Below are 132,851 nucleotides of genomic sequence, written 5' to 3' on the forward strand. Positions count from 1 at the left end.
GTGGGCGTGGCCGAAAGTGGGCGTTACCAAAAGGTAGCTCTGGAGGAAACCATGCAAAGTAGGCTGGTTCAGAGGCTTGCTCAAGGACACTTTGACACTAACTCTGGGGGAGGGAACTGGAAACCTATACCTATACCTCAGCCATGAACTGCTGCCCCGGTGTAGAGGGAGAACAATATACATACGTACGTAACTACGTACACACACACACACACACACACACACACACACACACACACACACACACACACACACAACCAGTAAGACGCCCTGAGGGCAAGAAGAAACCTCGCCCTAAAGGGCGCGCATCCGCCTGGGTGACGGAAGACTGCTGGGCGAGCACTGGCACTTTGGCATGGGGGGGGGTCAGATCAACGTTATGGAATGTCAGAACAGGTCAGCTCCATATATGGAGATCTAAGGGTGGCAGCATGGGCAGTGTCTTGAGTGTACAGGGTTTGATGAGGTCTGGCCATCGAGCGTGTCTTGAGTGTACAGGGTTTGATGAGGTCAGATCAACATGTGGAATGTCAGAACAGGTCAGCTCCATAGATCTAAGGGTGGCAGCGGGGGCAGTCTTGAGTGTACAGGGTTTGATGAGGTCTGGCCATATGGAGCGTGTCTTGAGTGTACAGGGCCTTGATTTTCAGGCCTGTTGAGAACTCTAGTTTTTACCACATATCATACACATGCCAACACTGTTAATTATACCAGTTAATTAAACTTTTACAAAGATTGAAAAATAGTTATTTGAGCATTATTTCAGATTGATGGGCCAACACATTGCCTTAAGATACCGTCTCCATGTCCAATCAATCATGACGGATCATAATTAGCCTATACAGTATATACACTCATCTATACTATAGTGAATAAATCCAATATCCAACTAATCTAAATCATTTGGGGCATGTCATCATAGGTGAAGTTTATCTGCACATATTGGACGAGCCTCTGCACATAATTATCCATAATAATACTCTAAAAACCTCACAACACGTCATGATGCAATCTGTTGTAAGCTTACATATTGAAAGAAAGTATGATGACTTAAGAAGTGAACATCACAGAATGTTGCAGCATCTGAACTCTAAAACAATTATGTCATAGAAGTGCAATGACGGAAGAGCTCTCACTTTGACAACACCTAAGTTGAACTCATCTCAGACATCAAAGCGGTCTCTCCTTCACCGACAAAATGTCTCGCTTCCTAAAATAATAAATGTGAATAAATACATAGGGTTCATAGGGTTTCACAGTAGCTCTGTTTTAGCAGCGCGGCACTCTCTGTGGCTGACCTGGAGAAGTTGAGGTCAGGCAATTATGAATGGAAATGTCATTTTGCTGTGGCGACTTTGCTACCTGACAAAGATGGAGTGAAGACCGGCTCCGTCTTGGCGTTACATTAATAGTGTTCATCTACAGTGTGAGGGGCTCCTGTGCCGCCGGGTAACATTAAGCTTTGTGGTGAATAATTATACCTCACCGTTGCAGGCAACACTAATACTATAGCCATTATATCATAAAAGCCATGTCTTCTTGTGGGAAGAAAAATAAATAGAAACAAGTGATCATTTCTCTCATCACCAAGCAGTCACTCACTGTGGTGAGATTTTGAATTGATTGACATTGAACTATATAACAATTATAAAGCTTGTAAAATGACAACAAAATGCATTGACGAAATACAGTAAGCAAGTTGTTTCATGGCAGTGGTTCATTATTGATGAAAAGCCTACAGCACTTCCAAGAGCTGATTAGAACACCGTCCCATATTGGGACAGTGATATTTGTCGGTTTGTCAGCGGCCGTTCTTGCTGCTGTTCTTGCCCATATTACAGCATTGAATTTAGATTTCCCCCGATGGAGGATACTTTTGATTGTCTGGCTATAGAGACTAGGCCATGGTTAGCCCCAAGATATTCTTTATTTTTAATCACTAACCGAGTTGAAGTGCTGTTGTTCCAGGCTCTAAGCTGACAACAGTTAAACCTGACAAACAGAAACAGAATTTTAGATACAGTACAAACAGACCCACTGCTTAATTTAAAGCAATCTGCTCGTTCGCCTTTTTACAGAAGCCCCTTTGCAACAAAACACTGTGCAACGTCTTTGGTCATGTTATGGATGTTATGTAAATTGTCACCTGTACCACTCCTTATTGCATATAATAACATTAGATTAATGTAAGAAAACGGTTAATCTCGGGTTACAGCTAGAAGGAATAACGTGTTCCTTCCACGGAATCCACACGCTACGTCCGGCCGGGGAAATTCCCCCCTGGCAAGTGAAAAGAAGCAGCTTGGACTCCTCATGCATAGAAGGAAGCATGAGGTCAGTCCACTGCCCCCCCCCCTAAAACTATGAAACATTCCAAAGATTCCTTTTCAGGCAAACATGTCCACCGTAAGATGAACCTAAATAGGTTTGAATGGGGTTTCTAGGTGTAAGTATGTAGGACTAGTAGCAAGCCAAAGTTTGTGCTATTATAAATTTATCCAATTTGAAAGCACTATATTTCTCAAACTATTAAACATTTCAAAGATTCCTTTTCAGGCAAACATGTCCACCGTAAGATGAACCTAAACAAGGTGGCACTTTGAGAACCACTGCCTTAGATATCATGCGTTGTACTTGAAAAACGACTTCCAAGGTTGTTGTCCAATTAGTGCATTTTAATTGTTTTAAACAAGTTTTCCGGGATATATCTTTAACTAAGAAATCATAACAATAAAAAGAGTACAACTTATGAAACCAACATTACTAAGAATTTATACTACACAACAGCATTCACTCCCATTTTTGTATTCCGACCTCATCATTAAATAGTGTCCATGTCGTCAATCAAACATACAGAAAACATAAAAAAACACCACCCCCCAAAAGTAAAATCATTAACCAAAGAAAAAAAGTTTTATGTGCAGATAGGTTTTTCCCATGTCTGTTCATAAAACAGTAGTGTTTGTTATAGGCTACCGTTAACGAGAGCTGTCAGCACTGAAATCACAACGATAAAAGTATGAAGGGTGATTCATACCAGCGTCTCGCACTGAAAAATAGCAGATCTACAAGCTCCCGTGAGCTCGTAGATCTGCTATATTCAGTGCAAGAGACAGGGCAGGCAACAGAGTGTAAACTCAAATGAGGCTAAAAATGAAGTGAACATTTTTTTACGCCCGCATTGGTTCCTATAAGTCGGGAGGAACCCCCATGTTAATCGAAGCTGTGTAATCATGTCGAAACAAAACCAAGCGATAAACCGGCCTTTTAAGGAAGAAAACAACGGCAGCATATTACTGAATATAACAGTACAATGGTAGAGAATATGTCGATTTTGCAATAAATGTTACCCATGCATAGACTAGATTATAGTTATGGCATCTCAATCTTTCAAGCATTCAGGAACCGTTCGCCGGGCACCGCACATACTGTACTATTCCACCATCTCTGAATGGTAGAGTCCCCCCCCCCCCCCATATGCTGTGTGGTACAGTATATGAAGCTTTGACTAATTTGAATTGGCAGTACAGTTCCTTCTTCAGGTGGGAAGCATTTGAACATTGTGTGAGTCCAACAAGAGACTTGCGCAAACAGAGAACACGACTCCGTTCAGAGAAAAGAAGCACAAACAGAAAAGGAGAGCGGACCCTCATCGTGACCCGGCATATCACCACCATGTCCAGTCCTCACAACCATGCATAATGATGAAGTTATTTGGCTATGTTTGAGTTGTGATCAGCAAAAAAAAGAAACAGACTCTCTATGCCACGCCTATACAATAAAGAAAGGCTCCAGAAGGTTTTTGTTCTTTTTTTTTTAAACTATTGCTATATAAGACCTTCACATATCTCATTACATGTAATGACAGTATAGAACAGCATTTCCCAAACTTGTGTTGTGACACGTGTGTGGCTCACATCTTTTTATGGGTGTCAAGTTTAAAGTATTTCTACTCGTTTTAGGTGACAAGGTGGCAATCAAAAACGACATGACGTCAGGCCACGGTGATAAGAGACTCATCACTCAGCCAAACACATGCATCTCTCTGTTCTCATTAACACCCTGAGCGCACAGGACGGAGTTCTCCGCCCTCTCCGCGCTACTATCAATTAGTATCGCCCAGCGCTCAAGATGGAGATTGATCAAAAAGACGGAGATTATTGATAAATTATTGAAAACCGATCGCATCGCTCCACAGGCTGGGAGCGTGTATTGCGCAACACTCAATGTTATTTTCCGGTGGGACGTCATCGAAAATGTACGCCCCCATTTTAGCCGACGAGATCGAAAATCTTAAAACGTTAATAACTCTTGATCTAAATCATTCCGTCCAATTCTAAGAAAAGATTGTGGTGTTAGACGGCCCACCGCGGTCCCGTCGCTAGTCGCGTTAGAATTAATCATACTCCAATCAACTCTGTTGACAATTGGCAATAAAGTCTTGAATCTTGAATTGAATCTTGATTTAATGGATTAAAACCACTGTTTTGCTGGTCACCTTATCACCTAAAAACTGTACCGCCACCACCACCAGCACGAAAAGGCAAGATTGTGTTTTGGTAGTTTGTCTGTTGGGATCACAAACTTAAAGGGTGAGAGAGAGACAGACATACATACAGAGACAGAGAGGAGAGATCTAGAGCAGTGATTCTCAAACTTCTTAATTGTTTGATTTTTTTTGATTGGTGCAACCACTCCTATAGAGAGCTTTGTGTGTCATTGGCTGGCTGTGTCCGAGCAAGAAAATAGCGTTTGGTTGGTTTTCATCACCAAGTGTGTCACTGTTGTGGCGCACACACACACACACACACACACACACACACACACACACACACACACACACACACACACACACACACACACACACACACACACACACACACACACACACACACACACACACACACACACACACACACACACACACACACACACACACACACACACACACACACACACACACACACACACACAATGATTTTGGGTGTGACAGTACAGTACAACCGGCCTGGGCGCGTTCCTGGGGGTCTGGATGTTCCGGGGACCCCCCCCACACGGTAACTGTCCTTTCTTGACTGTTTCGGACGCGGGTCGGCTCGCCGGAACCGGGCCGGCACCCTGGGTTCGTTCCTGTAGGTCAGGAAGTTCCGGGGGAACCCCTGGGGACCCTCACATGGAGTTGCACCACTCAATTCACACGGGTGTGATTTGTAATATAGCCTACACAATATATCTTGGACTTTGATCTATGCACTGTAGAATGCTCAGTTATAATAATAAAAAACCATCTCCATTTGGTTCCATTGTGGCAACATGCTCTTAAGAACTTCAGTGTTTTGATGATTTACTTTTACTTTAGTTTTAGTCCTGCTTGTCTTGTTTTATTTGCTCACTATCTGTGGAGCTGAGCTGTATTCATGTCACTGTATACTAGAAAATAAAGGTTGGTACTTGGTTGATTGATTGATTGATTTGCACACTCACGAAGCTACAGATGCCATGACTGTCCAGTGTCCATTTGACGTCCAACTACCATGCATCTTTTAGCCGTGGGACCTCCCTGGAACCTCCTCCAGGACCCCTGGGGGGTCCACGGGCCACACATTGAGAACCACTGGCACTAGACAGAGGGATAGTAAAGGCAGAACACTCTGAGGTTTATAAAACCCGGAGTGTCTTCTAGAGGGAGTTGTCTGAAAGAGAAAGAACACAGAAAAATGAAACCCAAACTGCTTCTTCAGACTGATTTTTGGTTCAGGAAAGATCCTTTCAGACCAGTTTCGAATGGTTCTATAAAAGAACCCTTAAACACTTCTTAAACCCTTCATGGACCAGTGTCCGCCCCCCTGGGCCCTATATACTTGGTCCGCTTGGTCCACCAAATATCTTCATCGAGAATACCCGATCTACAAGCTCACAACGTGTTGTGTTGACTCGCGTTACGATGCATTGTTTCGTTTTGTTTTTTTCTTCGATGATTTTGGTGCAGACGGAAGAAAGCGTCTGTGAGCAAGGGGTTCTCAACCTTCTCTGGCCACAATGATCCAGCTTGGTTCAACGCACTAACAGTAGTACAACTTTAAGTTCCTATTCATCGGGATCACATTGAATTGAAAACTCATTTATAATATTAGTGTTATATTATATTATGATTACAATCGTAGTATTTTGCCAATTATTTGGGGGCCCACGTGCTAAATACCCTTGTGGCCCACAGCTCGAGAAACAGGTGGTCCCCAGCTAAATGATGGTAACCAAATGGACCCTTATAGATCTTTAACTAAGTTATTATTTTGTTAAACATCTGCATTACTTAACTTACAAGAACTCGACACAATTGGAGAATGTAAAGTAATTGCTATATTTTGATCAATGTTTGCCTGTTATCCCTCCTTTGGCAACACATACAATCACTGGAACTTTGGAGAAAAAAACTAAAATATTTGGGTCTGAGAGGCTAAATCTCATGAAACGGCGGCCCGTGGCTCAAATGCCGGATAAATAATGGGCGTTATGGGAAAAGGTTGAAACCAGTAGTTTAGAAGTATTATTTTTCTGTGTGGAGGAGGGTGGTGGGGTTGGGGTGGGTGGGGGCGGTATGGAGCTGTCGTTAGTGGTCCGAGGTGGCGGTGACATGGACGGGGGACGTCCCAGAGTCCTTGGCGGGGGCGGGGTCGGCGGGGGCAACGTCATCGGTGACGGCGGTGACAGAGGAGGTGACGTCTGCAGAGGCCTGCGGGCAGGAGGAAGAGGAGGAGAAGGAGGAGGAGGAGGTGACCCTCTGGTGGATGAAGGCGTACAGGCTGACGTCTGGACGCGGCGTGCGGCAGCTCGTACACACACTGCTGGAGTACTGGAGCAACAGGCTGTACAACACCCCTGTGGAACGGATGAGGGGGAGGGAGAGAGAGGGTGGAGAGAGAGACACACAGAGAGAGAGAGAGAGAGGGTGGGGAGAGAGAGAGAGAGAGAGAGAGAGAGAGAGAGAGAGAGAGAGAGAGAGAGAGAGAGAGAGAGGAGGGAGGGTGGGGAGAGAGAGGAAAATAAAGCGTGAGCGAGAGGGAGATATGGAAAGAGAAAGAGACAGACAGACAGACAGACAGACAGACAGAAAGCAAGAGAGAGCGAAAGAAAGCAAGAGAGAGGGAGAGAAAGGGATAGACAGAGAGAGAGAGAGAGAGAGGAGGAGAGACAGACAGATAGCGAGTGAGTGGGTAGAGGGAAAGAAAGCAGGACGGAGAGAGAGATAGATAGGGACAGAGAGCGAGGGAGACAGTGAGACAGAGACAGTGAGAAAAAGAGGGAGACGGAGACAAGGAAACGAGGAGATGAGGAGGAGAGAGAGAGAGAGAGAGAAAGGTGAACGTGAGAGAGTGTTGTGCAGCGTTCATAAATCACACACAGTGATACAAGCTGTATGGGAGCCTTTACTACTGACTCTGGAGCTCCACTTTAGGAAATGGATGCTGGAGGCACCGCTTCTCTGGAAGAAAGGCGTCTATAAATGTCACTGTACGACAAATGAAAGGGAGAGTGAGCGAGAGAGAGATATTGTGTGTGTGTGTGTGTGTGTGTGTGTGTGTGTGCACGTGCAAGTGTGTGTGTGTATGTGCGCGCACTTGTACCACTATACCTGTGAGGGTCAAATGTATAGTAACATTTGAGAAATAGACACTGTGGAGAATTGTGTGTTCGGGAGTTGACTTCCCCTTTTTCCGCCGGTTTTCCGAAAAACGCGTCCAGTCTGGACCTTTAGGCTTACTTTTAGAGGCCATGGTTGTAGTTACATTGTGATATATTCTTTCATTGTGTGCCGAATTTCTCTTGATCTACAAAGACTACAAAAAAAGGCAAACATAAAATCTCCATCCTAAAATGACGATGTCCTCACAAGTACAGTAATACAAGTGTGTGTGAGTGTGAGAGAGTGAGAGAGAGAGAGTCAGGGCCCAGGCAGTAATCCACTCAGTGCAGTGGCAGAGGCTGAATGAATGAATGAATGAGCTGAGGAAGCAGTACAGAGGCCATAATAACATGGAATAACTTAACAACACAATGTCCCCCTTATTGATGTGTAGCGTCCCGTTAACGCTGAGCTACACCAAGCCATTTACTGTACTGCCCCCGAGAGAGAGAGAGAGAGAGAGAGGCGGTCTTTAAGAGCACCAATGGCTCCAATCCACTCCTGTCCATTATGAGATGGACTGGAAGAAAACATTCTTACAAGGATGATTTATACTTAGTCACGTCACGGAAATAGCCGATCTACAAGCTAGGGCTTTCACTTCTAGTGATTTTTACTAGTCGACTACCGGTAGTTGTTTAACTACCTATTATGTAATTAAATTCAAATGAAACATTTGCGAGATGTGTGACACGTGCAACGTGTCTGTGTGTTTGTGTGCGTGCAACCCATGCATGCCTTTCTTACCCACGGTGACGTGTCTCTGTGCGAGGAAGGTGTGCATCTCGTGGATGTCTCTCATGAGCTGAGCGTCTCCGAAGGTGAAGTAGGCCACGTCTCTGCCTGCCTCTGCAGCCGCCATCAACTGGATCAGAGCTGAGACAAACACAACCACACCATCTACCATCAACTGGATCAGAGCTGAGACAAACACAACCACACCATCTACCATCAACTGGATCAGAGCTGAGACAAACACAACCATAGACTTTTTTCTTCTCAATTCTACTTGATGGTGAAATTATCAATGTTTATTTAAACTTAGTTTATCATAGCTTAGTTTTAGTCGACGGAATCAACACTGCAGGCCTTTGCGTCTCTGGCAGAAAAGAGCTGGAGTGACAACTTGAAGGGCCATTTGTAGTGGAAATGTAAATTGTCCACCGCTGGGTTAGCTTTACCTCATCAACGCCACTCAATCTTTTTAGCCCCGGCAAATTATTTCTGAAGACTTTTAAAATATTTAGCACAACGCATATTGGCTACAGATTGATGAACAGGCAAACTAAAGCCATCATTTGAAAAAGAGCTCTGTAATGATTATGTCAATTTAATGGCCGAGTGCCTGCAGTATGTAAAAACAAAACAAAAAAAAACAACGCCTGTGAACCCAGCTTCGCATTCCGACTTAAAATGTAAGATATACAGTACCATTATTGCGTTCTAAAAATACCCGCTATGCTAATTCCAATGCTAATACTAGGGGAGACCCCTGGAAGCGTATATACTGTGATCCTCGGGGACTCTGTCAATGAGTCTATTCATAGCCTGTGCAGGGGACATTAACAGCCTCGCCTGCAACACAAGCTAATTACGACCCGACTCCAATCTAAAAACATCTGTTTCTATTGACTATGCAGAGCGTTTTTTTTAAAACGTTATCCGATATATTGGTTACACCACTGAACACCGGCTCTAGTTAGTGACCGATAGCAACATTTTTGAACAACTGTTTGCCGTGATCTCGATCAAACAATGAAGCACTGTCAGGTTTATAGAGGGAATAAACGTCTTCAGCAGCGGGATCTTTGGATGAATGCTGGGCTGGGCTTCTGGACCAGAAATACAACTGATCGCTTTGGTTTTACGTAATTTGTAATACATCGTCGCAGGCGGGTGGAAACCTCGGCTTGTGTGTCCTTATTAATTACCTTTCATGAACTTGAAACCCATGTTCCAAAGGATCCAATGTTGTAACTATTTAGTCACAAGCTCTTGGTTATACTTTTCATTGGTTAAATATGTATTAGTCTCACATATACTGTGTATAAAGAGGCTCTACGCACACCAAAGTCCTTGTGGTGGTGCCGACGCACGGGAGAAAACTGTATAGGAGATCTTGAATGAACAAGAAGGTGGCCGCACACACCAATAGCCAGAGTACCAATATTTATTCGGACAGCAGGTAAGACAAATAGGAGTCTCACATATAGCCAGACAACTAACTATTCAACAATCTCCGAATGCTATATATAGAGTCTGGAAGGAACAACACCTCCCGAAATCAGAGTAAGGAAGCTGCCATTTCAGCTCACGAAAATATATTTTTTACATACATTTTTTGAAGGCAACAGTCTGGCCACGCAAGACAAAATATTTATAAAACTCCCAGACAAACGTACCCACTTTCACTCTTGCGTCCCTAATTTGGGCATGTCATTATGTGAGCTTATAGATTGACTACTTCCACTACTTCACGCGACAACAAAGTATTAATCCATTCTGAACGGGAACCCCTTTTGGTGTTAGCATTATGTTATACTTTAGCTATTGAAAAATAGAAGAACGACTGGCATAGAAACATAGCTTTTTCAGAAAACTGTCAGGATCTAGAAGACATTTTTTAAATCTGATCCCAGGTCAAAATGGGTTAAATAATAGGGCATCAATTTATGAGAGAACATAAAAAGGATTGAATATGGCGATACAAGGTCTGTGGCCCGGCAGTGACGACATCATGTGTGTGGAGGTATGTCGGAGGAGGATCCCTGCCTATGCACAGAGTAATGTAGTGTGGATCCAGGGGTCCTATGCATCCTGCCACGATTTATGGAGCCACGGAGCCACAATCAATTGGCCTTTTAATGGAAAACATAAATGTTTGCCATGTGATCAATACGAGGAGGGAGGGGGCTGTTAGCATGGTGTTAGCTAAACGGGTGAGAGCGAGGCACCCCGGAGGAGAGACTAATTGAGCAGCCTGGGGCACGAGGGAGACTTATCATGACTGTTGGTTTGATGTGCGTTGCATGTCATTTCATCCGATCTGAAATGGACGCTGATAAGCTATGTGGATTTTAATTGAGCTCCAAAAAAAAACCTTTGATACGGTAGATTACAGCTTTAATAAACATTTGGCTACAGGCTTGACCTCGTCCAGCCTAAATTGGTTTACCTCATATCTCTCGGATAGGGACCAAATGACGTGACCCCCTGTTGTTTTGAATTTTAATCAACAACCTAAAACCTGCCTGTAATTTGGTTTTATATGTGGATGATTCAGCCATCCTAGCCTCAGATGAGGATGTTAATGCATCTTAATACACACACACACACACACACACACACACACACACCAAAAGGTCTGTTGGCCAGACCTTGCCTGCTACCTTGGTTGCTTTCTAGATCGTAGCCTGGGTGGAGATACTACGGCACGAAGGACCCTGAGCAAGGTGAATTCCAGAATAAAATTCTTAGCCAGGAAGGCTCAGTTTCTGGATTCAGACAGTCTTAGACGTTTATTTATATTTGCAAACTCTGTTCATGCTCATGGTACAGAGGCCTAACCAAAGCCCCCAAAGAGGGGTTGCAGGTGTCTCAAAAAAGGATTGTCAGGGTCGTCTTGGGGCCGTCTGCGAAGGAACAGGTTGGAAAACATTTCCAGCAGTTGGGCTGGCTCCCTCTGGCAGCTAGATCAGTTCAATTACAGCTGAACTTGGTACATAACATCTGCCCTGTGTACCTTAGAAATGTTTTTGAGAAGAGTGGCAACGTTTATTCTCACTGAACCGGAGCCAACATCGCAGACCTGTACTTGCCCAAGTACAAAACTGATATGGGGAAATGCTTAATTAGATATGGAACAGCAGTAAACTGGAACTTGCCACCCTAATAAAAACAGAATAAATACAGAAGAATCTAAGTCATGGTGAAACCGCCGAGCTGAAGCACAAGGCACAGTACACACAAACACTCATTTGTATGAATCAAATGAGCATCAAGTCCTGTATCTTCAGAGTCCATATCATAGATATTTTAAAGTGTTTTAATTCTTCATAATTCGTCCAACGATACCTTTGAGTCTCGTGTCTCCTCCGAACGCGCCGCAGCCCCAGTTGCCGGTTGCTACGGCCGAGAGGTGCTGGCTGATGCCGTTCTGTCGGTAGAACCCGCAGTACGCCTAAAGGAGATAAATGCAACGCAGAGCATCACAGTTAAGACGTGAGACAATTTATAATGCTCCATAATTCTTCATGCTTCAGACATCCTTCTTCAGAGACAGACAACACTGGCTGGTAATGAACGGGAGATGGGTGCCCTGGCGTGAACTCATCAGTGTGTATGGTATAGCCTCGCCGCGCGCACGCAATTAGGGGTGTAATGATACATTTTAACAGCGATACGATACGTATCACGATACATGGTTGACGATACGATACGTGGACGATATTGGTTCATTATGGTGATACGATCTGATACGATTCAATGATTTGAAATCGATACAGTAACTAATATTTAATTTTTTCTTCAAAAAATTGGTTTGTAAAACGATACGATACGATACATAGTCAATGTTGCAGTTTTCATTTCGATATACGTCGATTCTTGAAATAATCGATTTTTCGATGCAGTTACTATATCATTACACCCCTAATTGCAATGCATCGTAGAATGGAATCAAATCCTGGTAAATCGTAATCAAATTGAATTGTGAGGGCAGTGCCAATGTACACCTCTAATACGCATTTTTATCCAATCAGGATAAATAACCCATACAGGATACAGGCTGAACAAAAGATAAACAATCTGCTACAGTATCTACTAGCGGAAAACAACAGGGTGCCAAATACAGATCCTGATAATTGAGTGTTTAAGTGATTAAATATGTGTGAAAATCTCTATTATTCAGCTGATTAAGCAGAATAGTGTTGTACAGTAGAAAGCGGCGAATAAGCCACTTACAGTACTGTAAGCAGCTCAGAGCTAAATTCAAAGATGTTATAAATCACAGAGACTTTTATTAGTTGAGACTGTCTGGAAGCAAGTGTAAAACTATTCTAATGAGGCTATTGTTTCCCTCTTTCAAATCTATCACAGGTCATTGCTGTCGGGCAGAAATCTTGCATCTGCATTATTTCAATTTATAAACTAAAGCTAACTAAGCTTACTTTGCCTTTCAAGAGGGCCATGCAAAAGTAGTGAGAATAGGCAATCTACAAGCTCACAACACGCTGCGTCACGTCTTGTCCTGAGATTGTAGATCGGCGATTATCACTATTTATATTAAGAACATTTAAAAGTTAAAGTGATTAATTCGGGTTTTATTAATGTTGAACCGATGTATTAAACAGAGCTTGTGACTAAAGAATAACTACACTGGACGCATCAGAACAAAGATTATCTTTTATATTTCCTGAAATGTTAAAGGACAACTTTATTTAGGTTCATGTTTTAGGTTGTTATTAGAGATGAAGATGAGCATGCTGCTTTCTTTAGTTTTAGCGATTTTAGCTATTTTTGACAGGGGGGCAGGGGCATTTGAACATTTTATAGCGATTTGTTTTTTTATTATTTACTATAGTCCTACTAGACCCCAGGAAATTACATCTGGCCACAAAAGATCACTGAATGTGAAGGGGGTGATAAACTGACCTGTTGAGCCATACAACACAGTATGGCAGCCCCCTATAGACCGATTCAGAAACTGGTCTCATGGTCGCAGGCAACGTATACTTTAATGCTTAGTATGAGGTATAAAGTACAGCAGCCTTGTGTTCCTAAAACAGAAAGATTGGGTATTGGGTAAGACTGACGTTATGTATCTTTCAGGACCTTTCACTTGCTTTGTCTCAACCATTACTATATGGCCCTGGTCTCAGCCACCGGGGTAGATATTTTTACATTCCGTTTTTTTTTCCTTTTCTTTATGTTGCCACTACTGTTGGAGCAGCCATAAACTACACAGGTTCATCCCGCTGTTCTGGGCATCTTTGTAATGTTAGTGTTAGTAAAAAGCAGGTAAAAGAGTAACGATTGAGGCAGACTAAGTCACTTTTCCATTCACTGTAGTAGAAGGAGGTGCGGGGAAACCGCAGATATGTTGTCGGAAATACGTTGCCTGCAAGCGACCATGAGACCCGTTTCTGAATCACCACCCTTCACATTCAGTAGATCCTGTGATCTTTTGTGGCCAGATGTAGTCTAGTAGGACTATAGTAGATAATACAAAAATAAATCTCTAAAAAGAATTGTAAAAAAAATACATATTTAGCCCTATGTTCGAATGCCCCCGCCCCCTGCCAAAAACAGCTAAAATCGCTAAAATGAAAGAAAGCAGCAAATGAAAAAAAAATGACACTCATCTTATACTATACTGGTGGACGGGTGTCCGAACTGCCCAAAGCCCTCCTATGAGACACATACTGAGTAGGAAAAAATGGTGGTGTTTTATCATGAACATTGGTGAAGTGGTCCTTTAAGGGGTTTGGGCATGAAAGGTTTCCACCCGACAGCGACAATCTTACTGTACACAAACGTGTTCTTTCCTGCATAATCCTATAGTACTAGATTAATGGCGAGCTGTGACACAGTGTGACAAGCCGTGACAGTCCTGTCAGCTGGAAGTGATTGCTGCTGTCATTTGTCACCATGCTGAATGGCGTCTTCCACCGTTACAACTCAATTCATGCAATGGCTGCAGCCCGCTCTTCAACGCGGAGGGAAACAAGACAAGGTGAGTGGTTTTAGATTGTAGTTAGTTAAGTTTTTTTTAAATATATTGACTTGGGTATGCATGTATTGTGTCTGTATGTTGCCTTTCAACCACTGCAAGTTCCGAAAGGAAAATAAAGTAGTTCGAAGCTCTGATACTTTTCCACAATTGTGGTTTGACAAAGCTAGTAGTACATTATGGCTTAATGAAATGGACCCATAGGCTTACATCTCTATTCTTGTAAAAAGGAGATGACCCAGTCCAGAGCCCTGGGGGACACCGGTCAAAGAAGTCTAGAGAGTAGTAAGTGGTAAGTAAGCTCTGTGCCCATGCAACACAAAGAAGCCCACAAAGGCAATTATGCCAGTAGCATTGTTGGTCAGAATGCCGCACACGCACGCACGCACACAGGAAATAAAGAAGAAGAAAAAATAGATTTAAAATAAAAACAAAAACATGGAAATATCTATTATCCTTACATTATGTTTGAAAAAGGAGTAGGGAGAAGTTTAATTCGTCTTTGTGTATCTCAATACATCAGTCTTCAGATATTTAGACTTCCGACACACACTCACATTAAAAGCGAGGACAAAGCAAGACAAAATTAACATTAACAAATAACAAAACAAACAGTCAAGCATATACAATCAAGCATACAAGACAGTCTAGATCTCCCCCCCCCCTCCACCCCCCTCTCTCTCTCTCATAGTACCTAGCTATTCTATCCTACGTATATCTATTTAGTATATCCGTTTTAAACATTTGTTCAAACTTATTCCTTGTCTCACATTGTTCTAATTTAGTTAATATCCGCATTTGTTCCACAGAATAAGCCCTTTCACACAGTCCCATCACCTTGTTGAGTTCTCTGGTGATCTTCTCGGGGTGGAATTGCTCCAGGAAGTTCCTGAACTTGAGGGCGTCCAGGGCCACTATCTCCGTACAGCGTCTCTGCCAGTCGTCCCTGAGAAGCAGACAGACCGGTCACCACAAGGAGACCCAACAGAACCATTCTCTCTTCCCTAACCAGTGACCGTAACTTTGTAGCAGCGTTTCTCAACCTTTTGTGTTTTGTTGACCGTTTAGTGCAACGCACCCAGGTCCCCAGTGACACAGAAACATTGTTGTCTAGATTAGAGTTGAAGAAGGCCACTCGGCCGAGACGTCCATTGGTCTGTTGTTATACCTGCTGGGAAAAAAAACAAAAAAAACAAGAATCCTAATGGATAACGTGAGTGCTGGTATTTATTCCTTCAGTGTATACCTTCCAGAACCGTGCACCCGTTACTTCATTACCTGGAATTATTCAACTGAGTGCTTGCTCTCGCTTTCTTCTTATTGTTGCTATACAATACATAATGATTCATTTAAAATTTTGAATAATAACGTGAAGGTTAGGTTTTGGAAGGCGTTCATAGAATCGGCCTCAGGTCTAAATGGGTAAGGATCCACAGTTTGATGTGCGTTAGGCCAGTGTTCCTCAAACTTGTTAATTTCAAGGTCTTCCCTCAACTCTGACAGTATACAAATGGAACCGTTAGGGTTCGATTGGACAGACTTGTATGGAACCCACAGACTCCCTGGAATCCACTCTGAGAACAACCGCATTAGGCCGTATACAATTTACATTTTTGGCATTTAGCAGACACTCTTATGCAGGGCGACTTCCAATAAACAAGGCAAAATAATCAAATGCATAGATTGGAGAGAGAGCAGTGTAGTGCCTCAATAAACTAGCATAGTAAACCATGAACCTAGAATCTGTCTAAACAATTTAGGGATTTTTTTAGGCATTTAGCAGAAGCTCTTAACCCAGAGCGATTTACAATAAGCAAGGACAACACAAGGTAATACATGTAATGCAAATCATCTGGAATCTATCATTAGGAACCTATCATCAGTCATCGCCCACAATAATCAATAATCTGTAGATTGAAACAATACACAGTACACACTATAGGATGCCTGACCTGGCATCTGTCTTGTACATAACATGCTATCGGAAACTACATTCTTAGCATTTATGGTGAAGAAATACAAACCTAAGAAACAAAAGAGATATGTTTGCATATGCCATGGACCCCCATTTTTACATACAGACATATACTACATACTGTGTGTGTGTGTGTGTGTGTGTGTGTGTGTGTGTGTGTGTGTGTGTGTGTGTGTGTGTGTGTGTGTGTGTGTGCGCATGCGTGTAAACAGGCTAATTACCTGGGCGTCTCATCCTTGTGGCTGTGCTTCCACTTGTAACTCTCAGCGTAGCCAGAATATTTACTATACTGCTCCGTACCTGCAACAAAAAGAAAACGACAACAACAGTAAAGACACAAAACCATGTATGACATTTAGTTTGCATTTGGCATTCGATGCACACAGCATGCAGGGCCTAAATCTATTTGAGAGCCTTCGGTCTTAAATCACATTATGTGCCTTTCTATCCTCCCCATGTGGGTATGCAGTATCAGCGTGTATTGGATTGTCATAAATAAAGGCCATTGATTAAATAAGTAATCCGCTTTGAGGCCTCGAAAAATGAAAAGCTTTCAGTCATAATTAGGAGGAACTGTGCGCCGCGGAAGGCTCACGGAATGTTTAGGGAAGGGAAAAACTACACAAGCTAAATGGACCGCCATTTATTTCACGCCTTTCTCCAAAGCACTTCGTATTTCACTTTCACCCGTTCACCCATAGATCCAAAGGAAACCATGCGAGGCGCCGACCTGCTTAGCGGGAGCAGTTAGGGGTTAACCCATTTAGACCTGGGAACCATTCTACAAATGTCTTCTAAATCCTAACAGTTCTGACATAAAAATGTTTCTATGTCAGTGGTTCTCAAACATTTTCATGTCAAGGACCCCTAAGATTATATGCAGGGGATTATATGTAGCGCGGCACCTGTAGATCTGCTATTTTTCAATAGTTAAAGTATAACATAATGCTTAAAACACCAAAAGGAGTCCCGGCCCAAAATGGATTAAGCGTCTTGCTCAAGGACACTGTGGCACTTGGACACACACACAGGCTGCGTTTACATGGACCATATTTATTCATTCATAATGAATTCATTCCGAACAGAGATTCATACCCAACTGTTTGCATGATGGATGCCGAATGAATAATGGGCATTGATATGAAAAGGGTTGAAAACAAACTGGTGAAAAAAAAAATATTCCAAACTCTCAGTAGCATTCATAAGTGTTTTATTACATGGTAAATATATCCCGATTCAAACGGTATATATATACCATGCACCTCCTCTAAACCCGAATGAGTGCGACATACTAGCGTCTCGTCCAGGGGGTGTACTTGTACATCATGCTGCTCAGAAAACAGGAGATAGGCTCCCGACAAACTAGTGTCAAACAGGAACCATTATATTATGTTCCCCGTGGCTACTTTACAAGCCTGTGCGCTTGCATGTTACAAACGAGAACCTGTATGATGGAATGTCAAGGGTGAGCCAGAAAATAGCAGCCAGGAGAATGAGCCTAGCAGGACGCTGCCAAAGACACCAAGAGCTGCCAGTCAGCAAAGTAGTGCTGCCTGTGGGAACAAACACACGGGCACCGGTCACGGGAACGTCCCACATTAACACCACAAACGCCCAGGGTTGTTTAGGACCATTGAAGTAGAGCGCCCAGCGATTTGCAGCAACGGAGCACATTTAGCGATGCACCAGGCGCCATCTGGGATGTATTTGAAGTAGCTAGATGTAGCCAAAACACCCAGAGGCGATTGATGGGAGGTAAGATTAATTCTAACGCGACAAGCGAGGGGGCCGCGATGGGCCGTCAAAAACATACTCTTTGATTAGAATTGGGCGGATTGATTTAGATCAAGAGTTATTCACGTTTTAAGATTTTCGGTCTCATCCACTAAAATGTGGGGGGCATTTTGGATGACGTCCCAACCGGAAATGACAGCCTGTGGAGCGATGCGCTCCGTTATATCAATAACATTCCGTCCTTTTATTAATCTCCGTCCTGAGTGTCGAGTGTTACCATTAAAGGACGGAGATGCCGCTGAGGGTGTTAACATATGTGGATGTGCTCAAGAAAGACCCAGGAGTGCAAAGCACCAACGAGCTGGCCAGATGGATGGAGAACCGGGATGACTGGAAGCAATGATGATGTGGGCTCGTCTGAGGACGACCTAGAGAGCTTGCAGATATGACTGTTTTCGGACTGTTAGTATATAGGGTTTTAAGTGGTTAATATACCTGTGTACCACAAACTTGGCTCTTTCAATACCTTCATATGTGAACACACAGGGTTACGGCTTGAGAGGTTTCCCTCTCATCAGCATCATCATTAGCACTCATTACAGGAAATGACGCCTGCTGAAGGCTGCATTATGTATTATGTATGGGCTGGCTTGTTATGCAAAACCTGAATGAACAGCGGGACTTAACCTGCTGATTAGCATTGCCTTTGGGAGCACACATACAGTAGGCAGGTAATCAAGGAGAGATAACTGCATTGTGTGCTACGGGGCACATTACACACAACCGCCGCGCTTCAAAGCATCCTTTGAGCAATTCTCATTTCATTCCATGAAGGAACTCATTATCCGTAAAGGAGGACAGGCAGGAGGAAAACATAGCGTCTGTAGATGAGACTTTGAGTAAAGTTGGAGTTCAACGCAGATGCCACTAAAAGGCGGTATAACGGTAAATGTTAAAGAGATGATTTGTGTTTAATCTGCTGTGTCAATATGAAAGCCATGAAAACATGACTCAGGGCAACGGACAACAGCTGTATGGATGGAGGCAGAATCCTGGCTACAGATCAAGACTTCCAACAGACTGCTGTACTATTATTATTATAAATAGAGTTGTCCCAATACCATATTTTTCAGACCGAGTAAGAGTACAAGTACTTAATTTTTAGTAATCGTCGATACGAGTACTTGTTTTAGTAACCGTTAGATGCAGATGGATCTCCGATCTACACTTGTCAGTTGCCATTTATGTTTGTAGATCGGCTGTTTTGGGCCGATTTGCTGCAGTGTTGGGTCAGACGTGCTCCCGTTGCATTTGCTCAGCCTAGTGTCAATTGGATGTTTTGGTAGTCGGGTCAAAGTATCGGGGCCCGGTTCCGAGTACTGAGTACTTGAGAGGGTGGTATCAGCCCGAGTAACCAGTATCGGAAAACAACTCTAATTATAAATGCTATTACTGTTGTCATCATAGTTGCTACAATTGTTGTTGCTTGCTTCTCTCTGTGTCTCTCCTCTCTCTCTCTCTTTCCCCTCACAGTCAAGACAGATGTCCGCCGGCCACCCTAGAGTCTGGTGGTTCTCTGCTGCCATCAGGTCTTTGCTGATGGATTGATTGATTTTATTTGATGACATATAAAGAGCACAGTGGCCTGGGCCGGGCTTAGCGGGTTCGAGTCCCGATCCCGACGAACTTTGCTGTGTGTCTCCCCCCCCCCCCCCCCATCTCTCTCCCCCCTTTTCCTGTCTACCTACTGTAAATCTATCAATAAAGGCAAAAAATATATATTTATATATAAAAATAAAATAAAAAGAGCACAGAGCTCTTTCGCAAGAAAATCTTTCTGCTTATTTCCGTCAAAAAGAAAGAAAGAAAAAAACACTAACAAAAAACCCCCACTATACAACATGAAGAGACCAATATCAATACACTACTTGACAGTCTATATGTAAAGTGTCTTGAGACAACTTGTTGTGATTCAGCACTATAATAAAAATTGAATTGAATCGACTGTAATTATGCCTCTATATATAAATCCTTGGCTGAGTCAGCAAAAGCTGCGCGTACACCATGCACAGCCAGCTGAATAGACCACAATACTGGTTACACTAGTGGTCCTCATATTTAACCATATTTTATATACAACTATGTATTTATTTGTTTGTATAACCGTTGTAACCGTTTGCGTTATAAGGCATTAATCACTTAAAACCTATAGGCTTCGCTAACCGGGGTCTCCCCCAGGAGGGGTCCCTCCCCTCCACTCCACAACCAAATCTAGCTTGAAGACGGCCAGACACGGCTCGCCTCTCATGGCACAAGTAGGGATGCTAAGGGTTCATACGGTTCAGGAAGAGAAATCAGAGATACACAGAAGGAGTGAGACCTAAATCTATGGGTGAGATGGAGAAAAAGAGAGAGAGAGAGAGATAGAGAGAGATAGAGAGAGAGAGAGAGAGAGAGAGAGAGAGAGAGAGAGAGAGAGAGAGAGAGAGAGAACAGACATTGGACTTGGAAGGCAGTGAGCGGCTGCTAGTGTTGCGTGCGAGGAATAACTGGGCTATGTTTTAATAAATCTATGGCGTAACCGGTCCATTCCATTAGGGGACCCATGGCCCCTTCTTAGTCGGGTTATAAATTCCTCTCTGTCCAAATGTAATAAAGTTAAGTGGAGAGGAGGAGGGGGGCGAGGGGGGGAGGGGCAGAAGGAGGACGGGAAGGGGGACGGTGACTAATGGCTGAAGGTGACTCTGAAAGGGACACGTGCGTCATAGGAGACGCAGCGGCACCATGCCGTCACCGCCGGCCTGAAACCACGTATCTCCTATCTACACTTTTTATGTTTGTTTGTTTGGGGGGTCGCATTGCGCTGTGAGCTTGTATTTGAAATGTAAAAAAAAATAAGAAAGCAGGGCTTTGGACATACAAGGTTTTTACTGCCCGACAGCGACGATATGACATAACCTTCTCTTGACTGGTAGTAAAAGCAGGGGACGACGACGACTTAACGCACATTGTCCTACAAGTGTGTTGCAGTAGCAAAAATGGCAGCTCTTCAGGCTCTAGTCTATACGAATGTTTTAAGTGAAAGTGTCTGTGGATTTTATGAATATTCAACCGATGAAAAGTCTAAACACAAGCTTGTGTTTAAATAACTACGCTACATTGGTTATTTTTTTAATCTTTTCTTTATTTCCTGAATAGTAACCGTATTGGACATACAAGGTTTCCACCCAACAGCAACGATTATGCGTGTTTTATGGAGACGTTTTATTGAGTCTGACGCCAAAGCTGATTTTGGAAGAGTCCTCCAGTATTACCCATGTTCTGAACGACATGATTGCCTGTACTATTTTGTGGTTATGTGATCAATGGTTGTACAATATTTATGAATAATACTTGTACACCAATACCAATCAGTTTTCTCCAGATAGGAGGCTGGCCAGACTGTGAAGCGAAGTGAGAAAAACACAACGCCAAATGTAGCAATCAGTCTGCATCCCAGGCAAGAATGTAGGAGTAAAGGCATTACTGTACATTTAGTTTGCCTCTGTTCCACAGATACATATTATGACAATAGCAGATCTACAAGCTTGCAACCTTTTCTTATTAGTTGAAAATTTGGCCAATGTTTGACCCGTTTCTATAGTGTACTTTGCTGATTAAGTCTTAAAAGTCCTTAAAGGTACCTTCAGTGATTTCACTTAATTCAAATATCACCCCTGGGGTCAAAAAAGCTTAGGTTTCGTTTTTGGCTAGAGGGCCCAATCAGGATAGAAAGGGGCCTTTCAATCATGATCGAGCGGATGCGGGCTTTCCAAATAACCCAAATCACTGAATGCTCCTTTAAATTGTCACTTGTGTCATCTGGAGACCAATCCCGAAATCACATGGGGACCACCCCCTGGGTGTCCAGACCCACAAGTTGAGACCTAGCGCTCTAGCCTGCTGAAGCACTGGGCCATGGTGAAGATAGAGGAAAGAGGAGGCTGTAGGAGTGGGCATTGGACCATGCCAAAAGCCTTACTACACACACACACACACACACACACACACACACACACACGCACACGAACACGCACACACACACACACACACACACACGCACACGCACACACACACAACGCTCTCGCTACAGCTTCAACTGATCCGACAGAATCAATCCAAAAAAGCACACAGTCTGCAGACAACATCCAGAGAGCTTACTTGTACTCAAGCTGGAGTCCACGGCACCGTTTAGACTGGCAAGCCAAATGCAGCCTAAATCATCCAGATTGGAATTGGAGCTCTTCACGATTCCGAACCGTTCGGAGATTTCTTTCAAATGACGGCACCGAGATGCGATTATTTTAGATTTTAAAGACCAGACAAGGAAGCCATGATTGTACGCCGTACGCCGGTAATTTAAATTCAAATCATCTGCCATTGGCTTGCATTGCAGTACGGTACGCTACGCATGCATTGCGTAGCTTCACTTTTTGGTTCTAAACCCGTCTAAACCATTGCTCACAACTGGTCGCAATGTGACGTGTCGTGAGCAGGACTTTTACTTATAACAAGAGTATTTCTACATTGTGGTATTGACACTTTTTTTCTTTCTTTTTTTTGTCGCCTTTATTTTATATTTTTTATGGAGGGACAGACAGTAGGCTGACAGGAAATGGGGAGAGAGATGGGGGCAAGACATGCAGTAAAGGCCGTCGGGATCAGGAGTCGAATCCGCGGCACACTGCCAGACTGGATTACCAGCCAAGGTGCCTGGACCACTGAGCCATGGCCCAGGCCTGGTATTGACACTTTAACTTGCACGCACGCATGCATGCACGCACGCACGCACACACGAAATTTAGGCTGGCCTAGTACTCCTGTAGCTAAAAGCTGAACAAGCTGATAGACACGTTGTGCATTGTCAGCTTGCATGAATTATTGACTTTGATAGGCGTGCAATAAATGGGTGATAGATCAGGAAGTCGCCACAGAGAGGCTGACTAATGAATCTATTCAGAGGGAGAGATGTCAGAGGAAATGAACTCGGAGACGAGGCCACCGAGAAGAGGGACTTCACGTCGGCCATGTTGTGAGCTTGTAGATCGGCTGTTTTTCGACACGCAACACCACAGGTTAAAAACAAATCACACGTGTGAACTTAAGTGAGGGGCGCAGCGAGGGCACTCAGGGCAGTGTTTATAATTAAGGCCCGACAAACATTAAAAGTCCATAGACTTGGAGTAGCTAGCGACAGCATCGTGTGACAGAGCATAAATTAGGCTTTTACACTGCGGAGTAAAGCTCATCATGACTATTTCGGAAGATGACTAGAAAAGTGCGATCCTCTGAGCACAGGTCTCTGCCAGGCCGGGTGGCCTACCCACCCAGAGCCTGCACATTTTGGAAGTCAGTCATAGCCAGTTGGAATGGAATCACAAATCTGATACATTATGACATGATCACATGGCTCCAGAGATATTGTGTTCCCGAATTGTGTTGAGGTTTGGACAAAATAGTTCGGGCGTGGCCTATGTGGGGAGTTAGTGTCCTGAGTCAAGGGATTCAGGGAAACATGTTATTTTTGATTGCATGACTTAGGGTTCAAAAACGTGAATCGGCCTTGTTATAGTGTAAATTTGAACAATCCCAGTACTGAGAGTCTGCTTTGCAAAATTTCAGTCCAACGTTGCCAGAGATTGGCAGCCCACGGATGGACATACTGATGGACTACGGACAGGAACAAAAACATATAGTGTCCAGTGAAGTCATCAGCCCTGGCAGAGACAAACATATTAACCACTCAAATCCAATACGTATACCAGGGTGTCTGTCTACACTCTCTGATCCCCAACCTTTTTTACCCCTCGACACAAAATGTCTTTGTCCAAGCTCACACAAGCTTGTAGATCTTGCTATTTTCACCGTAATGTTCACACATTACAACAAGCGCAGAAAGAGGGAACGCTAGGGTTCATGTGGGTTAACCAGGAATCAGTGCACACACTAGGGTTCATGTGGGTTAACCAGGAATCAGTGCACACACTAGGGTTCATGTGGGTTAACCAGGAATCAGTGCACACACTAGGGTTCATGTGGGTTAACCAGGAATCAGTGCACACACTAGGGTTCATGTCGGTTAACCAGGAATCAGTGCACACAACGCTAGGGTTCATGTGGGTTAACCAGGAATCAGTGCACACAACGTCGTCTTTCAAATGATTAGTTTGCATTTCCAGAGCGGAGGGTCACGACCAGCTGGAGGCGGAGATGTATTGGGGGGGGGATTCGGAGGGAGGGAAGGAGGGCAGGATCACTTAAACAGGTTGACTCAAGCACAGTGAGTATGTGAGGGTGAAGAATAGGCCAATTCTGCCCGAGAGAAATGAAGGATAACTGGGCCATCCCCGGTTAAATCAATGGCATGGATTTACCTTCAGAGTGGATGGAGGGGGGGGGGGGGGGGGGGTGGGTGGTGGGGCAGAGACACAGAGGAAGAAAGTAATTAATGGAGCCCAAAATACACATGGGGCTCAATCATTGACTGTATTTAAAAATAAATAATAAAGGAAACAAATGGATGTAGGTGCGTGACATCACCCGTTGGGCTTGAGGAGTCCCGTGTTTAGGTCTTCAGTTTACTGTGGCCATATAAGGCCTGGCTCAGAAATTTTTCATCAGATGGGGTCCGCGTCGCGACCAAATATATATATATACAGTATATACACATTTTGGGGGTCCTTAGCACTAAAAAGTGTGAGAACTACCGTGTTGGAGACAGGGGGGAGAGAGAGAGCGAGAGAGACAGATAGAGACAGAGAGAGAGAGTTAACAGGTGTCTGGCAAGCCTTCAATCCGCCGCCCAGATGAAGGGAGGACAGACAGACAGACAGACAGACAGACAGGCAGACAGGCGACAGCAGGGGGGGAGGGGACGCCCCAAGTCAAATGAAAGAGGAACAGCAGACGAGGAAGACAAGTGGAAGAAAAAGAGATGAAAAGACACGACAGACCGTCAGCGACGGGGGCGAGGTGTTGGGGGGGGGGGGAAGGGGGGGGGGAGGTACAGGTACACTGCACACAGGTATCGTTAGTTTAACGAGGGACATGTGTGTCCAAGAAGCACACGTGAGGAAAGGAAAGCGAGCACAGAGCAGCAGAGGAGGAGGACATCGATGCGGGCGGAAACCTAGCTTGCTTCTCCACATTTATATACTTCTCAAGTTTGCTTCACATACTGTAAAGTTACCACCCGACGGCGACGATATACTGTAGCAATATGGTGATATACTTTGTCATATCCACGTAGTCATCTATAATATCACTTTAAAAATACCAAAAATCCATAATGTGGTTGAACGCAGTGTTGTTTTTGGCAGCACATTTTGATTTTAGTTTTAGTCTAGTCTCTTCAATAGTTTTCATTTAGTCACATTTTAGTCACCTGGAATGCTTTAGTGTTAGTCTAGTTTTAGTCGACTAAATCTATGGTTGATTTAGTTAACTAAAATGTATTTTGGCGGGCCGTCGTAATGACTGTTTTTACACTTGCTGAAAATAGCCGATCTACGCGTTGTGAGCTTGTAGATCGGCTAATTTCATCATGCAACCAAGACCAAGTATAAAATGACTTATACTGGATCTCTTGTCCACTAGTCCCTTCCTAACATTTTAGTCTAGTTTTTATTTGTTGATGTTGAATTGTTGAATTGTCAGTATATTTAGTCATAATTGTCATCTCTTTTTATTTAGTTTTTATGTAGTTTTTGTCAGTGAAAAAAAGGTTGTCGATGAAAACAACACTGTTGGACGGAGGTCTTTGTGCTAAAAAAAACCCATCTGATCGGAATAATCTTCCTCTATCTCTTGGATCCATTTCGACTTCCCGACATTCACATCTTGACTCCCCTTGTTTATGCTTCTAAACTGACAAGTACCAGCAATGACATAATGTGCACTGATGTATTTGCAGTCTGCCCTTCATTCCCTCTGTCGTTTGACGTGGTGGCTGGTGGAGTGGGTCGACGAGGGTGAGCAAGCCATCCGTGTATAATATACAGTATGTATCTGTATATTTATTCTATATATCTATCTGTGTACTGCACAGTTTGTTTCTATAGTATCTTGTTCATGTTTTACATGGGTCCCCTTGAAAATGAGATGCTGCATCTCCAAAGACTATCCCTTCCAAAATAACAAAGTGACAACATGTCACAGCTGTAGATCTGCTATTTTCAGAGTGCAAACCAAACATAAAATGACTTGATGATTAAACTGTCAGTTCTGTTCTACTGGATCTCTTGTCCACTAGTGTCGTTATCCCCCACCTATCATTTTAGCCTTGTTTTTATTTGTTGTTTTAGTCGTCATAGCTTAGTTATTATTTAGAAATTTTAGTGTGTGCGAGTGTGTGTGCGCAGATGCGCACGTGCGTTACCTGTGATGATGAGGCACTCGTTGGACTCCAAGGCTTCGGTGAAGAGGCGAGAGATGATGAGCTCAGTGTTGATGAGGAAGCGGATCTCTTCCTGCACCAGACCCAGTCCCGTCACTCCTCCACCTACCAGACGGTTAGCAAAGTCCACCTGGAGGACACGCGCACACACACACACACACACACACACACACACACACACACACACACACACACACACACACACACACACACACACACACACACACACACACACACACACACACACACACACACACACACACACACACACACACACACACACACACACACACACACACACACACACACACACAGTGAGGCTGAGGACAACATCGAAATCTTATGACAGCATTGAAAAATCATAGAATAATTGCTGGGAAAAACTGCAGTGGAAATGCAAGAACTAAAAGGCCATTTCAGGGGGCGCCTGCTGGCCTAGTGGTCCAGGCGTATGCCACATACTGTAGGCTCTGGCCTGACAGCGCGTTGCGTGTTCGAGTCCCGTTCATGACGACCTTTGCTGCGTGTCTCCCTTCTCCCTCTTTCCTGTCCGTCTTCACTGTAACTATATCAATAAAGGCACAAAAGCCCAAAAAAAAAACTCTTTCAGATCGGTTATTTTACAGTGTGCAACACCAGCATGTAACTAAGTACTGTATGAATCAGGCCTGACTCCAATCCTAACCCCTAAACCTAACCTATAAATGCCTAATCTTAATCCCAACCGGAGGTTTATCCCAATTGTAACCATAATATAACCATTTTGCCTTGTGAAGACCAAGAAAATGTTTTTCTTGGTCTCTCATTCTTGCGCGCACACACACACACACACACACGCGCGCACACACACACAATATTAGGTGACATTTAATAAAAAATACTTTTCAGACTTTCACTGTTAAGTGCCAGCCTTGTCGCCTTGGCAGAAACCAGCCAACCAGACGAACAGGAAATAACGAGAGAGAAAAGAACACTTTCACTACAGTTCCGTGTCCATTGTTAATTTCTTCCCGTTGACAGCTCTCTCCTGAGGCAAAAAACTAAAGAAACATGCCGTGACAGTTCAGTGGGATGCAATGCCAATGCCCACCGTAGTCAGTGTATATACTGGAGATGTACCCATACCAACTTCTTCCTTCCCGATACCGATTCCCATAGATGCGTATTGGTCACACACACACACACACACACACACACACACACACACACACACACACACACACACACACACACACACACACACACACACACACACACACACACACACACACACACACACACACACACACACACACACACACACACACACACACACACACACACACACACACACACACACACACACACACACACACACACACACACACACACACACACACTGATGGCGGTGGAAACCAATGCAAGGCACCAACCAGCACATCAGGAGCAATTAGGGGTTCAGTGTCTTGCTCAAGGACACTTCGACACCAACTCTGGGGAGAGCCCGGGTTTGAACTGGGAACCTTACGGTTCCCATCCGGCCACTCTAACGGCTGTGCCATTTGTAAATCACCGTTAGCTAAGACCAGCCCGTGGAAATCTGTGGAACGAGCTATGCATAAAAACAAATTTCACCCACCTATTTACTTGTACACTGTGATGTGACGATAAAAGATGATTCTGATCAGTGTATTTGACAGTTATTTGGGGGCCCATTTATATATATCCTCCGCTTGTACAGTATAAAAATAAGGTCAAGTGGTTAACAACACACTTGTGCCCTTTTGCCCTGTTCAATTGAACCGAGGACAATGTTCAGCAGCAGGTTTGGACACTGCTGTAACCTCCCCTGATTTAAACGAACGACTCCATTAACGAGCCCTAATTAGCTGCCACCCACGGTGGCCGTTTAACACAGATGGATGTCCAAAAGGATCACAAAGCTTCCTGTCTCTGAGCACAATCAAATCAGAGTGCTGTTGCAGCAAAACAACACTGAAATATACCATAAAAGATACAGAGAAAATGTGTCCGCATCGGTCCCGCTATCTCAATAGACAACAACAGAGGGTGCAACAGTCAATTGGACTGTTCGTTTAAATCGATTGTAATAAAATAGTCATATTTAAAAAAAATATCACCGGATAGACATTTCCATTGATATTTTTCTATCTGAGATAAGGGTTCCCAAACATTTGAGGCCACGACCCCCCAAAATAACCATACCATTGAACATGGGACCCACCACCCTGACAAGCACTTGGAAATGTAATATGTTGGAGACAGGTGGAGATTTGCAAAACACATTTTTGGAACAAAATGCCTCAAATCAAGGGCATCCTACACCATCAAAGGCGTAGGAAGAAATGGCACCCTTTTCACATTGGCCTATTATAGCACCACCAGCAGGCCACAATAACCTGACCTGGCCTGGTGGAGACCTGTGCCCCGAGGGGCACTTTTCTGGTTTTGTAGTAATGTGCAGACAGATACCCTGGTTTGTTTACTGTTGATTGAGAAAACAATGTTATGATTAACGCTAATCTGGGGAATCTGGGGAAACCACTGCTATATGGGATAACACCAAGCTCATGTCTGACTTAAGCCCGGTTTCCACGGTTTCCACTTTTTACCGAATATAGCCGATCTACAAGGCACAATGAGTCGCATCTGCAATGCGCTGTTGGCTTGTAGATTTGCCACATTCATTCCGCCAACCCCAGCCATAAATCATGGCCATTACTCTTCCTTGTCCAAGTAGAGGAAGAAGAAGGCCATTTACTTATCTAGACGCGAGACACTGGACTCCAAGACAGTGGAAGATCTGGGAGATAAACGAAAGTGACACGCCGATTGTCTTTTATCTGGTCTGACGGATGATGATGATGATGATGATAATAATCATTTTTAAATCTAATCTGCTTTTTTTGTCAGTCTGTCAGTAATGTGTCTCGGTGCACAGGGGTGTAGTGGAAAATCCTAATATATTCTTTCAGAGCGAATGTTTTTAACTCAAATCTTTGCTTCTGGGGGGTCCCTGGAACAACATATTTTCAGATGGGGGACGGCGGTCAATTACATATACTTTTGGGGGTCCTTGACATGAAAATGTTTGAGAACAGACTGACATAGAAACATGGGGGGTTTTTTGTGAAGACTGTCAAGATTTAGAAGCCATTTGTAGAATCGTCCTCAGGTCCAAATGGGTTAAGCAGTGTCACTGAAGGCAACTGCCCTGTACTGTATACGGAGAAAGTGTGTGCGTTCCCCCACCAAACATTTACGTTTACCAACAAAAAACCATCACACTCCGTGGCCCGAATGTGAAGCCCGGTCAGTGCCACACAGAGAGCACATTGACATGTAATGGTGGCCCTGTTGCATATGAATGGAGTGGTGCTACTGCTGCTAACGAGACAGCAGACAATGGAATGACTTCAGGAAGACAAACGCCAACACACACACACACACACACACACACACACACACACGCACGCTCCTAAACGGTGCCGTCAAACTGTCAGCCACCCCAACGGATTGACCCCGCAGGACGGGCCCCCAATTCTCCTCGTCACATATTCCTCCATGAATAACTAAATATCTGTCTATTGGGCCCATTCTGTATCCATCCATCTGTCTTTCTTTGTAAAGACCGGTCACCGGTATGCATCTGTATATGTGGGTTAAAACCTTGACAAATTACTTTTTATTGTGATAAATAGTAACTTAAGAGCATTGATCCGAGGCAGAACACAATCCCTCCCTTTTACCGAAATGAGAAATAAACGCACACGGCCCACCCATTCTGTCCACTTAACATGGCAGCCCACCAACTGCCGTGTTAAGTGCTCAGATGGGAGGATTTTTCCGGAAGTGCATTATTTATTTGTCTATGGGACCCGGCGACTACCGGCGATAGCAGGCGAACAGGCGATGGTCGAAAAGTGGACGGATTAACGTCGCCCGAAAAGATACAAATAATTCATCTTTTGGGGCGATAACGGGCGATGTGTCGGCCGATGCTCGCCCGCTGTTAAAACGCACTGTAACTGCTCCCGATGAGCAGGTTGGTGACTTGCATGGTTTCCTGTGTGAATCTGAATGTATGCGTGTGTGAATGGGTCAAAAGTGAAGCATTTTGGATAAAAGGTGCTATATAAAAATACATCTTTTAAAAGGCAGATCACACCCTGTGTCTGTCAGGCTGTCAGTGTCATCTTCCAACCTCAGCTCTCATAGGTCAAACACACTTTTGCTCGTCTGACCTCTCCGACTAGTAAGCTTGTGTGAATATTGTTTTATTTTTTGTATACTTCTGGCCCCTATGTGCAATTCTGCATCACTCCATCCCCTCACTCAAGAGTGTTTGTTTTCCCTTCCAGCTGACAGCTGATGTGTCTCATACTGGGGGGGGGGGGGGGGGGGGGGGGCTCAGAGGGGGGTCTTGGGTGGAAGTCAGGACACCGGAGGTGGGGTGAAGAAGAGGAGAGAGCTGAGGGGCCGTCTCCCGGGGGCAATCCGTCGGGGTGGGAGAAGCACCAGGCTGGCAGTTTGACGGCACCGTTTAGGAGACGGGACTTTCTGTCATTCTGTCAGGGGGGGGGGGTTATGATTGGAGGGGGGGTGGGGGTCGGGGTTAGGGGGTGAAGGACTTTAAAGGAAGTGACGAGATGAGCGATTTGGCTAATAGACACGGCAGATGCTGCAGATGAGTGGTTTCTATCCCCCCCCCCCCATCCTCACGGGCCTCGGCTGCTGTGGGCCAGTAAGCACAGACCCCCACTTCAACCATCCTGACAGCCCGCTTGACACTCCTATCCACGCTCCAAAAACTAAAAAAAAAACAAAAACAAGGCGAGCGGCGATCACATCAAAACATTTTCTTGACATCAGCAACAAAAAGGAAAAAAGAGTGAGTCCACCTCCCCGTATTGTATTGATCTGTGCAGCGTTTCAGCCAGAGACTTTGTGGAGGCAGGTTAAAACACTGTGTACATGTGACGAAGGGAAAGGAACAACAACCGTTAAGTCACAAGCAAAGCACTACTATAGGCTTGTACTAGGCAGTCCAGTTTTGTGTCAATGGATCCAAACTTTTTACTTTGTCCGTATAATGTATATATTTGTATATATCCTCTCTTCATAATGTAAATAATATCCCAAGCGGCACACTTCACTACTTATTTCGATGGAAATAAGCAAATTAGCACAAAAACCCAACCCCCATTGAGGGCTTATAGTAGGGGAAATAGCCAATAATGCAGTTTTACACAAAATAACACCTGGACCTCTTTGGTGGGGACGTAACAACTACAGATAAAGGTAAGAAAGCCTTCTAGCATGGAATTCTCCTTTAAGAGATCTCAATATTCATGTTTACTTTTTATTTGAATTGTAATTGAATTGAGAGGGAGAGACAGAGAGAGAGAGAGAGAGAGAGAGAGAGAGAGAGAGAGAGAGAGAGAGAGAGAGAGAGAGAGAGGGAGGGAGGGAGAATGAGGGGCAGAGAGGGCCCATTTAACCCACACAGTAACCCATCCAGTTTGTTAATGGCGGGCCAAAGCTTTCTGCTTCTATATGGTATAAAAAGCGCTGGTGGACTGGCTGGCTGGCTGGCTCTTTACTTAGTTCACCCTCCAGACAGACAGACAGACAGGTGCAGTGTCAGAGCAAAATCAATCAATCCTTCCAGAGTGAAGAGGTCCTACCTGCAACATGCCATATCCATCATCCTCGATGGTCCCCTCACAGGTGATGTGAAGCCTCTTCAGCAACGTCTGGGAACTAGAAAAAATGGGAACAATGGGAATGTTTTAATCATTCCCTCACTAAGGTCTGACACAACAGTATGATGGCATGGAGGCATTGGTGTGTAAACTATTGCTGGGTTGGTTTACACTGTGACACACGGATCCCCATTAGCTGGTGCCATAACCAGCTAGTCTTCCTGGGGTCCACATAAGAATAAACATTCCAGTACACATACCATTTCAAATACACATTTGTTAAAAAGTCAGTATTCAACTCACATTAGTTCAGATAAAAACAAATAGAAATTGCTAAGATTACAAGTGAGAGCGGGAAAAAAAACAACAACACACAACACGTTTATAAAGCAACACTTTTTAAACGGTGACAGACGGCACTCGGTTTCAGGCTTTGTTCTCAGTATTGCATAACCCATTAAGACCTGAGGCCGATTCCACAGACGCCTTCTAAATCACTAGTTCTCTCACACTCGGGATATTAAAAAAATAAAAATAGAAGATCTACAAGCTCGCAGTGCATTTGTGCCGTGCTGTGCTGTGTGTATCTGCAATTGTTTTTCTCTGATGTTGCACAACAGAACATACATAAAATACTAGTTATTTGGGAAAGACGACCCCAAGGTGTTGTGCAGGTGAGGTAAAAGACATACGTACGTAGAGGTTCTTATGTCTCACGACACCGTTCACATTACTTACAATTAGAATTAGCGGTAAATATAAAAAAATCACACCCGTGTGAAGTGAGGGGCACTCTTATTATCATCATACATTATCTCATTGCGGCCAATCACAATTTGCGTCCTCACTTTTGGCTTCAATGTTTATGTTTATCACAATGTTTCGACTCAAAACTGGCCATTCATTGTCAATGGCATTTAATGTTTGTGTTAGTATAATGATTGTTTTTACACAAACCCTCAAAGCTGGAAATAGGAGGGGCTAGCGCCAACGTAAAAAAAATCTAAAATGACACAGATGCTTTCCCGGCCTTAATGCTATAACCATAATGTCCCTATATACTGTAGTTGGTAATCGTGGTGCCCTTGGGCAAAGTCTGGGAATATTAACCCCATACCCCGCCCCAGGAAAGAAAAAAGGAGGTAGAGAGTACATTGTTGTTTTGAAGATAAGGACTAGAGGGTCTTAAAAGACTCCTTTCAGTCCCTGCCGCTCCCTGAGGGAAATTGCACTAGCAAAGGAAGAGCAAAGACGCCGGCAGACTGGTGTTAGAAAATAATATTCTCTAGAGATGTATCTGTGCCACAATTACTATTTAATGCTCTATTTTATTATTATTCAGTTGTACCACCAAATACACTGTCTTCACTGTCTAAATCTGTGGTTTCCAAACTTTTTAACCTTGTGACCCAAAAGAGAAATTAAATGTTTGCCCGGGACCCAAACTAGTGAAAATAGCCAATCTACAAGCTCACAACATGTGGCTTCACACCACGTTGTGAGCTTGTAGATGGGCTATTTTCACCACCTCTAAAAGGCCATATTCATAGTCTGGATTTTCGGTGGTAAGGTGACCACCGCTCCGGTGGTGAGGTGACCACCGGAGCTGAAATAACGTTGAGCGGTGGCGAGTAAAAACAGAGAGAAGGGCTGGAGCGGTGGCGGTGGTTTGCTCTTCACCACGGCTCGTGACGTCATGTTGTAGTTCGGTGGTCACCTAACCACCGAAAATCCAGACTATGTATGAGCCTTTAGGCCTCTTATTCATACAGTTTTAGGTGAAAACTACAACATGATGACGTCCCGCCGTGGTGGTAAAGCGACTCACCGCTCACCCAAACACATCTAACCACCGTTTCTCTGGTCACCTTATCACCTAAAACTGGACTATGCATAGGCCTTTAAACATTTGTTTTCAAAAAAATTAAGATTTTTTAATTTATTTATTCATGAAATTACTTTTAATTCATGATTTAATTTTGCTTTTTTGGTAGTGATTTTTTTTTAAATATTAATAGAAAAATAAATGTAGGAAACAAAAAAATAAGGGGACCAATAAAAACGTGTCCGCGACCCACAAACGGGTCCCGACCCAATGTTTGGGAACAGGAGCCTGGCATGGCCAGACAAATATCACTGTGTAGATATTAGTCTGGAACTTCGTTGTGGAAGTGACGGTTACAAACAGATTCCAACAAGCACAGCAAAACAAAGTCTAAACTTGAACAGTGGGCTCTGATTGGTCACCCACAACTCTGGGGGTTAGCGAAATGTCATTCAAACTGAGGAGTGCCAGACAAATCTCCCCAGGGATTTGTCTGATTTCCAGGCTATGGGAACAGTGGTCTAAAATGATGAAATACCAAGTCCAAAGTCTCAAACCATTGCATTAACGCCGTGTAATACAGTCACAGAGGGTTGATAATGTACCTTTCCCAGTTGGGTGGATTACTCAGACACTGTCTGGTGAAGGTAACGAGACCCTTGGGCCCTGAGTGAGAAAGAAGGAGAACATGTCACCGTCAATGAGTGAAAACTGCTGCTTGCCAACCTTTTATCTTTCTTACATCTGACAAAAGCCGAGATCCGCACGCACACGCACACGCACGCACACCACTTAAGTCCTATAAACTTCTCACATGAGGAATAGCAAAAAAAGGAAAATGAAAAAAAAGCAGTACATCTTCCACTATTGAAACCTTTTGAAAAATGTAAAAATTCTATATCACAAGTTGGTCACATTGAGTGGATGAATGGTTGAGATTTTGTGCAACATGTTATACTTCCTCCAAACGGACAAGAATGTACAGCGTTTCACAACTTGAAGACTAAGAAGTTAAGGGATCACGTCACCCCTTTTGAACCTTATCTTCACATGATTGTTGCTCGTTAATGCACATCAGAAGGTGGCATTCCTGCCTAACTCACTCCGTCTCAGAGGAGGGCATGTGGACAGTTCAAAAACCTGCCTACCAGTGACATCATCGGTCATTTAAACAAGAGGACTTTCATTCATGAAAGAACAACGGCTTCTTTCCAGGAAGAGGAAAGCTGTCGTTCCTACCAGAGCCATAGAGTAAGACAGAGTTACGACAACTCTGTCAGTTGTCGTAACTCATACTGTATAAGTATACAGAAATACATTTACCACTTGTGGAGTTGCTCTACCACAACTACACGAGCCTACAGTGGTAACTGTATTGTTCCCAGGTGTAACAACTCATTCAGACACTCTCTGCCTTCTCAGGTCTCAGGTTTCATGTTTTTATAACATGATACATTGTTTTTTTCTATTGTACCTGTTAAACAAAAAGGAGAAAAATTAATACCGGCAAGGAGAAAAATAAATACCGGTACATAATGAACTCTGTTCACCTCATGGGGCCAGTCTCTTCTACATAGACGTCTATTGAAGGGACAAACTGGAAGTTTACGGAATGCATTGGAGTACATGAACCACGTAACCAGGCTGTTTTCTGCCCCCTCAATGTCGTAACTCTGTCTATCCTCTATGGCTCTGGTTCCTACTACCTTGGAATCCATATAGACAATGCCATTGGTCCATGGCGCACCAATGAAACGCAGAGTTGAGTAGACGAAAATTAGCGAGGAGGACCAATTACAGGTAGGGTTGAAAATGGCTGAAGTGCTATTTTAAAGGAATGCATTCATTGTGCTTACTGTTTTGTGCAACTCTCCTGAAGTAGCAGAACAGAGTTTTCAGTTTCTCGATCTTCTTTGGTGAAGAGCCTTCGAATAATCTGAAGAAGAAAGCAACACACAAAATACACGTATTGAGGACATTGGAACATCGGACATCACATGGTACTCCAATTGCGTCGAGGGTTAGACATTAAATGAGATGCACTCTAGAATAGTGGTACCCAACTGTTCAGACCCAGAAGAGAGATTAGACGTTTTCCCGGGGCCCAAAACTATAGTGACAATAGCAGATCAGCTGCTCTTATTTTGCTATGTATGAAAAGAAAAGGGATTTCTTTACTCGAGCCGTGACCCATAAAAATTGGTCCGTTCTCAGCTTAAATGTGTGTCGTGACTCGTCAAATTGCAGATGGACAGAGAGACTCTTCCGGACTCCTCTCAAATCTCGCTAGAGTTTGTTCTGGGATAAAGAAAGGTCGATAACAAAGTACATTTTCTCCTGATTTGTCTCGCTAAAAGAAGCCATTTTAATATGAATATCTTGGAAATATTGTGTGCCTTGTGATGATTGGGTCCAGTATTTAGTTCAGTGATCATGGAGTCGTACAAAGCCAACTCGGGTTGTGACAAATCACGACAACAAACACAATATTATGGACCAAACAAATAATTACAAAGAAAAAAAACAACAACAAAAGTGTTGTAACCTGCCGTTTTTTCCTTCTTTCTAATTATTTGTTCGGCCCCAAAAAAATTAGTTGGTTGTCATGATTTGTCACAACTCGAGTTGGCTTTGTACGACGCTTAAAAGGTCTTTAAATAAATACTTTTTGAAATGTCTATAAAATGAACGGGGAATTATTTCCTGGATCCTCGTAGGAAGCGGGACTGCGACCTCCTCTGGTGGTACACAGAGGAGTCACCCAAAAAAAAGATGAAAAAAAGACAAGTGGAATGAAATATTTATATTACTACAAGTAGTTCTTCTGACCAAGCTATTGGTTGAAATAGGCTATCCAGCCGTGCTGAAATGAGCACGACAGCATGCGTATACTCCAGTATAAAAAGGTTGGGAAACGATGGTCTAGAATATGGCGTGTGAGTGAAGGCGAGCATTGACACAGGCAGTTGGATGTCTCTTCCAACAATATTCTCTTTCAAGTCCATCCACTCTCCCCGCACAATGGCACCGCCCCGGGCTCTGTGCTTCAGCCGTGGTCGTGGAACATTAACAAAAGGTGAGGGAGTGAGGGAAAGAAAGTAGTGGAGAGTGAGTGACTGAGTGAGTGAGAGAAGGATTCATGAGTTCAAGTCCGTTGCTCTTCCCTTGTCCCCCATATAATGGGAACTAGGTTGGTGGAGGGTGTGTAGAGCCCAGGATCACATTAGATGATTGACACAGGGGTGAAAAATGGGTTACAAAATCGTCGGATAAAAAATATATATAGAAAAAATGATTATTTTTATCCTTTTTTTCCACCCTTCTTTTTGGGATGGCACAGACAGTACATACTACATATTAATGAACACGGCAACCAAACTACAGCGGTAGAGTTGGGATGCCGAATTCTCGGGGAATTCTCTGTTTAAATTCAACTCAGTGTGTACTGTGATGATACTAAAGGTTATGCAGAGGAAGTCGGGCAGTGTTTTCTCCTGTGTATGTGTAGTCTGTGCAGGCTCGCGTGAGTGTGTGTCGTGGTGTGAGTGGGTGTTTGCAACAGGGGGAGTACCAGGAACAGACACAGCATCGCCGGATTGGTGCACAGAGGACGACGCCAAGTTTAAAAGGCTGTCAAAGAGCCAGCGAGCCGGCGACAGGGGGCACGGTGGCACAGTTGGTAGTGCTGTCGCCTCACAGCTAGAAGGTCCTGGGTTCGATTCCCACTCGGACGCTGTGGGTGCTGGCGGCGTGTTTCCTCCTCCGCGTCATCAGTGCCCATACCCGAAGGCGGGGTTGGCGAAAGGGCCTTTCTGTGTGGAGTTTGTATGTTCTCCCCGTGTCCCCTAGGGTAGGTACCCTCACAAAAAACATGCAGTAATCCTGGTCACTAAACTGCCTCCCCCTGGCCAGCCGGGGCGCCTGATGGAGGGTAAAGGAACTGGTTGGAATAACGTGTTCCTTCCACGCGCTACGTCCAACCAGGGAAACTCCCCCCTGTTAGGTGTAAAGGAGCAACTTGGACACTCAGGCATGAAGGAAGCATGAGTTCAAGTCCGTTGCTCTCCCCTTGTCCCCCATATATGGGGGACTAGGTTGGTGGAGGGTGTGTAGAGCCCAGGATCACATTAGATGATTGCCACAGGGGTGAAAAATGGGTTACAAAATCATGGGATAAAAAATATATTAAAAAAAAGAGCCTGCGACAGCGAACCCGTGCCTTCCTCACGGCTCCGTTGTTAGCTCTGTAGCCATTTGTGCATGTGAAGCTGAACAGATATGTAGCCAAATATAACATTGCCTCGCTTGATCCAGTATGTAGCTGACAGATAACAGTCCGACTTGAACACGGCCTCCTGCCAAGTTATACTCGCTAGGCTAGGGTTCTCAGCTAACGAAAAGGGAGGGGGGCTGATCTTTTGTTTTCCCGTTTGTATATTGTTTTCTGACAGGGAGGTTAGCGATTGTATTTTGGTTTTGAATTCATTAGGCAAGCATTCCCTTTTTCGTTCTAGTTTTGTTCTGATGTTCAGTCCTTCGCTCTTGGAGATGTTGTACCCGTTGCCTGAAGTGAAGAGAACAAATAAAAAGAAAATATCGAAAAGTAAACTGTTTGGATGGCGGTTTTCTTGGTAGTTGGGAAGTTCGGCTTTCCACACTTTGTTGTCTCGGCTCCCCTAGGCCACAGTACAAATTGATTCAAACAGACCCATGGCGATAGTACACTATCAAGAGAGAGAGAAGAGAGAGAGAGAGAGAGAGAGAGAGAGAGAGAGAGAGAGAGAGAGATAGATAGAGAGACCTAGACCGGTGCTCTCCTTCCATTAAAAGCATTCTAAGTGCTGGTGTTTAATCAGTCTGCCATTCCCCTCCCACTAACCCTCCACCCAGCTAAGGGAAGGAAGGAAGGACAAAGATCTTATTTTAAAAGACAAAAAAGAAAATGGGGATAAAACAAAAGAAAATGACAAAGGGGGTGGGGGGTCACTAAAAGCACTTCAACAAGAAACAAACAAAAACGCTAATTTATTGAAGGCGATCTCCCCTGCCTATCGACTATACATTTTTCCCCCGGTCTTTACATTCCCCTCTCTCTCTCTCTCTCTCTCTCTCTCCACTATTCCGTTGAGGACAATTTGGTGGGATGTTTGTTCCCTGCCTGTGATACGACGAGCATGGTGTAACGTTGCCGTCCAACGAAAGCCTCGGGAGGTTAACCACTTAAACCCTAGTACTTTCGGTCGACCGGAGTCCCTCAGGGCTCCATAGTGGAGACTTTACAGTTTTCTTTCCTGCTCTAAAACAAATATCTTCCATAGATCTCCGATCTACAAGCTCACCAAACAACAACGCAGGACTTGTGGACGAAGGTGAGCCCCCCCAAAGGGACATAAAGAGTGCCTGGGGAAATAATTATAACAATCTACAATCCACATTAAGTAAGCACAGCTGTCAAAGGCCGTTAGTAAGAAGGGATCGTCATTATATCCACTTAAAGCCCTATTTCCAAAAGTAACAAAAACAGCAGATCTACAAGCTTGTACACCTGCTATGTTTGTATGTATTTTTTAGAAAAATGGCCAAAGTAGGGAGGCCATGTTTTAAAGTGGTTAATAAGAATCTGGTTCTTCCCCGCATCACCTGTCTCCCAACTAACGTGCAGTCGTGCACCAACCAAGAGGAAAACACCACTCTGTTTCCACCCTCACCAATTATTTCCTCTGGGAGATGAAGTAAGACACACACACACACACACACACACACACACAAACACACACACACACACACACACACACACACCTTCAACTCAGTAATGATCTTCGTTATTGAACATAACAGGAGAAGTTATTTTTTTCCCCTCTCTCTCTCTCTCGTGCCAGTGTCTTTTCAGACGTAGAAAAACACAAGCCAACGAGATCACTCTCTGCGGCCGTCCGGCCCGCCTGCACGTCCTCCCCCTCCCTCCCATCTATCCATCATTTAAACAGAGGACAGACCTTGACAGTTCTGCCAAAACAGCAATCAGCAGATTGCTTCTTGCTAGCTCTCTGCCTGCCCGGGCCAAGACGGAGCGCTACTGTAGCCCATAAGCAAAGTGACGGACACTCACTCAATTATGGGGGAGGAGGGGAGGGGAGGGGGAGGGCCGGTAACGATCCGGGGCCTAGCCGTTATTAGCCGACCACTGGTCGTCTTGCCTAGTATCATCTTCTCGGAGGAAACACACAACTATGTTCTTTTCTTTTACTCCGCCTTTTCTTGATTTTTCCTTTTCTTTTTTGCCTGCATGTGGTCAGCTGCAGACCGGGATACAGGAGGAGTGGGCACAAGAGAAGACCCCCCCCCCCCCCCCAAAAAAAAAGTGGAATTAAAGAAAGGTGCCCAGATTTCTCTGGGGCCTGGGCTCTTCCAGTTACAGCAGGCAAACAGACGATAAGGCCGATAGTGAGAGAGCCAAGGGGCCGGTCGGTCCCCTTTAAAAAAACGTGTGCGCTGGCATGAGTCTGAACGAAGTGGCCGGCCATGCAGCTTGCAGGCCCGGCATGTGAATCAATGCTAACGTTATTACACAGGAGACCTCTCCACTTAGCCTGCCACCGACATCAGATGGGGAGGGGAGATAGCTCGCGCTGATGTAGACAAATTGAGATGACCGATTGTTGGGACGGACGGATTGAGCCTCAGATAAAACGAGAGGCCGTAGGAGGAGGAGGGGAAATGAGAGGCAAAACAAATGTCCCAACAGATAGGGCTCATCTGTATGACAATATATGACTGGGGATTCACAAAATAATTCAGTTGAACCCCTAAGAGAGAGCAGGAGGATAATGATGCAGAAGACAAAAAAAGAAGCAGCTGTGGCCCGTCTGAATGCAGGAAATGCCAAAATTACAGTGCTAAATAACTGGTAATTAACCAAAGATATTTTGATAACGATACATAAACAATAACCGACTTAATCTGTCTCATGTTGGTTAACACGGACTGATCGAAAAGCACTTACAAGTGAATATAGTTTAACTCCTTAAAACACCTTATCCTCTGATCCCCCGCTCCAACCTTATGAAAGGTTGAATATACCTTATGATTCTATTCTACTTACGATATTGCATTGTAGTGTATTGTACTGATGGTAGTAGTACAAATGGAAAACCAGCCCCTGGGCTTTTTTTGTGTTATCCTTTTAGCATAAACTTTGACTGTGCACACTGTAATTATATTAATAAAGTATTCATTCAATAAAGTTTATTTTTTATATTATATACATTGTATTGTAGATTGTCAATTTCCACTATGCATCGTCTCTGTCGGGCCAAAGCTGATACTTTTCAGGATTTGAATTCATACATGGAAAAAGCACAAAACGCATCGCTTTGCACCCCGTCTCTAGTTTGTGTATCTGCTACTCGTGATACTTTGGTGCGACGCATAAACACAATAAGTTAAAATATGAAGATGAGAGGTTCCTGCCCGATAGCACTTAGGATACATTTTTCAAATCGTTCATGAATCGTAATCGAGGCAGAACTCTGGAATAATCATGATGTTTATTTGATATCGGCCCAGCCCCTAAATCTTTACTCCACACATTGGGCTCACTAATGAGCAGTATGGTGCCTTAAGGAAATTGGTACTAAATTAAATTGTGGTGAAAGCTGGACGGTGCGTGTGGAACCGGCCTACGGTCCGTGCTGTGCTGTGGCCACATGGCTGAACCAACACAAACTCCAGCCCATAACTCTGTTTACCACACAGCGCAACAAATCTACTTTCTGGGACCTAATCAAATCCGGTTTTTAAAGACGTTATCGTCCACAATACTACCGACCCGACACAATGTAATTGGATGTTTGTTAAACAGCGTCTTACCAAATGCGTCCTGAGCAGGGGAGTAATGACAAATAATCAGATCTGGTGCTCGGAACAACCACGACAACAACAATTAGGAAAGCATTACAGTGAGAGATTCATGTCATTCAACGCCATTTTGTGTTTGGTTGTGCTATGATCTTTTGATATTTAGTAGACTCAAAATAACTTTTCAGATGACTAAAATATGACAAACTAATGTATTTAAAAGACTATGACTTTTTTTTGATTTTTCTTTATTTACCCAGGGTAGTAGCTGAGCACACGTGCTCATTTTCAGCAACGCCCTGCACATACACAGACAGACACACGCATTAAAACCTTCGAGCTGACCAGTACAACCACAGTCTTATACTGTTGGCCACTAAGCAGCTCCACTGGAGCAGTTGGGGGTTCAGTGCCTTGCTCAAGGGCACTTCAGCGGTGTTGGGTGAGTGATGACCAATCACTTCCCGACCCTGATTTTTCCTGCCCGTCCGGGGAATCGAACCGGAAAGCGGAAACCTTTCGGCAACAAGAGCGCTCCTCTAACCCTCTTAGGCCACCACTGCCCCGAAATGACTGAAACAACATCAGAATTTGCCGTCAAAATTAAATAGTGGTGTACATCAGCGGTTCCCAAACTCTTTAGCCCGTGACCCAACAGAGATTTTAGGTCTCCCCGGGAAAATAGCAGATCTACAAGCTCACAACGCATCGCTTTTTACTAAAAATAATTTAAGTTTTTAAATGATAATAATTCAAAACTAAATGCAGGAAACTAAAAAATAAAGGGACCCATCAAAATATGTCTGTGACCATCTATCATGAGCAAAATATAAAGCGGAAGTGGAGCCTCCTCCCCACTTCCGTTTCATCGCGCAAATTTATCCTAATATAAATAGAAAACATCTAATCATATATAGCTTGTTGCTTAGCAGAAAAGGAAATAAAATAAAATAAAATGTAAAGATATTTAAAAATGTATTTTCGTGAACGGAAAATAGCAGCTTCCTTACTAATTCCTTACTGATTTCGGGAGGTGTAGTTCCAGACTGTATATAGCATTCGGAGATTGTGGAATAGTTGTCTGGCTATGCGAGACTATCTACACATGTACACAGCAATGGGCCGGCCCCCGCCCCCCCCCCCCAGTGACATCTAAAAGTTGAAGACGACCAGTAAGGAGATGGATGGCTGTGCACTGTGTGAACCCTGCAGGCCACCGTAGACACTCATTTGTTTCAATTAAGCTGCACAGGGCTTTCCTCTGCCAGTTAAAACACACACACACACACGCACACGCACACACACACACACACACACACACACACACAGGGTCTGAGTAGGCGCAAACAGAAAGCACCAATAACACACTCCTACGCTGACGCAGACTTGGAGCGGTCTACATCGGTGCCCTCCAAACAGTGCAGGGTACTTTATTTTGTTTTGTTTCCTAGATTTTGTCATTCATAAAATAAAATATAGTAATAAAAAAAGGAAAATTATATATATATATATATATATACACAGTAAAAATAAATAAATAAAACAATTCGGAAAGAATTTCATGAATAATAATTTTAAAAAAAGTCAAAGAAATTTGGGGGAAAAATATTAAGTAGTGAAAATCAGCTATTTTCACTAGTTTGTGTCCCGGGCAAACATCTGATTTCTCATTTGGGGACCACCAATCTGATAACCCATCGGCAAATAAAGCGTCCTCTATTCCTTGACGTGAGTCAACAGTCTGTCTTGAGAGGACCGCTGATCTTTACAGGGACTCTACTGTCATTTCAGTGACACAGAGAAAGGGAAGACACTGAAAACTGAGAGGCTGCACTAAATTTAGCACAACTTCTAGGGGTGCAGCAGTCAATCCAACAAATCAATCACATTATTTTTTTCATTTTTGTTAAAATAGTGGAATATCTACAAGCTCACAGCGCCATGCAACGCATAGTGAGCTTGTAGATCACTGTTTTTGCACTGGGCACTGCCGAGCCGTGCGACAAAGAATAGAAGAATGCTTAATGCCATTTTTTAAACAAAAGATAACAATGTATTTCATATTATTTGATTAATTGAAAAAAGTAATTGACAGAATAATCGCTAAGAAAACAATAGATTAACCCTAACCCTGTGAGAAGCTACACTTGTCACTACAACTCATTGAAAACATCTTTACGATCTTCTGGGAAGGGGGTGACAGACTGCATGCATGTCATTGGCTTGTCCATCTGGAATTTCCCCGCGGGGACCAATAAAAGTGTATCTTATCTTATGCGAGCGAGAATCAATTTTAAAATGGTGGCATTTATGTTAAGTGACGCGAAAACATTGGCGTTTATACAACCCTTCACTGAATGACTGCCAGGGTCTGAGTGGAATTGGGGAAAACATCTGTTTGGTATTTTCAAGGCACTAGTGCCCCCTTATGGACATAGTTATGTTTACCCTCATCTGGATGCTAGGATCACTTCTATCCTGTACCTAATGTTCCCAAGCACTGGGTTTTCAAGAAAACCCAAAATGCAAAACTGCAAATGCAAAACTTTTCATTAATTAAAAATAAAATGTAATAATATTCTTTCTTCTGTACTTTCATAAAGAAATAAAATAAATTCCATAAATAAGAAAACAAATGTTTTAGAAGTAGTGAAAATAGCCGATTTGTGCCACGTTGTGAGCTTGTAGATCTGCTATTTTCACTAGGTTGGGTCCCTGGCAAACGGTTTAATTTATTTTTTGGGTCTTGAGCTGAAAACAATTGGGAACCACTGCTGGAAGCACTTAAACCAGGACCCTCTATTCTTAGTAAAAACAGACCTGACTTGAAACTGTGTAACTTGTGTTCTTTTTATTGTATCTACACCAAAAACAGTGTGTGAGTCAAGACCGAGTGTGTGTGTGTGTGTGTGTGTGTGTGTGTGTGTGTGTGTGTGTGTGTGTGTGTGTGTGTGTGACCGACGGGTGGCGAGACTGAGTCGAGACCAGATCTGTTTTTTCACTCATTATAAGGTGCGAGAGCAGGCGGGCAGGTCAGCTACACTACATACATGTTACTTCATTTTTCATTTTTTTGACAGGGATAATGTACATTAATCAACACGTAGTTTTTTCTAATTTGATAATGTAAATGGCCAGCGTTAGCCAAAAGCAAATTTTCATCTGTATAGTCCCTGAGCAGGCTCTTAAAACAAGATAGCTGTCTTATAATGTTAATGTGAATGTGCTCCTCATAATATGGGTATGTAGTGACTTGTGTGAGTCGTGACTCGAGTAGACTCGGTAGGGGAAGAGTCCCGAGTCCCTTGGTCCGAGACAGAGTCTCAAATCTAAGTCAAATTAAGGGCGAGACCGAGACCAGACAGAGTAAAATGAAAATGTGGACTCGAGACCGGACTCGAGATGAGTCGAGGACTTGTGTAATACAACACTAGATCGGTTATTTTCACCTTTTTCTTTTGGGAAATTGTTATCTACAATGGTATGCCTAAAGTAGGGATGCCAGGTTTTGAGTAGTCAAGTCTAACTAATACTTTATATTTGCATTGCTTGACAAAAAAAAAGAATAGACTTTCAAGTCATGTGCAAGTTAACTTAAAATCGATTCTTCTCAGTTGTGCAATGAAGTACAAATTGGACCAATGATGCTCCAATGTCACATACCAGTGAGGAACTGTCATTGATCACCATGAAACGTATGCATCTCTCTGGCTGCGGCATTGTGCAGCAATGAAGCTGAGGATCAATGTCTGTTAAGGTTGAATCAGTCTCTAAGTAATGGCTTTACCACCAGGAATTTGCAAAGGTGTATCATCTCATTTCTTAGAATGAACACTGAACACACTCAGATAGACCAGTGGTTCCCAAAGTAGGGTCTGGGGACCCCCAGGGGACCTTGAGGGAGTTCCAGGGGGTCCCCAGCTAAATGATACTTTGGAATTAAATGGACCCTTATGGGTCTGTTCCCCCCCTCCTGCTCCCATCTGGGAACTCTCAGGCAGACTCGATGCTCCTGCCAATCAGCGGCAGCTAGAGGCGGGCATGTTTGTGGCATGGTTACCTGTAGAAGTTGATCTCGGGGTAGTTGGCGTACTCTGACTTGCGAGAGTTACGTCTGGGGAATGTGCAGAAGAAGGCGTTGGCGAGCAGACAGGCAATCTGCTCCTGAGACAGAGTCAGCGAATGGTTCCTCCTGGCCTTCAGCAGGGGGAGGGGCTGCGACCACAGGAAGAGAGAGAGAGAGAGAGAGAGAGAGAGAGAGAGAGAGACATACAGGGAGGCTGGTGACGAAGTGATTGGGCACAAATCCCAACCGTTGGAGAGGACCAGGGCAGGGCGGATTACAATTTGCAATGTAGGCATTTAGCAGACGCTGTTATCCAGAGTGACTTACATTAAACAAGGTACAGTACACGATCACATAAATAGAATGCAGTGAGTACAGTGTATCATCGCAAAGAAACTATACGATACCAGGTAAACAATGGACCTAGCATCCATTCTATGTGAAGGATAACAGGTCAATAATGCACCCAGCAAGTATCACCTGTCTAAGTAAGTTGGTATCTAATTCACATTCTTCACTTTTGTGGTGAAGAAAAAAAAATAAAAAATACAGGGAGAAAGTGAAGTCGTCTTCAGACTACGGTGGATTAGGGGGAGGGGTAAAGAGCATAGACATGAGGATAAGATAGTCAGGACAGATGTGAGACAGACAGACGTGGGTTGAAACGTGGTCTCTGTGGGGTGGACGACGTGGAAGAAGATAATTAGCTTAGCGATCTAGGGAGCAGATGATGCAGCCAGCCAGCCAGCCAGCAACGTTCTATTACATAAATGGGTGGCGGTAATTAACCCATTTAGACCTGGGAATGATTCTACAAATGCCTTCTAAATCCTGACAGTTTTCTGAAAAACCTCATGTTCTCAAACATTTTCATGTCAAAGACATCTGAAAATATGTTGTTCCAAGGACCCCCCAGAAGCAAATATTTTAGTTAAAAACGTTCGCTCTGAAAGAATAAATATTCAAAGATTTGCACCACATTTTTCATGATTTTTCAAAAATAGCAGACCTACAAGTTCATATGAGCTTGTAGATCTGCTATTTTTCAACAGCTAAAGCATAACATAATGCTTTAGAACACCAAAAGGGGTTCCCGCCCAGAATGGGTTAAGGCTGTGGCGCTTCTAGCCTCGTTCCCAGTCTGAACCCACGGGGGTCCCATTCATCTAACACTGATTAGAGCTAAAGACCCTCCAAGGCCGTCCTATAATGGGCAATCAATAAAAGCGCCTAATAACAGGCATGCGTGAACATTCGTCCAGCCACTAAATGCTGACGAGTGAGAGGGAGATCTCGCCATGATGCGTCGTCGTTATACGTCCACAATGAATAGTGGGTATTTATTACTTAGTTAACCATTTAAACTCTATACGTTGCGGACCGACTGGGGTTCCCCTGGGGGTCTATACTATAAAACTGTTTTTAATATTTAATATCATATTGTCTATATCCCTCAAATTATTTCTAATGGTTTGAGCCTCAATCACCACTCTGATATAACCAGCCCATGGCATTTCTTTCTGGACTTTGAAAGTAGTTTTAGCTTCAGTACCACAATGTCCTGAGGTGGTGGGGGTGCTGATATGCAGATTATTTAATATTTGAGTCATTATAATACTGATGCTAGATTAAACCAGGCTTGTTTCCATTCCATACCAGCTTGGAAAATCAACAATGGTGGACATTGTAAACAAAGCGAAAATGCTAATTTGGAACTGAAGACTGAAGAAGAGGAGGAAATATACAAAGTAGGGTGACATTGACGACATCACGATGAGGACAAAATCAGTTCCTGAGAGCAATTTCCATTAAAACACCTATATGATATGAAAGCCTGATTGTTCAAAATTGGTTATTTGTGGGAATAGAAAACACATATGGGAGCCCCAAAAACACAAAATAAATTGAAAAAGTTGTTATAGGTCATTTAACTTGGTCCCCACTTTTTCTCCCTAGTCTAGTCTCCCTACACTCTCTTTGCCAAAAATAGCCACGCTTGTAGATCTGCTATTTCTTTCACCAGACCAGTGTTGTTTTTGCCAGCAAATTTAAATTTTGGTTTTCGTCATAGGTCTCTTGAAACGTTTTAATTTAGTTTTGGTCACATTTTAGTCACCTGGAATGTTTTAGTGTTTAGTCTAGTTTTAGTCGACTAAATATCATAAGATTTTTGTCGACTAAATCTACAGGTGATTTAATCGACTAAAATGTATTTTGGCATTTGGTATTTTTGATGCCGTCACAATGGCTGATTTTAAAATTGCTGAAAATAGCCGATCTACAAGCTCACAACGCGTCGCAGCGCAACACGTTGTGAGCTTGTAGATCTGCTATTTTCAGCATGCAACCAAGTGTAAAATGACTTATACTGGATGTCTTGTCCACTAGTCCCTTCATAACATTTTAGTCTAGTTTTTATTTGTTGACGAAATTGTCAATATATTTAGTCTTAGTTTTAGTCATCATAGCTTAGTTTGAATTTTGTTTGTTTGTTTGTCAGTGAAAAAAAGGTAGTCGACGAACATGTTTCGTCTTCATTTTCGTCGACGAAAACAATACTGCACCAGACACACGGGAAACGCCACAAAAGCCCTACCATTGTGCAGAGACGAGGAGCGCTGAGCGCCAGCTTCACCATGGCGGGCAGGACGACCTCGAACAGGTGCTGTGCCTCACAGTGTTCCAGACACTGGAGAGAGAGAGAGCAGTGGAGAGAGAAGGCAGACATGTTGTTTAAAACGGGCCACACTACCCCTGACTGTGCCCAGAACCGTATCATGGAAGAAGAGAGCGATGACATGAATGGCTGGTCCAGAAGATGTTGTCTGGGAGACAGACAAGCAGACTGTATGGGAAGAGCAGTCAACAACATATAAGCTTGGTTTTTACACCCATGTCAAATGGAAGTGCAGCCAACATACCTCCATACGTATGTGACGAGATTTGACAGAGAGCATATGCCATCGTGCAAATTGCAGCTTTTCACCAGAGGAGAAAAACTAATTTTTTTCTCCAAAATGAGTTAATAGCACACTTACAGTATTTCAGACATACTAGTATGAAATAAGTGTCAGAGCTGAAATCGACATGTAAATATCAAATAAATGCTTAAACATGTAGCTAGGTGTAATGTTAGAGACCACAGAAGTGAACCTTTCAAGCCTGTTTTCTCAACTGTTTTCTGCAAGACATTACTCTATAAGCCATATCTTAAAAGAATAATTATATTGCACGCCACTTTGTACATCGATTTTTCTATATAGAAAGATATATCAACACACACACACCGGTATATATATATATATATATATATATATATATATATATATATATATATATATATATATATATATATAATCATGTCTTCCTCATCAAAGAATCACCAGCACAGCTGGTCAAATAAACCAGGACTAGCCTGCCGTTTGTTGGGAAAAAGCCCAATACTTATGATGGGTGTAATATCCAACAAACAAGCCTCAAGTCTCCTATATCGTCACTGTCGGGTGGAAAACGTGCATGTCCAAAGCAGCTCCTTTATTATTATTATTTCTTAAAACAATCGCAAATAGTAATATAAAAATAGCAAATCTACAAGCTCACAATGTGACACGTGCCGCTGTGAGCTTGTAGATCTGGCATTTTCACTACTTTTGTAGTGTATGATGAAGTAGTAGTAGGGAATTTGTTTAAGGAAAAAAAAGGAAATATGGAGATGCGAGGTTTCTGCCCGGGGGACACAACACTCTCCGCCAGCTGAAGAGCGCGTGGTATGGAGGCTGTAGAGGACTAGAGGTCAGAGAGAGACAATATTTTTGATCATAGAGAAGAGAATTCCCAGTGTGGGCAGATATTAAAAATCACACCCGTGTGACGTGAGGGGCGCTCTTATCGTCGTACATCATCCAATAAAAGTAATGAATACATTTCCTCATAAATTAATTTGTCAACTGTTAACTTTTAACCATCAGACAATGTTTTTTTTTTAAATGATCACACCCGTGTGAAGTAATGCTAATATATTAAAGTCTAACTCATGTTACTTTGATTAGGTGATGTAAATGATGATCTAAAACAAATTCTCTTTATTGTTAATGGCATTTCATGTTTGTGTTGGGGACAAGATTACGTACATTTTCCCCTCATTGTCAATGGCATTTTTAAAACAAACATTGAACTAAAAACAAACATTAAACCTGTATATAGGAGAGGCTAGTGCCCCGCAAAAATATACAAAATAATTATATACATAGCCATAAAATATACCATAAAATGGTATATTTGTATATATACATACATTATCAACATTAGTTGATTTGCTCAGACACATATGACGTACTGTAACTTCTCCTTTCATTGTCAACGTTTGTAGTAGCTAGCTGGCTGTTGTTGGTTACGTAATCAATCTATGTTTTACAATCGTTTATAAAGACATGAGTTCCATTGAAGGGGCAGAAGACCAAACTATTCAAGCAAAGTTTTCAAATTAGGGAGGGGCCTATGTAAGCGACTGAGGCAACCACAACTTTTCTAGTTATTATTATTATTATTATTATTAGTGTGGTTGCCCAAAGGGCAACTAGACTATAGTTATTGTCACACTTTTTATATCATTATTATTCTTGTAGTAGCTAATTGGCTGTATGTAACCAATCTATGTTTGGCAGAAGACCAAACTATTCAAGCGCATGATCACAGGGGTAACGTGACATTGTAATTGGCTGACAATATTAGTGGGAGGGGCCTATGTAAGCGACTGCGGCAACAACACTTTGCAATTTTCAAAATTGCGACCTTTCTAGTTATTATTATTAAAGCAAGGACTCCAATAGCCTATTGTAACTCAAGTAAAACATTGAGTGAGCTACTTCTTCTTTGACCAGGGAGTATATACCCTTTGGTGGTTGAGTACTCAATGTCCACCAGCAGCAGCAAGCAGAGGCAAAGCAAGCCCAGTCCCGTCCAGTCACGACACAGAAAGTTGTAACAGAACCCCCCAAAAAACTCTCATCAATCCTCTGAAGCTCGCTGTTGGCTCGCCGCTGCGAGCCCGGAGCATCCATACATACCGCCAGCCTACAAAGCTTAGCTCAGCATCCGTCCAGAGATTCCCTCTAAAATAAACACCCAGTTATTCCATCATAGGCCCAGGCGCAGATTTACTACGCAATCACTTATGAACGTATCGGCTTCCGAATGCCAGCGTCATCAATCACCATGCCTTATTCCATCAAGGTTAGCCTGGACAAGCATCGCCTTGATTAAATGGGCTTTCTGGAACCAAATGCAAATGGCCAATCGCGGTATAGAGGGCGAGGGAGAGGCAGGGCCGGCTTTAGATTTTCGAACAGGAAGGAAGTCTTTGGCGGGTAATTTGGCCAGGGGGCATTTATGTGACTGCAGAGCAGGCCTGACTAAACGCTGTCAGAAGTAATGAGCTGGCAGGCATCATAAAGCGCTCCTCTGGGGGTAATAGATGGTGGTGGGTGATGGGGAACGCTGAAATAAGACCCTCTTCACGTGGCTTAATGCGGCCAGCTACAAGAGTGACACAGGGGCGCGCATGAACGCACACACACGCACGCGCACATACACACACACAAAATAACAAGTCTTGTACATTAGCTATTTTTGAATAGCTCAAGCATAAAATAGGGCTTAAGTTGTTAAAATAGTATAGCCTAATGATACGCAACTGATCTTCCATCCATTCTGGTCAGTCATAACTATTTCATTTGGAGAGAACCTTTATTTTATACCATAATTTCACATTTTGTAAAAAAGTATTTTCTACTACAGTATGTGGCCATACTTACACTATGTTTATCATCTTTGTATGAGGGAACAAGAGACAGTGTGTGTGTGTGTGTGTGTGTGTGCGCGTCTACATTTAAGTGAGTGCTCCACACGTGAATATGAGCCAGCTGCATTGCGTTGCGTGGGCTGCAGCAGGCTCAGAGTTGTGACATTCATCAGAAGGCGACACTGTGACACTTTCATTTGGGAGTGGAGACACACTAAGACAATTTACGGACAAGCCCTAATTTGGATTCCATTCCATTCCCCCTCCCCCCCACCAGCCATTACACCTGCAGTGTCAATCACGGAACCGGGGCCATTGGCTCTAAGCCACATCTTGACAATTACCCTCGCTCTGCACAAACGCTCCTCTGGATTTAATAAGGCCTGTTGGGCTGAGAATGCCACTTACAGACTACAACAACAACTTTGTATTGATGGAATGTATCCTTTCTTTTCTTTCATCGTTTCTTATCTCAATATTCTCCATTCACTACAACATTTTAAGACTATATTCTAATCTAATTCTAGTCTATTAAAAATCTTTCCATAATCTTGTCGAATATCTTGTAGTGTATATGGGAAGTGCCACAATTTTTGTATTTTTCCAGTTTTTCATGTGTCTATGAGGTGACAGTACTTCATTAGACACCCTGGAGTTGTTTTTATGTGCAATGGTGTATTAACTTTGTATTTAGGGTTTCTTCCTGGAGGCTGAACCCTTGGCAGTCAAACGGGCCAATGAAGTAAACAGTAATATAGTGACACCACACTATTAGCCCCTCCCCTAACCCCTCCCCCTTTATCATACAACTACAGCTGTGGGTGCAGCTTCAGTTCAGGTGGATCACCACCAATCACCACCCACCAGGCAATCCAGGCATACTTAATGAACTGGTGGGCGTGTCCACATAAAAGCATGATTTTAACAAATACTGTACACTTTTTGGAAAAAGTTCTTCCCCCTTATATTGTAATAATACCTGATGATCATGTTTTAGGGTGGAAGAAAATGGTGGCACTCCATCTTTAACATTTAACCCTCCGTGATACTACAGCGTCACACACAAACGCATCAGATCCACAAGCTCGAAACACAGCCTGACCTATGGTGTGATGTCATGCTGTACTTTTTATTTGCGTTTTTTCTATTCATTTGGTCATTAAGTAGCATGTGTAGCATGTGACAACTGTGATTGTGGGGCGGCGGTGGCTCAGGGTTAGAGTTGCTGGTAGAGTTGCTGGATGGTAACCGCAAGGTTGCCAGTTCGAACCCGGGCTCCCCCTTGCATGGTTTCCGCCGCCATCGGTGTATGAATGCATGTGTGAATGGGTGAATGTAATGCACAATCTATGTAAAGCGCCTTGGATAAAGGCACTATATAAATGCACCATTTACCATTTTTACATGTCAAACATTTTCATGATTCTGAATCCATTCCAAGCATTAGTTTTGCACGAAAAACACTCCTTGGCCTAAATTTGGCCATAGCCACTTGGCAAAATGTGCCCAAATGTGCTGACCTAATCACATTTGTGCTGACCTCATCACATTTGTGCTGACCTCATCACATTTGTGATGACGGCTATGGTCGTTTTTAGGCCAAGGAGTGTTTTTCGTGCAAAACAAATGCTTGGAATGGATTCAGAATCATGAAAACCCCCTAGTTTGTCACATGCTACTTGCATGATGACATAGCCTTATATTGGTTGTCTATGGTGTGGTATACAAAAATGTCCATAACTTTTTTTCGCGATGTTTCCGGCAGAGCAGGCCTCTCATTCGGATTCTGTGGACCTTAATGACCAAATGAATAGAAAAAACACAAATAGTAAAGTACGGCATGACATCACAGGTAAATCCTTAACCGTTGAGCTTTTGGGCCTGTGGCTCATGAGGGTTCCACCCGACAGAGACTGTGGGCTCCATTATGTCCATGCTAAACCAATTTTGAATAGTTCAACTAGCTGATCTACTTTAACACGTTGTGAGCTTGTATATTGGCTATTTTAACTATTCAAAAATGTTTTTCAAAATAGTAAAAAATTAATAAAAATGGGCAAAGTAGTTTAGGGATAAGCCCAAAAAAATAACGTCAGACCTACATTAGAAGTGAATTAGAGCCTGGCCAAGACGTCTGTCTGGTCGATATATTGACATTTTCGTCTATTTTTGCCAACAATCATTCATATAATGTATCCATTGTGTGCACAAATCATATGGCGGCTCAATGTCTCCAGATTTGTCCTTTTAAATTCTTTCAACGTGTTCAAAATGTGTACCTCGTTAGCAAGTGAAGTAATGCATGTGTGGGTTCGCTGTTCAAACCTTGACCACACATGAGCGCCAACAGGCTGGCCTTGCTAAATGCCTGGGCAGTGAGGGGGAAACAGTGGATCCTCACATCAAGGCCATGAGTGGACAAACAGTAGCAGCCCGCTGATGCAAACACACCTCCTGGAAGCAGCCTGCACTTTCCTGATGGCCTTACTTAGCATCCTTATAGATTTAATGGGCCCTCTTAATTAAATTGGATTGAGCTGTAAAAATGGCTGGGGCAGCTATTGATCTGGCAAGCTCTCTGCCTTACTTGGAGGAATTATTTCAAAGAAAGGGAGGGAGGGAGGAGGGTGTACCGGCCATGGACACAAACTCCCATGCAATTAGCACAAGGACCACGGACAAAGATCTGGCTCGCCTATCCATCTGCGAGTGGGATCGTCATCAGCATAACGTACTCGGAGAGTATCCATTACAAGAATCGTTTCGTTCTCACAATGGCTCTAACCCGTCCGTGAACTTTCCCCCCGGACAGATTTATAACCGACCACACGCCGTGACTAAATGCAAGTCACCCAAATTAGGTTTCGTTCAGGAATGGATTTTGTGTCCATGTAAAGGGTGTGGCTGGTTGATTCTGTAGAGCAGTGCTTTCAACCCTTTTCATATCAAGGCCCATTATTTATTTAGCATTTGATGAGATTTAACCTTGCAAACCCGGAAACGAAAGAATATTTTGTTATCGTTGGACAAGATTTTGTCCAAAATCGCATGCTGTATTGATGTGGGACCAGAGCAGATATATCAGGGAAACGTTGATCAAAAATAAATTCTTCTACATTCTCTGTTTAACAATAATTTAACTCTGAATGAAACCGGACCCATAAGGGTTTCAATTTTACACTCGCACACGAAGATCTAATAAAGGGCCCACTTGGTTACCAACTCTCCATCATTAGCTGGGGACCACCTGGAACCCCCTGTGAGGCACATCTCAGTGGCCAAATCTGCCAAACCTCGCACTGCAACTTTGACCACCCAGTTCATGAATGAGCCAAAGACGCCTGGACCAATGGGCGGGACTCAGAGGCTTGCACATGACGTCGTAGAGAGAGACTAGACACGGGAGTGAAAAAATCCCATCCCATCCTGTAGAATGTCTCCCATCCCATCCTGTAGAATGCTCTCCCACTCCAATCTCCCTCCCGTTTTTTACTTTTCGTTTTTTGTTTAGTTTTATATTAATTAGTTAGTCATAAGGAAAGGCAATGGATTGTGTGTTCTCCTTAGATTACTGTGTTTTATGCAGTTTTAATTCAAAAGACATGGCAGCATGCAGGAACAGTTAATCTGTGGTAATATAATGAGGCAAATTGAGCAGTTGAGACGAATAACAGTCTAAAGCCCTAACCCCACCAAAGGGTCGAGACGTTTTAACATTGTCCCAGTGGTGTGATTATGTCCTGTTGCACGTTGACGCACGTTGACGCAACTCCCAAGTAATTCAAAGCATGGAATTCAATGGCCCAAACCACACCAAAAGGGTCACCATGCAACTCCTTGCAACCGTTTGGACCCAAAGAGTTGCGACCCTTTGGTGTGGTCCATAGTGTATTCTGACCCCTCCCCGAAAGGGCCCATCTGTCCCTGACCCCTTATCCATCATTTATAAATTATGGATAATTAGTGTGGACTAGACTGTTATTCGTCTCAACTGCTCAATTGATGTATATGCGCTGAGCAAGCAACTTCATTGAAATAAATGGGCGGGCATTTCCAGTTTGGTTCTCTGGGTATTATATAGCTCTGTGGGTGAGAAACGCTCACATTTGTAGTATTATTGCTAAAATGAAAACAAGCCGGGCCGTTTGTCTATGACACTGCGCGCCATAAAAGCCTTCATGAGGTCTCAGGCAGGCCGACCTTCATCATATCTGATGACGGTTCAGTCAGCCCAACCCAAACATTTCTGTGGTTATCAGAGTGCTGTGGCGTGCCCCCTCCCCCCTCCCTCCCCCCTGATTGAATTTCATGCCATTACACTGGATCTTCAAGAGCCGGCTGAGTACAGCGTGGGCGAGAGAGAGAGAAAGAGATAGATACGGAGACAGAGAGAGAGATTATGATAGGGAGGGAAGGAGAGAGGGAGAGTGAGAAGGTGGGAGGAGGAGGAGCAAGAAGAGAGGGAGAATGAGATGCAGAGAGAGAGAGAGAGAGAGAGACATTCCCTCCCCTGTAACAGCTGTTGCTGTCACGCTCTGTGTCCATGTGTCCTAAGTGGAAAGCCCTCAGTCAGCATCCAGACTGGTACCAGTAGCAGAAGGAGAGGATGCACACTGCTGGGCTAACAGCCATACACTGAACACTGTAGAGCATCACTATAGGGGTAGGGAGACCATTATCTGTCATAATAGTTTATTAAAAAAGAAAATGCTCGCAATAATTAATCACATTGCAGAGGTTTTAATTTAGCCTTTAGTGAAATTGTTCCTCAAACACACTGGACCCGAGTTGGCAAATGTTTGACAAACGTGGCATTTTAAGAGTTTCAAGCATATTCCGATAATCACGATAATAGCGTTAATCGCAATTATTTTGGCCTCAATAATCGTGACATTGAATCTTCATATGGTCCCATCCCTGAGCATGACTCAACTCAACAATGACTTACTTAGGACATAATTCTAAAAGAAAATCATGTCAAAGAACCCACCGAGTGGTGCGCTACGAGCTTGTACGTCTGCTATTTTTGAACAATCTTAGAAATGTGGCGCAAATCTTTGAATATATATTCTTTGAATGTTTTTAACTCAGGTCTAAATGGGTTAATAAACAGAAAACACATTTTCAGGTAGGGATACCAATTCCCTCCACTTAGGAGAGAGAACTTGTACGAGGATACAGGAAATGATGACGCAAAGAAATAACGAACGGACGAACTGGAACACACCATGAAACAGATAAATGGGTACACCTGATTGGATTAAATTGGCAACCCTCCTGAAAACGTATTTTCTGAAGAGCTTGGAGAGAGAGCTCTGTTACTGAACAAGCACTCTATAGCAATCATTACTATTAGAATGAAATAACACTTTTCCTACACTACCCTCAATAACATTTGTACAGCAGCCTGGTGGACAAAGTACTCAACCCCAATACTTAAGTCAAAGTATAGACCAAGGATATAAAAGGTTAATCAACAACCAAGTGAAAGTTGCTCTGTCCAAATGTGATTGTTTACATGAGTTAGTACTGGAGTACTTGCTTTATAAAATATGTTACAGGGGTCTGGATCTTGTGCCCATTCATGTCTATGGTCTTATGCATGTTTACTGTGTTTTAGAGTTCTTGTCATCTGCTAAATTGCCCAGTTTGGGAACATATTAATGAACTTAATGAACATTCAGTGATTTGGAGAAAAAAAAACCCGGTCAGCCCCGGTAACAAGATACACACATGCTCTACAGTGGGGGGACACGCAACAGGCCAACAGCACGTGCACCAAGGCCCGCCCCACTCGATCCTGATTGGAGGAAGGCCCCCTCTATCCTGATTGAATGAAGGCTTTCTCTCCCACCACCGAAACGGAAACTAAGATTTATTTTACCCCTGCGTTTCATAGGGAGGAACAAATTATCGTCAGCAGCACACTCTACAGTAGGGAGGATTGTCACCAAAAGAAATCACTGATTATACCTTTAAGTATTCAAAAGAACAAAGCTACATTAAGCATATGTGTGCAGCTCAAAGGAGGTGTTTCTATTATTTATAACTCTCTCTCATGTTTAGATAATAATGCCTCCTTGGAGTATTTAAAAACTGCTTGGGAAAACGACTTAGGAATATCTATCACTGACGAGCAATGGTCTACATCTCAAAAGTTTGTGCACTCTTCTTCAGTATGTGCCAGGCACGGTCTTATACAGTTTAAAATATTACACAGATTACATTTGTCAAAGGAAAAACTCAACAGAATGTATCCAAATGTGAATCCAGCCTGCGACAGATGTGGCCAGTCGCCGGCCACTCTAGCTCATATGTTCTGGCATTGCACAAAACTAAGATCATATTGGCAAAATATATTTAAATCACTGTCAGACATTGTTGAAAAACCTTTTGACCCGGATCCACTAACAGCAATTATGGGAGTCACAGGGCCCGGGGTCAAACTGTCTACTTTCCAATATAACATGGTAAAATATGTGACTCTACTGGCTCGCAGACTGATACTGTTGAATTGGAAACAAGCACAGGTTCCAACTCACACTTCACTTATGAAGGATGTTATGCATTACTTACAATTGGAAAAGATTAAATTTGAATTGAGAGGGAGTGAAGATAGGTTCTACCAGACATGGCAACCCTTCATTGAATATTTTAATAGGTGCACGCTAACCCCTCCTACACAATAGATAGCACAATAGAAAATTGGAAAGAAAGAAAAGGAACTGAAAGAAAAGGAACTGAGTGTTTTTTTCTTTATTTTATTTTTTATTATTTAAAAAAGAATGTCTAATTTACTTAATTCACAACATGTTGGTAGTTTGAGAGCAAGAGTGTCTGTCCTGTTGTCTGTTTTGTTTGTCTGTTCACACTTGTCATTGTTTAACTGTTTTTCTTTGTTTTACACTTATGTCTTTTTTTATTATACTGTATGTGGAACATTTACATTGCCTGTTATTTTTTTCATTTTTATTTAACTGAATTACTTATTATCATTGTCTAAATCTGAAATTGTCTTTCAAAAATGCCTAATAAAAACAGTATTAAAAAAAAAAAGCATATGTGTGCAGCTTACCTCTGTACAAAGCAAATTGAGCGCAGTGAAGTCCCATTTCTTTGCGTGGGCTGTGTTGTATCTCAGTATGGCATCCTGTAATGTGCAGAGTAACATAATCAATATTCGGTGACATTTTTAGGGGTTAATAAAACAATCATTATACTGGATATATATAGTATTATTTATTAATTAATTAATGAAAAATATATTTAAAACAAAACTGCAATTCTTGATTATTTGATTAATTGAAAAAAAAAATCAATATTATAATTCCTAAGAGGGGGTGGTTCCAGCCCTGATCATAATCTTGCAGATGAATGACAGCCCATTATAAAAGCAAACAGTCTCCAGCATCAATTAATTGTTCCCTCTGAGTCTACTCTACTCTAGGATGGCAAACACTGCCATCCTGTGGTTGTTTATGGAATTGTTTTTGTTTCCTTGAATCTGTCCTGTCCTGACTTATCGGTACAAGATACAGTAGCAATAAAAGCAGATGGACGTTTACTACAGAGACGTGCTTTGATGACCTAATGTTGGTCCAGTGAGAGCCAACTTCACCAGTCTATATTAAGCCAAGCTTACCCCCATATACGAAAGTGGTTTTCAACCATTTTCATAGCAAGGTCCATTATTTATTCGGCATTTGAGCCAAGGACCACGATTTGATGAGATTTGTTTTCCTTACATTTTTATCCCACGATTTTGTAACACATTTTTTCACCCGGTGCCAATTGCCTAAACTGTAATCCTGGGTGCTACTCTCCCTCTGCCAACCTGGGGAGAGCACCAAACTGAGCTTATGCTTCCTTCAATGCATGAGGGAGGGGGAGTTTCCCCTGTAGGACGTAGCGTGTGGAAGTTCCTTTGCCCTCCAACAGAGGCAGTATAGAGTGAGACCAGGATTACTGCATGTTTTTGTGAGGGTACCTACCCTAGGGGACACGCGGAGAACAGAATTCAACTCTTGAGAGTGTAAAATGAAACCCAATGGACCGGTAAGGGTCCATTTGGTTTGATTTTACGCTCTCAAGAGTCAAAGATCTAATAAAAGGGTCCATTTGTCTACCAACTTGCCATCATTTAGCTGGGGACCACCTGCAGGAACCCCTTCAAGGACCACTGAGAACCACTGCCACACCACACAACATCCCCCATACTGTCCACTGTCTCACCCTAACATCCAGAGAACTTTTGAACTCTCCCTCCAAGGCCGTGTGGATCAGCTCCCATCGACTCTGGACACCACTTCCATCCTGAAAATAGGGAAAAAAGAGTGTGTCACACATTAGGGGCATGCCTGTGCAAACAAGTTCATTGATCAATGATGAAAAACTATTAATTTTAATGCAACGAGTTGTGAGCTTATAGATCGGTATGACCGTTGTACGACAGGGTATAAAATAGGGCTTAAAGGTATGAATCTGACTCATTGGTTTTGTCGATTATATAATAATGAATCAAGACTTTTTTTTCTTCTTTTATTGTTAATAAAAAACAAACCGTGCTTCTTGATTATTTATTTGATTTATCGAAAAAGTTATCGATAGAATAATCCAGAAAACAATAGTTAAGTGAACCAGAGACATGAAGAGCGTCTCTCTGGTGTCTACGTTTCCTAGCATACCTCTGGGAAGAGCTTCTTGTGAAGCTTGGAAGATATTTTCTGCCACACACTAGCTTTCACTACACTTCATTTCTGGGGATTTTTCAAACCACATCACTTTCTCTTTCCCACGCTGTCAAAGCCTTTCATTTTACAATTCGAAAGCATGAGCTCTACTGAGCCAATGAGATGCTTTCAATTTGCAAGTCAGTTAATCAGGCGATGGGCTTCAGTCTGACAAATATTACTGCCTACGGTCTCAACCAGGCCATTCTCTTTTCAGACCAAGCGTTGAGTGTTCCACCTCCGTCCTACCCGACCTTGAAAACACCTAGGGTTAGGGTAGACGTTGTAGCATACCTCACTCTCCATAGGGAAGAGGTTCTTCTCTGAACATGGCATCTTCACAGACACGTCGTCCCAGGCGTCTTTGAACTTGGTGGGGTAGGGAACAGCCGGCTCCCCCTCTCTGAGGAGGTCTGTCTGCAAGGGGGCACATAGGACTGTTCAAAAAAACAATTACACAGAGTTGAGGTGGCGGCTCAACCGTGTTCACATTCACAATTCCATGCTGTATTGACGTTGGTAGTTGGTACCATAGGAGAGAACAAGCAAACGTAACATAATAATAACAATTCTTCTACATTCTCTAATTGTGCATACTTTTTGTAAATTAAGTAATGCAGATGTTCAACAATTTAACTCTCGAGAGCGTAAAATGAAACCAAAATGGACCTGCAAGGGTTTTTACGCTCTCAAGAGTTAAAGTTCTAATACAGGTTCCATTTGGTTACAAACTCTCCATCATTTAGCTGGGGACCACCTTGAACCCCCTCAACGACTTGCAAAATATCATATCTATCTATATGCCAATATGACAAATTTAGAAATGGATAGTGTTTGCCATTATAGTGTTAATACCTTTTGCAAGAGCTGTCCCGATTTATTATTTAACACTAACAAGAGCGCTGGGCAGTGACATACATACACCATCTATCTCAAATTTTCTCCCAGAGCCAATTAGCAAGGTAATAACTATGGATCTGTCAAAAAATAAATAAAAAAATAACATGACAACCTCGTTACGTGCGTAAAAAGGCATCAATATGATCCTTAATTAATAGGAAGGTAATTAAACGAAAATAAATTCTAGTGCTTTTCATTTGAACAATGAGAGGCTTGTTCGCCAGGTCTGCCAGCTGAAGAAGAAAAAATAATGTTATATATAAATATATATATATATATATATATATATATATATATATATATATATATATATATATATAAATATAAATATAAAAATTGATTTCCCTAGGGAACGTTAGTACCATCAACAGCAGGTAGTCATGGGAACGGGACTTAAATTTGCAATCACTGATCATCAATGGAAAAAATATGATAAATACTAAAAGGATATGTAACAATTACAAGCCCCAGGAAATTCAATTCAAGATTATACATGAATTACAAACCTCACCATATCAAAACCGCAAATATGATAAATATTGCTCCGGTAAATGTTTAAAGGACCACTTTTTTCTACTCAGTCTGTGTCTCATAGGAGGGCTGTGGGCAGTTCCGACACCCGTCCACCAGTGACATCGTTAGGCAAGATTTGTTAGCTTGAATTCCCCATCGATGACGGGTTTCTGAACTGCCCACAGCCCTCCTATGAGACACAGACTGAGTAGATTTTTTTTTTTTAATATTATATAATGAACACACTCACTGTGTGTGTGTGTGTGTGTGTGTGTGTGTGCGTGTGTGTGTGTGTGTGTGTGTGTGTGTGCGCGTGCATGCAGCATGCGTGATATATAAACCTTTTTTCTTCTTCAGCAGGCAGACCTGGCGAACAAGCCTCATTGTTCAAATGAAAAGCACTAGAATCTTGGCAAAATCAACATACAGTACAATGAGTACATACATGCAGGCATGTACTGTATGTATACATGTTAGTTTGTTTGTGTTATCTGGTGTATGTGTTTGTGAGAAAAAAACGAAAAATAAAATGATTGAAAGAATGAACAATGAATTGTCTTTAGTGTGTTTAATATCCAGACTGAGGACATGGTGAACGAACACTCACAGCAGAGGAGGACACAGTGTGACTAGAGATTTAGTGACGTGAAGCCCTCGGGGTCTATGGAGGATGACTTCACTGCTCCTTCTCTCTCTGCGTCTTCATCTCAACACATACACCCATTAACCACCACGCAGCCTAACTCACTCTTTACACTCCATTTCTTCCTTTAACCACTCACAGTACAAGAGCATGACGCATGAAACCCTAGGCCGGTTTTTGTAGTTCATCGTTTCACCGACCAATTTTTACAGGTCACGACTCGAGTAAAAATCCAATTTTTTGAGTGTTACACGCACAAGTGCTAATCTTCAACACCTGTCCACGCGAGGCTTTTCCAAGTGGAATAACGCATCTAAAAATACAATCAAATGCAATGAATCATAATCAAAATCAGACAATACATTAACTGAAACAAAAGCAACATAATGATTGCAATAACCAGTCAGAATCTATTCATTCGTGTGAGCAGTGTTGATGTATCCATCATTTGAGTCTTCATTGCCATCAGTCTCTGGTTTTAGATCTTACTAAACTGAGACTAAGGAAGTAAAAAGAAAAAGAAGAAAAAAAACTCAACTAACCAAACTAAAATAACCAAATACAAGGGTTTCTGCGCCAACACAGCCTTATGGGATATCATTCACAGTCTTGAATCTCTTTGCCAAATGATGGCCCCTAACTAGCATGTACAGTATCCTACTTATGATGGTTTTAACCCATAGCGTGCGGGAAACGGTTTTCTCCGTGGTTCGAATCCCAACGGTCCGGTGCGGGACACGTAGGAAATTTAGCGCATGTTTTTATTGATTACTTTCAATCGCCTCTGTACACACCCGGACAATAGCTCAAGCAGCCGTGATTAATCCCACAATCCTCCGGTCACGTGATAAAAAATAAAAATAAATGCCTCTCCCCCTCCCTTCCTGAAAACAGGACAGGAGGGGCGCAATCCAATCCAATCCACTTTATTTATATACGGTAGCACGTTTCAAAACTCAGGGTTTACAAAGTGCTGTACAGGAGAAAATAAAAACAAATACACTATAGCTACGTAACCACACAGAACAACTACAGCAAGAATACAAAGTACAAACAGTGAAAACAACTGAGACACATCACAGAAAAGCAACAGCGTCACAGTGAAACAAAACATATACAAGGAAAAGTCTTGATGGAAGGGGCCAATTTGACGAGGGAGGGGAGTGCGTTCCAGAATTTGGGGGCTACAACAGACAAGGCTTAGTCACCTCTGGACTTTAAGCGGGTCTTCTTTGTGACCCTGAGATTAAGCTGGCCCTCAGACCGCAGTGACCTTGGAGGAGTATAGACCTCAATAAGGTCAGACAGATATAGAGGAGCCAGACCATTAATAGATTTAAAGACAATATAATTTTAAAATCAACTCTAAAGTGGACAGGGAGCCAGTGAAGGCCAAAACAGGTGTGATATGCTCACGTCTGCGAGTACCTGTTGAGTAGACGTGCGGCAGAGTTCTGGACTAGCTGGAGTTGAGCAATGGAGGCTTGATTTAAACCAACATAAAGTGCATTACAGTAGTCCAACCGCGTAGAAATAAAGGCATGGATAACCCGCTCAAAATCGCTAAAGGATAGCACAGACTTGTGCGCATTGTGTAGACTATGCTAATGCTAACTAGGGCGTTTGATGGACTTCATCATAATTTTTTTCGACCACAGTCGAGATCATGGATTTCACAATGCCACGCCAGACTTCCCGGTCCATCATTGCCATCCCCAATTCCTGTTTATGATGGTGTTTCTTAGTCAGGAGGAGTAAGGATGGTCGCTGAGGTATTTGCATATAGAACTCTTATGGCATCGAAGATTTTGTCTGGGATACCATATAATTTGAAATGATGGACTTACCCTGATGGTGACGGTGTGATTTGGCGCCACCTTCAGGTGAGACAGAGGAGGAGCACACTGGGGCATTCTGTTCAGCTCATCGATGGACGTCCCTAACCACTTCCTGTCCATGTCGTCCAGTAGGAATGGAACACTGTGGACGACAACGGCAGAAGGCTGAAATCAGCCGCCAACGGCTTCTGGCAGAAATATGGGGAGCCCAGTAGGAGCTGAGCTTTTTTTTCTCTACATGAGTTGGGCGTTGTCATATTCTACGATAGCCTGAAAGGTTGTAAAAACCCATTCTGGCAGCCAGCTCGTAGCATGCCTCGTTAGTCAATAGATAGCTTCCCTGTGAGGTTTGGGTTAGAGTACATCGCTATTAATCACACTGTATTTCTATTCTAAATGCATTAATCAGAACATTGAATTAGTTATATTGAATTTTAAACTGAAAATTAGGACAAACAACCAATTGCTGGTGTAGCTAATCAAAGAATCGAGAAACATGTTTTGCCAGAATAATTTCAGTTCTTATTTATCAACCAATCAACACAAAAATGTTTTAACAGATTTGCTGTTTTTGCAGATTTGCAACTAACGTTATTAGTCTGATTAACCACTAAACACTGTATTACTAAATCGTAATCGAGGCAAAAGTTTGAACATAATCGTGATATTGATTTTAGTTCAGCCCTCATTTTAAGTGTACAGTGTAACTGACAGGTACCTCTCTACAGCCACCTGTGTCCGCTTCCCAGTGCCGCCATTCGCCCCGCTACACTCCGGCATCTCGCCGTCCTCGTCTGCTTCTTCCATAGTTACCGGCTGGTCTTTGGGCAAACTTTGGGCAAAACTGCCTTTATGAAAGTGCATAGGGTTGATTTCTGCAAACTCCGGGGGGCACGCTTGGTCCCACTCGGCGGCGGAGTCACTGTATTTGGAAGATCTATCGCAGACAGGGCTGTCGGGGCTCAGCATCTCCACGTCATCGCCGGGGGGGGTGCTATCCGCTGCCGCAGTCTCTTTAGGGCTGTCGCTGAGACAGAGGGTGAGCCTGGGACTGGAAGAGTGAGCGGCTACACTCGCCGGTTTGCCGAGCTGGGGGTCAGGTGAACTGGGGCTCGCAGACTTCTGACCGTTAGAACAACGCGCCGGCATGGTGGCAGACTCGTCCGGTGTGCCTGCACGGCCCACATAGTCCTGACGCGCGAGCAGGTCGTCTGGCGTGTTCTCCATCATGACGCTGCTGCCTTCGTTTACCACGTCAGTCTCTTTGGGGGGTCCCACATAGAGGTCGTCTCCTCCGTCTGCAGGGTCCGCTTTTGGAACGTCGTCCTCCTTAGAATCCTCGCCCTCGTCGTCGCTTCTGTAGAATCTGTAGAATCGGCTATCGAAGGAATCACAGTGGCAAAATTAGGCTCACAATACTTTGCTGATTGGTTGTGTCCCCCACAGGGGTCTATACTACTCTACGTCCTGCAGTAGACTCCCTACACTCTATATCAAATCTGTTTTCTAAAAAGCTGACAAGGAAAGCATTGTAAGCTTGTAGATCTGCTATTTTCATAGAAAGTTGTCCCCAGTATAGGGACGCTAGATACTTTCAACAGGTCGTCACACTACTTTTCAGGGCAAAGAAGAAAAAAATAGAACCCATCCCACTAGCCCTGCTTGGAACCTCAGCCACACAGAATAACTCTTAAGGCTCAAACATAGTCTGGATTTTCGGTGGTTAGGTGACCACCGAACTACAACGTCATGACGTCACGAGCCGCGGTGAAGAGCAAACCACCGCCACCACCCCAGCCCTTCTCTCTGTTTTTAATCACCACCTCTCAATGTTATTTCAGCTCCGGTGGTCACTTCACCACCAGAGCGGTGGTCACCCCACCACCGAAAATCCAGACTATGAATGAGCCTTTACAAGTTCCTACTTCCGGGCTCAGAGCTACACACCCTTACGGGGCCATTTGGAACCCACTCAAGGATACTTTGAGACCCACTGGTGTAGCAGAGTGTTTCCAATGAGCCAACATGCACAATAGCAGCACCCTGACTCTCTTTGACCAGAATGGAACAGAGCCTTCATTAGTATCATCAGTAACACCTGTGAAGGAAAGGAAGAAGGGGAGTTCTTTCCAAAATGGCATAGCCCATTAGCTCCGAGAAGAGGTTCTGTGTCAGGATATCCCTGCATAGGTCGAAATGGGTTGAGCCCTCCAAGAGCAGTGTAGAAAACCCCTTTTCGCAGTATCGTATCCAAAAATCACTCATGTTGCTATGATTAGGTGATGTAATGGTGATGTAGGGACCAGGGACCAGGTGAACAGCGGTATACAAACGTTGACAAAACAAACTAATTAAATTCTCTTTATTGTTAATGCCATGGCATTTAATGTTTGTTGGGACAAGGTGACGTAAATTTTCCCTTCATTGTCAATGGCGTTTTTAAAACAAACATTGAACTAAAAACAAACATTAAACCTGTATATAGGAGCGCCCCTCAAAAAGTAGTATTTTCTGAGAGCTACAGATGCAAATGTTTGGAGCAGGGTGAAACAACTGCTTAAATAGCTTATTTAGTCAGCCTGTGCCATGTTTTCCTTTTCCCAATGCAATCTTACGGAAGCAGTACTGCGCATGCAGACACAGGGCTTGACTGGCCACAGGCTCACTAAATTAGCACTCAAGAAATACCTTTACTTTTGGGTACAACACTCCGAAAAGGGTTTACACTGTTCTTGGAGCCGGGATCGACCGATTTCTACCTATGCAGGGATATCCCAACACGGAACCTCTTCTCAGAGCTAATAGCGGAAGGTGAGGTTCCAAACGGGGCTACCATCCCACTGTTCATTAAAGGGCTTAATACCTTTCATGATAGTCCAAATCTTGATCCATCTTCAACTCTTAACAGATGAAAATAGCCTGTTTAACAAGGGAAAATGTAATATACGCCTTGAAACAGTGACAGATATTAGTAAATGCACGCAGGCTACGGAATCGGTCAATTTTAAGTTACCTCCATTCAAGAGAAAGGGGCGCGATATCGACATGGCCAAAATCATGCGTACGTTTGTTTGGGTTTAGGAAGGCGATACAAACACAAGCCACAAACCTTGAATTCTGGAACCTTTGTTGGTCCACTTTTAAATGTCCACAAGCTGGACAGCAGCTACACGGGTTGAGTCGACACCACAAAACTGTCAAATACAAAAGTCATTTCAGGCTTTTTTTCTCCGCCACTATTTTTAAACTTCTACTCCAGTACACCAGTCTGAAGAAAATATTGTCCTTTTTTACAGCAATTATATTTGAAAAGTAATCGCACTTATACATGCTCAAAGAAACAGATCAATTTTTGACATTTTGCAAAACTTCGTGAAATGGTGAAGATACTTTATTTTCTTTGTGGGGACAACATGATTAAACATGTGGTGGACAGTTATGAAGTACATTGACTGTTATTACTGTTGTTGTTACTGTTTATTATTTGTTTGTAATCTGTACTTTACTGAGTATTATTTTTAAAAACGCTAGTTACTAAGTGTGTAGATTTGTATTAGTATTACAAAATATGTACAGTAACCACTTCGGCCATTGTCACATTGAATAGCGACACATAGATCTGCTATTTCCAGAAGATTTACATTTTGAAAACCTGAAACATACTGTATAATGAGTATACTTATCCCAACACTTTTGTACTTACTCGAGTACATTTTTACTGACTGAAGTAAAAAATGTGAGTACTGTTTAAGTGGTGCAAACCACTGCCTTAAGTGAGTATGTGTGTGGGTAGCTGGCTGGCTGGCTGGCTATACCTATGAGCATGAAAACAGCATGTTGTTTTTCACCACCTGTGCGCAACCTAACACACAGACACACACGCACATATTAACTGTATATATGGGGATTTCAGGTGTGACAGTACAGTACAATGACAGTACAGTACAGGGACCCCCACACGGTAACTGTCATTTCTTAACAGTTTCGGACGCGGGGCGGCTCGCCGGAATCGGGCCGGCACCCTGGGTGCGTTCCTGTGGGTCTGGACCCCCCCTCCCCGGGGACCCCCACACGGAGTTTCACCACTTACTTCACATGGGTGTGATTTTCCACCACTGGTAGCTAACAATAGAAGCTTTGCTAACGTCAAAACAGCTATGGTAACAGCATTTTGAACAGTTATAGTCGACTGCCAGCGACAGACTATTGGGCCATGGAATAGTTTGCGACAGAACTAAGCGGCTGCGAAAGCAACAGAAAAAGCAACATTTAATAACCTAAACACTGGGACAGCTTGTTACCTTTGCCCCAAAGCTAACGTTAGCCTGTTAGCTTCAAGTGTCCACATAAGAAACTGAGTATTAAGTCTGTGCTCTGCTCTCTCAGTTGGGAAACAAAACAACTGCATGTAACTTACAAGCATGTGGCTCTTTCGGCAAGGCGAACGACGATATTTATTCCATGTTTGTATTTATTTTCCACATAAATTACTTGTCTTCAGAACAACTGATGCTGCAACTAGCACTACTACACTTTCCTCTTGAAGTGTAACAATTTAACTGTCCTCCTGACAACGGCTACAACAACACACTATACAGAAGAACAGTTCCGGACCCGGTCCTGTAGGCCTACTGCCTGTAAAACAGCTTTATAAATTAATAAAAATTACACCTGTGAAGTGAGGGGCGCTCTTATTATATATCTTTGTATTCCATGACCAAATTATCCTTTGGCCAGTGGGGCCGTGGCCCAGGGGCAGAGCCGACGAGTTCTGATGATCCTCATGGGGGCTCCCCGCAGCCCCGCCTCCCCGCAGCCCCCCCCCCCCCCCCCCCCCGCAGCGGTGGGAAAAAATAAGTTGATGTTTTCACTGGTAGCCTACTTTGGGTAGCCAGAATTGCGTTGGGGGGGGACTGTCGCGGCCGAGCGGAGCAGAGACACAGATTTCAACAGCTCGCACGCAACGCACAAACAAGAAAGGAAAGAAAGAAAAAAAAGTACTTTATTATTTGTTTATTGAACCCTGCGCTCGTCTGTTTTTTGAGACCTTTATTTAGTTTATGTCTGGAGCCTGTTCTTGTTTTGTTTGCCCCGTTTATTTTGAAACCATTACACTCACACGACACAAACTCCTACCATAATATCAACCTGTTGCAGTCATTGTGCTGTCAAAACCCCTAATTGGCCTAATTGGCATCAGTCATTGGTGTCAATCACTGATCATGAGTAGTCAGCACCTGGTGACAATCACTGATTGGGGCGAGGCACTGAAAACAGGAAGTGTTTGTCCAGTATGAGAGCAGCAGCAGTGGAGAACACAGCATGGAGAGAAGCAGAACAAACTGACAGACTGAAAGACTTTTCATGAACTGAACTGCAAACATTGGAGCTGGGAAGACTGAAACCTCAAGCCATCAAGGGGAATGCCACTGGTGCGTTAATTGTTACTGCATTGAAGTTTATTTTGTTGCTTAAATTTATTATAAAAGTTATTTATGTTTTTGTGCTGCTAGGCCAAATTTAACTGCTATAATTAGCTATAAGTTTGATTTAAGTTGCATATAGGCTTGCTAAGGTGATGATCTTGAATTGAATTATGGAAGAAATATGAGTTAAAACAACCGTTTATTTAGATTACCCAAGTGACTAGTGATTCAGTCATGTATGTTACATTAGTAACTATGGTTATTCGAGTGAAATGAGTGAATTTCAGTTATTGTTTTTGTTTAAGTATGACCTTACATAGTTAATGACAGTGGTGGAAAAAGTACAAAAATATTTTACTTAAGTAGAAGTACTGATTCTCTACTTGAGTAAGTAAAAGTACAAAGTGCCCATTAAGAAAGTTACTTAAGTAAAAGTATAAAAGTACCTCAAATAAAATGTACTTAAGTACAAAAAATTACCCGGCGTAAAATGTACTTAAGTATAAAAGTAAAAATTACAAAGTACAAGTACAAAATTATTTTCAAAATGAATACAAAGAAATGCATTTCCAAAATTGTCATCCTGTCAAAAGTGGCTTTATTCCAAAAAATTAAATAGCATACAAATACTGAAAATACAGAACCCCCAACAGCATACATCGTGTTTTTTTAGGAACTATAGTTCAGTTCACAGTTCAATATTTTTAAAATGAACTAGTTCCGTTCATAGTTCATCATTCCAAATTTTGAACTGAGTTATATTATAGTTCTTTTTCGTTCTTTTTTTGCTTTAATTTTTATATATTTTTTACATTTTACAAAAATTGCTCTTTTGCAATGTGAAATGCCACCGAATTATTTTTCCTTCTCTATATGGGCTTTTTCATGCTTTTATTGTGAAGGCAAAAGTTTCTGAACGTTCTCAGAGCCTGCATCTCCGCATGCTGGGGTTGGCTGATCTACAAGCTCACAACGTGTCCGGACGCGACGAGTTGTGAGCTTGTATATCAGCTATTTTCAGCACGGAACACTTTGTACGGCGAAGAATAAATTAGGCATCACTGCGCTTCATTCACTGTGGAAGAGAGATGTCTTTTGTTGGCCGTTCGTGGCGATATTATGGACACGTACCTCCTCGAAGCGATAATAACCAACTAAGCTATTGGAAGCTATTTTTCGTGGCACATTATGTGTGTACAACAACAAGTTCCCTCAGTGTTTGTGTTAGGAGTTGGGACAGTGTCTGCTGTCTGTCAGCGTGCATGATCATCATGCAGTAGCTAGATGCGCGCTCCAGTGACGGCTGAGAAAGATTAGTTAATTTGTGTCGGATAGGGACTTATTGGTTGGTTTTCCGCTAAATATTAAGGCATGTTTAAAACACTGCTGTACTATAATCACATGGGGGGGGAAAATAAATAAGGACAAAAATAAAAAATCCTTCTGCTAAGACTGTGTCTCAGTCATCCATGTTGAATGCGTGTGACAAAACACAGTGTGTGCGTCTTGCCGTCTTCAAAGCAGGCCAGGCAGCAGAACACAACTCCGCCCCCCTATTATCTGAGAGTGGAGCAGCCCTGTTCAATTCTCAACTGCGCATTCCTCCAGTAAGACAAATATAAGATTTTATTATTTAATTTGTAGCGAGTAACGAGGTGTCCGATTTTAAATATAGCGCATTAAAAGTACGATTTTTTTCCTTGTAAAAGTAAAAATACAGCAAAAGAAAAGTAGTCAATAAAAGTACAAATTCTCCAAACTTGTACTTAAGTACAGTAACGAAGTAATTGTACTTCGTTATTTTCCACCACTGGTTAATGACAGCTTGTATTTGTTTTTTGTCTTTTTCTCTGTTTAAGGTTTTCAACCTAATGCCTAAATACCTAATACCTAACCAACAACTGTACTTACCTGTACCACAATTTCAAGTAAAAACAAACAAAAGAGGAAAGAAGTTGTCTTTTTGAGTTGACCACAGTTCCCCCTGTCGGCTAAGCCGTTTTTCAAGTTTGGGCAAAAAGGTTTCTGAAGAAAATCCCGAATAACTTGACAGTCATCATCAATCACCATCGACAAACGACTACAAGTGAGTAAACAACAAGACGCCCAAGTCCCAAAGTGTGAGCACGTTAAACCGTATATCTCTGGTGATAAAAGAAAGAAAGGCATATTGGCCCTACATTCAAGTTGAAATCTTTACTCTGATACGGACACAAGTATTGAAATTGGATCGATTGGAAGGATCTAACCATGGATGTGTCACGCTATTGAAGCTAATGAAATGAGCGATACCATACGGATGAATGAACGTGCAGAGCGCGACATTTAATGTGGATTGGAATGAATTGATGTCGCTATTAAGCAAGCTTTGTGCAACGCTAAGTTTGGATCTGGAAAATAAGCACTGCTGTTGTATTCTAAATACGGACGTCACGTCACGTTTTACTGATGTCTGTAAATGAAGCGGATTAATTAGGCTACTCCAGTATGAAAGAGGCCTGTCCGTGTGTTTGCTAATACAAAAACAGCTTAATTGATATAAGCATCAAAGCAATATTTTAAGTACTTTTTATTAGCAAGTGCATTCCATAGCGCTGGACCACACATGGACATCATAAACCTGCGACGGGAACAGTTCCTATGTAGTAAAAGATTATATGAAAGAAATAAAATATTTAACTGGTTTATATTTTACAATTTTAGTTATAGATGGCAAGTATAATGTTAAGGAATATTTGTCTTATTAGCCAGAGATCCTTTTAAAATGTTTCTATTACTGTGAGTGATATGGTCAGCTTCTGATGTCTTTCTTTCTTTCTAATATAGATGGAGATGACCGTAGATGCTGCTAGAACACTGAACCTGGTCTCCTGTGTGAACCACCCCATCCTGACAGCTAAGATGTCCATGTGGACATTATGAGTGTTTGTATAGAGAGAAGCATGGCTGAAGAGCTTTGCATATCAGTCGTTTCTTGCTGCTGCCAAAGTCAAATTGTGATATCTGTGGTGTTTAGTTCATGGCCGCTTATGAGATGTAGATGACTGGTGGAATAGCCTTGTGATACATACTGGGTGTGCTCTTTGGTCGTTCACAAAACAAACAAACAAAAGCTGCACAAAATGCCACAAACTCACTAAAAGCTCCACAAAAATCACACAAATCAAGGGATGTCCGACAGTCAGTGTTGGATATTGTCCAACTCCTAATTGCCGATATCAACAGATACCGATATGCAGGCTTTTTCCAGTGGTGGAAACATAACTCAAACTTTTTACTTAAATAAAAGTAGGCAATACTGCAATATAGAAATACTCGTTACAATTACAACTAGTTACAATTCAACATGTACTCGAGTAAAGGTACAAAGGTTTTGGTATAAAATGTACTTAAAATACCAAAAGTAATTATTAATAATGACTCATTATGCAAAATGTCTCATCTAAAATGATCTAATCTCTCACAAGCTCACATGTGTCTTATTGTATTGTGAGCTTGTATAGATGTTTTTAATGTAAAATAATAAAGAAAGTAAAATTAAGGGTTAGGGTTATTAATTTTTAATGCCTTATCGGCCGATAATATCGGACATCCCTAACAAAAACATATATCAAACGTGTCAATACATTTCAAAGAATGCCACAAGTGGCACTAAAACTTCACCAATAAATAAAGAAACATCCACATGTTCCATAAATTAAATGCCACAAAGGTTTGCCGAAAAAATGAAGAAATTACAAAAAATAAGTTTCTTAAACATCTTCTGCCGTATGTCCATAGAACTTCAGCTCTGTTGCAGCAAGCCAGTACAATGTGTCATTGTCTAGGTCACCTAAGCCACGATCACCATTCGGTGGCCGGTATTTGGGGCAAATGGTCATTACGTGTTCCACAGTCTGTAGTGGATCCTCGCATTCACAGTGGGCACTGTCCGAGATGTCCCACTTCTGCTTTGAGGGTTGTCCACTCCTTGCAGGGGAGGTGCTGGCAAAGAACATATTTGGGGTCCTCAATGTATTCCACTGGTCCCTCTGTCTTGCCTTCACCCAGGATGCCTTGGAGGTGTCAGCTGGTGTTGTGTGGAGCAGTTCCTGGGCCTGTGTGGCAAAGGGGCACAGTGACTTGAGGCACGTGTGCTGTGGCAAAGGTCGCCGTGACTTGGTGTGTGTGTGTGTGTGTGTGTGTGTGTGTGTGTGTGTGTTGTGGCAAAGGGCACCGTGACTTGAGGCACGTGTGCTGTGGTGTCTCTGACGACCTTGTGGAGGAGATGGCTGGGATTCACTCAGCTGTGCCTTCCCGGTGAGGGCCAGCGTGGCTGCTTCTCGTCTGACCTCTGTTGGAGTGATTCCAGCGAGAACAGGCAGGCAGTTTGTTTGGGGTGGCCCATCCGGTGTTGAGGGCAGCATCCAGCTTCTTGACATGAGAGCTACGGCTCCAGACTGGGACACAGTACTCGGGTCGTCTGCATAGCCATACTTCATTGATGTTGTTGCAGGGAGGTCATGGATGTAGCTGTTAGTGTTGAACAGCAGTTACTGGTGTGGAACCGAAAAGCTTCACAAACATGCCAAAAAATTCTAGTTTTGAACCTTTTTAATCTAGTTTATTTTCAAATAAATTTGTTTTTACTGTTTTGTGAAGCAACTTTGGGTACCTTGAAAAGTGCTATATAAATTGTATGTATTATAAAAAAACAGACACACAGCAATTGTCGCCACACAGACATCACAAATTCCTATTGGCAGCAGCAACAAGTGAGTGATGTGCAAAGCCATTCATAGACTATAACCATGTCTTCATTCCAGATGCTGCGAGGCTCAACCGGAGCCCCTACAGGTGGACATCTGCAGTTCTCGCTGTCCATGGATGAATCTGCATGGGGGGCTCTGAAGGCGGCTCAAAGTAAGAAACCACTTAGACTTTTCTATTACTGCGAGTGGTATGGTCTGCTTCTGTTTTAAATGTTCTCTATACATTTTGTGTATGATGTGAAAGGACACAATGTACATATATCTGGCTCTTGGTCACTTAAATTAATCTTTCGTTCTTTCTTTCTTAGGGTGGATGGGTCGTGGTAGACGTCGTGGAAGGACAGAGATCCGTTCCAAAGCTTCCCTCCCGGGGGTTTCCTCTGAGGACTTCTGATGAGCTGAGTAGGAATATTTCTTGTTGGGATGGATATCTGTTGTACTGTTATGGTACGAAGTATAGCATGGCAGTATGATTCCTCCTAGTGGCACTGGTTGAATGTCTGTCAGCTCTCCAAGCTAATCAAAGTCTTAATGACACTTTTTTTTAACCACTTCAACCCCAGCATCTCTATTCTGGTGGGAGCGTTGAGCCAAATTAGCAGATCTACAAGCTCACACCGCATTGCGACGTGTTGTGAGCTTGTAGATCTGCTATGTTTGGCAAATCAATTTGTGTAGAGTGAAATCGGAGCATATACCAAATGCTCTCTTTAAAGGTCTGTTTTATCAAATCTATAGAGGGTTTAAGTGGTTCTGAATATGCAGCTCAACAAAAGCTAATGTAGTCTTTATTTCTTTCTTTCTTAGGACGGAGATCTGTGTAGATGCCGGAGGACTTCGGACCTGGGCCTGCCCGGTGAGGAACCGCACAGTAAGAACCGGCCTTTCACGATTATGAGGTTTCTTTTTACTGGACGATTATTGTCGCTCTAATAAATTGCAATTAAATATTTAAGTGTGGCCCGGACAGTTGGCTCAACTGTCTGGGCACCTATGCTGCCAAGCCAGCCGGACGGCGTGCTGCGGGTTCGACTCCCGACGGCCTTTGCCGCGTGTCACTCCCCATCTCTTCCCCCTTTCCTGTCTATACTGTTCACTATCAGTAAAGGCATAAAAAGCCCCAAAACCAACATGAGGGCTACGGCTCCAGACTGGGGCACAGTACTCAGCAGTGGGGAACACCAGAGCCTCGGTACCAGCTGGACGCCGTATCGGTGCGGCACAGGCGGTGGTCTTTCTCTTGACGCTGTCAGGTGTTGTTTAAAGGACAGTGTTCTGTCCAGCTTCACCGCAAGATATGATGGGGAGGAGTGGGACTGTAAAAATATACAAATGACACCACTGCTATCACCGAAGAGCACACCCTATGACCCTAATTGATCACGTCTAGGAATTTCAACAATTTAGGCAGTTCTCACATCCAGAGTGACATCGCGTTGCAACATGTTTGTTGTAGATCTGCTATTTTTGGCAAATCAATCTGTGTAGAGTGAAATCGGAGCATATACCAAATGCTCTCTTTAAAGGTCTGTTTTATCATATATATATATATATATATATATATATAGAGGGTTTAAGTGGTTCAGAATTTTCAGCTCAACAAAAGCTGCAAAATATTGTCTTTACATGTCTTTCTTTCTTAGGCCGGAGATCTGGGTAGATGCCGGAGGACTTCGGACCTGGGCCTGCCAGGTGAGGAACCGCACAGTAAGAACTCTATAGTAAAAAAAGATCCTACTCAGTCTGCTTCTCATAGGAGGACTGTGCTGTTCAGAAACTCATCCACCAGTGACATCATCGTTAGGCAGATTATTTTTAAACAATATCTATTTACAAAAATGTTTAGATTTTTATTATCGTGAGAACGATGGCTTCCATTCTTGCATTGCAACTTTTCAGGACTAGAAAGCCTGCCGTTTCTAATAGCTTGGAATCCTTATCGATGATGTCACTGGTGGACGGGTTTCTGAACTGCCCACAGTCCTATGAGACACCAAAAAAATGGTAGCCATTATTAGTGAGGACTAGTATAATGAAGATAGGTTGAAAAGTGGTGAAGTGGTCCTTTAAACGTTGATTACTGCAAGTGATATGTTTAGCTTCTGTTTTAAAATTTCTCTATAAATAAAAGTTTGATGTAGGACTAGGCTATATATATATATATATATCTGGCTCTTGGTCACTCTAATCAATCTTTATTTCTTTGTTAGGATGGAGATCGTGGGAGACGTCGCTGGAACGCCACTGCTGGACAGGGTACACGCACACACACACACACACACACATGCACACACAGAGCAAAGCTAATTTGGTGTGTTTTTTTTCTTTTCTTTCTTTGTTAGAATGGAGATATCGACGAGCTGATGTTCCCGGACAGAGATCCGTTCCAAAGCTCCCCCCCCCGGGGGCTTCCTCAGAGGACTCTGATGATCTGTGAGTAGGAATAGTTCTTTCTTGTTTCTGAGGATGGATAACTGCTTTTGTACTGTTATGGCACGAAGAATGGCATCATTTACTACAGTCATCCAAATGTTTTAAATATTTTATGATAAATCTAAATGACTCTGCACAATAGTTTGAGAGTCAATATCTCATCTGCTTTTAGAAGCACTTGAATAAAAAATGACAAGATGTTGAGGACTGTACATGTGTTGATGCCTCCTAGTGGCACTGTGGTTGAATGTCTGTCAGCCTTCCAAGCTAATCAAAGTCTTAAAACCCCAGCATCCCTATTCTGGGGGGAGCGTTCAGCAAAAAATAGCAGATCTACAAGCTCACACCGCGTTGCAACGTGTTGTGAGCTTGTAGAGCTAATGCTTTCTTCTTTCTCTCTCAGGATGGAAATGGCAGACGCAGCTGAAGCCTCTAGAGATCTGCAGGTCTGTCCATGGATGGATGGGAGGACGGAGATCTGGGTAGACGTCGCTGGAACGCCACTGCTGGACAGGGTACACGCGCACACACACACACACATGCACACACAGAGCAAAGCTAATTTGGTGTGTTTTTTTTCTTTTCTTTCTTTGTTAGAATGGAGATATCGATAGACGAGCTGATGTTCCCGGACAGAGATCCGTTCCAAAGCCCCCCCCCCCGGGGGCTTCCTCAGAGGACTCTGATGAGCTGTGAGTAGGAATAGTTCTTTCTTGTTTCTGAGGATGGATAACTGCTTTTGTACTGTTATGGCACGAAGAATGGCATCATTTACTACAGTCATCCAAATGTTTTAAATATTTTATGATAAATCTAAATGACTCTGCACAATAGTTTGAGAGTCAATATCTCATCTGCTTTTAGAAGCACTTGAATAAAAAATTACAAAAGATGTTGAGGACTGTACATGTGTTGATGCCTCCTAGTGGCACTGTGGTTGAATGTCTGTCAGCCTTCCAAGCTAATCAAAGTCTTAAAACCCCAGCATCCCTATTCTGGGGGGAGCGTTCAGCAAAAAATAGCAGATCTACAAGCTCACACCGCGTTGCAACGTGTTGTGAGCTTGTAGAGCTAATGCTTTCTTCTTTCTCTCTCAGGATGGAAATGGCAGACGCAGCTGAAGCCTCTAGAGATCTGCAGGTCTGTCCATGGATGGATGGGAGGACGGAGATCTGGGTAGACGTCACTGGAACGCCACTGCTGGACAGGGTACACGCACACACACACACACACACATGCACACACAGAGCAACGCTAATTTGGTGTGTTTTTTTTCTTTTCTTTCTTTGTTAGAATGGAGATATCGATAGACGAGCTGATGTTCCCGGACAGAGATCCGTTCCAAATCTCCCCCCCCCCCCCCCCCCCCCCCCCCCCCCGGGGGGCTTCCTCAGAGGACTCTGATGAGCTGTGAGTAGGAATAGTTATGGCTTGTTTCTGAGGATGGATAACTGCTTTTGTACTGTTATGGCACGAAGAATGGCATCATTTACTACAGTCATCCAAATGTTTTAAATATTTTATGATAAATCTAAATGACAAATAATAAATGCACAATAGTTTGAGAGTCAATATCTCATCTGCTTTTAGAAGCACTTGAATAAAAAATGACAAAAGATGTTGAGGACTGTACATGTGTTGATGCCTCCTAGTGGCACTGTGGTTGAATGTCTGTCAGCCTTCCAAGCTAATCAAAGTCTTAATGACACTACCACTTCAACCCCAGCATCCCTATTCTGAGGGAGCGTTCAGCAAAAATAGCAGATCTACAAGCTCACACCGCGTTGCAACGTGTTGTGAGCTTGTAGAGCTAATGCTTTCTTCTTTCTCTCTCAGGATGGAAATGGCAGACGCAGCTGGAGCCTCTAGAGATCTGCAGGTCTGTCCATGGATGGATGGGAGGACGGAGATCTGGGTAGACGCTGGAGGACTTCGGACCTGGGCCTGGATGGATGGGAGGACAGAGGACGGAGATCTGTGTAGACGCTGGAGGACTTCCGACCTGGGCCTGGATGGATGGGAGGACAGAGGACGGAGATCTGTGTAGACGCTGGAGGACTTCGGACCTGGGCCTGGATGGATGGGAGGACAGAGGACGGAGATCTGGGTAGACGCTGGAAGACTTCGGAGAGGAACTCAACATATACGAACCGCTTCGGTGAGGAACTCGACAGTACGAACCGCTTTAGGGTTGGGGCTTTTTTATAGGCTTTATAGTAAAAAGCCAATAATCGTCCGTTGCCGATAATCGGTCAATCCCTATTCTTAAACGTTACTGTAAGTGCATGTGTATGTTGTGACTCCCTTTTTCCCTCACTGTATACGTTTATTTTCCCTTTTTACCTCCTTTATGATGAATTCCTGTTCTGTTCTTTGACTATATAGAAGTGTCTTTGTACGTCTCTAAATGTTTTGAAGAATTGAACATGGTGGACCCTCTTGTAAACAAGTGTAATGCTTAATTGGGTCGTCCACTTGCAGTTAACAGTCTTTGTATTGAGTTTGTGCTTGACATGTACTGTAATTCTGCAAACTGTTAATAAATATTTCAATCAATATTGTTTTATGAACAAAGTAGTAATGAGCATTTCTTTCTTTTCTTTAGGACGTTGCTGGTCTCCTGTGTGGCTCCATCTGGAGGTCACCAGGGTTCTGAGTCACTCAGATCCTGACTGGTAGTGGTGATATGTAGATGTGATCAATCAGGGCTCTAAACAATAAAATAATTAACCAATATAAATAACTAGATAATAATTATAAATAAATGGATAAAACGAACGATAAAAAAATAGATTATAGTAAAATAAAAGTAAATTAAAATAGTAAAATAAAAGTAAATTAAAATTAGTAATAGCATAGTAATGGATAAAATAAATATAATTAGTAATATAGACAATAATCCATAAAATAAATTAAATTATCAATATAGTAATGCATAAAATTAGTAATAACAGTAATACATAAAATAAATAAATGCATAAAAAATAAAATGAGTAATAACAGTAATACATAAAACAAATACTATTTGTAATGCATGAAGTAAAATTAGTAATAACATAGTAATACATCAAATAAATACAATTAGTAATATAGTTATACATAAAATTAGTAATAACATAGTAATATATAAAATAAATTCAATTACTTTGTGTTGTTATAGAATGACTTAAAAAAACAAACAAAAAATATCAATCACATCTACATATCACAACCAGGCTATATTGCCAGCAGGCAGGTGGACTGTAGACTCACTACAGCTGTTGCGTGGCTAGTCTGCTATCCGCGAACGTCTCCACGCTGGTTTCCTAAATGAGGGATATAAGTGCTGTTGGCACTCTGGACTCTGAATTCTGCGATCATGTGCTTCAGAAGAATGATGCTGCGTCACCTGTGCGGTGACAATTTCCGGTCTTTGGAAAGCTGTGACGTTTGCAGCTGTTCTGTCAAGATGGCCAATCTGCAAGCTGAGCTTGTGGATGAGATGTGCAATAGCCTAGTGCTTTGTGTTTGAGCCCTGTGCAGGAGCTACAAGACTGCCGGTTTGGATTGCTCTGTGCAGTTTTAACCACGTGACGCCTGCAGCACACTGTCAAGTGTGCAGGTGGACAGTTCTGAGCGGACGGCTTCGCCTTGTTTGTTGTTATAAAACTGTGGTGACGCTGTGTAACGTAGGCCTGAGGGCGGTTGCTCTGATAGACTTAAAGAGAGCCTTGTAGGAATTTTTTTACCTGATATGTGATTTCAGGGTCGTTTCGCCTACTTCTACGTCCGGAGAGTTGTGATATTGGTTTTGAGTTCTTAAATGAATAAATGGGGGAAATGTCAAGGAAATGTGGAATGCTTGTACATTTAAGGACGTCATAAACCAAGCCATGAGAAGCTGTTGTCTGTGACCTGTGACATGTGTGGTTCTGAAGGGGTCTTCTGATGTCATGTATACAAGACCCACCCACCCCTGGGGGGGGGGTAATAATGTATTTAAGCTAAAGCCTGACTGAGATGTGTTGAGTCAGTACGGTGTTCCATTGTAACGCGTCACTGCTGTCTCCGTATTCGAATACATTCTATTCCAATACTCTGAAACTCTGAATTGTGTCTGTCTCATTATTGTTGTTTCAACTATGTTATAAGTGCTCACCGACAGATTTCTTTAACATGTCATATATCTGTAAATATTCATTATTTTCTTGTTAATAAATTATTGCATTTATACCCGGGTGTCCGTTATGTGTCCATTACCCTTAGATCGCGCCGCGGCAGATTTATTTATTTCCCAAATGGTCTAAAAATGAGTTATTTAGCGTACTTTTACCAATTAATTAGCCTATACACAGACAACGACTGATTAGCCTATTTTGGACGATATGGGTCTTTTCTAGAGTCAGTGTGTTTAGTCTCACTATAGTCTGTGTAGATTACCCGGCGGTGTTGCTGCCCCTCCCGGGAGTCGCGGCTCATGGCTCTTCACAGAAGGCACAGAGACAGCAGTCACTCCGCTGAACGTGTCAGTGTTGCTGCAGTGGTGTGAACCGTGCGGGCACTGGTGGTGGTGCTGAGTTCTGACAGCCGAGTCACAGCTTCTTCTTCTGAATTACTTTATCTTTGCCTTGGAAAATACATTTTGCGTTTTGCTGTTTCCCAAAACAAACCAGCGTGCGCTACTGTTTGCTACAAAGCCACTGGAAGCGGACGAGGTTTACAGACATACCAATAGTAGCCAATCATATGCTGATTAGGCCAGTTGCTGTATAGCCTACCTACCCGATCACCAGGGAGCAGCAACAACACACACACACACACACACACACACACACAATAGCCTTCTATATAATGCTGCGCACATATATTATATATATTTAAAAAAATACCCAGCATAATTTTTGGGAAGGCTAAGCCTTCCCTAGCCTTACACACCCGCCGCCTATGGGCACTGTACTGTAGGCATATAATACCTGCGGCTAGGTGAAAACAAAAGAAACCTGATTAGCATTTGAGTACTTTTAACACCTCTGAACAGCCGGCGGAGAGGTTCACATTTTCGGAATTTTGCGACGGAGTCACAGAGGGTCAATAATTCCCAGAAAATCTGTAATGTTAATATAAAATGTCCACGAAAATCTTCATGGAGGCTAAAAGGGGCTATTTAATTCTTCATGGGGGCTACAGCCCCATAGCCCCCACAGACTCGACGTCGTTGCCCAGGGGCCCTTGGCTCTCAGGGGCCCTTTGGGGAAACTGTCAAACTGGACCGTGCAGTATTGGGTTTGACTCTGAGGCCCTTCATTGGGTGTTGATTCATTGATGTTGTGTTAGATTTAGGTAAAAAAAGATGATGGCAACCCTACGGTTACCTTACGGTTACCTTACGGTTACCATCCAGCCACTCCACCCCTGTAGTATGTCTAAATGTTATGAATTGAAAATGGTGGACCCTCTTGTAAACAAGTGTAATACTTTATGGTGTCGTCCACTCACAGTTCACAGTTATTCTGCAAACCGTTAATAAATACTTCAATCAATCAATCAATTAATGTCTTTATGAACTGAGTTTCTCTGCACTTGTTCTTATTGAGCCTAGATACGTTATACCTTCATAACAAACTATGAATTTGTCACAGGATGTTGAATCGTCATATGTTGTCATTTTATTCTTTGTGTAGAAATAACTGTTCATTAATTGACAAGGTCAATAAGATAAGATCAGACCTTTATTGCAGATGTTGTATTTGTGGGTGGGCCTGGGCCTAAATAAAGAAAGCTTCATAAATGTGTAAGCAATGAGTCCTTAATTTCCACACTAGATGCAGCAAAGGTCCAATAAAAGACAACAAACTTTAGTACCCAAACAGTGGGTCGGGAGACTCGGGACCCATTTGTGGTTCGCCATTTTATGGATCTCCGTATTATTATTATTTTAATTATTATAATTTCAAAACATTTTCAAAACAACACTCCCAAAAAAGCAACCAAACTAATAAAATGCAATTATTTCTCTCCATATAGCTATTCCTCTTTATTCAACATGAATGGAATAGGCATGCACGGCATATCCACGGCTTGGGATATCCGTGGATATGCACGGTGCATGGTGTAGGCTACTGCACGCAACACTTGTAGATCCACGGCTTGCCAAGCGGCTTCCGTGACAATTATCTAAACATGAGAGAGATGTGCCGCACCTCTCTCTCTCTCTCTCTCTTTGCACCCTCTCTCTCTCTCTCACTCTCTCTCTCCTCACATCACATGACCATGACCATAACATGGAAAGCAAAATACAGCACGATATAGTTTCACATGCGGCTATGCACACACGTACACGCATAGACTTGTTGGTGTAGAAGGCTTACTGCGCAATGGTATTTGGCCATTGCGCAGTAGTTGTGAGGACCTCTGCTTGGATTCATGGTTGAGTGGGGCACCGATGATCTGCAAGGTCACAACGTGCTGCATTAGCAGAGTCCAGACTCTTCTGCACAAATGAATGGAAATGCGATTTCAAGGGGGAGTGCAGGCTATACAGAAATCCCAGGAGTGGATCATATAATTCACACAATCATATAATTGGGAGATCTAAAGTTCAGAGGTCCTTTGACGAATGACTGTGAGCTTCAGTTCTTGACCGTTTCCAATGACCTCTACCATAGTGCTGAATTCCGTGGAAAGCGAGCGACAGCACAGCACAGAACTACCAGAACTGCAAAAAGTGGCGGAAGAAGAAAAAACAATACAAACAAACATTAGGGTCCTTTTTTCCCCTTCGGGCTTGGCCCCTAATGAACTAAAATTCTAAACTGAAATTGACCCTGACCGTGAGGGAGCTCAGAGATGCATTGTGTCGTGATCCACCAGCCCCATACGCCGTCTACCGAAGCACACAGACCTCAGGCGCTGGCAGAAGTCCAACTCCTCCTCACACTCCTCTCTCCCCTGCAGGTCATTGGCTCTCAGTTGGAGCAGCTCCTCCAGGCTCAGAGAAGGCCTCCTGCAGACCTGGACCCCCTGGGGGCATTCCTCCACCAAGCAGCACAGCGCGCCGAGGACGTGTTCGTGCACGGCAGAGTGCGGCGAGCGAAGAACGGACACCAGCTGTTGCACCATGCCCATGGACAGAACCGTGTCTTTGTGCTCCGGGTGTGCCGTGAGGATCTTGAGCAGCAGAAAGGCCCACTTGGTCCTCAGCTTCTCGTCGTCGGACTGCATCCCTCGCATCAGCGTCGAGAAACCGTCGTGGGAAAGGAAAGTCTCTAGTCCCGCCTGCTGCTCCCCGCCGACCAGACATGACACGGCATAGAGGGCTTTCACCCTGACCATGGGATGGGGGTCAGTGTCGGTCATCTGCAGCAGCATGGGAAGCGCACCGACATCATTGAGCAGATAGCGCTGCACCTCCGGCATGTTCTGGGCGCTGGAGGCGAGGAGCTGGGCGGCGCGCCACCTCACCCCACTTCGGGCGTGACGCAGGCACCGGGTGACGCACAACTCCAGTCCGCCCAGAGTCATCAGGTCTCGGGCATTGTCCAGGTTCTCGCACAAGTACGACAGAAGGTCCAGGGCCGCCTCGCGCTCGTCTTTATGGCGCTCCTCTCTCTCCCCCTCTCCTCCCTCTATCTCCTTAACGTTCACGTCGTCTTTGTGTAGGACGATCAGGCACTGCTTCATCTGGTCCACCTCGTCCGTCTGCCATCTACACACCTCTGCGAGAGCTCCTCTCAGCCACTCTGCTCTGTCCTCTGGCATGGGCTCAACCGGGGTGGATACTGCAGCAGACCCTGCTTCTAATGACAACTGTAGGACCCCCTTTAGATTGTTGCGATGTTGCCTGCATCCTTCCATTGCTCTTTACCCAGCGTGCTGTTTCAAGGTTTTGGCTACTGAGGTAAAGTGCAAGAGGCTGAGCACTGCTAATCAGCACATAATATATGAAAATGGTAGCGCTAGAATATTCTATATTGATGATCTCATGAGTGACATCACTGCAATTGCGTGGCGGCAGTTCGCGGAGTCAATCTGACGTGATACTGATGTCCAAATATGGAGTTCCCCTAGGCCAGGGCCATATTTGGTAAAGATGATTTGGCGGACAAACTACACTGCTACACACTGTAGCTCTGAGATGAGGTTCCACAGAAGGATATCCCTGCACAGGTCGAAACAGGGTCAAGCCTGTCCATAACAGTGGATTAAACCCTTTTCTCAGTATCGTTTCCAAAAAGTAAAGGTATCAGAACCTGCAAGATACTGTACAGTTGATAAACTTATGCCGGCTTACAAAGCGGTTGTTTGTCAGTCAGTACCATGTTTTCCCCAGTTTTCCCAATGCAATCTTACGGAAGCAGTAATGCACATGTGAACGGAGGTTAACTGGACAAAAGTTTTATTTAAGCCTGAAGCAGTTGTTAAGTACATTTTCGGTGGTGAGGTGACCACCGCTCCGGTGGTGAGCTGACCACCGGAGCTGAAATAACGTTGAGTGGTGGTGAGTAAAAACAGAGAGAAGGGCTGAAGCGGTGGCGGTGGTTTGCTCTTTACCGCGGCTCGTGACGTCATGTTGTAGTTGTCGTGCGCATGTGCCCTATGGACCCTGCAAGAATGAGGGGCCCTCGTAGGGGTTAATCCGTCCCTGATGATAAGAGCGCCCCTTACTTCATACAAGTGTGATTTATTAAATTATACCATTGAAGCTGAATGCAGAAGTCAGTTGCAAGCAATAGAATGTCATGTCTGGACACTAGTGAGACTCAGAGACATGGATGTAAAGTGCAACTGGTTGGAGGAGGAATGCTATAGTCCATTATATAAACATCAACCCTGGGGTCACATAGGTTATGTGTTTCAAAAATATTAAAAATCCCAAAACAGTTCAAGATTAATGTTCCCTCCCCCAAAACTAGCAATAAATCAATTGTGTGTGTGTGCTGCTATATATTCAGTCAGTGAGTCCAGTTGTTTTGTACACACACGCACGCACGCGCACACGCACGCGCGCGCGCGCACACACACACACACACACACACACACACACACACAGTCCCCCACCCCACCCCACACACACACACACACACACACACACACACACTAGAGTCCCCCCACTCCACACATACACACACACACTGACACACATCCAGACAGGACTTCAGTCATGTCTTCGGAGCAGGTGGCATCGATGTGCGAGCAGCTCATCAAGGCTGTGACCGTCACGATGGACGCAACGTCGAGCCAGATATACCGGCTGGAGGCTCTGAAGGTATAGAAGCATGTGTGACTTCACTGGGGCTGAACCATGGAGGTCTAGCAGCCCTGGAGGAGGTAGCTCAGAGCTGCATATCAGAGCTGCATGTCGACGGGGCTGCTGCTGAACACGCTAGCTAAGCTAACGGCTAGCTCTGGTCCTCCAGAGCTAACGGTTAGCTTAGCTGCTTCTATGGACGTATGGTGGCTCTGTTCTGAAAAGCCGACATGTTGCTCAAGCTAAAAAAAATACAAAAACAAACAAACACGCATACATAGTATAAAGATTTGGTCACGTTAGAAGAGGTCCACACACTTTTTGCACTGAATTAGTGAAGTGTTTTAGTGACAGCTCAGCTGGCACACTTAGCAATGTTAGCTTTGGACATCACCACATTGCACAGATGTTAGCACACATTGCCACTTCATTCATTCGTTGGGACAATGACCACTATAGCCATCATTGGAATGGACGAGGAAAAAAGTGTAGAGGTGTAAAGTTTAGGAGACAAACGTGGCGTACAGCAATTTAACAACTGATAATTAATGGCAGTGTGACTTTTGCTCTTATTTTCTTGGCAAATGTTCTGATTTAATATAGCCACCATGGATGGATCCTCTAGCTGATGTTTACATGCAATTCAACGTTACACACACTTTACAGACGCACTTTACTTTACAACGAAAAGACAACAGACTAAAGGATATGGAAAGAAATGCCACAGTCACAGTGGTTGAAATGCACTGCAGGACGTATTCTAAAGTTCCAAAAGCATTAGCGATACAATTGTTACATGGACTTGTTGGATCATGTAATCATCTTTAACATGACACCATGGTCATCTAAGGGAGCTTATAATAAACACTCCAACCCCAGCATCCCTATCATGGAAAGAATGAATAGCAGATCTACAAGCTCACAATATGTTTTGAAATGCATTACTCATGGATTTGAAGTGATCAGCCACCATGACTGATTGCAGTAATTACAATAATTAAAACTACCATACTATAAATAGAACACAACATGGTATATTAAAGCAGTGGTTCCCAAACTTTTTCATGTCAAGGACGTCCAAATTGACACTTTAGCCTGCAGACCCCCATTTGAAGAGATAGGGACCCCCATAAGAGAATATGTTTACGGCCCTAGCAGTGATTTTCAACCATTTTAATTTCAAGGATCCTCAGTTTGACATGCATATTAGTGTACAGGCCCACATTTAATGCCATTTATATCTCTGAGACCCCAATTCATATTGTAAAATCAATGTTAATTTTAACTCTGAGTGTGGACCATTTGACCCGCAAGGGTCCATTTGGTTCCAAACTATCATTTAGCTGGGGACCCCCTGGAACTCCCTCAAGGACCCCTGGGGGGAGAGCACTTTGGGAACCACTGGATTAAAGTTCTCAGTTGCCATGACTGATTTCAGTCATTTGGATTCTATAATAGAATGTCTTATGTGCATGATGTCATACACCGTTATTGGTTATTTTAAGATTAAAGCGTTATTTGAACTGGCCAGCAAGTAGCAATAGAATGTGCGATCTCCTAATGAACTAAAAGCAAAAGGTTAATAAGCATCTGTGATTTATTCTGCTGGTTGGTTGTGTCGCTACCAAAACATCAACATAAATTTTATTTGCACTAATTGTTCATGAAACACCACACTAGCGTTGTGTGGGTGCTCTTTTCACAAAGATTAGATCTATTGCCTAACAACAAAATAAAAATCAGTCCTGAGATTAAATTTCTTTCTTGAATCCATGTAATCTGAAGACTACAGCATGCCGAACCGCTGTGCCCCAGAGCTAGTTGTATGAATATCTTCCGCCTGCAGATAAATGTATGACATTTTCTTCTGTTATTATGTCGACAGTTCTGTGAAGAGTTCAAAGAGAAGTGTGTGTTCTGTGTGCCGTGTGGCTTGCAGCTGGCCGATAAAAGCCAAAACGCCGTCGTGAGACACTTTGGCCTGCAGATCCTCGAACACGTCATCAAGTGAGTGGCCCAATTGAAGAGCTTCTGATTGATTTCTTGAATACTTTATGACTCACACAGCACATGGTAGAGGTTCCCAAACTGGCAGTCGCCAAATTATTTTTGGGAGATGATTATCAATATTGTTTCTCACTCTACTCTACAGTAAACAAACCAACATACAATATAAGTACACAGGGTATAATCTGCACATTTCTAAAGTGACAATTTATTTGTAATACCAAATTGGCAAATATTAGGTAAGTAGGTAAGTAAGAGGGAACACATCATGCTCGCTCTCCATCTAGCGTTGGGTGTTGGTGGTACCCCATCATGGTCACTCTCCATCTAGTGTTGTGGCTGTCACTCACTTTGGAGAAGTAGGTATGAGGATATTGAGGCTCTTTTGACTATCATAGACTATTATATATTATAGAAAGTATAATGCGTGACATTTGTGTGACGAGAGCAACATGTACTTTACTGCATGTTTTTTGTGAGGGCACCCACCTACCCTAGGGCAGGGTCAACGTTTTTGGCCGGGGACCCCCGGAAATGCTTTGGCAATGTCTCGGGACCCCCGCCCTGCCCCCTCCCGACCCCCAATATAAATTGACTGCTACAATAACCTTAATAATAGAGACAATACACCATAAATAAATACTGAAACCAGATATAATCATTAGGGAATGTGTATGCATGTATTATGTGTACTATATGTAAACTCTTCATTTCCATTTTCAAGCCATTCAGTTTTGTTTTTTTTATAATTTGGGGACCCGCCATAATAATTTGGCGACCCCCCCTAGGGGATACCGTTCTGATGTGTTGTGTGACTTGTGTCATGCGTTTGAGCAGGTTCAGATGGAATGATATGCCCCAGCCAGAGAAGGTTCAGCTCAAGAACTGTGCCATGCAGCTGCTGTCGGAGGTAAGCCTGATTGTCTTAACCCATTAAGACCTGAGTTCGATTAGGTTATTCATTCTGATGCATGTTTGATGTTGATTGATTTGCCAGGGAACACATTCCATAATGGAGGAGGAGAGTCACATTAAAGATGCTCTGTCACGCATCATAGTTGAAATGATCAAGAGAGAGTGGCCTCAGCAGTGGCCAGACATGTTGAAAGAGATGGAATCTCTGACCAGCGTAGGGGTGAGTGACTCATGTATTCTCTTACCCTATTCCAGTCGTTTTTACCTCAGAAGTATTCTGCATGTCATTTTGCATAGCAAGCCGTGCCATTGGGAATGATGCTGTGTCATAAATGTTTATAACAGTTGTTCCTCCCAGCCTTTTCTCGATCACGGCTCACTCGAAAATCTCCAAAGCTCACAGCCTGTAGATCGGCTATTTCCTCTGTTAATGAGGAAATAGTATAAAGTTTAAAGTATAAAGTTTTGATTAATCAATTAATTAATTAGATTAATTAATTAGATTAATAAATTAAGATTAATTTGTATTATTGCTCTTGTATTTCTATTGGAGACACTTGGGAGGCACTGGGGGGACACTGGGGAGGCACTGGGGTTTGCATGCGCATTTGCACGCGCATGTATTTCGTGGACTGTGCACACATTACACGCACTCGGTGTAGCTCGGCAAACTACAAAAAGAAGAAAACTAGACAAAACTAGAACTGCACTCTGTCGAGTGCCTACTTGCTTGTTGCACACAAGTCTAGTGCGCAAGCAGAGCGTGCAAGTACTGTAGACCGCTACAAACGTTCAAATCTCTTCCTCTCTGTGAAAGAACGTTTGCAATATTGAATTATTAGGTTTAGCTATTTGCTATGTACCTTGCTTTTGGAGGAAAAAAATTAGTATTTTGAAGTACGGTAATGATTACTTATGCCTGTTATGGCAGTGGTGTCAGATTACATACTGTACATGTATACATAGGGGCATTACCTTTAGTCCACCCGACACTGAAACATGCTCATATGTCTATATATACAGTATGTATATGTCTATATGTATGTATATGTAATTTCTGAGTTCGTTAGTGGTAGCACCTGCCTGATAACATTACTTGCCCGCTCTAAATATCAGGGAGGGACTAGTGGAGAAGAGATCCAGTAGAACTAAAATACACATAATTTTATGTTTGGTTGCATGCTGAAAATAGCAGAAATGCAAGCTCACAACGGCTATTTTCAGCATGCAACCAAGTGTAAAATCAGGCATTACAATGGCAGCAAGAACCGCCAAAATGCATTTTAGTCGACTAAATACTGTGGATAAAACTAGAATAAAACCAAAACATTTCAGATGACTAAAAAAATAAATAATAAAACAATCTGTCAAAATCAACCCTCCCACAGGAGGCTCAGACGGAGCTGGTGATGCTGATCCTGCTGCGGCTGGCGGAGGACGTGATCACCTTCCAGACGCTGCCCACCCAGCGGCGCCGGGACATCCAGCAGACCCTCACCCAGAACATGGACAACATCTTCAGCTTCATGCTGGGCATCCTGCAGATCAATGTGGACGACTACCGCAAGCTGGTCAGTCACACATAGCCTCCAGCCCCCCCTCTTTAAGACCTTGAACCGCATCTGTGTCACCTTATAGCTTTTAACCCGGGGTGCGCACGCTTATCTGACACACCAAAGGTCCAACACCCGTCGCTCCCGACATGCATTGCATCGTGCTTGCGGTTAGGGTTAGGTTAGGGTTTGGGGTGGGTTGTTGGTCTAATGACTGTCAGACCTTGGGTTTGTCAGACCTACAAGTCTACAAGCTTGTAGGTCTTGTAGGGGGGAACTCAAATTCAAATCTTCTCAATGTCTCTTTTCTTTCCTTGTCCAGACAAATGTTCCTGGTCAAGAACTTCAGGTGAGAAAACGGCACTTGCACTCCTGATATCTTTCCCCATCTCTTTTGTGCGTACAGCGTTTTGTGTTTGTATGATAACGTGATTATAATTGTATTCATTTTGTTGATGAACAGACTACCTAGGACCACAATGGAAACCAGTCACCAGGACTTATTTGTGTTAGCTTGACTGTACTTTGTGCTGTTTACATTTCTGATCAATCAACCTTTTATACTGTTCTACTCAAGTAAATCTTTTGCACTGGACCTTTTCGGGAATTTCTTCGTTGTGGTTTTGATACATTTAATTAAGTAAAACAAAAAGGGTACTCTTCCTTCTGTCCCTCCCTCCCTCTCAGGCCAGGGCTCAGTCCCTCTCTCTCTCCCTGGAGACACAGGCCCGGGCTCACTGCCGGGTGGCCGTGGTGACCCTGAACACGCTGGCGGGCTACATCGACTGGGTGGCGCTGTCCTACGTCACCAACGACAACTGTCGTCTGCTGGAGATGCTGTGTCTGCTGCTGAGCGACCCCGAGCTGCAGCTGGAGGCCGCAGAGTGCCTTCTGATCGCCATCAGCAGAAAGGTCAGTCAGTCGGTCACACACACACACACACACACACACACACACACACACACACACACACACACACACACACACACACACACACACACACACTAGTACTGAAATTCTCCTTTGAGTAATGTTTAACAATAATGTGAGAGCGTAAAATGAAACAAAATGGACCCACATAAATAGAAGATTGTAGCAGAAGCTATATGCCCTGTGGAGTTTCTTTTAATTACAAAGCCTAAAGTAAGGAAATTACATTTTTACGTGCAATGTTCAATGCAAAAAATAGAAAGAAAAACACAATTCAAATCGTTTAATCACAGTTATTTTTATGACAATTAATCGTCAAGTAAAAAATCACACCCGTGTGAACTGAGTGGTGCAACTCTCCCCCTACCCCTCTCACTGTCTCTCTCATTAGCAGGTAACAGTGCAGCACTAATACTATCTCTCTGTTTCTGGCACAACAGTCCCAGACTTTTGCCCCTACTGGTACTCATAGTGCAACGCAAAGTGCTTTACAAGACAAAGTACAAAGTATATCAAACTAAAAATATCAAACAAGGCACAATCAAAGTACAAAAAATGCTAAAAACACCAAATGACATCACAAAAAAATGCTAAAGACACCAAACAACACCCCCCCCCCTACTGGTACCCCATAGTCTGGTGCTCATTAACCAACACATAGACGCATAGGTGAACACGGACATTGCTGTTCCTTGGAGTGGTTGCACCACTCAAAAATAAATGCATAAAAAGAAGCACATGTTGTGTTGTGGTTCTTGTCACACAGGGCAGGCTGGAGGACAGGAAGCCCTTCATGCTGCTTTTTGACGACGTGGCCATTCACTGCATCCTGTCTGCTGCACAGTGAGTATACCTGCACTGAAAACACACACACCCTGGCTATGGGCACATCGATTCCATGCGCGGACAGAAGAAGCTGTGTTGTGCGTCATTTCTGGTTTTTTAGACAGCTGGTGGATGGAAAATAAGCTCCACCCGTGCGGCAGATTGCCGCGTCGGCCAGATTCCCGGAAAAGCTTGGCCCAGCGGCATTCTGCTGTGTGGGTCCACACATGGAAGTTCTGTCCACACATGGAAGTTCTGTCCACGCATGGAAGTTCTGTCCACACATGGAAGTTCTGTCCACGCATGGAAGTTTCTGTCCACGCATGGAAGTTCTGTCCACGCATGGAAGTTCTGTCCACGCATGGAAGTTCTGTCCACGCATGGAAGTTCTGTCCACGCATGGAAGTTCTGTCCACGCATGGAAGTTCTGTCCACGCATGGAAGTTCTGTCCACAGATGGAAGTTCTGTCCACGCATGGAAGTTCTGTCCACGCATGGAAGTTCAAGTGTGGCCAGGCTGCCTGCCATCCCTTCTTCTTCTTCTTGTGATTTCCGGCAGACTAGATGCCTTCCGGCACATTGCTGCCTCCCTCTGGGTGGGAATATACCTCCTTTCTGTCCATTATAACTTCTATGTTATCAGTCGTGTTGCTACCATGAAATTAAGCACCGCTTTTACAGTCTTTGCCTGGTTTTCTGTTGGGTTGAGGAGATTCTTGAGCGTCACATTACCCTGCCATCCCTCCTCCTAAAGCCCCAGTTATACTACAGTATACTAGCCATTCACTGCATCCTGTCTGCAGCCAGTGGTGGGACCGCCCACCCAACTTCTAGAGTAGACCAATCACGGATGCGGCAGGGTAATGTCGGTTAGTAAAAAAACGGAGAGATGTGTCTGGGTGAGCGGGCTGACTCGTCCATCACCGCGGCTCAGTGACGTCATGTCTGTGTGTCGTAGTTTTCCAACCACTGCGGTGAGAGGGTGTAGCATGCGTCCAGCTTTATGGATCCAACATTGTTGATTGTCTTGTGTGTGTGTGTGTGTGTGTGTGTGTGTGTGTGTGTGTGTGTGTGTGTGTGTGTGTGTGTGTGTGTGTGTGTGTCTGGTTGCAGGTCTGCAGACGGAGCAGCGTTATGCAATAAATCCTCTCCCACACAGTAAGTGATGCCACCAGGTTATGCATTGTGTGTCCCACATCAAAGGCCCTTTTTTCATACGGGAAGCACCTGCCTAGTATTTCATCGTCAGTGACGGGCGTCGATGGCGAGCGCTCGGGTAGCGAGGCGCGTGGACAATCTGACTGGAGTTAACACGAGTTAAAGGGATATTTCACTTTAAAAAAAAACTTTGGTCATTTGGTCATCTACTCGGGCTTATGTGAAGTTTGTGAACACCCCGGACAGTTTTTAAGGTGCTTGATTCAGTATTTAGATAGATTTATTTTAGCTGCCCCTTCCTTCCTATACAAACCCATTGTAACTTCAAACTCCATTTTAACCATGATAGATTCATCGAAAAAATAAAAAAAAATCTGTTGACTGATATTGTCCTAATATGTGAGGGGGCCGTGTTATTTGGTCTCCTCCGGCCTCCTCATGGAGGTGGTTCTTTTGCAAAACAAATATTAAAAATAAATGAAAGACGTAAATGAAGAAACACGGCCAACTCATGTATTAATTAGAAGGACAATATCAGTCACCAGAAAAAATGTTGGGTGTTTACAATTAATCTATCATGACAATGGGTTTGTATAGGAAGGGGCGGGGCAGCTAAAATGAATATCAAATATCAAGCAACTGTCTGGGGTGTTCATATAAGCCTGAGTAGACAAAAGAATGACCAAAGGTTTTTTGAAAGTGAAATGTCCCTTTTAAAAGGTTGTATCCAAAGCACTTTACCATGTGTAATAATAATCTCGGAACCAGTTGGGACTCGGAACAAAAATCACGGGTCTTATCATTTTGGACCTGTGAAGAGCTCTACCACACAGATCCAAGCGAAATATACAGACGTAGCGTCGCTCACTGTGTGAAAAGAGCCCTTAACCCATTTAGGCCTGACGTCAAAATTAAAAAAAAATCTTCTAAATCATGACAGTTTTCTGAAATACCTATGTTTCTATGTCAGTGGTGCTCAATCAATATTTCATGTCAAGGACCCCAAAAATTATATGTAATTGGCCGCCGACCCCCATCTGAAAATATGTTGTTCCAGGGACCCCCCAGAAGCAAATAATTTAGTTAAAACGTTCGCTCTGAAAGAATATACTGTATATTCAAAGATTTGTGCCACATTTTCACGATTCTTCAAAAATAGCAGATCTACAAGCTATGAGCTTGTAGATCTGCTATTCAATAGCTAAAGTATAACATAATGACACGATAATGACAACAATAACACCAAGAGGGGTTCCCGCCCAGAATGCGTTGATACAGATGGGTGTAGAAAGGTGTAGTCGGCGGCCCTACCTGTCCGTGTTCAAAGACGTTTGTGTTCCCCTTCCTACTGCAGACCAGTAGAGCCGGCGGCAGTGGTGGAGCGCCGCTACGCCTTCCTGAAGAGACTCTGTCAAGTCCTGTGTGCACTGGGAAGCCAGCTCTGCTCGTTGGTGGTGAGAGTCCACCTTTTGGCTTTATGTCGACGATAAACGCTTCACAACAAAGTTGTACTGTTCATGAATGAAAAGCCTGCACCGTGTTCCGTCCGCAGGGTGGCGATGTGGATGTGGAAGTACCTGTCAACCTCAGCAAGTACACCGAAGCTTTCCTAGCCTTCACCACGCACCCCAGTCAGGTGGGACACACTTTAAGGATAGTCATTTAACCCGTTATAACCGGGGAAACCCTTAGGCTTTCTAAAACAGTGGTTTTAGAACGGTGGTTCGAAATTAGCAGATATAACAAGCTCACATTGTGGCACTTGTTGAATGTGCTTGAAAAACCTTCTCCTCTCCTCTCCTCTCCAGTTTTTAAAATCCTCCACTCAGATTACGTGGGGAACCGTGTTCAGACACGAGGTCCTATCAAAGACGGTGGTTTTGAAGGAGATGGCCGTCAAATACCTCCGAGCGACCATGACCAACCTAGTCAAGGTGCCACAGATTTTATCTTAACAGCACCGTAACAGTTCTACTGTATACTGTAGTTACTACACCATCCAGTACATATATAAGTACATGTATAAACAGTTCTATCAATATTACACCAACCAGTACAGGTATAAACGGTGTGTTTGTGTTCCTCTCTAGACAGGCTTCCCCTCTAGGAATGACAACCCAAGCTGTGATTTCTCCAGGTTGGACTTTGACAGTGATGAAGACTTCAACGCCTTCTTTAATTGTAAGAACTGCAGACAGACCTCTCAAAACCACAGCGACAAACTACACGCACTAATCACCCTCACTTAAAGGGATATTTCACTTTCAAAATAAATAAACTTAAAAAATAAAGAAATTAAAAAAAGAAATGGAGAAATCATGGCCCCCTCACGCACTAGAAGTAATCAGTGAGGGGGTCATGTTATTTCCATCACTTTTAAAGGACCTATAACATAAAATTCAACTTTTTCAATTTCTTTTGTATTTTTGGGGCTCCCATATGCGTTTTCTATCCCCACAAATAACCAATTTTGAACAATCAGGCTTTCATATCTTATAGGTGCTTTCAATGGGAATTGCTCTCAGGAACAGCTCAACTGATTTTGTCCTCATCGTGATGTCATCAATGCCACCCTACTTTGTATAATTCCTCCCCTTCAGTTCCAAATTTGCATTTCCATTTGTTTACAATGTCCACCATTGTTGGTTGTCCAAGCTGGCATGGAATGGAAACAAGCGTCAATATTATAATGACTCAAATATTAAATAATCTGCATATCAGCACCCCCACCACCTCAGGACATTGTGGTACTGAAGCTAAAACTGCTTTAAAAGTCCAGAAAGAAATGAAAAGGACTGGTTATATCAGAATGGTGATTGAGGCTCAAACCATTAGAAAGAGGGACAGTTTTAAAATGCATGTTAATTACTTTAAACAATTAACACAATTATGTTAATTGAATGTGTAATTTAATGTAGTTTTCATTTGATGAATTGTGACTGGTTACTGCTTGTTGTCTGGGGGTTCTCCCTGGTGTTCTCACGCTGTGCTGTTGCCCCCCCCCCCCCCCCCCCCCTCCGCCCAACAGCGTTCCGAGGCCAGCAGAGCGAGGTGGTGAGAAGCTCGTGTCGCATCGTTCCTCTGGAGGCGTTCCAGATCGCTGCCGAGTGGCTGCAGTACCAGATCAGCAGCCCCATCGACACCGGAAACACCACATGTAACTATGCTGTAACCATATAGAAACACCGCATGTAACTATGCTGTAACCATATAGATGGATAGATATATCTTTATTTGTCATTGCAACGTGTACAACGAAATTAAAAGTCCCTGACTTGATCACTCTGTACCGTCTGCCTGATGGCAACAGTTCAAACAGTGACTGACCGGGGTGGGAAGTGTCTTTCATAATGTTCTTTATATATCATCATAATGTTTTTTATATAGAAACACTGCATGTAACTATGCTGTAACCTAGGGTTGATGTGTGTGTGTGTGTGTGTGTGTGTGTGTGTGTGTGTGTGTGTGTGTGTGTGTGTGTGTGTGTGTGTGTGTGTGTGTGTGTGTGTGTGTGTGTGTGTGTGTGTGTGTGTGTGTGTGTGTGTGTGTGTGTGTGTGTGTGTGTGTGTGTGTGTGTGTGTGTGTGTGTTCCTCCCTCCCTATAGCTAAGGTGGCAGAGGGCCTGTGCTCCGTTCTGTCTCCCTCTGTGGTGCAGTGGGACGCCCTGACCGTCTTCATGGAGAGTGTGATGGGCCAGATATTCAAGATACTGGATGTGGAGGTACCAGAACAACTTATTAACCTCTTATTAATACTGGATGTGGAGGTAACAGTTTTTGGACCGTTTGGGACATATTTAGGCAGGCAGTCATGGAGGTAGGAAGTGAAAAGTGAAAATGTATAAACAAGTAAAAGTATACAATGATGAAACTATATGACACCAGGTAATCATGTAATGTGTTTGTGTTCCAGAGGCTGCCTGTAGACCAGGGCATGGAGCTCCTGCAGGCCGTGCTGAACTACGACACCAGGGACCCTCTCCTCCTGTCCAGCGTGCTCACCATCGTCTCCACGCTGTTCCCCTTCGTCACACACCGGCCCAACTTCCTGCCCCAGGTCCTCGTCAAGGTAAGATAGGATAACATAGGAGACTTTAAATTACACTGGCCCATGCAGCTACAACTGTCTCTACAACTCAGTGGTCAGAAATTGCTTACCTCACCTCGGCTCTGTTGTGTGTGTGGTCTGTTAACCTGCCTGTTCTTTTTGCCTCCAGCTCTTTGCTGCCATTACGTTTGAGGTTGTCCAGGAAAGCAAGGTGAGCAGCTGTTAAACATATGAGTGGGATTTCTTTTTTTTAAATGTCACTGTTTTTAAGAAAATATTCAATGTTCCGATGTGTGACGTTCAGGCGCCTCGGACACGGGCTGTTAAGAACGTGAGGAGACACGCCTGCTCTTCTATCATCAAGATGTGCAGAGACTACCCGCAGTTCATTCTGGTGAGCTCACTGCGCCGTGGGTCAAGGTTTAACCCATTTTGGGCGGGAACCCCTTTTGGTGTTTTAAATATTATGTTATAATTAACTTGGAAATTAACTATTGGATCTACAAGCTCATAGCTACGAGCTTGTAGGTCTGCTATTTTTGAAAACGTGAAAATATTTATTTCAGAAAACTGGAGGATTTAGAAGATTTTTGAGTGGTACAACCACTCCAAGGAACAGCAATGTCCGTGTTCACCTATGTGTTGGTTCACCTATGTATGTGACGTTAACGAGTATGACTATTAGTACCAGTAGGGGCGCTGTTGTGTCAGAAACAAAGAGAGAGATAGTGCTGCACGTGCTGCACTGTTGCCTGCTAATGGGGGAGTTGCACCACTCAGTTCACATGGGTATGATTTTTTTTTAAATTTGAAGTCAGGCCTAAATGGGTTAAGGAATGGCAAGGACTTCATGGGCGCATTAGCATGATTTCAGACTGGATGCTTCAGTCTGACGTGCCTACATTGTATGCTCCAAATGGCAGCATACAACCCACTCAGGGATGAGGAGCGTATCCTCATCCCACAAATGCATTTTCCATAGAAATGGAAGGGAAAAAAGTATTCTATTCTACTGTTCGACGGATGTTAGGTTCTTGGCTTACTTATGGTCCTATTTCTATGCATTTGATGTAATACCATGTGTTGTTCTTGCTTAATGTAAGTCGCTCTGGATTAAGAGCATCTGCTAAATGTCTAAATTGTAAGACCCCTGTCGTGGCGATCTTATATTTTAACCTCTTATGAACGCTTTTTCTTTTCTCCCTTCCTTCCTTCAGCCTTGTTTCGACATGCTCTACAACCACGTGAAGGAGCTGTTCTCCAACGAGTCCCTGCTGACGCAGATGGAGAAGTGTGCTCTCATCGAGGCCCTCGTGCTCATCAGCAACCAGTTCAAGGACTTCAACAAGCAGAAGGCCTTCATGGAGGAGCTGATGTCGTCCGTGGTGAGCCAGTGGACGTCGGAGGAGATGACGCGGTCAGTGTGTTCAACTCTCTGCCTCTCGTTCAAGCTGTGTCTTATACTCCTCCGAATATAGCGGAAATAGCTGGCTATTTTCGGTATGTTTCTAAATCGATTATTTTTGTTTCAAATGGATTAAATCGACTAGTTGGATTAACTGTTTCAACCCTACTCATATTGCACAGAAAGGTGTGCACACACAATTCAAAGAAGCTTTATTGGCATGCGAAAACATTTACATACGTTTACATTGCCAAAGCGCGCGCACACACACCTTTCTATTGCTGTGGATAAATGTCAGCTGCCCCTCCATGTGGCTGTGTTCCAGCACGCTGTGGTATTGTGTATAAATGACATGTGGCTGTGTTCCAGGGTGCTGTGGTATTGTGTATAACTATAAATGACATGTGGCTGTGTTCCAGGGTGCTGTGGTACTGTGTATAAATGACATGTGGCTGTGTTCCAGGGTGCTGTGGTACTGTGTATAAATGACATGTGGCTGTGTTCCAGGGTGCTGTGGTACTGTGTATAAATGACATGTGGCTGTGTTCCAGGGTGCTGTGGTACTGTGTATAAATGACATGTGGCTGTGTTCCAGGGTGCTGTGGTACTGTGTATAAATTACATGTGGCTGTGTTCCAGGGTGCTGTGGGACCCCGCCCAGTTCCTGACCTTCATCGGTGCTGACCAGCTGCTCACTGAGCATGACAACGATGACACCGCAGCCATTAACAGGACCAGGGTACGCATGTACTTTACTTCACTGGTTCCCAAACCTTACAGGCAACCCTGGTTACACACCGGTGTTGTCTCAGTCTGGCCCCTTTTCCACCGGTTGCTCCCAATGGGAATCGGTTCAGTTCTTTTTGGTTCTTAGTCCATGAGCCACAGCTACAAAATTGAAACGTTAATTATGAATTGAGTGGGCAAAACCATACCTACATGTTGTTATCACCATGACACTTCCCCAATTTATTACTTACACGAAGACAATGATTTATTGTATTACAAATTTTACATGTTTAAATATGCAAATGAGGCATTATGTAGGAAAATATGCAAAATAATAGAAAATATGTCAAAGTCACTACTGTGGAAAGGTTATCATGTATTAATTTGCTTGTATTGATCCTATTAATATAGGTCTAGTTTTTTTTTTATAGCTCTGGCTCATGGACTAAGAACCAAAGAGAACTGAACCGGTTCCCATTGGGAACCAACCGGTGGAAAGGGGTCACAGTCTACACGGAAATATATTTTGGTTGTGGTGACGTCACAGTGATTTTGGTCTATATTTGGCTGCTCGGCTCATGCGGGCAACACTGATGGTGACGGAACATTGACTCCAGATCTTTTTGTCTCTCTGTGTGCAGTTGAGCTTCTGCCTGTACACCATGCTGGGCGTGGTGAAGCGTGCCCGTTGGCCCGTAGACCTGGAGGAGGCCAAGGCCGGGGGCTTCGTGGCGGGCTACACCTCCAGCGGAGCTCCCATCTACAGAAACCCCTGCACCCCCCAGATTCTGGCCCTGCTGCCCAACCTGCTGGCTCTCATAAGGTACTAGTCTACAGAAACCCCTGCACCCCCCAGATCCTGGCCCTGCTGCCCAACCTGCTGGCTCTCATAAGGTACTAGTCTACAGAAACCTCTGCACCCCCCAGATCCTGGCCCTGCTGCCCAACCTGCTGGCTCTCATAAGGTACTAGTCTACAGAAACCCCTGCACCCCCCAGATCCTGGCCCTGCTGCCCAACCTGCCCAACTGAAAACGTGCTAGCCTAGCACTGAGTCATGTTGTTATTAAGCCGATCTCCGACTTTGGTAGGAAAACAGCTCCATTGCGAATTTGCGATCAATCGTTTTCTGTCACTCAACAGTCTGTCTCTCTGTCTGTCTCACTGTCAGAACTCAACTGTCTGTCTCACTGTCAGAGCTCAACCACCTGTCTCTCTGTCTCTCGCACAACAGAACTCACAACAATCTGTTTGCTCCAGAGAACATGGCTCGTCTGAGTGAGACCTTCAAAAGGGCGTACGACGTGATGGACGTAGAGAAGAACATGGTTCTAGGTGAGAGACACACGTCATTTTCACATTGTTGACCGGAGTCCCCCGAGGTTCTATACTAGGCTCCCTTCTTTTCCCCCCTCTAAATCTCTACCCAAAATAGGCAGTCTACTGTGTAAGCAACATGTAGATATTTTCGCCCCAGAATAGGTTCCTGTTCCTGTTCCTTAGTATTTTTGTCCCTTCCCAAAAATACAATACATATTAATTTAGAAATATACAAACATAACAAATAACCTACAATCGTACAGTAATGCCACATAAAATGCACCTTTATTTATTATGCCAAATGCATATTTTCCATTTACGTCTTGTTTTGTCTGATTGTTTCAGCAGACTGTTGTGATGTTGTTTTTTAGGTCTTCCTCAACCTCTGCTGGAGAGCGCAGACTCACCTGTATATAAAACACACCTGGAGCGTATGCAAGGTTTCTTCTGCACCTTATATGACAACTGGTAATCCACATTATTATTACTAATTACTATTATTACTTTGTTCGTCTTTCCTATTATAAGCTTTTTTAATCATTACATGTGATGAAAATGTGTCTGTTTGTCTGCCATTGTCCCGTCTTCTCTGTCGCTTCCATGGATTAAAGTTCTCAGTCGCCACGACTGAGTTCAGTCATTTGGATTCCACAGATCAAACACTGCATGGCCTATTTTCGGTTATTAATTATTTTAAGATGAAAGAGTATTTGAAGTGGTCAAACTAGCAATGGAATGCATGTTCAGAATCAGGGACGTGCACACATAGACATCAAAGGGGGCTTCAGCCCCTGCCCTTTCACCCGTCTGTAAAACAAGTGCCCTCTCCAGACCACAATTTACTAATGCGAAAGAAATGCAAATGCCACTTCTTTCCATGCCACATGCCGGAAGGCAGCATTCAGGAGAATTGCTTTTCTTTTTTCTCAAAGTCTCCTGAACTTAAACACAGCCTTTTGTGTTGAACAAATTTGTTTAGAAGTCCATGTCGTTACATCGCATCTCTACTAGCTAAAGAGTGCTGGGTTGTGCCCCGAAAATAGCTGATCTACAAGCTCTCAACGCGTCGCACCGTGACGTGGTGTGAGCTTGTAGATCTGGTATTTTCAAAAGCGCCCTGTTACAGGATTGCAGCCCCTGCCTCTCTAACACTCTCTGCACGTCCCTGTTCAGAAGCATCTGCCATAAACCAATTGGTCTGGGATATTTCATGAAGGCAGAAGGTTTAAGCCTCAATCTGTAATTCTCGTTGGCTGTATGTAGAACAACAAGAACATAGGTTTAGAACGATAATACAGTACCTAAACATCACAACTCTACGCATTGTGCACAATGTTTCACAAACCACAGGTCGGAACTTGGCCTGGGAAAAAAAGGTTTCAGTCATGAGAATTTATTTTTGCGTTATTCTATGAGCTTCCGTATATCCTCTGGAGCGTTTTTATTCCGACGTTTGCCATTGTGTCATCTCTTCTGTAGCTTCCATATCCTGGGGAACGCAGGACTGTCGCTCCAGCAAGACTTCTACACCATCGAGGGATTGGCCGGACAGATAGTTGGCTCCGCCTTCATCTCTCTCGACTACGTGCCTGAGCGCCGATTCCGCCCTTTGATTCATATCCTTTGATCTTATCCTCTGGTCTCTTTGATGTACCGGCGTTTCCATCCTTTACCCCGTTGGTTTTAACCCGTTCAGGACGGGAACGCAGATCTACAAGCTTGTAGATCTGCTATTTTTCAAAAATCGTGAAAACTTGCACAATTTTTGAACATTATTTTCTTTCACAGCGAACATGTGTAATTCAAATCTTTGCTTCTGGGAGGTCCCTGAAACAACATATTTTCAGATGGGGGTCTGCAGCCAATTACATATATTTTGTATGGTCCTTGAAATGAAATAGTTTGAGAACTATTGACATAGAAACATGGGGTTTTCAGAAAACTAGAAGCCGCTTTTTTTTTTTTTGAATCTGCCTCAGGTCTAAATGTATTAGTAGAGGAGGAGGCTGTTTCCAGACCTTTTCTGGATCAGGGCCCACTTGGAAAATGTCGAAGGTATTCACGGCTCACCCGTCTGACCCTGTTAAATGGTCAGACGTGTGACCCTGTTAAATGGTCAGACGTGTGACCCTGTTAAATGGTCAGACGTGTGACCCTGTTAAATGGTCAGACGTGTGACCCTGTTAAATGGTCAGACGTGTGACCCTGTTAAATGGTCAGACGTGTGACCCTGTTAAATGGTCAGACGTGTGACCCTGTTAAATGGTCAGACGTGTGACCCTGTTAAATGGTCAAACGTGAGTGCCACAGTACATTTTCAGTAGGGTTGTCCCGAACCGATCACGGGATTGAAAATCGGGACCGATCACGTCATTTTCAAATGATCATAATCAGATTGGGAGCAAAAACACGTGATCGGGACATCCCTAGTATCAATATTATATCGTTATAGTTGTACTATTGTGATATATGGCATAAGTGTTCTATAAAAATATAAATATCAGATCGGGATAAATCGGTATCGGCAGATACTCAAAATCAAATGGTCGGCATCGGATCGGAAACTTTACAATAAGGCTAGAACACTGTAGAACATCCTGACAAACTGCATCTCCGTCTGCTCTGGAAGCTGCAAAGAAGCAGACTGTAAAGCAGTGCAGAGAGTAGTGAGGACAGCGGAGAAAATCATCAGGGCGTCACTGCCTTCCATCAAGGACACTGCCCCCCCGCTGTCTGTCTAGGGCCAACAGCATCAGGAAAGACCCCACCCACCCACACCAGGGACTGTTCACTCTCGAAGCATTGGAAGTAAAACAGACAGATTTTCCAAGAGCTTTTTCCCTCAAGCCATTAGACTTTTGAACAAGTGCAATATCCCCTAACCTTTACCCCCCCACATGCTGCTATAAGGGATTAAGGGCTCCTATCGTGCAATATCCGTCTCTCTATGAACTAATGGTGCTTTTTAAATTTGTTTTTAAAAGTGGATTTTAGATTTGAATAGTATTTTAGTTCTCTTTTAACTTAAAAAGGGTATCTTTGAAAAACAAAGAAAAGGTCCTGCACACTGTCAGACACTTGCCAAAATGTTGCTCTTTATGGGGCGTGCATCGGCCTTTTGCTAAAAGAAAACGTATCTTTTAACTATAGCATACTAAAAGCCAGTGAAACGACATTCCGTTCTCCTATGCATTTTATGTATCTGCTGAATGACAATAAAGATGTCTATCTATCTGTATGTAGCTTAATGGAGATAGAATTGGGGACAGGGTCTGGTATTAAACAGGTAGAATATCTAATGTTGTCCTTAACCCTTTGCGTACGAGTGTTCATGAAGCAGCTGGTGCTGTCCTGTCCCGAGGAGTACTACGACTCTCTACTCTGCCCCCTGCTGGGCCCTCTGTTTGCCTACATGCTGCCGGTTAGGATGTATTTATTTCACCCACACGGTGGTGCTTCTGTCCCCAATATCAGCATTATAGCCTTTATAGTTCTGTTCTCATGATGTCATTAAGTTATTATAGCATTTTTTTTAAATGTTTTTCTGCTTGCATGTTGCAGAGACTTAACACCAAGTGGCAGCAAATTAACCAGAGGACATCTGTTGGGTAAGTGTGACTGTGTGTGTGTGTGTGTGTGTGTGTGTGTGTGTGTGTGTGTGTGTGTGTGTGTGTGTGTGTGTGTGTGTGTGCGCGTGTGTGTGTGTGTGCGCGCGTGCGCATTTTCATTATTAGAGCATTTTAAGTGGTAAAACTAGCAATATGTTTAGAAGCATTTTGTTTAGGAAATTACGCTAGTGTCAACGGCTCCTTTCACACGTACTGCTTCACAAATGGCATAATGGGAATTTGGCCATACAAATTTACTTTAGCTCTAATCCAGGGGTTTTCAACTGATTGTGAACGAGGGACTTAAAATCAACCTGGGACCACTGTTGTGTTGGGTGGGGATATGGGCTACGATTAGTGCTTTTTTAACACTATGCTATGTATCCCATGTGTATACATCCCACAATCACCACATGCAATACTTCCATGGACCACCTGTTGAAAACGCCTGCTCTAATCCATCGTGTGTGTGTGTGTGTGTGTGTGTGTGTGTGTGTGTGTGTGTGTGTGTGTGTTCACAGCGAGGAGGATGAAGAGGAGGTGGTGTATGAAGACAGCCAGGTGACCCAGGAGATGCTGGAGGAGCACCTGGTCCGCCTGCTCACCAGAGAGGTGCTGGATCTCCTCAGTAAGTCCAAATGATTCTATACAAATGTCTTCTAAATCATGACAAAAAAAAACTATGTTTCTATGTCAGTGGTTCTCAAACTATTTCATCTCAAGGTCCCCAAACATTATATGTAATTGGCCGCCGGCCCCCATCAGAAAATATATTGTGCCAGGGAACCCTCCAGAAGCAAAGAGTTAAAAGGTTCGCTGTGAAAGAATAGATATTCAAAGATTTTAACATGTTTTTACAATGCATTGCGACTCGTGAGTATATACTGTAGGCCGGGTTTAAGTTGCCAGTATTAGACAGCGGTACAGTACATCCTGCCTAGTCTCATATTGATCGAGCATCTATTAGTGAGCCATTGATCTTACTTTGCAGGCCAAAGTAACTTTGGCTACTCTCAAAAGGAAACAAAATGCACTTCAGGTCACCGTCTGTTGGGTGTGAATGAGGGTTAACACATTAAGACCTGGAACTGCCCTCCCTTGAGCACATACGCTCCAGAGCCGGAACGGGCGTCTACGTTTATATGTCTATGGTGCAGTCGGCCTTGTTGAGCGTCTATCCGAACACAATTGGCCCGTGTTGGGCGGAGGGAAGCCGGGGGCGGGGAGGAGGGCATAATCCTACGGGCTGGGAGTGGTGGGCGAGAGGAGTAGGTCGACGGCTCTACGTCCTCCTGGTACGGGCTGCTCACTAGTGGCAGGTGACAACACACAGAATTGTTTCATTTGGCACAACAACTAAATTGGGGAGAAAATTGGGCAGGGGCAGCTTCTCTTCCTGCTATCTATACAGGGTTCCCACGGTCATGAAAGTCCTGGAAATATTTTTAAATTCGAAAAACTATTTTCCAGTTTTCCAGCATTGTTTTTGGCTATTGATTTTGTTTATAAAAACCTTTTTCCAAAACGTGTTTAACATTACACGAAATATGTAACATAAGTCGTTATTCACCAAACGGGCAGCATGATTGCTGCCAAATGTGTACCAGTATCACAGTATGTGACAAAAATAACAGATCTACAAGCTCACAACATGCTGCAGCATGATCCACGAAATTTGGAATAGAATTATAGCATTCTATATTCTATGCTTTCTTGTTCCTACACTTCATGTCTTTGGACATTGCACATAAGAGACTCATCATACAGTAGGCCTGGAAATTGGGTTAAATATTCTGGAAAGTTTTTGGAAATTCATTGGTAAAAAACGTGTGGGAACCCATCTCGGCATGCAAGTACCATTTTGTGCCATTGGTTTTTGTTCTGTGTAGAACTTGAGTCGAGGCAATCAATGTGGCGCATCACTGCATTCTTGTGACCCTACCTACGGGATCCTTTGTGTTGTTATTATGTGAGGTTGTGAGCTGTATTATAACGTGCTAACATTGTCCACGTTCCCTCTAGCTGTGAACTGTGTATTATAACGCTAACGTAATGCTAACGTTCCCTCTAGCTGTGAGCTGTATCGCCAGAAAAGTGCCTGAACATGCAGGAGGGAACAAGGAAGAAGGAGACGGTAAGGGTTGTGTGTGTGTGTGTGTGTGTGTGTGTGTGTGTGACTGTGTGTGTGTGTGTGTGTGTGTGTGTGACTGTGTGTGTGTGTGTGTGTGTGTGTGTGTGTGTGTGTGTGTTAGATCCCTGCACGGGCCTAAAATATGGGCCCTGGCCCCGCACAGCTGCGCTGCATAGTAATTAGGAGAGAGATAGAGAGGACGAGAGTGTGGTGCAGCGGTGCACACGGCCATGGAGAAAAGTCCGAAGAAATGTTTGATAGAATGTAAAAGACGGTTTTTGTTAAAAGTCTTTACTTTTTTTTTTGACGGACGTTGTTTTCACGTCACTATGGACTGGAGCGGACAGCATCATGCTGCCACGCTGCAGAAGCAAGTCCAGTCTGGGTGAAATGGCGTGCCGCCACGTGGACGGTGGGAGCCTGCGGCCCGGCCCTAGGCCCGTTGGTCACGGACAGAACACGGCTCGGTGTGCGCGCGCACAACGTTCGTCTCTGTGTGTGTGTGTCCTTCTACGTGAACTTTTTTACCATGTGTTTTGTGCTATGTGGTGAATGTGTGTGCCCTTCTAGATAATTTTTATAACGCGTGTGTGTGTGTGTGTGTGTGTGTGTGTGTGTTTCTGTGTGCGTGCGTGCGCACTCTCGCAGATGAAGAGATGATGATGGAATCGTCCCACCCTCCTCCTGCACACGCCACAGATGAGCTGACTGAACTGGGGAAGTGTCTGCTCAAACATGAGGTCAGACTACAGTACCATCATGATGCTGTAGATCAGTGCTTCTCACATTATTATATTTTTGTATTATATGTCTTTTGGGGGGGGGGGGGTCCCAAATGACTCTTTGAAAACCTTTTAATATCTCCAAAACAAGGAGGAAAGAAAAGGAAAACACCATTACTGCATCAAAAGTATTTTTTTTTTTCAAATTTAGATTATTTTGGTGGGGTCCCCAGTTCTAATATAATTATCTTCACACAGGGCCTGAATAGGTTGAGAACCACTGCTGTGTAGATTACAGTCGCAATAGCATAGAGGCTTCCATTCCACTGGGTTGGTTTAGTAGGACTTTGTATTCCACGTTTTCTTCAGTCAGGAGAACTTGCCGATGTAGCAGCAGTGCCATGTATTATTCAGCCTCTCTGCTGCAAAGCCATTATCAGTTCTGCTGTCAAATACATAGCAATTTGGGAGGCCCTTGTCTTGAATAAAGGTTTGACAACCTGTACACATTACTGTATTCTATTCACTTTAAAAAGATGTATCTATCCCCGACCGTGTTTCTGTGCCCAGGACATTTACATGGATCTGCTGACCCTGGCCTTCACCTCTCTGTCATGGAAAGACACCAGCAACTGTCACCGCTCTGCCTCCATGCTCTGCTGGGGCCTGCTCCGTCAGGTAGGTCAAGTACCACCACCAGTCTGCTAAACGGACCAACAGCTGTTACGCCTCATCTACACTGCCAGCGATGCGAGCGAGGGAACGATGAAATCTCATTTAGAATACATATTTTTCAACAAGACTGTCCTGACGTACCGCAAGCGTGTAGCGACGTCGTCCACCCCTCCTAAATTCACTCTTTTTCAGCGAGGTTTCACCACCGCAGATACCGTTTATTGGTTGAGATCTACACACTACTATTTATTGGTCATTTATTTGATTGGTTCATGCTACGTCGTAACAGATTGACCTATCAGGACAGTTTTTTGCGTGATATCACCGTCGGACACGCCCGCTCCTTGCCTGTGTAGATGAGGTGTTCTATGTTTACCAAGTCCCGGAAAGGACACACAGTGATTTGCCAGTGCCAGGTTCAGTCCCTTTGATTGGCAGTTATGCCAAACGCACACACCAAACCATGATTCACAAGACTGTGGCGGCTCATGTGGGACAACCGAGTTATGGATGCGTATTGCGTATATACAGTACAATGACAACTAATAACGGATTAATGAAAACTTTTGACTGCAACAACTAGCTTAAGTAGAGATAATAGATGGTCATGTTTGTCTTTTCAACCCGTGCAGGTTGCGTGGAACAACCTGCTCCCCGAGGCGGTCACATGGTTCTTCACCAGCGTGCTGAGAGGCCTGCAGATGCACGGCCAGCACGAGGTGTGCAACTCTGCCCTGTCGCAGCTGGCCATGGTCATCTATGAGAACCTGGTGAGACTGGCATGCTGCTTATTTATTTATCTATGAGAACCTGGTGAGACTGGCATGTTGCTTATTTATTTATCTATGAGAACCTGGTGAGACTGGCATGTTGCTTATTTATTTATCTATGAGAACCTGGTGAGACTGGCATGTTGCTTATTTATTCATCTATGAGAACCTGGTGAGACTGGCATGCTGCTTATTTATTTATCTATGAGAACCTGGTGAGTGCATAGAAGATTTTACTTTTTGCGGTCTTGTGTTTTTGGGTGTTCTCTCCTCCTCGTCATCAGTGCCCATACCCTAGGTGGGTTGGCCTTTCTGTGTGGAGTTTGCATGTTCTCCCCGTTTCTCTTCTACCCTCATAAAAAAAAACATGCAGTAATCCTGGTCTCTATACTGCCTTCCCCTGGCCAGTCGGGGCGCCTGATGGAGGGGAAAGGAATTGGTTCGAATAATGTGTAATGACATCACCTCATTTCCTCCCATGTGTGTCCCATGCAGCGACCGCGCTACACGGAGCTGAGGGCGGTGATGGTGCAGATCCCAAACATCAACGCGGAGGCGCTGGACCAGTATGACAACAGGCTACTGGACCCCAGCGGACCAGCCGTTGGCGACAAGAAGAGGAAAGACCAGTTCAGGAAGCTCATCGTCGGCACTGTGGGGGTGAGTTCACCGAGGAGACTGTGTGCACATTTTTGCCCGATGAAGACTTATACGGTCGAAAACGTTAAATAAAATAAGTTTTGGGAGCTTTAAAACACGGACGTGCAGAGATTGTTAGAGATGCAGAGACTGACACCCTAAAAGTGCCCTTTTAGGGAAAACATTGTGGATCTACAAGCTCTCAACGTGTCGCGGTGCGATGCGTTGGGAGATTGTAGATCTGCAATGTTTTGCTTGGCTATTTTCGAGCCAGACCCTGCACTCTTTAGTTACTGAAGATGCGGCGTACTACATGGATTTCAGGACAAATTATTTTAATTCAAAAGGATGCTCAGGAGAGTTCCGCTAAATGCTGCCATCGGGTATGGCATGGAAAGGGGGGGAATTTGCATTTCTTTCACCATAGTAAATGCTGCACACGGCAGTTTTTTAAAGACAGGTAAAAATGGCAAGGGCTTAAGCCCCCTTTGATGCCTTTTGCCACCGGCGTGCGTGCGTGCGTGTTAGAGCTGGCCCAGTCTAACTTCGAGGAGAGGGGGCGAAAAACAGCAAAAAGATGGCAGCCCTTGTGCATGCAAATGTCTGTTTAGTAGAAAACTACAGCATGCAAGCCGGCTTTGTTTTAAATGTTCTCCCATTAGCACGTCGGCAAAATCGTTCACACCTATCGGCCGGAGATGCGCATAACCCCCCTGCTGTGTGCATGTGCCTGCTTCAAAATCAGTGTGACAGTGTTTTACTTCTCCACTTGTGGGGTTAAGGTCATGATCCTCCCCTAGAGGGCAGTGTTTCTCTAATATGGCCATCAAACTAGTGTAGACCAATGGTTCTCAAACTTTTACTGTCTGAGTTGTAAACCTTGTAAGGGTCTATTTAGACCCCTATAAAGGAACCCAGAGCGTCCGTGGAATCCACGTTGAGAGCCGTTGCTGTGGACTGCTCAGCCAACAGTCTCGGATATAATGCTGCAATTCACTGAGCAGCGTTGCAATTTCGGGGCCATGTAATAAATGTCACGTCCTAGGCAGAGGAAATTGTACAGTAACTCAACAGGGGCTGTACAACCTAATAAAGTTTCTTCCTCCTGTTAGGATTTTTATACTTTACGATCTTGGACGACGCCGTTTTAACTTTTTTTCCTTTTTCTCATCTCTGATCTCCTGTAGAAAGCCCTGTGCCAGCAGTTCAGGAAGGAGGTCCATATCCGAAATCTGCCGTCCCTCTTTAAGAAATCCAAGCCTGAGAAAGAGATTTTGAGTGAATTCGGCTTGGCAGCTCTCTTCTCACCCGACCAGGACACGCTTTAGGAGCGCACGGACCATCTGAGAGACCGCACGCACACTGGACTGCAGAAGCTCGCATATACACGCACGCACACACACACGAATTAGGCAGCAGAAAGGATACAGGGATAGGTGGGCACTATGGACATTTGGCACCTCGATGTAAAATTGGCTATCTTATCATCCAAAATGTTAAAATATTAAATATTGAAAAATGTAAAGTGTGCATGATGTGAACATGCACAGTGCATCGTTAATTTTCAGACTTAATTTTATCCTTCAACCCTAAAATGACTGGATATATAGTTTTTGTAGTAATTGAAGAAGTATTAAACCTTAATTGTCGAATGTTTAAGCTTGTTTTAATCATGTATACTTTACTTTACTTATAAAACATTTTCCAAATTTTTTATTTTTTTACATTTTGGGAAAAATAGCCAATTTAACTGCAAGGTGCCAACTCTTCCTTGGTGCCCACCTATCCGGTTACCAGCAGAAACCCACACATACACACCACCTCTTCATGTACATGACTTGACTGTGAGTGCCCAAACTAAAGCTCGGTTCTCTATCTCCACTCCTGAAGGATATACAAAACATACCTCAGGTACATGAATTCTACAATCTACAAAGGAAAGGCAGAAGAAACCCTATAACGTTCCATTAGTACGAGTGGAACTGGAAAAAGCAGACACATCGTTCCTTTCGATTAATATACTATAGTATGTTTTAAACCCATTAAGACCCGAGGCCGGTTCTATTCATGTCTGAAAAACGTATGTTGCTACGTATATCAGTGGTGTTCAAAACCTTTTTCCATGTCAAGGACCCCCCAAATGATGTATTTGGCCGCGGACCCACATCTCAAGATATGTAGTACCACGGGGACCCCCAGAAGAAAAGGTTTTAGTTAAAAAAAAAAATTTGGCTTAGAAAATACATATGCAAAGACTTTCAAATGTTCACGATTTTTCAAAAACAGTAGTAACAGAGTAAAAAAAAAGAGACAGTTGCTCACTGTCCCGGTTTTAATGGGTTAATTTACTATAGTATGGTTTTAAAAATGAGAGACTGCTATTTGGTGTGACTATTATTCCTCCAGATAATACTGCAGTTTCCCCCCCCCTGTCTTATACAATTCAGTTGGTGTTTTTTTTTTTTTACTATAATATGTTGGGACACGCTTCACCGGTCGCACAAACCCTCACACTACAGACTGCAGTACAGTGCCAAAATTACACAATATCTCATAACTGGTCAGCCCGCTGTCCGTTACTGGATAAACAAGGACAAAGAAAGAAAAGAGACCGCACAGCTCGTATAGTCACGATGCTAGAAACTTTTATTGAACCGACGTTTTCGGCAAACGGTATGCCTTCTTCACCCTGAAGAAGAAATACCGTTTGCCGAAACGTCGGTTCAATAGAAGTTTATTTTCTTTCTTTGTCCAAGTTTTGTCTCCTGCGGTCAGCACCTCCCCATTACTGGTGTGCGCTCCTACCTTTTTGTTTGTTAATGGGAAAACAAACCTGTTTAGTGGTGAACTTAATAGCTAATGTAAGTGAGTTCACTACTGTATGTTGTACTTAAATTGTTTGAGTTTCAGATTTCTTTTATATATATATCTGTTTTTGTTTTGGACACTCCTGCTTCCAGTGAAGAAGAAAAGGAACAAGAATAGGACAAACCAGCACTACATTCCTTCATTGTTTAAACAGGTCATTCTGTTTTATTCAAAACAACAAAGGAATGTTATTTTTTCTGTTTTCATGTGTTGTGTGTTTTTTTTGTTTTAGTAGACTCATGCTTAATTTATGCTCCGTCGTGAGACGCAAGTATGAATCAGCGTTGGATCAGTCATAGTTACCAAAAAGAGGGAAAAAAAGCTATTTCCTTTCATGTCGTGGCTTGGATTGGATGTGTTAGTAGTGGATTCAGACCCAGAACCAGTGTTGATTTCGTCGACTAATGCTATGACGAAAAATGTTCATCGACTACCTGTTTTCACTGAGGAAAACTAAACGAAACCTAAGACTATATTATTGACAATTTCGTCAACAAATTTAAACTAGACTAAAGGGACTATAGTCCCTTTAGTCTAGTTTTATAGTCACTAGTGGAGAAGAGATCCAGTATAAGTAATTTTACACTTGGTTGCATGCTGAAAATAGCCGATGTGAGCTTGTAGATTGTAGATTATTTTCAGCAAGTGTAAAATCAGCCATTATGACGCCAAATACATTATAGTCGACTGAATCAACTGTAGATTTACTCGACTAAAATCGCATGACATTTAGTCGACTAAAATTAGACTAACACTAAAACATTCCATGTGACTAAAACTAAATTAAGTTTCATTCCAAAGACTGACTAAAACTAAAACAGAAATTTGCTGCCAAAAACAACACTGCCCAGAACACTCCCAGACACAGCCATGCTTCTAAGGGAGAGGATGGGGTATCCCACCCTGCACCGACAGTCCGACACCAAGTGTTTTGGTTTTTAATTATTTCAAAGCGTATAAAAAAACACATTCCCGAATGTGGGGTTTTTTTGTGGCCTTTTTTCTTGAATTAAAAACAAAATTCAAATTAGGGCGATTTCTTTTAAGTGGCAAAAATCGACGATCTACTATTAGATCTGCTATATGTTCCCTTCATGGCAAACGTCTAATTGTTGGGTCTTGAGATTTTGGGAACCACTGCTGTAGACCTAAACATACAAGATAGCGTATGTCCCAGGAGCCCCTGTCAGGGCCTCAAACCCGGTACCGTGCTGTCCAGTTTCCACGAAGGTCCAGGTTCCATAAGGTCCCGGCCCAATGGATAATTTGGTCCTGCTCTGTGCAAATCAGATGGCGGTCTGTGGCCAAATGCATGTCAATTTAGAAAACGTTTCAAAACCACCACTGCTGTATACATTAGGCAGAATCCCATCTCCATATTCTATTATTTTTGTTGTGAATTAAACGCCCTATCATCACACCACAGCGTCACTCAAAAGTAGCATCTTTTACTACTTTTGAAATTGAATCCTAAAAAGTTACTGTTTTGTACTTGTAGCCAATATGATGATGATGGTGACATACAAGCTGACTGGCGGACCAGCTCTCGACATCATTTCACATGACCTATTCTCCAGTTTTTTTCTGCAGATGACCAGTGATGTCTACAGTCTTTATCCAGATTGCAGCATGGCTTCCTTTCCATCTGTTATTGACCATTACATTTACAGCATTTCTTGTGACAAGGTGACATTCTGTTAAACCACTTGAACCCTACAGTATCTTCCCTTTCCCTTCCCTATTCTGGCCATGCCATACAGGTGAAAATGGCAGATATACTGTACAAGCTCACAGCATGTTGCAACGTGAGTTTGTAGGTTGCCATTTTTGACAGATTTCGGTGTAGACTAGCAATAGATTTGTTTTGTCTTACATTTGCATATTAGAGAGAGATTGTGTGGCAGGTTATTTTCTTACTACTATACCCCAACATTGTTTTGTTATAATCCTATTCCTAACCATAGATAGACCATGGACATAATGAACTGCAAAGTAAGTCGAAATGGCCAAATAACACTTGAAAGGTTGCCATAATGCCTACTGCACTACTGCTATGAATGTCAACAGTAATACAATATTAATTTAAAGTCTAGTACGATCAGTAAGCATTTCTATAGTGTGACAATGTCAAATAAGAGGGATACAATGCTTTAGTTGTGGGAGGTTTTTGTTTTACATTTTTATTATAGGTCCCAAACCTCCCCAAAATATATCATTGGTCTAGATTCTAGACCAATGATATGTTTTGGTTCTAGACTCTAGAACCGGGGCTAGTTACGACATTTTGTGAGCGATTCAAGTTCCTTTTATATATTAAAAAAGGCCATCCTCTACTGTAGCCTATAGTTGATTGTTCACTCTGTGTTCCTTTTTGTTCAACACTAAAAAATAAAAGTGTAGGCCTACAGATAAGAAAATAATGTGAAAACGTAGTGGCGTTTATATTTTGCTGTTTCTAAAATAAAAACCTACTGAAAATGGTGTGTAGGATATGGATTACATTCTTTCTTTAGTTTGCTCTCCCTCGCTTTAAAAGGGGTTGGGGTATAGGCTACATTTTTGCACCTGCGTAAAGTCGAGCGCGCTAATTGGTAATTTGTAAAAAGAAGCGTGCAAGTGTGAGAACTTCAGAACTATTAAAGCGGACGGTGGGCTGGCTAATAACTTCATAAAAGTGATCATGGAACGCTTGAGTATTGAAACGTCGTCTTGGATTATTATAAAGTTTTTGTATTGTAATTGTTTGTATTGTAATTGTACATGATGGGCCTGTTGTTACGTTCACTTTACATGTTGTGGTGACATCATGCAGGTGTTCCGTGGCTGCTGCTGTGCGTCTTCGTGGCGCAGGTGATATTCATCATCACATGATGACCGGGCGCGCCGCCCTCCCGTCCGCGGTGCCACCGAACCAGGGACGTTCTGCTGGCTGCGCGCTCCGCCGTGGAAGAGTTCAACTGACACAATGACGAGTTGTATCGATACAAAATCATCACATATCGTCAGCCAAACTTCAGGTAAAAAAAAAGAAAGAAAGTGAGAACTCTTGATAGCTTGATTGATTGATTTGATTTAATCTGTGTTCCCAGAAGTTAGCTTTCTATTCCTTACAATGCAATAATGGAAGCCATCTGCCAAACTATGGCACTGGTGGATGGTGATAGATATTTCTATTCATATTTTATTGATTCACATATTAATGTAATGTTAAAAAATTGTCCTCACTCGGGTGGACAGGACTGCCCTGTCACCGAGTAAGGGACCTCTTGTTTTTGCATGTTCATTCATTCTATTATCAGCTGTCACCCACTCCAGATTGATTCAAACTGGAGGAAACAACTTGACCTAAATGACACTCTCACCCCATGAGATAAACCGTGAACAACAGAATCCGTAATCATGGAACATGATTACCAGTCAAAAACATGTTCTGTTGTTTGGCGTGACTGGCGTCTGATGACGCCTGACCCTAATCACGCTGTTCGACCTATGGAGAAGTGACACTGCATTCTGATAAAACATGACATGATTGAATTGTATATATACTATTGTAAAATGATGTAACAGTGTTCAGAAGCTCTTGCGGTACGGAGAATTCTCTCTCCTACCATATTTCATCATTCTTGTCACATATTTCATGTGTAACATACTTTGTAAGAACCGAAGAATCCACTAAAGATCCTTGTATTAACCTGTCGTCCGTGTGAACATTCCTTTCAAGTCTTTTTCCCTCTGGTTTTCCACCAGAGAGCGTACTTTTGAGTGGTTAGTTGAGCTGTCTCTGGTTTCCAAAGAAAGATAGTTAAGGTGGACTTAAAGTGTATTTCTATACTTATCATTTGGTCCATATCGAGCGGTGTCTCCTTTGCCTATAGAATTTCACAGCTGGTTTGTGAAAACATTAGGAGGGGGGCTAGAACCTGCACAGAATTCACCTTTCTGTCTATCTGGATACGGATAAATCTTGACCGAGCCGGTGCCTGCAGCCTGGCTGGTCGGATCGCAAAGCAACAACTCAACAAAACGTATGTATTTGTAACCTTATTTAAAGTGTTCTAAGTACCAATACTTCTCTTGCTAGCTGGTGGACTGTTGAATTCCTGTAGCGCTACTGGCTTTCACAGACAAACCGGCTTTCTATTTTCTCTGTGGTTCTCACTTTTCTCTCTTTTGGCAATTTCTGTGATTGTGCGACTAGTCTCTCAGTTGATTAGCGGCAAGTAGCTAAGCCGATGTGCACGCAGAAAAGTAAGGCATTACTCGTGGGGTGAAGATCTCAGTTTCTTCACATCCATCTTTCACTATATCTCAGTTTATTTTGAAAGCCATACCAGTATTATCTACTAAGCCCAGTATTGTCTTATACAATACAATGCACCATTCATTTCTCAGTTGATGAAGGTAGCCAATTACATCTCTCTCTAATTTCTCAGTTGATTAGAGCCAATTACATCAGTCATTGTCTTCTTTAATACAATGTATTATTAGTTTCTCAGTTGACTAGTATAACATTTAGAAGATCTACGTTTCAGAATATCTCAGTTTATTCTGAAGGCGATATCAGTAAATAACAGTTCTCTCTCTCTCTCTCTCCCTCTGTAAAACAGAAGAGTCAGTTTGTAACTAGGCCAAGGTCACTAAACATTCCTATCTCTGAAGTAGAGAGCACTAAAATCTGAGCAGTATAACACTGACCTCCCCTGTCCAACTGTCGTATTTCTCCCCTAAAACACATCACTTTGCAATTTCTAGAATGGGGAACTCAAACAAAAGGCAGAATAAGCAGGAAAGAAATGAAAGACAACCACTGTTAACACCGAAATATAAATCATCTCATAAGAGAACGGAGGTAACCACAAAATCATTTGAATCCAGCATTATAGCAACATTGACTGCTCAAATGACTGACCCGGACCTAAAACTAGCTGTTACCAAATGTCCGACAGTGGCCCCCTTTCTCCCACTTTGGAGGTCTGAATTCGGATATGATGACTCATTGAAATCGCTTGATTTGGCAGAACTTTCAACCGCATTACGAAAGCAAATTGATTCAATTCAAAAGAAGAAGGGAACAAAAGCAGCTGATAAAGAAATCGAACGGTTAGGGGTACTACCTCTAAGACAGTTCCGCAAGACAGCTGCGGACAGAGAGTCGGTAATTAGCCGACAACAAAAAGAGTTGACTTCATACTCAACACCTCCGAAAGACAAAACGACTAACTCTCATTCTGTTTCCAAAGCAGGGAATAAATTTCCAGCCTGTGATGAAATCCTGACTTCAAATAGTAAGCGAAGGCAAGCACCCTCAGCCCCGGTAGGCACACAGCAAGCACCCTCAGCCCCGGTAGGCACACAGACTTCTAGGTGTTTCAGTAACACAGATGATGATGATGATGATGATGAAAAAAATGATGAGGACTCGGAGTATGACACTGATCAGTCAGAAGAGGTTGACTCAGATGATAATGACGCCCATTTTGTTTCATCCACCTCACAGGTCCCAAACAAGGAGCCAGGGTCGACTGTATGCCCATGTCCAAGGCCGGAGTCTCCTAAGCACAAAAGCACACCGCATAGGGAGGGTAAGAAAACATGCAAGCAACAGAAACACAGCTCACCCAGACCACAACTGCACAGAGTAGCTAAGGCTAAACATATTAAAAACACAGCTAAGGATAAACAACCAGATCACATACCACCACCGATAGATAACCTAGTGGCCCCTCTTGTGGGCTTCCCGCACAATGGGGGGACGGCCTATGCATACCGTAAATGGTACACCGCCGACTTTGCAAGTACTGCATTATCTTTACCCGATATTAGATCAGACCCACAAGCCTGGGAGGTAGCCCTAAGAGCAGAAGTGGCAGAATTACTTTTGAATACCAGAGAAGTCAGAGAATTGATCCAGGCCAGCTGCCCCACACTTTTGGCTCACAAAATCTCACAAGACGCAATTATCACAGATGATAACGGGATGGGATTCCACTACTACAAGGACCCACCCCTAGATAATGCACAGGGCAAAGTTCGTAATGATCTACACGAAGACGCTCTAAAACTGATGATCAAAAACACCAGGACTCTAATGAGAGCTAAGATTGACCTCTCTGTCCTCACAGGCATTAAACAAAAGGAAGACGAGAATGTCGCGGAATTTATTAACAATTTCCGTATACAATTCGACCGCCACTCTGGCATGGCGAAAGAACAACAAGGCTACCAACAGCTACTAAATCACCTGGTGATAGAAGCTATACGGCCATTTCTAAAGCAGGCAATAACGATGCACGATCCTCTATGGAAAAGTAAAACAACGGATGAAATTACCACACTTGCAACTTATTATACAGACACCATAGCTGCACCCAAACCATTGGCTAAGATACAGGCAGTTCTTACGGAGGAGGGGCACGTCTCTTTCATAAAACCAGGCTACCAGGAAAGGTCAGAGGGGACCGAGCCGGGCAGACAGTCGACCCAGGATTCCAGGGGACATCATCAAAACAGGCACGGTAATACAAAAACATCTCACACTCAGAAACCCACATGGCGCTCTGCCCATCCACCTAAAGATTGGTCTAAGACCATCTGTTGGAATTGTGGGGAGACAGGCCACTCCATTTTTAGATGCCCCCAGGAAATTGTTCAACCGCTGGCCTACCTTCCAAAAAAGATGGGGAAGCCCCAAGATTCAGGGTCGAACAGTCAGGCATGACTAGATGAAGGGTTTCCCCCCCCCCCACCCCCGACTCTAGACATCCCCTGGGCTGCAGAATTGACTGTGACTGATGACCCCACCACTCTGATTGTGAATGATGACCAACATGACATTTTTGACATGGAACAGATTTTACAGATGCAGGCGGGTTACACCCGACGCCCCTTAATTAATCTCTGGGTTAATAATGTACAAACAACATTTTTATGTGACTCAGGGGCATGCCGCTCTGTATTGAATGTTCCCTTAGGAGAGTTCCCCCTCTCTAAGGACACCATGACGATTAAAACCGCATCTGGTCTGGCAGAAACAAAACCACTCACTGAAGCATTGGTATTGTATGATCCTGACACCAAACAGCAAACTTCTATTCAGTTTATCATTCATCCTACATGCCCCTGTAACTTACTGGGTAGGGATGGATTAACGGCTCTGGGTATTGATCTTGTTAGCTTTCCAGATGGTATGTCTCCAGTCAGACGCTCAGCTCACGGAGTAGGGATCCTAGTACTGGATCATGACCAGGTAATGTCCAAACACTATTACTCAATGGACCTAGAAAGCTCTATAGCTCCATATACCCCGGGAGAGCTGGTCAAAACGTTGCATAACTATTTGCCACCTGACTGTAGACGAATCTACAAAAGTCCGTCCCACCTACAGGTCATATTGAGGTACCTTTATCATGACAGTGCAGGCAACATAGCATATGAGGAAGACTTATTCCACTCATTAACTACTCAACAAAGGATTCACCTGTTGCATATGTATTGGTCACCATTCTGCAATGCTGCCTTTATTACTGTACAGTTGACAGAGCTCCAGAAAAAGTACCACCGTATGGACCAGGTCCCCCATGTGGCAATCGTGAGAGACCGCGACGCGACATGGGATGATGTCGGTGAGCTGGCACAAAGGTCTGTCCGGACGGGCAGATTCCGTACCCATGACCATATGATAGGGGTGGAGCTAGACGACGAAATGCAGGTATACCGCATACCATTGTCCGGCTGGCCAATGGTACCCGCAGCGATATATAAACACTATGAGGACTGACCTCCTCCATTTCTGTCTCCCTTTACTGACCTGATCCTAGCTATAGAACCTGATGTTAGGGCCCTTCCAGAGCTCAGTAGCCTACCTGCCTCACTTTGGTCCACGGGACCGGCAGACGTGGGGTTAATGAAAGATATTCTCCCGGTTCAAATACAGCCTATGCCCAATTTGTTATCTTTTCCAGTTACTAGACAGTATAGGTTACATCCAAAGGCAGAGATTGGCCTTAAGCCAATCATAGATCAATTAAGCCAATCTGGCGTCATTGTTCCATGCCCAGATGCATTTTCTAATTCACCGGTTTTACCCATTCTTAAATCATCAGGTACTTATCGTATGACATTAGACCTCAGAAAAGTTAACAATGCTGTATTGAAACGTGCGGTCTGTGTACCGGACCCTTCCACACTATTGAATGACCTTAGCCCTACTGCAAAGATATTTTCTGTCTGTGACCTGGCTAATGCATTCTGGAGTATTAAATTACACCCTGAGTCTAGGGGATGGTTTGGTTTCACATATGCCGGTAAGAAATGGGCATTTGACAGAATTCCCCAGGGATTTTCCTGATCTCCGACCATTTTCTCTCAGGCTATTTCAGCATGTATTCAACAGTTTATACCCCCCTGTGGGTCACAGATCACAACCTACATCGATGACCTCCTGGTGGCTAGTGATGATTTATCTAGTTGTAAGACTGATACAGTGGCATTATTAAACTTTCTTGCAGCAGCTGGTTGTAAAGTTAACCCATCTAAGGCACAGTTGTGGCAGCCAACGGTTGTTTATTTAGGACATACTATCTCAGCTGAAGGCCGAGCACTGAATAACGACAGACAGGCTGCTATTCTTCAGACACCCAAACCTATTACTAAACGACATATGATGTCATTCCTAGGTATGACTAATTACTGTAGGCAGTACATACCACACTATGCTATGAAAACATGCAATTTAGTGAAACTAATTTATGACAGTCCTATGTCCCCGCTGGACAAACTCACTTGGACACCTGATGCTGAGTTACAATTTACGGATCTGAAAAAGGAATTGTCATCTGCACCATGTCTGGCCTTCCCAGATTATGGTAAACCCTTTGTACAAACAGTGGACTGTCGTGTGTGTGACAATGCATCTTACATGTCCTCTGTTGTCTTACAGAAACTAGGCACATCCCAACGGCCTGTCGCCTACTATTCTGCTAGACTTGACCCTGTGGCTGCAGCCATGCCGGTTTGTATCCGTCATGTTATTGCAGCCTCCATGGCTGTAAAGAGTTCTGCCTCTCTATTACTATATCATGAGACCACCTTGCTTGTCACGCATGCTGTCTCTCTGCTACTATTAGAACAGAAACTTAGCTTCATGTCACCGGCCAGGCATTTGGCATGCATGGCTATTTTACTCAGCTCACCGCACATCACCCTTGAACGATGTACATCAATCAACCCGGCCACCTTAATGCCTTTACCCTGTGAAGGTAGCAGACATGTATGTGAGTGTTTAACTAACGTAGCCCAGAACACACTGCCTAGGCCAGACTTGAAAAGTGAACCTATCCCTGACTGTGAGCTCACATATTTTGTTGACGGCTCCTGCTCTCTTGACTCCCTAGGAAAGCGGCAGGCGGGGTACTCAGTGGTCTCCGCCACAGAGGTCATAGAGGCCAAGGCTCTGTCCTCTGACCACTCTTCACAGTCAGCGGAATTGGTCGCCTTAACGCGGGCCTGCATTCTGGCCAAGGATCGCAGTGTCACCATTTGGACAGACAGTCAGTATGCGTTCAATACATTACATGTCTTTGCTGCTCAGTGGAGACGAAGAAATTTTACTACCACTACGGGGGCCAAGATTGCACACTATACACTAATTGCGGCTCTATTAGAGGCTGTCATGCTTCCCTTACATCTTGCCGTATGTAAGTGTGCAGCACACACTGCTGGCAAGGACCCCATTTCAGTAGGCAATGATTTTGCTGACCTTACAGCCAAAGATATTTCTAAACATCCTGTGAATATCATGTCTCATGCTCTAACTTTGACCATTCTTGCACCACCTACTGTCGAATCTCTAGATCGAGACGTCCTCTTGCGGGCCCAGCAGAATGCTCCAGAAAAAGAACAGCTTCTCTGGGTCCGGCTAGGGTGTGCATTCGACAAAGAAGGATACAGGAGGGCGTCAGATCGTCCCTGTTTACCATATCTTCCGAAGAATCTATTCCATCCCGTCACTCTTCTGACGCATGGACCTGGTCACCTTTCAGCGGTACCTATGAGAAGTATCATATCTCGTTACTTCAAAGCACCAGGTATCACACCATTTCTTCGCAACTTTTGCAATCAATGTTTGATTTGCCGTCAATATAATCCTCAGGGGGGGGTGAAAATCTCCCCTGGAAGATTTCCTTGCCCTACAAGGCCATTTCAAACTCTTGAGATGGACTTTGTGGGTCCTTTGCCGAAAGTCCAGAACTTTCAATACCTCTTGAACATGATTGACCCATATAGTAGATGGATAGAATCTGTCCCTTGTGTTAAAAATAACGCATCTACTGTAGCGAGAGTCCTTATTGACCGCATTATCTGTTACCATGGCATACCCCAGACTTTATACTGTGATAGAGGAGCCCATTTTTTAAACACCACAATAACACATATTTGTAAATCACTACAGATTACTCAGAAGCCACATGCAGCTTACAATCCCCAGGCTAATGGATTGATAGAGAACGCCAACAGAATTATTAAAGCCAGAATTATGAAGATCTCTGCTTCTACTAATATGCCATGGCCCCAGTGTGTACCTTTAGCTAAGCTCATTATGCGTGTAACTCCCTCTAAGAATGGTCTATCACCTTATGAGATCCTTTTTGGGCGACCATACATAGTCCCCTCTCTAAGTCCATTCTCCAGACACCAGTTAGACCAGGAGTTCCCAGACCCAATGAATAACATCGCACATGAAATGAAAAGGTTTCTGTCCTCAAAACCCATGGCTCCCACTATCAGAGAAGCAGCACCGAAGCCTGTGCCAGTGTATGCAGACTCTGGCGAGAGACCACACGACATCATCCCGGGAGATTACGTCCTACTCAAGCCAACTATTCGAACCAAGGGAGGCCATCAACCGTGGGGGAAGGCTTTGTGGGAAGGTCCCCATCAGGTGACACTAGTACACTCACATGTACTCAAAGTTTATGGAAAAGACCGCTGGATCCCAGTGAGACAAGTAAAAAAGTCTCCGCCGCCGTTTTAAAAACATTGACATTAAGGCATAGAGTTACATTATATTGGAAACTTTATTGACACGAATGGCTACAAAGGGATTTCCTATATGGACTTGTCTCAAACCATGCCTGTCAATACTTAAGAGTTTCAGATAATGTGGCCCTGGGCTGTTTTGTTTTCATTTTGTTTCTTTTTGCCAACCCCACCTGGAAATCCCTGCACATCGGGGAAAGGACACATCTTGTGGTGTGACATCGCATGGCCCTCCGGCCAATCCTGAAAACGCCAACCCAGGAGATGACACAACACGACAGGATAATACGGCATGTACACATTCCATCTTATACCCTCTCCCATCTTCGAAAAAAAAAAAAAAAAAAAAAAAAAAAAGGGGGGGGGGGGACCCTGTATTATCCACTTTGACTTTGATTTTTTTTTTTCATATTGCAATTATTATTATTACAACTGATAAAAAAAAAAAAATTATTATTTCGGTTTTCTATTATTTCTATATTACATTTAAGAAAAAAAAAAAAAAGAAGAATGTTCACATTTCTCATAACTAATCATGTTCTTGTGTTTCTCTGTTTTTGCTTTATTTTCCCTTCAACCTAAGAAAACAAAAAAGAAAAAAAAAAAGAAGGGAAGCAAGCTGATGACATTATCAGACAAGCTCCATCACAGAACCAATTGACTATCATTCATCTGTCACGAGGAACAGGTGGGTATAATGTGTCATATCTGATGAGAAAAGTGACATTTCTTTCATGTGTTGTCCCAAAGTATCTACCATAATCATTGTGCTATAACCATTAGATTTAGACTCATCTTTATTATTAGATTATTTTTGTGCAAAATGTCTTTTTCTCCACACAATTGTTTGAACAGCAGGGGGCTCCCGGGTTGCGCCCAGAGAAACCATGAGTGAGTCTCTGCTACCCCTGAAATGCTGGTCCAGAGGTTAAAAGTTACACATAACTCTGATAGTATGGAGACCGAAGCGAACTCCAACAAAACACAACGATTAAAACCATGCTATAATGAGCCAGTGGGGACTAGCTGCAGGTATGATCTGATCTTAAAAGATTCCCCAGATAACAACAGAATGAAGGAAACACATGAGAAATGGATAAAAAACCTCAAGAAAGAGGAGAAATGAGGAGAAATGAGGAGAAAGAGGAGAAATGAGGAGAAATGAGGAGAAATGGAGACATTCTACGGAAAGACACATGCAGACCAGACAGGTTGGTCAATGTGACAGAGAGGCCTGCCGCTCTCTGACTCACACACAGGTCCCGGTATAAATGATTATGGTGGCATCTGAAGGAGAGTTTGTGAATGAGTGTTTTCTGCCTCATCACTTATGATACATTTGCCTATTTTGTTCACTCTTATGTAGATATACAGTCCTTGAAATTGAAGAAGTAAATTGAAGTAAAATTGAAGTTAATTAATCAATTAATCAAATAATTAAAGTTATTAATCATGATAAGTATTATTTTTTGCCATTATGATTTGTATTGAAGTAATTTTGTGCCTGCCCACTGGTCACTTTTAGATCATTTACAAAACCCAGCATACCGATGATGCTAGGGGGGAAAACTGAGAAGGAGCCTCCTAGTGGAAAAGAAAAAATATATATTTGTGCTGATTTTTAACATGGTCTAATCTGTGATCAAGATGAGGGATTTGATAGATATTTCTATTCATATTTTATTGATTCACATATTAATGTAATGTTAAAAAATTGTCCTCACTCGGGTGGACAGGACTGCCCTGTCACCGAGTAAGGGACCTCTTGTTTTTGCATGTTCATTCATTCTATTATCAGCTGTCACCCACTCCAGATTGATTCAAACTGGAGGAAACAACTTGACCTAAATGACACTCTCACCCCATGAGATAAACCGTGAACAACAGAATCCGTAATCATGGAACATGATTACCAGTCAAAAACATGTTCTGTTGTTTGGCGTGACTGGCGTCTGATGACGCCTGACCCTAATCACGCTGTTCGACCTATGGAGAAGTGACACTGCATTCTGATAAAACATGACATGATTGAATTGTATATATACTATTGTAAAATGATGTAACAGTGTTCAGAAGCTCTTGCGGTACGGAGAATTCTCTCTCCTACCATATTTCATCATTCTTGTCACATATTTCATGTGTAACATACTTTGTAAGAACCGAAGAATCCACTAAAGATCCTTGTATTAACCTGTCGTCCGTGTGAACATTCCTTTCAAGTCTTTTTCCCTCTGGTTTTCCACCAGAGAGCGTACTTTTGAGTGGTTAGTTGAGCTGTCTCTGGTTTCCAAAGAAAGATAGTTAAGGTGGACTTAAAGTGTATTTCTATACTTATCAGATGGGTTTCTGAACTGCCCACAGCCCTCCTATGAGACAGACTGAGTTGAAAAAAGAAATGTATTTTTATCATGAACATAATGTTCATGATAAAATACCATTAGGCCTATGCCTATCCCCAAGGCCAAGACCCCAAATCCTCACTAATGTTCATTAGTGAGGATTTGGGGTCTTGGCCTTGGGGATAATGTTTGCAGTTGCAAGGAGTTGTATTTGTGTGTGGACTGACTGGCCTTTATGCATATAAGGCTACCATTACTGCCAGTGCCAACATTGGACTGTGAAAAACAAGATTTTCTGGTGGGGGGCCTGACTCACTGACCGACTTAGTAGCCTACTAGCCTGGGCACCATTTCATTTCGGTATATGATCCGGGCGGGAGCGGATGATATCGTTACGTCATGTTGTAGTATTGTTTTGTAGTCGACAGACAGGAACAACAGGCGTCAACTTTATTGTGGGGAAAGGAAGGAACCTTCCTTTTCCCTCAATAATGTTGACGCCTGTTGTACATTCATGAATCCACTTGCTGACTGGCTGTTAGTATTGGGCAATCTTTTTTATAGGGGTAAAAGACAATATTTTAGGCCAATAAAAAAAGACTATATACCAAATTTCCCACTCGTACACCTCGGCTTCCGGACTATCAGATTTGATATTTTGTCATGGGCTATTTTAGTTTTGGATATAAGAAAAGGTGTAATAGTAGTGAGTAACATGAAATGACTACAAAAAGTCTGAACATGAACAGTGAGGTAGGTAGTTATCAGCAGTAATTAGGAGCAATGTAATGTGCAGGGGGCCAATGGTTTCAAAGAACAGAAAGTTCCCAAAGAATGGTACAACTCGCACGGTGCAATTTTATTGTAGCAAATGCGAGTACCTACAGTATAGTCGCACTTTTTAGCGTCCCTAGCGACTTTGAGGCGCCCCTAGCAACGAAAATATGGAGCCAGCCCAGAACACCATTTCCTTGCTCTGTGCACATAACCGAGCCGAGGAAGCCAGACGCACCGAGCTGGCCGAGCACTATTTAAAATAGTGTTGCCAACTTAGCGGATTTGAGAGAGGGGAAAATGAAGAAAAAGGAGGGTTTTATCTCTGGCGACTGTCAACACGATTTGTCCCCAATTCACCAGAAAAAGATTTAGCTAGATTTCTCTCCAGAAGCTTTTCACTAATTCAGTCGCTATAGGGGGGTCTGGAAAGAAGCAAAATATGGCGACAAATCCGCTAAGTTGGCAACACTATAACAGTGTTCAGCACAGTCAGTTCGCAGGCAGAAGGGCGTGGGGGCAGTGTGCTCTGTTGTGGATGCGGGCTGCAAAGTGGTGATGATTCTGACATGAGTCATGACAGCAAACTGGCTGGTGGTGTTGCGCAAGAATGTGTTTTTTCATAGAAATGGGTATTGACAGTTGTATGGATGCAAAGTAGTGCGTTATGTCTGGACAGGCATGCCGGTGGTGTTATGCATGGTGAGATTTGTGCAAACGGTGTGGTTTGGTAGGAGAAGGCGGACAAAGGCGGCCGGATAAACGGGTTGCTTGGGCCTTGGGTTTTAATTAGGGTGGCAGGATATGCAGCCATGCAGGGCTCTAGCTGGCACTGATATAAAAAAATAAAAATAAAAAGCACAGTAGGAGACAGAGTAGAGATCTTGTGCTAAATTTAAGCGGTAAAAATCTCATGAATGCCATTTTGTTTGCAGATAGTTGCGGGTATTAATTACATCCAGCTGGGACCAGAAGTTTATTCAGCGTTTATCTGGAGCGTTGTGCTTTTGAACCTGATCACACCAAGGTAAGAGAACCAACCGCCCCCCTCCCCCCAGGAGTATATTTCTGTTGGTGGTGGAACAGTAAACCAAAGATCATCCACTATGATATTCCATTTATTTCAGAAACTACAATGCCATTTCATCGTTACTCGAATTCCCTGGACAGACGTCACTGTGCTCGCAGAGAACAAATGTGTTGATTGTAGCTGGAAATCCAAATCCCATGCAGAGTAGACACCATGATTGTAAGTACCGTTTGTATGTTCCTGCTTGGATGTTTACGATGGACTTGGAGTGAACTACATTAGGCTACACTGTATTAATTTGAAATGTCTGTCTGTCTTGGCATCGACTCCTGATCATTACCTATTTATGCCAGCTGGTATAGGCAACACATGAATAAATTCCAATGGCTTGCAATCCTATTGCAGTGGCACAGTTATTCTTTAAAAAAAGGTTCTCATTGAGAATGTTTGAGAAAAAAATAATGTTCATGTCAAAGGCCCTTGATGGATTTGGCCTCGGCCCAGAACCCCATTTGAAAATCTATTGTGCCAGGAGGCAGGGACCCCCTATAGCTCTGTTCAGGTCAGGACCAAATCTTTGTGTGATAAGACTTTTTAATGTTTTATATTAACTAGCATTGGGGTAAATATCAGATCTATAAAACAAACAAAAAAAACCTTAGTTTTTCAATTGGCTTCTCCATCTGGCTATCAACATGTGGATGGATTTACAAATGTCACGATTAAGTAGGCAAATCAGGAAGTGAGTCGGATTTGGAAACAATGTGTGCTGTGCTTGCGTGTTTAAAACAGACACATGGCATCTCATGGCACTCTGACAGCAGCTTCTAAATGGTGGATTACAGCCGCATCTTCAGATTACTGCCTCGTAAGACTGGACTGTCTGCTACAACCACGCATCCCCATTTTTTCCCTAGTCCAACAATCAGTGATATTGTGTTAAAGAAACGTGTTTAAAGTGTGTAATTTATAATTGGAGGAAATTTGGAGGATTTAAAAAAAAAAAAAAAGAAAAGAGAAGCTTGGTCTGGATTACTTAACTTAATACATTGAAAATAATTTGCATATAAGTACCATGTTAGGGGGGGTGGCGGGTTAACATGTGTTTACTATAGCAATTATGAGAGTCAATTTTGGCATCAACCTTCATATAGAATGATTATAATCATTCTGTGATATTGTCAATGATAATACAACTGGTATAGAAATCTAAATTGGGGCACAAAGTGGACCTAAGTGTTTGGCGTGGGTTGAACCAGAGGTTACACACGTGGGGGCTTGGCTTCAGTTTTACAGTAAAACGGCTCACGGGCCACACCCTCGTATCCAGTGCCTGATGTCTGCAATTACGGACGTCTTAATCGAACCGGAGCAAAGCGCAACGAAGTGTCTGACACAGTGGATTAGTTCCTGTGTTCATATGGGATGACCAGAGTCTGACCAGAGGAGTGCCAGAAGGACCCTGCCCTGTCCATCTGCCACCCGGCTCACTCACACACATGCACGCACGCGTGTGTTTGTGTTACTATACTAGGGGGACATTAACATTTTGGGATGGCAGTGTTATAATCCATTTTGTTTTGTTTTATATATATATATATATATATATATATATATTCCTTACAGCGTACCCCTATGACTAATCCTAAACGGAATATTGTCTCTTGTGATGACCAGGAAAAAAATGTCTTGCTCAAATTCTGCTGTACTTGCGGGGACATTTGGTAGTAGTACAGTACGTAGTACAAGTAAACACACACACACAGCACGCCACCCCAATTTCTGGCCATACCCCTCTGTCCTCACTTAGCCTGGGCAGCAGATGGTGAGGGGTGAGGCTTGTAGCCCCCCTCCTCCCCCCCCCCCCCCCCATCCGACTCCACCCCAGCCCTCTTTGTGTGTTGTTGGGAAGAGAGAAGCCCCCGTGTTGAAAGGCGAGCCCCCTGGCTGGCTTGCCCTCCTCTCCTCTCCACTCCTTTCCTCTCCCTGCTTGGCTGGCTGCCATTGGTGGGGCTCGGTCAGGTGTCCCCATGTTTCGGTTGGAGGAGGAGGAGGAGGAAACGCGGGGTTAATCTGCCCACATCGCGTGCCACTGACCAGGCCCTGGTTCTCTTTGTGTCTGGCACCCCTCTGATCACCCCCCCTCCCCCCTCCCCACTCCCCTTCCTCACTTCTTTTTCTTGTCCGTCTGAAAACTCAGACAGGGTTCTCAAACATTTTCAGCTCAAGATCCCAAAAATACACAAATCCAAACTTAATGTGTTAAAAGTTTTTCTAAATTGATGTTTTCTTTTGTGGGGTTTACGTTTTAAAAAAAGTTCTGAAATTGTTATTTATTTTTTATTTTTGTTTTAATCTATTTTGGATACCGGTATTTACTTGCGACCCATAAAAATTTGCCCTATGTTCTCTGCTTGAAAGTAAAAAAAGTTTAGTTTTATTTTGTGAATCTCCAATGGTGTCCTAGATTTTTCTCATTTTAGTTTAATACTGTTGATTAGTTTAGTGCTGTTGATGGCGTATCTGCAATGCCATTATAGAGCTATTAGCCTTATTGTGCTGACTCATCACTGCAACAGGCACACACACAAAGAAGTCTCCAAAAGGAAGACCATAAAAGAAAAATCTGTTTATTAGCCAAGGATGTGCCAGGAATCTCAATTGCATGCTTTGCATTCAAACACACACACACACACACACACACACACACACACACACACACACACACACACACACACACACACACACACACACACACACACACAAAATGTAGCATATGAGAGAATAAAGATGGACTCATAACAATATGATAAAAATAGGAATAAGGATTATTGGCTGAGATGTCAACAGTAGCCTATGTTTTGAGCCAAGGCATATAGTAGGCCTACAGCCTACTATATAACAATGGTCATAACAATGACCATTTAGAAATATAGCAATAATATAGCATGGGCTATGCTACAGGTCAGGTATTGTGTATATAGCGTATTGTCCATGGAGGCATGACACTTTTATGTGCCTTTTGAGTGCAGTTGATTTGTATACTCAAATGTAATCCGAAGGCACATTTTGTGCACAATTCAGGATCCTGCGACAGCCATCTTGAAATAAAAGACAATGACATCATGACTCAAACATGGAAAGATCTGGAGGCATAGTGTAAAAAACGCTTTGATACTATCATAGTATCGTTGCGGAAGCATATACTGTAGTGTAAAAATAAAACTTTGATACTATCATAGTATTGTTGCTGTCAGGTAGAAAGAACTGGAGGTATAGTGTAAAAAAACACTTACTATTGTAAGGGGATTTATATTCATTGATTACACTGAAGAAAAAGGGGAGAACTGATTATTTTTCAGTCTGGGGGATAGTCGGACCTTTTGTGAGGTGACACCAGTTCTGAGGTGTGTTGTGTGGTGTTGTGTACATGGAAATGGAAGAAATATATTTTGACCTGCAAAGAGTTTAATGTCTCTCTGTGTCTCATTTCTAGTACATATGAAGCTAACCTAAACAAGTATCCTTCAGGATTACACTATCGTAGTATCGTTGCTGTCAGGTAGAAAGAACTGGAGGCATAGTGTAAAAAACACTTTGATACTATCAAGCTTGTAACTCTATATATTGCGACGCTGTTTTGAAATAACAAATTAAAAACAAAATGTAGGAAACGATATATATTTACTCGTGACTACCATAATAAAAATGTGACCCCCAACCCACAAACGGGTCTTGACGACGGGTCTCAACAAGCGTTTCTAATGTGTGATCTGGATTAGAGAAGTGTGTCTCAAAGTGGGGGGGGGGGTGTTCCAGGGGTCCCCAGCAAAATGTTAATATAGCACCAAAATCAGCTTAACCACTTTCACCCTATATACAGTACATCGGATATTTGTAAAAAAAATCTACAAGCTCACAATGCGGAGCTGCTATCTTAACGAAGGTGAACAAATTGGAATATGTTTGACATTTTTAACAACCCCTTTTATAGGTCTGCGATCATATGAATTTGGCGAGTCCTTGACATGAAAAAGTTTGAGAGCCACGGAATTGGAGCACTGGTTCTCAAACTGTGAAGTACCCACACATTGATTTGTATTGTAGTGTTTGTGTTTGTTCCAGGGGCCAGGAGGAAAAAATAGTAGTGGAACACTGGTAAAGAAACTCGTCTCCATTCAACTTTTCTATTAGCATAGTATTCATGAAGAAGATGCTATAGTGATCGAAACGTTGAATCAATAATAAACCAGTGCAGCTGAGTTTCTTTACCAGTGTTGCAAAGTGCAAACTCAATTTTTTCCCCTCCTGTATTGCTGTTTCTCCAGCACCTGGGCTAGAGTGGATGTGAAATTGTGAATGCACTATCACCTTGTTCAAGGGCTGATTTGTCAACATCTAACATCATGTGAGTGTATAGATCTGTTTAACTGTTCAAATAACGTAAGTATGTAAACTCGTTCCCCCCCCCCCTCTCAAGGACCCCTGGGAGTCCCCGGACACCATGTTGAGAAGCAGCGCACTAGCAGTGGTGTAAAGTAAGTAAGTACATTTACTTAAGTACTCTACTTACTGTAAGTACAATTTTGAGGTATTTGTACTTTACTTGAGTCTTTCCAATTTCCAGTACTTTTACTTCTACTCCACTACATCTCAGAGGCAAATAATTTACTTTTACTCCACTACAATTATTTGACAACTTTAGATTTTGATTATCATTACAAAACATACATTTACCAATTCGGCATTATATACATTTCGACCTTTTGAAAATAGCCGATCTACAAGCTCACAATGCGTCGAGATGCATTGCAGATCTGCTATATTCAAAAGATTTCTAGACATTTTAAAACTTGAAATGAGACATTCTGCATAATGAGTACTTTTACTTTTGGTATTTTAAGTACATTAAAGCCAGTAAGTTATTTTGCACTATTACTCGAGTAGAAATGTTGAATTCTGGGCATGGACTTGTACCAGAGCATTTCTACAGTGCATGTATTGATACTTTTACTCAAGTAAAACGTGCGTACTCTTCCCACCACTGATTAGGATGGATATGGAGGTGATGCGCTGCTGTTGCGTAACCAGCTAGGGCAGG

General features: G+C 43.1%; 3 protein-coding genes across 7 annotated transcripts; 1 reads left to right on the plus strand and 2 right to left on the minus strand.

Moving 5' to 3' along the window:
* Positions 1-6,547: 6,547 nt before the first annotated feature.
* parga (poly (ADP-ribose) glycohydrolase a) lies at positions 6,548-68,987 on the minus strand. Of its 3 annotated transcripts, XM_080781920.1 has the most exons (19): positions 68,851-68,987; positions 67,543-67,627; positions 67,297-67,352; positions 65,152-65,811; positions 64,443-64,575; positions 60,834-60,956; positions 60,043-60,123; positions 58,886-58,960; positions 48,607-48,699; positions 46,005-46,159; positions 35,944-36,023; positions 34,693-34,753; positions 32,245-32,320; positions 26,540-26,687; positions 16,611-16,689; positions 15,252-15,360; positions 11,759-11,864; positions 8,432-8,560; positions 6,548-6,879 (listed from the first exon to the last, which is right to left on the minus strand). In XM_080781920.1, exons 3-19 carry the CDS (start codon positions 67,323-67,325, stop codon positions 6,611-6,613), a joined length of 2,406 nt encoding a protein of 801 aa, XP_080638046.1. In that variant the 5' UTR covers positions 67,326-67,352; positions 67,543-67,627; positions 68,851-68,987; the 3' UTR covers positions 6,548-6,610. The 3 variants fall into 3 exon arrangements, with proteins under 3 accessions (XP_080638046.1, XP_080638047.1, XP_080638048.1); XM_080781921.1 differs by lacking the exon at positions 67,297-67,352; XM_080781922.1 differs by lacking the exons at positions 67,297-67,352; positions 67,543-67,627 and having other exon boundaries at positions 68,851-68,958.
* A 14,875-nt stretch (positions 68,988-83,862) lies between these two features.
* Positions 83,863-84,876, minus strand: LOC308328763 (hsp70-binding protein 1-like; the record flags this gene model as incomplete). The annotated part of the gene is made up of 1 exon (XM_080782873.1): positions 83,863-84,876. The coding sequence occupies one exon, from the start codon at positions 84,874-84,876 to the stop codon at positions 83,863-83,865; it is 1,014 nt and encodes a 337-aa protein (XP_080638999.1).
* A 1,283-nt stretch (positions 84,877-86,159) lies between these two features.
* Positions 86,160-113,039, plus strand: xpo5 (exportin 5). Of its 3 annotated transcripts, none has more exons than XM_080781826.1 (33): positions 86,160-86,287; positions 88,155-88,276; positions 89,114-89,186; positions 89,274-89,411; positions 90,580-90,762; positions 91,067-91,093; positions 91,432-91,656; positions 92,441-92,517; positions 93,613-93,657; positions 95,012-95,111; positions 95,210-95,293; positions 95,466-95,591; positions 95,748-95,838; positions 96,686-96,814; positions 97,263-97,378; positions 97,570-97,725; positions 97,874-97,915; positions 98,009-98,098; positions 98,922-99,121; positions 99,749-99,848; positions 100,480-100,661; positions 101,072-101,172; positions 101,529-101,625; positions 102,637-102,772; positions 104,480-104,578; positions 104,719-104,765; positions 105,287-105,393; positions 106,837-106,899; positions 107,545-107,636; positions 108,189-108,296; positions 108,926-109,063; positions 109,559-109,723; positions 110,890-113,039. In XM_080781826.1, exons 1-33 carry the CDS (start codon positions 86,183-86,185, stop codon positions 111,028-111,030), a joined length of 3,705 nt encoding a protein of 1,234 aa, XP_080637952.1. In that variant the 5' UTR covers positions 86,160-86,182; the 3' UTR covers positions 111,031-113,039. The 3 variants fall into 3 exon arrangements, with proteins under 3 accessions (XP_080637952.1, XP_080637953.1, XP_080637954.1); XM_080781827.1 differs by having other exon boundaries at positions 91,465-91,656; XM_080781828.1 differs by having other exon boundaries at positions 91,471-91,656.
* Positions 113,040-132,851: the final 19,812 nt, after the last annotated feature.

The sequence above is a fragment of the Protomyctophum bolini genome, assembly GCF_963924005.1.
Source record: "Protomyctophum bolini genome assembly, chromosome: 14".
NCBI classification, from domain to species: Eukaryota; Metazoa; Chordata; class Actinopteri; order Myctophiformes; family Myctophidae; genus Protomyctophum; species Protomyctophum bolini.

Excerpts from the sequence above, each read along its gene's own strand:
- parga (XM_080781920.1), bottom strand. The coding sequence starts at position 67,325 with ATGGATCAAGATTTGGACTATCATGAAAG. Across the intron at positions 46,160-48,606 it reads CTCCTCGTCTCTGCACAATG|CCCCTCCCCCTGCTGAAGGC; the intron begins GTAGGGCTTTTG and ends CTGTGGTCGCAG. Across the intron at positions 32,321-34,692 it reads AATCCACCCAACTGGGAAAG|TTCCCAGACGTTGCTGAAGA; the intron begins GTACATTATCAA and ends CATTTTTTCTAG.
- xpo5 (XM_080781826.1), top strand. The coding sequence starts at position 86,183 with ATGTCTTCGGAGCAGGTGGCATCGATGTGCGAGCAGCTCATCAAGGCT. Across the intron at positions 86,288-88,154 it reads ACCGGCTGGAGGCTCTGAAG|TTCTGTGAAGAGTTCAAAGA; the intron begins GTATAGAAGCAT and ends TTATGTCGACAG. Across the intron at positions 101,173-101,528 it reads AGAGAAGAACATGGTTCTAG|GTCTTCCTCAACCTCTGCTG; the intron begins GTGAGAGACACA and ends GTTGTTTTTTAG.